The sequence below is a fragment of the Nelumbo nucifera genome, chromosome 6 (assembly GCF_055504915.1).
Source record: "Nelumbo nucifera cultivar China Antique chromosome 6, China Antique-T2T, whole genome shotgun sequence".
In the NCBI taxonomy this organism is placed as follows: Eukaryota; Viridiplantae; Streptophyta; class Magnoliopsida; order Proteales; family Nelumbonaceae; genus Nelumbo; species Nelumbo nucifera.
In genome coordinates this window covers 14,674,017-14,775,000 of record NC_142654.1, presented here as the reverse complement: position 1 = coordinate 14,775,000, position 100,984 = coordinate 14,674,017, and the positions used below count along the sequence as shown (strand labels likewise).

The window sequence follows — 100,984 nt, the reverse complement described above, 5'->3', positions numbered from 1 at the left end:
TTCTTCTTCAAAGCAATATTAGGCTGCATTTGACATTTCTTATTTTAAGGACTTATCTTATTTTTCAAGTTAAAAACTTAGTGTTCATAGGGGCATTTTAATAGCAAAAAGGAGATAAATCCTTAAAATAAGGAATGCTAAATGCAGCCTTAGCATTCAAAAGGATAAAGGTGAATCTAAGAAAATTCATTTTCATCTCTCTCTCTCTCATGTAGGAGGAGGTACAACAAAATATATTTGTACCCATGGTTTAATTAGCATTAGGGGGTGTTCTTTTTTTGGATTTTGAGAGGGGGGGAAGTTGGTTAATGGGATTTTGGTTCCCATTGACCAAGAATCCCATGCTCTTTTTTCAAATTTATGTGGGGACCAGAGAAAGTTTATTTTCCTACGTATCACTTGGGTAAATAATATCCATCTTCTAAGTGGATAAATAATTTTCCCACCTAGAGAGAAAGTTGACAATACTTAAGTGGAATAAAAGAACCCTTTTAAATAATGGATTTTTATGACTAAAATAGTCATTAGGCTAAGTGAATTCAACATGGTGAATGTTAGCAAGATCCCATCTTTAATTATGGGAAATTTCAAACAAAAAAAAAAAGAAAAAAATCCGGGCTCAGACACAGTTGTGTATCGTGCATTTCCCTATTTGTGGATTTCTTAATTTCAAGAGACACATCCAAAAAGAAAACCAGAAAAATCGCTCCAAAGGCGAAACATGGAAAACACGTAAAATTGTGAGAAGAGGCAATGATTTTAGTGGTTCTGTGTCGCCATCTTCCAGTCAATGTCCACCCACCATTTTCTTTCTCCACCCATCTTTCCTAACCTCTTTTTTCAAGAACAAGTAATAGATACTGTTGGTACCTTGTCCAAGCCATGCTATACTTCATATTATTTCTGAAATGACTATGAAGCCCTTTCCAACTTATGACCCTATGGCTGTAAATGGTATCCCAAAATGAATTCTAGTAAATGGCAGGTATTGTGTACTTGTCCAATTCAAAGGGTTTCCTATCATCCATCCATCCAATCTCCAATGACAAAAAGCCCCAGTAGTTAGAAACTGAGCTAGTGCTGAAACCAAACAAAAGAATCCAGTTTCCCTAGTTTAAACCAAGGTTTTTAAAATTGGACTGGACAAGGAATTGTTCCGGGTCTAGTTTTCAGGTCGAACAATCTGACTGTTCGTCCAAATGGACAGCCAGTTCTGACTAAACAACAAATAAAAATAAAAAACCCAAAAAACAGTCAAAAATCGTTTCAGGGTCAAATGGTTCAGCGGTTCAATCACTCGGGTCAGTGATTTGCTGACTAAATCAACAGTTTTTGGCCAAATAGTGGTTTTGGGGTAAAATGGAACTGGTCAGATGATGCCAGTTCCCGATTTTTTCAGTCCGACCATGGGTCCAGTCTGGTTTTGAAAACATTGGTTCAAACTACTCTCATTTAACAATGAAATAGATATTCTATTTCACTTGGTACTTATCTCTCCTTTTTCACTTCTCAACTATTATGTGTTTCAAAATCAAAATGCTTGACCTTTTTCCTTTTATCAAAAATAAAATAAAACCATAAACCATGTGAAAACTGCTAATTCATATTTTCAGTTTTTTTTTTTTTTGGGAGTCTCTCATTGTTCTATAAATGAACCTTAATTCCTAGAGTTTGACATCCAAGGAGGTGTTTGCCAACATGAATTGTTTTGTTTTTTTGAAAGAAAAACAACTGCCTTGCAACAAAAGCAATGACATTTGTTTTTCTTTTATAAAATAACACCATTCACATTCCTAAATAGGTTAATTGGTAAAAAAGAACTATGGTCTCTATTGATACCAGCAATGCATGCAAATGAAGGATCCTTAATTTAATTTAATAAACTTAAATGTAATAATAATAGTAGTGCAAATTAGGGTACAATTAAGTTTGGAGAAAATAAGATATTATGGCCTTTTCTATTACCTTATTGATTTGATAATTCATGACAAAGGAGATATTGAGGAGGATGTTTGATGGGGAAAATGGAGGGATGCATCTAGAATTTTATATGCTAAATGTGTAAGGGGATTGACTTAAATAGGACCACGGATCGATGATTGCAAAAAAACTAACTGGTTCCGTGGACCTTTCTAAGAGGGAATAAAACATTGATTAAAGACAATCACCGCGGCCAATAGCTAGAAAAGCGAGTTTGCGGACGCACTTGCTAAAGACAAATGGCAAGAAGAAGAATATGAACAGTGTTTTTATCCTTTATTGATATTATTTTTAAAAAGTTAAAAATATGGACCTCTGGCAATGTTGCCAGAGGCGGAGGCGGCGGCAGCGGACGGCGGTGCAGCGGAGGATGGCAGCTCTGGTGAACAAATGGCAAGATGAAGAATATGAACAGTATTTTTACCCTTTATTGATATTATTTTTAAAAAGTTAACCTGTTTTTGAAATTTTTTTAAATATATTACTTTTATTGATATTAAACCTCAAAAATTACCCTTATATGCTATTAACCCAAGATAAAACATAGTGAACTAGTAACTGCAAAAGCTGTTAAGTACAACAAAGCATGTCCCCTCAGAAATAACATGTGGTAGGAATCTGCAAACATGGAATAAAAGGGAGTTTACTCCATGAATCACAGCTCGACACATGTCACCATATCAATGTCTCAAGATTCAAACCCATAACTATCCAATAAACTTTCTAAAAGGATAGGTGTATCCATTTATAGCTAGACATATTAGTGCTCTGATTATTCCCTGAAAGCTCTGATCTCATCCCTTTTCCTAGTCCTTAAAGGTGTCCTTCCTATCTCTTTCCACCAGTGTTTTTCCCCTACATCCTACTCCCTTTGTAATTAAGATCATCATCACAGTGCTGACCTTACAAGATGAATATCACTTCGATTAAAAGGAAAGTTTTATAAAACAGTTGTGAGTCCAGGTATGCTCTATGGAGTGTGCTAGAAAATGTATATGTTGGGATGGATGAGTGGAAATCATGAATGAAGTCATTTATAAGAACTTGGGAATAGCTCAAAGAGGTGATAAAATGAGAGAAAGGAAATCAAGATGATATCGTTACATACATAGAAAACCATTGATAACACTCATAAGAAGTGATTTGTTGCACATTGATAGGGCCAGGGGTGAACCAAAAAGGTCATGGGTAAAAATAGTAAGAAATGATTTAAACACCAATAGTTTAACAATCAATATGACATTAAATAATACAGAATGATGAAATAGGATTCATGTAACTGACCCCATATAGTTGGGATGGGGCTTGGATGATGATGATGATGATGATGATGATGATGATGATGATGCAAATTAAGGATTCTGTCAAAATAATATAACCATTTACTTAGAAAGGCATTTGCTACCACTTAACCTTGCCCACTGAGTTTTACTATCGTCCAATATTTTTGACAGAGAGGACATTCTTTTGGCTAAAGCGTCCGGGGCAATTATAAGGTTTATAGCCGTAACAAAACCTTAGAAATACTGAACATAATGATAAATCAAGACAATTTTCAAGTGATAGCTCAAATTGCCTGGTAAATTGGTAGTTCCAATTCTCTAGGATACGTGGCTATAACAATATTGATCATACCACCCATCTTGTTAGTTCAAATAATCAATCTCTGATAGGCTGGAAACCAAACCTTCAGAGCTCAATTGACAATGGTGCTTTAGATGTTCTCTGCACTCTGCCCCAGTAAAAGGGATAAAGCTCTATACGAACCCTTTGTGAAGTTTTGGGTTATCTGGAAAGAAGAGAGCCGTATTTTTTACCATTGGTAATTTCGATCAAAATCTAAAGAAAGCTATCGGCATGGTCCATTTCTAGGAGCGCCACTTGGGTGGGCCCAACCCAACCTGTAATTTTACACACTGGACTTTGATTTTTGGCCCTCGGGCTAGCTTAGTCCTAAAATTTTAGATTTCTTTGTTTTTTTTTCGGGTTGGGCTTGGTTCTAGCCCTCTTAAGTAAACCAAGCCCAGCCCAATTTGCATACATAAACATGTACTTTGGTGTAGGATGATTGAACAACCTGAGCCTGACCTGGGCCCAAGCCCAACCAGAGTGCACCAAATTTTAGTGCAGGTGAGCCCAGGTTGAACAAATTGGGCTTGACCTCGGGATGGGGACTTGGACCAGACCGAATTCCTAGGATTAGCTCTGGATTGAGCTTAAACCCGACCCAACCCTGTCAACTTGCACCCCTAGTCCATTCGTGGCTATCTATGGAAGGAGTGGTGGGCACTGCAACATACTGAGCTTCTTGTCTATAGCTCTTTGTATTATTGTTTATTGTATATGCAGCATAGATAATGCTTGGTTGATCAAAGGCTTTGTCCCCATGACAAAGCTGACAACTTTTTGCATGATAATTCATACATTAGTACATTAGACAAAATGAAATTTCCTTGTGAGGCTTCCATGGTTAATCAATTTGTATGGATTTTGGGATTTCAAAAATCTATAGTTTGAACTTCCGACCATGAATATACCTCAATCCCAAATATTCAAATGTAAAAAAAAAAAAAAGATCTTTTATAGGCTAATGATGAGACGATCTGCACTTAACTAAATCTTGTTTCAGTTTATGGAATAGTTGGATCATGGATGATGTAGCCTTTAATTTACACCAGATCATTTCTATTTGGGGTCAATAAATTTACTTTTCGACAAATTTATCCTGTTTAAGGCTGCATAACTTTTCCTTCTTTTCTCTCTTACTATGACAGTTCTCTTCTAATTCTATTTTAACTTTTAAGAGCCTACAGGTACATTGGTAGACTTCTGGCCTCTGGGGTGAGAGAGCAACTCAAATAGTAAACCAGTCTAGAAGTAAACATTCTAATGTATGGACATCCTCCTTGATGCTGATAGTCTCTTGTTTGGCTGTACAACTAAATGATAATTTTCAAGAGGAGCATCCAACAGGCTTTCTATTAATCGTTCAATCTGCATTTATCTCAAAAATATAATGGTTGCAGATAACCCATTAGGTGACTAGAGTGTTTAATTGCTTATGTGACCAAAACTCATATATGGTGAATTAAGAGGTCTACAACTTTGGAGCATGAAGTCACTTTATGGGTAACGATTGAGGTATGAGGTTCAAGTACAAGAATATTACCAATGTAAGAAAATAGAGTGGAGATAGTTGAGCTCTTACAGGAATCTTGTGAAATAATATAGAAAAGTGTAGTAAAAAAAAGTAAATGGCATAAGATGAATGGGTAATAACACTAGGCTTTGCTGACAACAATGCTTGACACAAACAATGATTGTTATGGAAACAAACTTCCATGCTAATGCAGATCAGATCCTTTTTGTAGGCTCATATTGTCTAATCTTGTGCATATAATCACTTAATCTGCAAAAGGAAAGCAAAATGGATTGGGAAATATTAGCAAGAACCTTCCCAGATTTCATGTGGTTATGTTCCATAAAAGACAGTTGCGGAGATGTGGTATCTCCATGTTGAAGAAATAGGTAAGCGTGAAAAACACAACATAAAGAGGATCAGATGAAAACTTGTCAAGTTAAAGGTTCTGTGAAGCTGCAAAAGAAAGTTTTCCAGACATATTATTTGTAGTACAAAATTGCAATCGTAAATTATGGCCAGAACAGCATTCTGTGTCAAAATAAATACAAGTTTCACTAAATTCAAATGCAATACTAAATACGAAGTGATTCTTAATACAGTTTAGACTTAGATATAAACAATTACAGTTACCCAGCACATTAAATAACTGTGATAAGATTCAATTACAGATTGTAAAGGCTAACAAAGACTGCAATTTCTTTACATGGAAAATCAATATAGGAACATTTCTTTAGTTCAGTAACAGCATTACCCAAATTAAATTGTTGATATAGGGTAACATAAAATGTATTAACCAGGCTCAATAACATTGCAACCTCACCAGTGAGAACTCCACAGTGAGGTGTGCATGGTCAGATAGAGAGTAATTCTCAGGCCAAATCCCCCTTTCAACTTCAGGAGGGAAGAGGAAAGCATTCTTAACATTGAAACCTATGGTAGTTGCGTTGTTCGAAATATTCGGCAATGTTTCTCTCCATGCAGGTTCTTCACTGTCTTCTTCTCTTTGCCAAAATAACTGGTGCAAGTTCAAAGTCCTCTGTGATTGCTACGTTAAATGAGAACTTAGTTAGCCACCACGCATGGCCCAACATTAGAATTCAAGATTGACATCTCACCAAGGAAGAACATATAATGAAAAAAAAAAATCTGAACTCACATCAAGGTGTGAAAAATCAATTACTCCATCTCTGTCAGTGTCTACATGGTCCCATAAAGCCTTTATTTCTTCAATACTACAGCCATAAAGAGGGTGACTGGGTATACCTAACTAATGTGCCAAAAGTTAAAAAATGATCAGCCAAATATATAATGAATGCACTGCATATGAAAAATGCACTTGCCAGAGTTGAATATAGAACAATATCTACCTCAGTAAGAGTTTGAGAGAATTGAGAGTATGTGATGTAGCTGCGAACTTTTTGGCTGGTTTTTAGAAGATGTAGTGATTCAGTACCTTCAATTGAGACTTTGAAAAGATGACTCTATTGGATGAAAACTGAGCTTTAGAAGATGTATGACAAGGCATTTGAAGCACTATAGCATAAAAGCCATTCAAAGAATCATTTCACTACACACCTTAATATTTCCCAGAACTGCTTCCATGAAGCTTTGATTCATTGGCTTTCGATGATTGTTGGGATTGTAGAGCCAAATAAAATCCACTCCACATAAATTTCCTCTGTGATTGAGATGACTGACCCACTGTAATAGGGATATAAACAGGTATTTCTCTTAGAAGCTCATCCATATGTTAACTCTTACATTCATCTATGGAGGGACAACTAACCTTGTGTGCATCTTCATCGCTGTCTGTGTAATGATGAGCAATGTCATAAGATGATACAAATCCTTGTGATCGTAGAAATTTATAAACATGCCCCTTTTTACTCCCATTCCAATCCCTGTTAAAATTTATAATAGAAAATAAGTAATAGCAATAATTTATCTTGTATTGTTGTACAATAACCAAATAAATTTAGAACAAATGATGAGTAAAAAATTTAGCAGGGTTATACGTAGTACATACTATTCTTTTTGTTTGTATTGTGATTTGATATAAATAATAGAAAGAGGCTCATACATCATGCTTCTCTTCTCTCTCCATCTGTGTTCTCTTCTTGCCATCGCATCTTCTCTCCTCTCTTCTTTCTTAAATCAATACACACTAAATTTACCAGACAAATAAGTTGGTATTAGAGCACAAGGTCCTTCTCACATGTGGTAGGTGAAACTTTTTCAGTTCTAGGATCAGTGAACTGTATGGAGGGCTGAAAAGGTTGATGAATTTCTTTTAGAGTGCCTAGCTTTTAGAAGATTTATGACACTAGATTGAAAACTAGTTACTGTTAAGCAGAAAGTCATCCCAGAAATCAAGAAATGCTTGAGATTCAGTTAGACAATTTTTTCAGACCATTATAGAGGAGTTACATTGGTATTTTAAATTATTTTGAGTGGATGATTTTGATCCTAATGTGTCCTGGGACTTCTGGAATGAGTGCCCTCCCTCTCCCTTTTCTACTGGTGTCTTTAGGGCTAATCCTCCATATTTCATACTTTACAGTGCATTCTTTTCCATAGATCAACTGCAGGGTGGGGTTTATCCCTGTTTTAAACCTTTTGATTATCAAGGATTGATTCCAAGTAGAGCAGTGATGCCAGTATTGTTTTAAGTGGTAGAAGTCTAAACATCCAAATAATCACTATGAAGCTTGATGGCAATAATTATTTGGAATGGGTGGAATCAGCTTGCATGTGTCGGAGGGTGCAAGAAACTAGGCTCTCTCATTTAGAGGTAGAGCTAGATATCTGAATGGCATCAAATATAAAAAGTGGATTCAAGCAAATCTTATGGTTATTGAATTACATACAACTAGAATGCAAGAAGCTAGAATTTTTGTTCTTTTTATTTTTGAGATATTCACGTGTTAAATGCAATTTGTGCTTATCAGCTTATACTTCTATACTCTGAAGTCATGGTGGTAGGAGATTGATCATCTTGAGATAGTTAAATGGGAAAGTGCCAAGGTTGTTGCTACTTATGGAAAGTTGGTAGAGAGGAATCGAGTTTTTGAGTTTCTGACTAAGCTAAACACAAATATGATATTATATTCCAAGATATTCATGAGGGTTTGACTCTGTCCCAAGGCAACTCTCTGGTTTATATAGAGGAGAGTAAGAGGTATGTGTGCTTCAAACACAAAAATATGTGTTTGATCATTCAAGTTTTGTTTTGGTTAAGCTGAAGGTATAACCTTATGGAAAGAATAGTGCTGAAGACAATAAGGAAGAAGTTGTGTACGATTTCTATAAAAATCCCAAATATTATTCATGATTAGTGTTGGAAGCTTCATCCCCATCTTACTGCAGCTCCTTTTAGGAAGAATAACTATAAAAGGAAGTCCTAGCGTACAAAATATATTAGGTGATGGAAGCCTTCTCCTATTCCACCTACACCAAGTCTACCATCAATATGGACATTTGCAGCTGGTTGGGCAAAGCCAAATGCTATAGCAGGTACTTATCTCAGTTAGAGAGTAGTGCTATTGGAAATATTGTTGCTTCATCTCTGATACAAACTTATCTTAACTTCCTTCTGAATTTAGAGTTTACGTGTTTTGGTTTAAGGCTGTATTTCGAAGTGCTTTTTGGCCTAACGGGCTAAAACGTCACTTTTTAAAATAGGTTTTTGAAAAAGTGCTTTTTTAGTGTTTGGATGGTCACCAGCACTTTCGTTCAAAATAGCTTCTTGCAAATGTGAAAAGGCAAATGGTTTCACCAAATATTGTTTTGACTGGTTTCTGGCTTCCCCAACGTGAAGAGCACAAAAAGCCTATTGGAGAAGCGCTCCCAAATATGACATAAGAAAGAAGAGAAGAATATGTATATAAGAATGTAGGTTGAAAAGAGAAAAGCATGCTGCATGATCCATTGAGCCTCTTTCTATTATTTATATCACTTCACAACACAAACAAAAAGACCAGTATAACCCTGGTAAAATAAAATCTTCTTAAGACTACCTTATAAGAAAAAAATATAATAATAGACTCCTATTCAAACTCAAATACTAACAATGCTGAAATTCTAACTCATATTTCAACATTACCCAAAGAATGTAAACATGCACTGCCTTAATTATTTCTCTAGGTAATTAGAACTTACCCACATAAGATGATAGGTACAGGTGGAATCTGGCATTCTTCACAATATGATCTAATGTATTGCAAAATCTTGTATACCTATGATACAAAGTTCAGAATTTCAAAAGTCTTATATAAACCAGAAATACAAAGAATATATACAGTACTTTGTAGGCAAAAAAAAAGATTGAGATTTTCTAAGAAGAAAACTAGGACAAGAATGCAAATGTCACCTGTTGTAGACGAGGAAAGCAAAAGCTAGAGTTATGGGGAAACAGTAAGTGGGTATTCACAATAAGAGCTTCCTTCTCAATGTCAACAGATCTCTTCTGAGAAAAATGCACAACTAACTTGACATGTAGAATCTGAGCTACACGGTCACCAAAGTCATTGAACAATAATTCTTTGTAGTTTAGAACCTGGAAGTGGTTTTGGTGCACTGCAGTTAATAGACCTGTGGTCAAGAAGATAAATATGAGTTCAGCACAAGGAGAAGCAGTTTGTAGATCACATCTTCTTCAAACATAATAGAGCTTTAGGAAACACTTTCCACCTTTGCTTTAGAATTAATAACAAAGAATGACTAATGAAAGTTTCACCAGCTTGTTTAAGACATTCTCTGATCCTCCTCTTGAAGTGTCACATGAAGGAAGCTTAACAGGCAACTGGTGAGAAAAATTTTATACTTAATAAGTATTGGCATATGCTTCTATTGATTTATCCATCAGTGATAACTCCATGCTGCCTGTATCAAGAGGGGATGGATGTATGCAATGCCTCAAACAAAGCTGGTGATGATATTATGAAGCATAAAGATACCAAGGAATATGGTTTTAATTTAAGGACATTGCACCAAAATTTTTCTACAATAAAATGTCACTTATCGTATTAGTCATCAAGGAAAAGGAAAATATCTTATGGGAACTTAAAAGAGTTAAGTAAAGAAAGATTTTTATGGTTGATAAGAGCATACTAAAATCAACAAGATGATCAAGGATATGCACTGGTGAGAGAAGAGGAGAATGGCTCCAAATGTATATAATCATTGTCTCCTTAATAGCATTACTTAAAATTCTTTTTATTCCTTTCCATGCACCCCTTTTCCTTCAATATGTAGAGAGGTGATATTGCAAATATATGGAACACATAGGACTTTCTTTGCTTTATTAGATGGACCTTTTCACTCCATTACGCTGTTTTTCACTACAACAAGTGGAAATAATTACATTCTTACAAACAAATCTGGGAAATTAATTATATTGTTCAAGAACATCTCCAATTCCTAGTTAAAATTTTATTTGTTACATTTTACATGCCATGATCAGCATTTTTTACCTAATTGGTTCAACAATGTGATAGCCAAAATTACTCTGACAGCAATGATCATTTAGAAGTAACCATAGTCCCCATATTATATAGACTTCTTTTGATCCTAGAATAAGCTACCAAATGCTCTCTTAAGGTAATTTTTGGACCCAATACCAAGCATGTATGCAAAAGAAATTTGGAGCCTTCAAAATATAGTAGCATTGCTTTGCAATGTCTTTACATTTAATAATTGTTAATCTACATACCATACTTTTGAGTTAATGTAGTTTATACCCCATAAAAGAGTACTTCAGTATACCATTAATTTGTGTTATTATTAGTTGTACTATAAACATTTTCCAGCAATGAATCTCTTCCCACTTGATAACTGCAATAAAAAATTCATATACTTCAAGACACATCCCAGTGAACAAGGCATCTCATCTCAAAGAATCATCTCCTGAAGTCTACTAAGGTACAAGGCCTCCATAACCTATAATACTAGAAACAATGCATCTTCTTGCGATCCAAGCCATGGATGGATCTACCAATTGTTAAAGATGGTCTGTTTCAAAATATGTTAGGGTGATTTGGAGTCCTTGAGAGAACAGAAGCACATATACACAAAGCTTTAAAAGGTTTGAGGCATATGCATGGAGATGAACCCTGACGTGAGGTGAGATGCATTCAAAATGAACTGAGATGTACTCTGGAAGCATAGACGCCTCTGAGACACTTGCCTCAAGCACCTTTTGCATAAGGCGTATGCCTCTAGTCATGCAGCTTAGCATGCCTCAAGACAGAAAGAGAGAAAGAAAAGAAAAGAAAAGAAAAGAAAAGAAAAGAAAAAGAAAGAAGAAGAACTCCTTTCCTCCTCCTCCTCCTCCTCTTGAGGTTCACACCTCCTTGTGCTTAGGAGGCTTATGCCTTTTGAATTCTGAGCTACACCTCATGCCTCCAGGCTGTGGAACACCTAGCATCATGCCTCCGTATTTTAAAACTTTGCATACATATTGCTAAACATTCAAAACCAAACATTAATATGGTACTGCTAAGTTTGGTAGGGCTTATGGGGGGCTTAATGCCATAGAGTCGGGTTCAAAATTTACCCTTAACTGCCAATTACCAACCATCAACCCACTTGTATTTGCAAAAGATAGAAATAGGATATAAAGGGAAGAAGAAGTTCAAGGATTCATTAATTACAGGAATAAGAAAATGATTCCAGGCTGATGCAATTCTAATTGGAGATGTCCCATAACCACCCAGGAAAACAAAATAGTCCTACTCAACCCCTTCAGTATCAATGCTGTTTAAAGAGAAAATAGTGGAACGAAACACCTAAATCACATAACTTGTTGAAAACAAGTGCAAATTCAACTAAATTTTATCAGGAAAACATTCTCTGTGTCACTTCAAACTTACAGTGAGAAAGAACATTGTTTTTGTACAAATATGAAAGAAGAGAGAACCAATAAATAGGATGATTCCATGAACTATACTCACCAGTGCTAGGCTTACTATTATGATGGAGAACTCTTAAAGCTAAAAAGAGATGTGCACCGGTCATCCATATCTAATTCTCATTCCATGGGACCAGAGCATGAAATGGGAGGGCGAATGGGATCAGGAGTGCAGGAGAGTTCAACTAATGACCAGCTTTTGGAACTGCATAATTGAGGATCCAGAGTAGTAGCAGTCTACAAAGGAGAATTTTGGGCACCAAATTATCAATTTTGACCAATTCTTGGTTTATTATATAATAGAGAACTCATAACAATAAAGTGAGACATGCATCCTCAAACTTGCCTAAGGATTTCAGTATCTTTTTGCAGTCTATAAAGGAGAACTCTGGGCACCGAATTCTCAAATTTGACCAATTATTGGTTTATTACATAATATATAACTCACAACAATAAAATGAGACATGCATCCTCAAACTTAGCTTGTAAGGATTTCAATATCTTTTTCGACTCAATTGACTTCATGACTTACCAAAGAATTGAAAGACAAAGAAGCACCAATGCATATATTCTACCAAAATGCAAATTACAAAATGCATTTTCACACTTCCGAAGAGTATTGTCTCACCTTAAGAATAAACCAAACATCCCCCCCCCCCAAAGAATCCTGTGTCTAAGTAATTTAGACTGAAAAGTGGAAGGAAATGGAATAGACTTAGACAACCCTTTTTGTCTAACTGAGGTATAGAACTCCCCTGCCCATAAGACACCTATACAGGTTAGAAGGTGAGAATGGATTAAAGGCAAGTTTTTTTTTTTTTTTTTGGGCGAATAAAAGGAAAATTGGCAGAGTCAAGAATATCATACCGTCACCTCTGTTATTCGTCCGTGCAAGCTTGTATGTGACATACCCGGCATCAGTGAGTCGCTTCTCATACATTCCAACAAGTTCTTCATTGCCCACCCAGAACTCCTAATACAAGCAATAATTAAGAGAAAAAATTGACCATAACATGATACTCAAGCACCCTTTTCCAATACAAAGAAGAGCAATTCAATGATATAGAAATATCAGACCTGTAAACATATTATTGAAGATTTTAGGTGCAGTAGCCTTTCCAATATGCATTCATTACGGCTAAGCCAGTACTCCCTGAAATCACTCTCACGTCTCTGGAGGGTGCATCAACAAAAGTACAAAACAACAATGGTTTCAAATCAAACACAACAAAATTCCATTGACCCAGATATTATTAATTACCCCGGCTTCAACGATACCTCGCTATTCAATCGCTTGTAAATTGGCGCCAGGATATTGAATGTGGTACAAGAAATATCTCCCAAATGATTTGCGTTCAGATGTTGTTCTTCTTGATCAAGAGAGTCTGGAGCGTCCATAGCTGCTTCTGAACAACCCATGAACTAGAGACACGCCACAAACCCACCATACATCGATGTGGTTGATCAGCATTTGCTTATATATGCAGTAATGTATGCTCCAAAACCAGATGAGGCTGCGCTTCTGCACGGAATTTTACGTGAAAGACCGTGCGACGTGTTTGAATTCATCGAGAATATACCCCCCCAAAGAAGATTTACCCACTTGAACCGCCATTAATATTTGAACCCCCTTGACGGAATAAAGATAACGACCTTGACATCAGATGGAAGACGGAACGTTTGAGTCGCTTAATGAAGGAAAAGCAGATGAGTTGAGGGATGATGATTTGGGTAACGTGGGTATTCGCTTTTTTTAACGCAAAGCGCAGATGGATCGTCAATCGTGTTCTATGAATAACCGACCAGGCGTTATTGTTGAAGTCTTGAAGAATTATATTATGGGAGAACTCGGCTGAGTTAACTCAGTAGACTGTGGCGTGTTGTGGCGATGTATTGGCATATTGGGTGCGTAAAAATGCTAAGCATACGAATCTTTTTTTGGAAATTGTCTAAAACTCATCATGAGTTTTCAGTATTTCTCTTAAATTCACTACAACTTTTCAAAACGTCTAAAATTCACCATGTCAGTAAGTTTTTATTTTTCAAAACTCACATTTTAATGTTTCTTAACAGAGGTGTCCATATCAACATAAATAACAATTTTTATGACCAAATCATCCTTGAATGGTGAGTTAGAGGAAAAGGGTCTTTTTCATTTTCTAATTTTCTTTTTTTTTACATTTTAGTGCTTTGTTATAATTTCTAATGTTTTTTATAATTTCTATTTTTTACATTTTTCTATTTTCTACAATCTATAAAATTTTCTGTATTTTCTTATTTATTTGCAATTTCTGTGCTTTTATTTTTGGTGTTTTTCTACAATTTTTATTTTCTAATTTTGTTTTACAATATTTGAAAATAATTTTTTTGTGTGTGCAATTTCTATCATTTTTTATATTTTTTCCAATTTCTGTGTTTTTATGTATTTTATATTTGAAAATATTTTTTTGAACTTTTTCCTTTTTCTCATATCTAAATATTAAAATATATGTATATATTTTATATTTTTCTATGAAGGTTAAAATGGTAATATATTAACAGCTATTAATCTCTTTAACGTCAAGTTAGTGACATGGTGAGTTTTAGACATTTTGAAAAATTGTAGTGAATTTAAGAGAAATGCTGAAAACTCATGACGAGTTTTTGACAATTTCCCTATTTTTTTCTTGTATGCATTACAAATCAATGTAGACCATACATTTGGAACAGTGGAAATTCACGACACAATATTCCAGATAAGAGCTGCAGGGTGCATTTGTAAGGCATACGTGGAAACAAATTTGTACGCTTAACATTGCTAGCAAAATTAAGAAATTAGAAACGAGGGAGAGAAAGAACAAGCACTACTAACTTAGAATTTGATTTATAATAATAATAACTAGAAGTTGCCAGCTGGAAAGACCAGTCAAATTACAAAGCAACCAAAATTCCATGTGGCAATTTATCGGGTCATAAAAAAGCATCCACACTTTGGGCACTGTACCTGCTCTTATAACCCTAAGTCCTTTACAATAGGAAGCTTTCTGCATTTTTTTGACTGAAATATCTGATTACTACAAAGAAAATTGGTTCTGGACTGGCTGGCTGGGTGCAAGGTTCAAACTATCGTTACATATCGACCCGTATTGGCCAATATGTATCGTTCCAGGACCCTTCCGATACGCCCTTACAGTAGATGTATCGGGGGACTGGTTCAGGGGATGGAGGGATCCTAGACCGGCTCCCCTGAACCAGTTTTGAAAAAAACAAAAAAAGATAAAAAAAAACAAGTATCGAAATGCCCGATACACCTCTACCGATGTATCAGGCGTATCAATATTTTGAACCTTGGCTGGGTGACATGGAACTGAATGCATAGTTTATTGTCGATGGACGGTCCAAATTGTCTGCATCACTCTTTCCATCAATTAAGAGAGTTCATTCTTAATTGTTCAACAAGGAGACCTTTTACCACTGAAAAAAACATGTCTTTCGGGTCTGTAGTTTGCATAAAAAAATTGCTTTGCCTGTCTACTTAGAAATTCAATGCTAAAATCCAAAATGAAGGAGAAGGTGAAATAAAAAATGAAAATCAACAAAGTGCACTGAGACATGAGGTTTGAGTTTGAATTTAATGTAACTTTGGCTTAGAAATGAATGCGTATAATATTGCTAAAACCATCAAATATTGGATATTTGAAATAGGATCTCTCAATGTGTTGTTAAGACCTAAAATCAAAATGAAATTCTTTGTATGTTCCATAGTTTTTTTTTTTTTTTCATAGAATTGGTCTTCACTGGAATGGCTGTCAATGGATTGGATTTTGTCTGTTGGACATCCATTAAATTCATCGGATTGAATTGGATTGGATTTAAAGAAAAAATGCATTATTAGATTGAATTGGATAATTAACTTAAAGGGGTGTTCATCTTGATATATATATTGGTCGGAGCAATAAAGTAAAGTAACTAACTAATACAATAATAAAACTTGCTTTAATTACTCTTCTAGTGATAATTACCTGGCATGCTAATGTCAATTAGGTATTACAATGGGTCCCACAAAGAATAATTCCTTCCACCTTGATAATTAGTACCTAGCGTACTACTAATGCGACCTTGGTAATGAAAATGTGTTTTTTATTGTAAAAAATTAAATAAAAAAGTTATGAATGCGGAACAAGGTTACACCTAGTAAATCAACTTTATACAGAGAACATTGTAATCACCAATTCTGTGGTGCAAGTATCCAACCCAATTGCAAGTGGTCTATCCCCAAGCATCCTATACCCTTTTAATCCCCAAGCATCCTATACCCTTTTAATCCCCAAGCATCCTATACCCTTTCATTTACCATTACCAGGGAAAAAAGAAGAAAAAAAGAGAGTTAAGAACTGGTTTCCCTCTCATATCTATCTATATTCCTTTGAAATTATGAACATGCCTTTGGAGATTTCTAGATTTTTTATTTTTTTGTGATTAAAATACCCTTGTTTGTTAATTTTCCCTCATTTAATTGTGAGCATAAAATCATAATTGAAAGAATTTCTTCTTTCTTTTCAATAAGAGGTTTTTGAAATGGTATAAGAGCACTAAAGTTCGGCAAAAAGGAGATGTTGTTAGGTCCATCAATTGAGCAGGTGCTCCACAATGTGAAGGTTTCTTTTCATTTGTTTTCTAAAATTTCCACATCAGGAAAAAAAAAAAAAAACAAAAAATACATTCTCCAACCTGGTTTTTGTTTGGACAAGTGAAATCAAGATGATTTTGTTTTCAAAAACGAATCAATAATCATGTTTCTAAAACCATCAAAATTATGTTTTTTAAAACAAAAACAAATTTTGCTCTTCAAACATTTAAAAAAAAAAATAATACACAGCCAAGAACACGTTTCTGTGTTGTTCTGAAAAACAATTTATTTTCAAACCAGATATGGTTTTGATTTATTTTCGAGACGGCAACAAGAAAAACAATCCATGTTGAAGAATGCCCCTCAAAGTAGTTGGAAATTCTCATCATGTAAATCTTTTATATGGTTTAGCCTGTTTTCATGTTTTGGGAAGCCTCGATACAAACACATTTAGGTTGACATAGTTTTCTTTTTTTCAAATAAGATGGCTTAAAACCATGTCATGTAAACCATAGTGTATAGCATAGGATGTTATGCAAACATGTATTCTTAAATTAGTTATTTCTTTATAAAACTACTTTAGTGACTCAAATTCTAGGTAGTTACGCCAAAATATCTTTACCATATTCATATAATTGGTTACATTCGATGTTTTTAAAACCGACCCGGAGACTGAACCGGTCAGGGGTCCGGTTCCCAGGTCGAATGGTCCAACCGTTCAAACTGAATGATCGGCCTGTTCTGACAATAAAATAAAATACGGTCAAAACCATTGAACGGTTTGAACGGTTCAACCGCTTGGATCAGTGATTTGCTGACCAAATCAATGGTTTTTTGTAAAAATATGGTTTTGGGGAAAAACGGAACCAGTCACCTGAGTGGTTCCCGATTTTTCTGGTTCAACCATCCGTTCCAATCCGATTTTAAAAACCATGGTTACATTTGCTAAATTCTATATATAAATAATGGCGAACAACAAAATTACCCTTTTTTGCCATATGAATAAATTTGTTTAAAAGAAGATTAATCAGAAAATCCATGTTTTACACTCTAGAAATTACGATTTTATTTTAAAATTGTCTTATTACTGGTACACATATAAAGAAAAACTATTGTTTTAGGAAGGAAAGGAGGATGTGATAAAGTGAGCAAGGAGGATTATCAGGGATATGTGAGATGATATGGGATAAAGAAGATGAATAACATTTAAGCAGACCGAGCACTCATCTGAGTTGACTCACTAAACCGGACGAGATGTAGAGTAACCAAAACCAAACATGAAAGGAGAATACGTCTGTTTCTTGAGAGTGACCAAACGATGTCTGGTTGGGTCGGTCGAAAAGGGGTGTTATTGAAAGAGACGCAGGGCTATTTACCTATTACTTTATCCCCTCCAGCATGTCAGTGCGGTGGTCAATCTATGATGCAGAAAATGAATTTTGATAAATAACACCTAATTGGCTACCGCATTCATGATTCCAGTTGAGTGATCAGAAGTTTTTCAGATATCATATCTTTTTCGTATTATAGTCGAACCCTTTACCCTATACATATTTGCATTTGTACTCTTTCCAAACTGAGCCCAAGGGAATAACACTACAACAATCAGGCGGAGTAGATATCATGGGACGTATGACATGCTACATAACAGGTACTTGGTTCTACCCCCCCCCCCCCCTTCCTTTTATGCATCTACCTGTTAGATTTGTTTATAGCTTTGAAGAAAATGTCAGAACTAAGAACTCAAAATAAGTTAACCCATCTCATATGACTTGAAGGAATCAATAATAACCCTTTAATGCCGACCATATGTTTAGCTGTTTCTTCCAAACCTTGAGATACTTGTACATAATGCACCTCGCCTACTAATTGAGAGATTATTAGCAGGAAACAACAGGACTTTCATATCTTATCTATGGGTCAATAAGTCAATTCAAACAGCTTGAAACTTTTACACAGAATAGAACTTCACAATGAAGCCAATTGCTTGATCAGAGAACGGAGGTCTTACTAATAGAAAATACCAAACATACTCGTAAAACTTAGTCCTCCAGGATATGCTGCCGCTCAAGCTCGTTTACATTTTCAGTCAAAGGAGTAAGAGAGTTGTTTATGGTATCATTATTTCCCCTGCATTGTAGCAGCTGTTCCCTAAGACTTCGGACAAGTTCATTGAGTCTTTGAATGTTTTTCTCTTGGGATAAGATAATCTGCCATGATGGAACTCCAATAGCATCAACCATCTCAAGCATTACCAAAAGAATGTTGACATCAAATGAGCATTGAGCGAGCAAGTTTTGAAATTCAAAGAAAAAGACAGCACCATGTAAGCAGGACTAGTGAATAACGCAGACAGGCAGCATAGAGAAGAAGTGAAATTACCAAGTATAGAACAAAGAACAATATATGCTTTACATTTCTAATGTGAATAAATGATATATTATTGAAATAAACTTCCTAGAGTGGAGGCTTTATCGTTAATTGTTGCTTAGGTGACAAACTTTTCTAGGATCACTTAGGGGCATACATGCACCCATATATGATACAGGCAAGACAATATCAGAAAGACTGGTGACTGACTAATCAACTGGTATCATAAAAGTGATAACCAATCAGGTGGTTATTTATCAAAATCACCAGGGTCGGGGGTAGTTTGAATGGTCACAGCCCGTCTGGAAAGTGCCCATCTGGGGTGCCTGCCTAGTGAATAAGGTGGACCACCTAGGCATTTTTTTTTATACCCCATAACCCCCCCCCCCCACACACACACACCCAGGTGCAGGCGGGATACGATCCCAAGTCTCTGCTACGACCAGCAGGAGACCTTACCAACCAGCTGGTTGGCACCTTGCGTGGAAAAGGAAGATTGTATACAGCAACAGCCATTCCTTGAGGACATTCTACATGGAAAAGGACCTAACCACAAGTGTTCATTTGGCAGGATGGTTATTCTTGGGAATTAAGCTCTGGCGTCTGGCCATAAAAATGTTAACATCATTTTCACCTTTCTATGTGATATGCAGTCTATTAGTTTGATTTCTTTAGTCGTAGCTCAGTCATGTTTAAAATTTCAATGTTTAGTGTGTTTAATTTGTCCAATAGTAGTTTGCTTCATGAGTGGCAAAATTTTTATTTCAAGTTTTCTTTGTTAGGGTGGAGTTTGGCTGATCCTAGATGGTCTAAATGTATCACAAGAAAAAACTATTATGTGTGTCTGTATATACTGGGTAGGATGACTTTTGAAAGATCCAAGAAATTGCAAGATAAATATATGCCTTGTGTGTGCATGTGTGAGATTGCAAAAATGTAGCTAATGAATTTTAGAGTTCATTTGTGCTTGTTTAGCTTTTGGCAAGTAATTTCAAAGCAGAGTGATTATAGAAGTGATTCCTAGGTTTTTTTTCTCTCTATTCTCTAGTCTAGTCTTCTCTTTCAAATTTTTTAGTTCAGCCACCAAAAGCTATCCAAGGCCTGAAAATAATTAAAATAAAGGCATTATTTAACACAAGAAAAACCCGGAACTGGTTTTGGGTAAGTCTTCTTTCAATTCCATTTAATTCTCAATTCAAACAATTTCTCTAGAGAGAGAAACTTCTTATATGGATGTCATTGAGTTTCTTAAAAAGTATGCACCAATGTGCACCAAGGCTCTCTCTCAATCTTTATCCTTTAGTCATCACCCTGAACATTTATTTTGAGCAACTCCCATTCTAATCTCAAGGTATTGACTCTTTTTCTTTTTTTTTTCTTTTTTTTGGGGGGGGGGGGGGGGGGTGGGGGTGGGGGGTTCTCTCTATAAATAACTTTTTATATTGCAGAAGTTTCAGCACTAAATTAGCATCCTCATCACATCATACAGCCATATAGCCCTAGGCACACTCTCATCCACCAACCTGCCACTAGCCTTAAAAACCCAAACAATGGACTTAAATCCACGAAATCATTGTTTCCTTTTCAGTTTTTCCTCAAATTTGTTACCAATCTAGATTTGGATCTACATCACAAGCCTCCTCTTTTGTGCAAACAAAAAGAGGGTTGGCCCTTCTGCCCTTTGATATCCAACTTCCCCTCTGCAACCCACACCCCAACCCCTTCCAGGTAAACAAAAATAGGGCAGATCCCACTTCTTTTTTGTGGTGCTTAAAGCTTTCAAGCTGGTAGCACTTAAAGAGCGTCTAAACTATCCACAATTTTTGTTGATACTTCTTTAATTCTCTATTGAGTGTGAAGAGCCTTATTGATTTACTGCAATTTAATATATAATTGTTCAGGTGTTTCATGTTTATTTGTTGAGTTACGTATATGATCAACCAGAGTTAGGGGTTTTCATGGGCCATGGCTGTAGGCCTTGCTAGCTTGCCAGCTTTTCTCAGCCAAACAAGTTCTCTCCTTTTCCCTCTTTTATCAGCAATAAAGTTCTCATTGATCTGTTAGTGGTAAAAAAAAAATCTCTATATATGATCAATCATATGCATTAAAGTGCAGCTACCTGGTGATAATCATCTTATGATGAGCTTTTTTATTTTATTTTATTTTATTTTGATCAATCATCTTAAGATGAGTTGTGAAACTAATGATTTAAATTCCCACTAGAAGTGACCCATGCCAAAGTATGGGTTGGTGTCAAAATGCTCCATATTATTGGATTTGGTTTCCTAATAAAAAGAACACTCAAATAGTTGCAGGCAAGTTTGTCTCATTTAACAATTTAGAAGAATCTTAGAAGCCATAAAGGAGTTGTCACATCGAAAAAATTTTGAGTCCAGATCTGAAAAGCTCTACCCTCTAGGCCTTGCTGCTTTATCAAATTTAGATTTGGCTTTTGATGGATCCATAGGTAAAATCCGCATCTAGTCAATTTCAGTATACCCAAACCAAATCCAACCCTTTTTTATCCTGTTAATGCATTTACTCAATTTGTTTTATAACTAAAATATTACCATGTATCAATGTTCTTTTAATAACAGCACTGAATTTTATTAAATAGAAAGTGAAAAACGAGAAAATCAAGGCAGAAAATCCCAACCATGGAGGCTAGCCTCAGCTAACTTCCAAACAAAATCTAAAATCCTAGCATATTTGGCCCCAATACAATTGATCCCTCATTACCCCTTGCTTTCCTAGTTCATCTGTCATCCAATCGGCAACCCTTGGAATCCATTACCACATATCAATGTTTTCAACCCATCGTTAACCTGTCAAGTGTGACTGGGTGACCCATCACCCAGTTAGATTTTTAGGTCTATTTAGCCAGTGAGCAATTTATTTACAAAAAAAAATATTGGCCCAGCCAACAACCTAGTGATCCATCCAGTTGAACCATTGAATTTGAATGGTTTGACCTGGTCAGTGGGTCATAGGTTAGATATTAGATCTCTTTTTGTATTTTTATCCATTTCCATCATTAATGACAATAATCCTCATTTACCACACTTATTTTCTGTTTAACATGATAAATATATAATATGAAAAACATGGCCAATTTTTATGTATTTTTCATTTTAATATATTTTTTGTATTTTTTTTATATGATTTATAATATCACAAGCTCAAACAGTTAAGTTGTTGACATTTATAAAAAAAAAAAAAAAAAAAACAGTTAAGTTGTTGACCCACCATGGGACCCAAGCCTTTTTTATATACAATATAAATTAATGTTATACTAACCATTTCTTTGAATTAACTGTTTTAGTGATTGCAATATTAGAACTCAAAATAATATGGACTACTTCAATAGTTTATACTCTTTTATAGGCATGACCACAAATCCTTTTTTCTTTTTTTTTTATAAAACTAACAATTTCATTAAAAAAGAAGCACAGGATACATGAGGTGTACAGCTGCAGACAAAGACTCTCCAAATAAATTACAAGGGTAACATGCAGTCACAAAACAAAGAATTCCTATGAACCCCTCATTTAGCTAGACCATCAGCCACAGAATTTAAACCTCTAGGAACCCATCTAATCCTTGTATTCAATTGGGTTATGATATCTATTGCTTCATCCAAATAATGAATAAAATGACAAGGCCCACTGTCCTTCTCCCCTAACCAGTTTATCATGTTTGCAGAATCTCCTTCTATGGTTAATGGGGAGAAACCCAAGGTCTTAGAAATTTGAAGACCTGTTAGAGCAGCCAAAATCTCAACTTTTGTAGAGTCCACTACCCCTATTGGGCCACTGAAACCCAAACAAATATTTCTGTCTTCCTCCCTGATCACACCTCCTATCCCAGCCTCCCCTGGGTTGCTGAAAGCATTTCAATCACAGCTTAAAGTTATACGCCTCCTCCCTGCCCGAAAGACCTCTGGCAACAGCTGGGTTCAATGGAAAGGAGTGTAGAACCTCCACTAAGTTCCTTTCATATTGAAGGTCCGAAATGGCAACCCCTTTGAAGATCTCAGAACTTGTCATCCACGTGTTACATAAGAAGATTATATGAGAAATAAGATCTTCAATGGTTCTTTTCTTGTTTTCAAAAATTCACTAGTTTCTTTCTGCCCACACTCCCCACAGCACAGCATGGGTCAGAGTTCTCCAGTAAGCTTTCCCTCTCTATCCCAAGCCCCCACCAGGCCATTGTCTAAGAAGATCTGAAACATGTTCAGGGGCTACCTAGCTGTAATTAAACATGTGCAGAAAATGATTCCATATTTCATCATCTCAGTACCAGATGCAACCAGGCAGAGTGTTCAGAGGCACAAGATGCAAACATGCGGAGAAATACAAAATCTGCCTTTGTTCTTTCTCTGGATTATATCGCAGGTGTTTAATTCAAGCCTCCCACACGAAGAATGAAACTCTCAAAGGAGCAAGAGTGTTCCAAATCTTCTTACAAGGAAAGAAATTGTTCTGCTTACCTGAAATGAGAACCTTGAAGAAAGTCTTGCTTGAGAATTTTCTGGATGGGTTAAGAATCCAGATACAGCTGTCTAAAGAAGGGGAGAAGTAGGCCTCCCGTAACGAGAGTAGGAGGTTTGTGAGTTGTGACTTCAGCAATCTCCAATTCCCAGTCTTCTAAAGCTAAGGCTCCAACTAATCCCATAGGAAGAAGGAAGGAGACAAGTGGCAATGGTAGCTCGTTGGGTTTGGTTAAGCCAAAACAAGTGGGGATAAGATTCACGTAAGGTTTGATTTCCCCACCAAAGGTCAGCCAAAAACTTAATCTTATTACCACCCCCACCCTATATCTAATGAGGGAAATAAAAGTGGTGTAACAAGAGGACATACCTTTCCAAGGATTTGCAGCATTCTCTCGGATCAAGTGGACTTTTTTATCCCAACCATTCGTGTTTAGCCCATACTTGCTTCTGATGAAGGCTGTCCAAAGTATTTGGTTCAAGAGCGAGCCTCCACAACCACTTGCCAAGAAGAGCCAGGTTTCTTTCCTTAATATGCCCAATACCCAAGCCATCCTCTTCCATTGGTTTGCAAACCTGCTCCTAGTTTACAAGATGAGCCTTTTTCTCCATCACCATCCCACAAAAAGTTACGTTGAGCTTCTCAGTATGACATTTAATCTTCAAAGAATTAGGAACACCAAAAGTAGTAAATAGGCAGACTAGAGAGAGAGAGAGAGAGAGGGTGGGCCTCCCCCCTTTCGAGAGGTAGCTTTTTTGCCAAGTAGCTAATCTCTTTTTGCACTTCTCAATCACTGGATCCCAAAAAATGGGTGCTCCTCGGATTCTCTCCTAAAGGCATCCCCAAGTAAGTTATAGGAAAGTTCTCCAATTTACATGCCAAAACTTCCAGGAATTTATACAACTGCTCTCTATCCTCCATGTTTATTCCCACCAAGCTACTTTTGAGAAGTTAACTTGGGGCCCAGACACCAAGTCAAAGCATTGAAATACCCTTTTTAGATGAGTGATATTCTCTAAATCAGCCTCTAAAAAACAATGATACCATCTGCAAATAATAAATGCGAAATCTGTATAACTTCTCTTCCTACTTCAAAGCCTCTTTTCAAGCTCAAGGACCTTGTCTTATCAAGGAAGTGACTAAGCCTCCACACATTCATTACCAACTAGGATGATGTCCACTATTTGCCTTCCTTTTATAAAACAAATTGATTAGAAGAAACTAGGTATCCCACCTCTTTCTTTAGTCTTCCTACCAAAACTCTCGCCAAAACCTTGTACAAGCTTCCAACCAAGCTAATAGGCCTAAAATCCTTAGTTTCCAAAGTATCACCTTTCTTGGGGATTAGACAAATGAAGGTTGGATTGTTGCCTTTGTTAACAATTGCCGAATGATAGAAAAAAGGGGGAAACCATCTGACCCGGGAGCTCAATCTTCTTTCATGCTAAACACCACTTCTTTAATTTCCTCCTCAAAATATCTTTCCAGCCACATTGCCTTGTCATCTAACAGCAATGAGCATCCCAGCTACTTAAAAAAGGTCTTCTTTGCCTTCTTTTGTGTACAACTTCTTAAAGTAATTTATTTAGGAAAGCCTCAATAATCTCTTCAGGATCTTCTACTTCCCTTTGACCCACCTTCACTTTGGTGAACAAGTTTTTTTGTCTCCCATTTGCATAATTGTGGAAGAAACTGGAATCGTTATCTCCTTTCAGACATCTAATCCTGGATCTCTGCCTCCAGAAAACTTCCTCTCTTCCAACTACCTTTTCTAAGTTATTAAAGTCTCCCTTTTCGATCTCCAGTCTTCATCTACTAACCCTGATTGTTCCTTGTTATTTAGATCCTTTATCTCCAAGAGAAGCATATTTTTTTATCTTCGGAAGACTTAAATTCCTATCTGCCCCAGATTTTTAACTTCCTCTTAACAAATTTTAATTTTTGCAAAAACCGAAAACTAGCCCAACCTTCCTCTTTGAAATCCACCCACCAACTAGCCACTTTTTGCTTGAAGTCCTTGTGTAAACTCCAAAATTTCTCCAACCGGAAAATGGTCTTACCTCTTCTTATCACTTCAGTTTGTAGAGCAACTGGCCAAAGGTCAAAGATGCAACAAGGTCTAATCCCTTGAACAATAATTGGAAAATGCTCCAGCCAATTAAAAGTCATAAAGAATCTGTCAAGCCTTGCACCGAATTGTATTCACCTGCAAATTAGACCAGGTAAATTTCCCATTAATTAGTGGGAGATCACAGAGGTTGTAACTTTGCTATGAAGATAGAGAAGTCTCTCATACTCCAAGACACCATGGGATATCCACATGATCATGCAGGGAGTCCAACTCCTCCCAAAGTCCAGCTCTTTCTGATGGACAATTTGGACCATACACCCCAGTCAACAACCAATTGAAGCCGTCGGTGTTATTAGTGAAAAGGATGGTGATAGAGAGCTCCCCCCCCCATCCACTTCAAGGTCTGAAACTTCCTCTTCTCTCCACATTATTATGATCCCTCCTAAAGCTCCTACCACTAGAAGAGCTGCCCAACTCCTCCCCCTAATTCCCCAAATAGCTCTGATCATTATATTTATTAAATTAATTTTCTAATCAAATGCAAAGCATATTGGATTAACATAAAATTAATTTTGGGGGAATTAATACTAAATTAATATTTTCTAATCAAATATATAGAATATTTTGGTTAGGAATGAGCTTGCCAAATTAATTGATTGATTTATTTTGTCATGTTATTAGGCATCTAATCTTATATTAAAACAAAGACAGTTGGATTTAGGGTTGGCCATAATTAAAACAAATAAATTTGGGTTTAGGGTAAAGGGCTTCTACTAAGAAGTTACTTGGGTTCATTAGAAGTAACACAGAAGAAGACTGCATATTATCAAAGGGCATTTTTTATCAATAACAATGGATTTCATTGATTAAAGAAACAGGATTACATGGGAGAGCTGAGAGATAACCTCTCTTATTTCCCCAACAAAGAGAGAAGACAAAACATTACAGTTCAGCCCAAAACAAATTTTCCCTGTTCACCCTTTGTTTTGCTAACCCATCAGCAAAGGAATTTGCACATCTCTTGACCCAAACTATTTTAATTTCTATTTCTTTTGTCAGCCAATTGAACATTTCTTTTCATTTCTGTACACCCACAGACCAGCCTTATCCCCCTTTAGCCAATCTATCACCAGCTTTGAATCTCCTTCAATGATTAGCTTCCCCAAATTTATGTCCTTAGCTCTCTGAACACCTTCTAACGCCACCAAAATCTCAGCTCTAAGAGAATCACCCGCTTCAATTGGACCTGAAAACAAAGCAGTGATGTTCCCTTTCTCGTCCCTCGTATTATAACACCCCCAATACCGAAAGGCCCTGGGTTTCCAATACTGCTTCCATCAAAGTTCAATTTATAGAATCCGTTTGGAAGGGGGACCAAATTGGAGCTGCAACCTCTTGAACTGGGGCTGAAAAGGCATTTTCTTTCCATTTTCTTGACAAATCATCTATTGAGACATTGTTGAACAGATCAATTGATTTAAGCCAATGGAATACCCTGAAACAAATCACCTCCTTAATGGTTTCCTTATTCCTCTCTCTCTCTCTGCAAAGATTCTTTAGTTCCTTATTTGCACATTATCAAAGGCCATTTTCCACCTGCATAGAGATTTCTTTCCTATCAAATAGAAAATATGATCAACAAGCTGAATCATCTAAATGTCAACAAACTACATACCACCCAATGGTGGATGAACCCTTGGATCATACAAGAAAATTTAAACTCTACCCAGCATTTGTAGCTTGAATCATGGACAAGGCCCTATAGTGATCCTTAAGCATAGAGGTGTAAAGTGGGTCGTGCCGGGCCAGCACGGCATGGCCCACAAGCGGCCCACGCAAAGTGTGGACCATGCCGTGCTGGCCCACGGGCCGTGCCGTCCTCCCCGGTGAAAATTTTAGGGGTCGGCCCAGCACGGCCCACGGCCCACGGCCCAAGCACGTGTGGGTCCGTGTCGTGCCGCGAGCCGAGCTGGCCCATAGGCCAAGCCTTGGCCCAAGTCGGGCCAAAGCTATTTTTGCTTATTTATTTAAAAAATTGAAAAAAAAACTTAAAATTTTAATTTTATATGAATTTTGATGTATACAATTGCTTATATATACAATAATTAAATAAATTAGTATAATAAAATTGAAAAAAGTTGTTTATTTTATTAATATATTATATATATAAATATATAAAACATATAAATATTATGTATATATATATAAATATAAATAAATATATATAAATAGTATATATGGGTTGTGTCGTGGGTAGCACGGCCCGCTTGATCGTGTCGTGCCGTGTTGGCCCCTAGACTTCAAACCCCAGGCCTAGCACAACAAGGACCATCGTGTCGGGCCTGGCCTGGCCCGATTTACACCTCTACTTAAGCATGGATCGACAATGATATGTTGACAAGTATATCATATGTAATGGTTGAAGAACTAACCAGCAAAAACGTAGAGGTCGAAAAACTACCAATTCATAAAGTTTCACCTAATAGAATATGCAGGCAAAAATTCTGCATATCAAGGAACTTTTAATTAATGCATACAAGAAAACTTCCAGCTATTGTTCATCAAACAATGTGTGCGCTTTCATTTTTATACTTTGATTATTGTTTGCAAAGAGGTCCAGAGACCATTCTCCGAGCCAAGCATTATCAGTATTTGGAAAAAGAACTTTTTTACCAAGTAAAGTACCATTGAGGCCCAAGGCTCACAACTATTGGTGAATCCCCTGTTGTCCTTAATAAGATACAAAGTTGCACAGAGGAATGCCATTAAGGATGTCTTTGTTTGTGATGCAAAACATGCATCATACTAAATGCAAATGGGTGTGAAAACCATGAGCATAAACCCAGTTCATCCATGCACTAGTGACTGTACTCATCTTGTAGGTTTGTTATAGGGAGTAAATGTGGTTACCTTTTTTTTATCAGCAACACAGAAATTCATTAATTAATTAGAAGATTAAGTGCAACAAGAAGTTGTGGTGGACAAGCATTCCACTTAGTTCACATCCCCAAACAAACCCAAAAACAATCCCTTTAAGTTACATGACAGCCAAAAGGTAAGCCAACAGAAACATTCTACTAGCTAGATTAAGCCCAGAACATAGATTGTCTTAGAACTCCTTGCTTAGCTAGACCATCAGCCATATTGTTAGCTGATCTTCTAGCCCATCTTATCTGAATCACCATGTCTTTACAAGCCTGTTTGAAGTGCCTGAACTCATTCCTTAACTACCAACTTATTCCCTTCCCTTTCCTCAGCCAGTTTACAACAATTTTTTGAGTCCCCTTCAACAATCAGCCTGTTGACCCCCATTTCTTTGGCTTTTTCAACACCAAACACTGCTGCCTTCATTTCTGAGCTCACTACAACACCTTGCTGAATAGGACCTGAGAACAAGGCAAGCATATTTCCATCCTCTCCCTTTATTACCCCACCTATGCCCAAAGGCCCGGATTTCCAAGACAGCTGCCATCAAAATTTAGTTTCTTCCACCCAGCCTCCGGGGGGGACCACAATGCAATCACTGTAGATTTCCTAACTGCTGTATTGGCACTTGTTCCCCAAGACCTAATGTGGTTACCTTTTCCACCTATTTGTTTAGACAAGTGAAATGACAGAATAGAAAATGCCTAGAAGTCAGCTTATTTAAACCAATCATGGGACAGTGCAAATTTGTATACATATTTTAGAAGCAAATTTGCACCCATCTTGAGAGTAAACAAGAATTTCAATACACAATTGCAGCCTTTTTCAAGAGAAATTTGTATGTCAAAACAAATGCACAGAAACTGGAGTGCATATTTCCACCGGTTCAGTGTATGCATAACTTAGCCTAAAAAATCAGGCATTCATGATCCATACTTTTCAAGTGTCCTGCGTGTACTTCTATTCCTCAATAATCAACAGAGTTCTCAAGCAAAAGAGGAATTCTTTGATAAACAATCGAGTATTTTCTTGAGATAAGAGGCTCTTCTACACATGATTCATATCCTTGCCTTTCAACTTCAATGCACGTTAAGTCCCAAATAGATACCCTCTTTCTTGTATCATTGCTTCTCACAAATCATATCACAGATCTCTCTTACCATGTTTTTTTTTTTAAATAAAGCAAGCAATTGAATGAAGAATGGAAAAAATATCAATGTGTCCTCTTCTGTGATACAAAATTGCACAGGGGTTTGATTCCCTAAGGTTTTCAATTTGTTTGCAGCGCACTAGTGTGAACTGTGAACAGATGGAAGTGTAAATAGCTGACTGTAAATTCTAGTTTAATCTTGCTTCATGTTTAACTTTGTTTTGTTTGAGAGGATTTGGAGGTAAAATAATGTCATTTTGACTTCATATGTAGAGAATGAAGACATGAAGAAAGTTGCTTGTTTGAGAGGAGCAAAATAGGAAGTGGCCCCGCTTTACATGAACCAACTGATACCTGATGGTAGCTCAGTTGATAAGCTCCCTTCTTTCACCGGCTATAGCTGAGGCTCGGGATCAAATTCTGCTGTCACCAGAGTTGGGGGGAGGTTTATGGGTTTGGGGGACAGGCTACCCCGGTTATATAGCCCCATGAAGCCCCACTTTATAGGAGATGCAAAATTTGCACTGCCAACAAGTGCAAATGATATAATGCAAATTTTGAATCAGGTAGGAGTGCAAATCATAGTTACAAAAATGGATGTAAAACTGAACCAGGTAAAGACGTTTTACAGGTTCAGACTTGCACTGCAAACAAACAGAACTTAGGAAATTGTGAGGAGGAACAGATGGTTGGCTACTGGGACTTGGCCAAATGAAAGGGTGCCTGGCATATCACTGTGTATATACCGCCCTTTTTAAAATATCAATAAAGTCACTAACAATTACTGATAAAAAAAAATGCTTCCTCTCCTGTGAAAAAAAAATGTAAATTTTGGCTTTTTATAAGACAAAGTGACACAACCAGATTTGCCCAACATGTTAGATGGCAATTTTTAGATAAATGTGTCAAAGAAAAGTTGAGTAAAAAAATTAACTCCATAGCCTGATAGTGATTTAGATTTTAATGGTCCGAAATGATTCATCCAGTATGAATCTAGTTTTGTATGTCTCACAAAGCTTATGGTTTAGAGATTGCAATAACTGATCAAGAATGTAATTGCAACTTTGGGTTGTAACCTGAATGCACATATTTCCTAGAAATGGCAACAAATTATCACTTAATTTGCTAGGCACGTTAGTAGATGGCACTCACACTAGTAGTACTACAGTACATTGACTTCCTAAAAGCCCTTCTCTAGTGTAACAGAAGTGATATCTGTTTCACATTCACATAAGTTAAGAAATGCAAATTCCTATATTCATGAAAAAAATTTATGAAGAACACAACAGTGTTAAGAAGGGACTCTATTTATGGGCTGAATCTGACTTCCATCAGTTTGGTCACTGTTGTTCACCCATGGACAGAGTTGGCAATATGGCCATAGCCTCTCCATCAAGCACAAGAAGCCTCCCATCTTTAAAGCATTTTGTTGAGAATTTTGCTCTGCACATTCAGAAGGTTATAATATATATAAGTTCATCAACGGTTGCTCAATAACACTGACCATAAACTGAAGGAAGAGAAGGAGCTACGATTTTGTAATAGGATAAGGCACAAACATGTATCTCTTCCGGTTCTCTCGTAAACTAACTGCTTGAACCTCTGCAATGACCTCCTCTCCAATGTAGACTGGTGACTTAAAATGTAAGCTTTGTGAGACATACACAGCTCCAGGCTACACGTTCATTGAATCATTTCAGACCATTAAACTCTGAACAGCTCTAGTGCAAAAGGGGGGAAAATCCAACCCTTTTAACAAAAACTAAACCCTTTCAACAAATTTCATTCAATCATTAAAAAACTCTAAATAAAAAAAAAAAAAAAAAACATTTGTCTACCAAACACTAATGCCAAAAAAACTGTCCTAAGGAAAGCTATATAAACAAAAAAAAGGTGGACATAAATAAACTTACAAAATGAGAAGCAATGATCTGAGGAAAGAGACCAGCAACAAGCATCCCATGAACAAGTCGATCTTCAAATCCAGCAGTTTTAGCACATTTGGAATCAAAATGCAAAGGATTTGAATCATGGCTTAGCTTCGAGTACTCAAGAACATCTAGATCAGAGAACTTTCTTGAATGCTTTAGAACATCTCCAATTTTCAAGATACGAGATGCAGCAGATGATGAGAAGCTCAAGCAAGCTAGGCGCTTCAGAAGCATGTTGTCTTAGAGGTGTTGTGCTTTAATGGTCAATGAGATTTAATGAATCTCTCTGCAACCTTGTAAACTTCTTAGCAAAATGGGACACAAACAAGTGGAAGTTATCTCCAACCTAATTGTCAGAGATCACCTATCTGGTAAAATAGGCACTATGGGTGCTTCCTTCCTGATTGGTGATATTACAACTCAGTGTGGAAACCAAATTCTCTCTATATCATTGGAAAATGAGATGTATTTTAAGATGGTGCTGTAACAACCAGTGCAGAATATCATTGGAAAATGAGAACCAAATATAAATGTAGTGGCAAGTTAGGCACCACTAATTGTGATGTATTTTGGCCTTTACATACCATTGGGTGGGACCAACATCTCTGATGTTTAGCCATTTCAAAACCATAATGTTTGAAGGTTAAGCATCATGTATGTTACAAAAAATTGCATGAGAATTGTTCGAGAACATTTTTCACAAGATGAAATTAAAAAAAAAAAGAAATTTCATTCCAGATGCATGAAGAAGAGGATAAAAATCAAAGATGCTAAACTTAAGCTACAAGTCTGTTATTCTAATTGAATCCTCAGTTTTCAGTTTTCCATGTCAAAAATATGCCTGAACTCCAATCTTTTGACAAGATTAAAAGAATTTTTAATTGATTCAATCAACCACCCCAGGATAATGTGATAAGCAGGCAAGAAAACCCCATTTTCCTTTTTTTTTGGTCTGCTGGGCAGTGATGCAATGTATTAATGCTGAGCATAGATAAAAGAGTACAAACTCTCATTCCATCGAGAAGAATAAGGAAAGATGACCAGCATGAGATGAGAAACTAAATCATAGAAAATCAGTTGAAGAAGAAATTTATTAGATTCTATTGATTTTACTTTTTCTTTCCATATGTTAAGGTCTTTTGAAGTTCTTGAACAAGGAAAAGAAGCCTACATGAAAATCCAGGAATTTATTGAAAAAGACAAAATAAGAAATTCAAATAAATTTCTGGCCTTTGACATTGCCATTTTATGCAGTTTAAATCCACTGAAAGTAGAAGAGCAACTCTTCTAGCTCTATTTGGTGGTGCATAGATCCATCAAAACACCAGCATAAGCAACATGATAGATGACACTCATGATTCAACTAGTGGAAGTGTGGAATTGCAATTCCTCCGAAGTCCTATTTGTCCCTGTGTTTCTGTTCTTGTTCTTACCTTATAGATTTTCTATCCATAACCTCTAGAATTTGCATCCTGCTTTTTTGTTCAATATCATGATTTTGGTTGCTAAATCCTACTTTATCACCATTATTCCTTTTTTACAATAAATGTTAGTCCATCTTTAATTTTCCAATTCTTAACTTGTTTTATTTTCCTTTTTGCAATTTGCTTCCTTTTCCCGATAACTCTAGCAACCATTTCCGCAACTTTATTAGTAATCTATACCAATAAAAAAAGAATTCAATAAGATCCCATTCTACCCAATTTGTCTGGTAAACCATCCCAAGACTTTTTTTTTTTCTTTTATTAAAAAAAATGATAATTAATAACAAATGAAAAATCATGGTCAAAATGGTAAATAAAAGCCATGGATATGTCCTTGTATCCAAGGTCAATGAGAATAAAAGCAGACCCCATCCAAATCTAAGCAGAAAGCCATAAATCAAGTAATTCACAACCTAAACTAAACATAGTAGAAAAGTTTCCCATCAAGAAAACATTCATGAAGTTGGAAGAAAGGTTTCCCATTAAGAAAGATACGGTGGATTTTGAAGTGGAAGACTCACCGCTCTCAGGGTGAAGGAGCCTCAAGGCAATTGGAAAGATCTCAACTTAGTAGAGGAAGATGATAAAGAGGGCAATGAGATTGCATAACAGAATTTAGAAAAAAAAAATGCAGTTTTAGAGTAAGAAAGAACCAATGCAAATCCCCTTGACTCAAAAGTCCTTTCAAAGAGTCCTAACTCCTAATACAGTGAGATGTTTCAGAAATAGAAAAAATCATCTCACTATTCCTGTTTCAAAAGTGTGTACCGGTTGAAAGGAGGATTATTTGGTGGAAAGAGGTGAAACCTGTAAAATCCTGTATGGTGAGGATGGTTTGGGAGAGCAGAATTTATATTTTGTGTTTTTGTTTGAGTTAGTTGTTGTCGGGGTTTTTCTCAGTTAGGGTAGTTTTTCAGATTCTGGAGTGTCAGGTTGTGGGTGGTTTAGATCTTTCATTTCTTCTCTCGGGTGACATTTGGTCACCTTTCTTGTACTTTCTCTTTATATTTTTTAACAAATTTATTTTACTAGAGATGGTGGAAGAAGCACATTATAAACAAAACTACATGAATGGTATTTTGATGGGTTTACGAAGCATATTCAACTGATTCTGGTGTACATTCATGTATAACTGCATGTGTATTTTGAATTTGTCCATCTGCCAGTAAAGAGAAATGGAATGGCTTTACATACAGAAGTTGAAGACTCAAGCAGTCGTCAATGAAATGATTAATTATGATGCACTTCAAAGTTTCACAATTAATATTCATAATAAATGTGCTCCTTTATGAGTTAAACTGTTAAAAGTACCAGCACTAATGTTACTCTACTCATTTTTGTCCATCTGCCAGTAAAGAGAAATGGAATGGCTTTACATACAGAAGTTGAAGACTCAAGCAGTCGTCAATGAAATGATTAATTATGATGCACTTCAAAGTTTCACAATTAATATTCATAATAAATGTGCTCCTTTATGAGTTAAACTGTTAAAAGTACCAGCACTAATGTTACTCTACTCATTTTACAACCACCCAAAATTAACAAAGTCTAAAAATCCAAATTAAACCAAGAAACTAAGAAGGAGAGGTAGTTTACGGTAATAAAATGAACTAGCACATAAATGACCTGCCTTTTCTTTTACAGCTTCTTCCCTCTTTGATATTTGTTGCTGCTTCTGAGAAATACTTGGGGCTGTTTCAAAATCATTCACAAGTTGTTGCTTCCATTCAAACTGAGATGTAATAATGAGTACCAGCAGCAGAAAAACAAGTACCATGGGCCTCGACATTGTTACAAGCACCTCTAATAAAACCTGTTAAACAATTACATCATAAGCACAATAAGCATCAAAAAGGAAAAGAAATTGATGATCATAAAGCTCCCAATATCAGAACATTTTTTTGATCAGTCTCCCAATATCAAAACATTACAGGAAATGAAATGGCACCTTTTCATATTATCAGTATTTTTCAAGAGACAACAGTGTATCATAGTTACAGATTTACTAATCCATCCATACTGTTGTTGCAGAAAACATCATTTACAATTTCTTCTCTATTAGAAAAAATTACAATATATTCTCAAAAATAGACCTTACATGCATAAGCCCTAGATTTCAAGAAAAATAAAAAAGCAACTGAAAATCAAGCTCTCTCACAAGAAAAACCATAAATTCACAATTAATCAATGAGAATAAAGAAAAACTACAAGGGTTCGTGAATTAAATTGAACTAAACAAAGTAAAAACTCACAAATTGAAGATTGATAAAATCAGCATCTCATCAAAATACTGAATTTCTTCGACCCGTTCTGAAGCTCGACAAGCAAAGATCCTGGCATGAGATTCTGGTAGTGAGATGTCAATTCTTTTTTACCATTATTTAAATATGTATTACTTAAAGGCTAAAGGAAGAAGAAAAGCCGTTGACCCTATAGTGAGATGTCATCATCATCATTTGACATCTCCATGGAAAGCTATCTCTAGTAGTTTGGACAATGGCTAAATTATATAAACAGAAATTGAGCACCAATAGCTTTCTTCTTTTTATTATTTTTGAAAAATAAATAAACGTTTTGTATTTATATCTTATAAATTGAGATGGGAGCCATAAAACAGGAGACACTATCTATTATAAGTTGAGAAACTGAAAATGCAATCACAAACAGTTGTGGTGAGTCATATTCTAAAATTCCTTCCAATCATTAACCCCAAAAACACAGTTTTGTTACTCTTGTTAATGTGTCATCAACCTGTACCTAATCGTTCTCAATAAGAGAAGAATTTGCCTATGGCCTGCAAGAAGTGACCTGTTTGCTTCGCCGGCTGCCTGTATCCAAGAAGAAGAAGAAGAAAAAGAAGCATACCTATCCGCTGGTCTTGGCTATTCACAAAAACTACAACGACGGCGGTGGTTTGCACTTCTCGTTCTCAATCAAGCTCGAGGAAGATTCGCAGTTTGCACTTCTGCTTCTCACTTCTCAGTAGCGGAACAAATTGAATCAATGGAGCCCTAAAATTGTTCCTTTTGTAAACCCGAAGTTTCGTTTTTACCCTCGATTGGGGGCCTTTGGTAACATCCAACGCAACTTCCAGCTATGCCTGTTCACGGTTCGAGTTGGGTCGGTTTACTAGTGTTTTTTCAATCGATCCGACTTGGTCGGATCACCTATAGATTAAATTGAAATCGATCCTCTATTAAGTAAAATCGATTTGATCGATTTGAGCCGATTTAGATTTCAATCAATTTCATGCTTGTACAATGCACATGAACTCAAAGTGCTAATATTATATATAATATTTTAGAATATATTTTTTAGAAATATATTTAAAACCAAAACATATATCAGAATATATATTTTCTAATTTATGGAAATATATATCTGATATATTTCAGAATATATATTTTTTCAGATATATATTTATTATTTAAAATTAAAATATCTATATTTAACAAATATGTTTTCAAAATATATATTTTTTCAGATAACTTGATTTGGTTTAGTTTCGATTTTCACACATGAAAACTGAAACCAAATCGAATTATCGGTTTACTCATCTTTGCAACCCAAAACCAACTGGTAGTGAAGAAAAACCAACCGACTCAAGTTGGGTCAAACCGGATTGGTCGATTTGGTCGGTTTGGATTTATTTGCGAACAACCCTACTTCTAGCCTTAGGAAAAAAAATGGTGACTGTTTAGTAGGGATGTAAATGGATTGGACCATGATCCAGATATCCCATCCGATGTCTAATGGATTCGGATATATCCATTTTGGGTTTTTGGATCGAATAATGTGATCCAATTAAAATCGGATTCAAATCATCCCATTCGGTCGAAAAGGATCTATATATATATGGATGTGTTATTTATATTACTTTTTTGTGAAATTTTATATTTACTTTTTTATAAAAAAAAAACAAGTATATATATATATGATAAAAATAGTTAAAAAATACTTGTGTTCTTCTTTTCTCTATTTTTGATAAATCTTTATTTTTTGTTATTCTTTATTTAATTTGTTATATTTCCTTTTCCTTTTAATAATTTATTAATTTTTTTAATAATTAAATCGGATTGGATTAGATTCGGATATTTGGCATCCTTATTGAATTCAAGTTCAAATCAATGTTTATGAGATGATTGGATCATATCTACAATTTATAGTATCGAATCGTATTCGAATATACCCTAATTTGAATTTGATATGATCATTTGCATCCATACCGTTTAAGAGGGTTGTGAAGAATTTTAAGTTGGTCGCATTTGGCAAATCTTTCAATGGGGTCTTCAACCCAATTTTTAGCTTTCTCCATTTGGTAATAGAAGATGTAGGGGCCAAGTGAGGGTTTCTTTCTTTGTGCATTGATTACCACTTTGAGTCATGTAAATTTCGACACGGGCAACCTGATTGATGAAAAGTTGGTCTAACTTAGCCTCATATGGGTTCAGTAAATTTTCTTGATTTTCAACAACCAATAAAAGTTCTCAGCCCTAAACCAAAGATTTAGGTGATAAGTGACAATTTCTCTCTACTCATTTGGGTTACTAATCCATATAATGCATACATTGACACTAATGGTCAAGGTGGTAATTCTTTTTTCTGATGTAGTCACATTTGGATTTAGTAACTTTTCTTGGTTTTCAAAAACCAAGAAAGGTTCTGAGCCCTCAATCCTAAGATGTAGGGGCCAAGTGAGAGTTTCTTGGTTTGTGCTTTGGTTAATAATCACCAGTAGCTAGATTGGTGAAAAATTAGTCTAACTTGGCTTGAGATGGGTTCCATAAGTTTTCTTGGTTTTTAGAAACCGAGAAAAGTTCTCAGCCCTAAACCAAAGATCTAGGGGACAAGTGACACTTACTCTCTACTCATTCGGGTTAATAATACATATAATGCATACCTTGATACTAATGGCCAAGGAGACAATTTTTTTTTCTAATATAGCCACTTTGGGGTTTAGTAACTTTTCTTGGTTTTCAAAAACCAAGAAAGATTCTGAACCCTAAATACAAAGATGTAGGGGCCATGTGAGTGTCTTTCTTTGTGCTTTGGTTACCATTCTAAGTCATGTAAACTTCGACACCGGTTGCCAGATTGATGAAATGTTGGTCTAACTTGGCCTCATATGGGTTCGGTAAATTTTCTTGGTTTTCAAAAACCAAGAAAAGTTCTCAACCCTAAACCAAAGATCTAGACGACAAGTGATAATTTCTCTCTACTCATTTGGGTTATTAATCCATATAATGCATACCTTGACACTAATGGCCAATGTGGTAATTCTTTTTTCTGATTTAGTCACATTTGGGTTCAGTAACTTTTCTTCATTTTCAAAAACCAAGAAATGTTCTGAGCCCTCAATCTTAAGACGTAGGGGCCAAATGAGAGTTTCTTTGTTTATGCTTTGGTTAGTAATCCGGGTCATTTAAACTTCAACGCTAGTGGCCAAATTGATGAAAAATTTGTCTAACTTGGCCTTAGATGGGTTCCGTAAATTTTCTTCATTTTTAGAAACCGAGAAAAGTTCTCAACCATAAACCCAAGTTCTAGGGGAAAAGTGACACTTACTCTGTACCCATTTGGCTTAACAATCCATATAATGCATACCTTGACACTAATGACCAAGGTGATAATTCTTTTTTCTGATGTAGTCACATTTGGGTTCAATAGTTTTTCTTGGTTTTCAAAAACCATAAAGGTTTTGAACCCTAAATCCAAAGATGTAGGGGCCAAGTGAGAGTTTCTTTCTTTGTGCTTTGATTACCATTTCAAGTCATGTAAACTTCGACACCGGTTGTCATATTGATGAAAAGTTTGTATAATTTGGCCTCATATGGGTTCGATAAATTTTCTTGGTTTTCAGAAACCAAGAAAAGTTCTCAACCCTAAACCAGAGATCTAGATGACAGGTAACAATTTCTCTCTACTCATTTGGGTTATTGATCCGTATAATGCATACCTTGACACTAATGGCCAAGGTGATAATTTTTTTTTCTGATTTAGTCACATTTGGGTTCAGTAACTTTTATTGGTTTTCAAAAACCAATAAAGGTTTTGAGCCTTAAATCCTAAGATATAGGGGCCAAGTGAGAGTTTCTTTGTTTGTGCTTTGGTTACTAATCCGGGTCATTTAAACTTCGACAACGGTGGCCAGATTGATGAAAAATTAGTCTAACTTGGCCTCATATGGGTTCGGTAAATTTTATTGGTTTTAAGAAACCAATAAAAGTTCTCAACCCTAAACCAAAGATCTAGAAGACAAGTGGCAATTACTCTCTACTCATTTGGGTTAGTAATCTATATAATGCATACCTTGACACTAATGGCCAATGTGACAATTTTTTTTCTGATATGGCCACATTTGGGTCCAGTAACTTTTCTAGGTTTTTCATAAACCAAGAACGGTTTTGAATCGTAAATCCAAAGATGTAGGGGCCAAGTGAAAGTTTCTTTCGTTGTGCTTTGGTTACTAATCTGAGTCATGTAAACTTTGACACCGGTGGCCAGGTTAATGAAAAATTAGTCTAACTTGCCCTCATATAGGTTCTGTAAATTTTCTTGATTTTCAGAAACAAAGAAAGGTTCTCAACCCTAAACCCAAGATATATGGGACAAATGACAATTTCTCTCTACTCATTTGGGTTAATAATACATATAATGCATACCTTGACACTAATGGCCAAGGAGACAATTTTTTTTCTAATATGGACAGATTTGGGTTTAGTAACTTTTCTAGGTTCTCAAAAACCAAGAAATGTTCTGAACCCTAAATCCAAAGATGTAGGGGCCAAGTGAGAGTTTCTTTATTTATGCTTTTGTTACTAATCCGGGTTCGTTAACTTTTTTTGGTTTTCAAAAACCAAGGTTCCGAAATCTAAATCTAAGCAACAACTTGTGTAGCAACATCCCTACCAGAAATTGGTCTTTTATGCAAAGCTTGTTTATAGAGATTATGCACCTATGACCTCCTTCGTATGAAAAGCTTATGAAGACTTTACATTTCTCCCCACTCCTATTGGTTTTGTTTGCAACAATTAGTATTACATTAAAACTTATCTCTATTGAAAGTTCTATCCCTATTTAGAATGTATGAACTTCAATATTAACAACTTCCCCCACTCCAAGGGGGGCCAAGGGTAAAGCAAGAATCAAACCTGCATTTATAAACACAAGCCAATATCAAATGGCTCCAGATTGACTAAGTTGCATCTATTAAGGTTTAACTTGGTAAAACCTTCTTCATGGGACCTCCAATATACTGCATGCTTATCCCTCCAAATAGAGCTTTTTGCAACTAATGCCCAATTCCTCTCTATATCATTAATGAAAAACTATGAAAACAAACCTAAGGCATTGACCTAGTTTTTCTTAAGAATACGATCACAAGCGGTAGCCAAATCTCTCTCCTTGTTAGTGAGTGCAAGACTTTCACGAAGAGACCATCCAATCAAGCCTTGCTAGTAGCCAAATCTCTCTCCTTGTTAGTGAGTGCAAGACTTTCATGAAGAAACCATCCAATTAAGCCTTGCAAGTACCCAAATCTCTCTCCTCGTTAGTTTGTACAAGACTTTTATAAAGAAACCACCAATTAAGCCTTGCATATAGAAAGCAATGGAACGAAAGTTACCAAACCCAAAAGGATTAATATTAGCCACTTCTCAAAAAGGGCTAATATCATGGTGGATTTCAACCTTAAGCCTTTTATCACACCATCTGCAGTTCTCCTCCAATCCCTTTGTGGTTTTTTAGTAACCACTATTTACTTCCTCTCCCAATCAACATTAGCAACATTTTTTTGATAGATAACATTGATGGTTAATTGGTTATCCTATCATCACTTTTAATGTATCCTAATGTCAATAGTGCTCCCATCAAAACATTCTTTTCACTATCTTAAATCTATGCACTGCCATCATGTTAGGCTACCTAAACTATGAGAACTAAACAATCCCCCCCTCCAAAGCAACTTATTCAATATTTCTCCCAATAGTTTTATCAAAACACCCGAAAAGTTGTGAATGATTTTAGAGAAATAAGTGAAAGTATTCGACATTCTTAAACACACAAAAAATAAAATATATCATTAACCCTAGCTGTGAGAAAAATAGAGATATCGACATTCTTGAAGAACTCAAGAAATAAATTATATGATTAGCCCTAGCTGTGAGAAAAACTGAGATATCGACATTATTGAAGAACTCAAAAAATAAATTAGCCCTAAATGTGAGAAAAATAGAGATATTGGCATTCTTGAAGAACTCAAAAAATAAATTATATGATTATCCCTAGCTGTAAAAGAGAGATGTTATTAAAATAGATGTCTCGATAGAATGAGAGAAGAAAAACATAGTTACCTTCTCGAAGTACTTTGTGTCTAAAAGAACTATTTCTTGGTACTCGGTTGTACCTCTACGCAACACTGTAAGAATTATTATCACCATTATTATAAACATTTGAATAGTGCTAGTTGATTTATATGTAGCAAACTTAAACAAACTAATGTGTAAAGTTGTAAAGCTACCACTATCGATAATTCTGATGATAAAGCGCTTGGAATCGAACTTTAGGAGAGAAGACTTACATATTGTGAATCTCTTTTTCTTTTCTTTTTCCTAAATATTTGCCATCTTGTTTTAGTCTTATAAGTATCACTGTACAACTTTCAAGTTAGAAAGGAGAAGGAAATGAGACAATTTAATTTAAAGAAAACCCAGTTGGCATAAAACCTAATTAAGAAAAGGGAATAGAATGATCTCATTGATTGTGTATATTTATTTTTATGTAGTATTATATGTACAGTAATTTCAAAAGTAAACCCATTTGAAACTAAATAATGGAGATCCGAAAAAAAGAATAAGGCAGTGAAATATCTTTATATTTCATAGAGTTTTCAATCTCCCTAGAGATGGAAAAAACATAAAGGAACAAACAACCTCTTGAGTCTTTAATGGAGACAATTCCTAGACCTGTTCATGATTATTTTAACCATTATTATTGAACACATTGGAATGGAAAAACCCTAGTAGTTGAAAGCAATGCAAATAAACCCAGAAAAGTAGTGAAGTAAGGTTGAAAAAGAAACTGATAAAAGAGAATAAATAAATATCTTACCAGGCAGAGGTGAAGAGAAACTTCCAAGCAGAGAACCCAAGTGTGCAGATGTTCACTCGAATAAGCGATTTAGAACTAAAAGACGTAGAGAGAAGTAGAGATTCACTCTCATGAATTGAGAACGGTGTAGGGAGAGTCGAGTGATTACAAAGAAGGAGAGAAGATTGGAGGCTTGAGAGAATGAGAGATGTAGGGAGATTTGAGCGGTTATATAGTAGGGAAGAGATGGATACTCAAGAGAGAAAAAAACATTCGCATGCAGGAGGGAAAGAGGATTGGAAGATTTTGTTCAAAATTAATAAAGGGGCAATTTTGTCATAAAAAAAGGAGATACGAATTGTATCTCATACGATGCTCTCCTTTTGTATACAACTGCTCTTTTTTTATATTTATTCAAAAAAGTTGCCATCTTTTAGTTATTATATGAAGTGTGTTTCTTTAATTGATATTAAGGCTGAAAAGCTACCCTTATCGGCTAGAATCCCTAAAATGTTTTAAATGGAGAGAGAGAGAGAGAGAGTTATGGTTGAAGAGGTGACAAGAAATGGTTCTCGTCATATCATATATTAGATACCTAAATCTGTAGAATCTTTACGAAAAGATCCTCCTCTTTCTGTATTTGGAATTAGTATGTGGTATTTGAGGTTGGCCCTGGTTGTGACACACGAACTCAGATTTGCTCCATACCCAGCGCTCACACACCAACCCTTCCGATGTACGGCTGCAATGTGCTGTGGGTTTGGTATGGGAAGCGCACCAGATTCTTGACACACAACGTGTATTGTTTCTCTACTAGAGTTATTGGGATCTCCTGCGGCTCTTGCCCACAAAACCCTTCCCAATACCCTACCAATAGGACCTACACCGCACCTCTTACCCTGAGTGGGATAAACCATACAAGTGAGTCCCACCATGTATGAGATGTGTGGCGTCAGATTCAGTTGGTAGGGTGTTAAAACATATTTTGTTGGCGGGTGACATGGATTCCTACTGGAGTGTGGTATTATGGCTTCTTTCGTTTATCCATATTTTGTGGGGATAAGTTAGTCAACTGTCTAATTGTCCAATTTCTCCATATATGATCGACTATACAATGGGTCCAACCTCACAGGCACATCCCACCGTGCATTGGGATATCTCCATGAATAATAACACCTAAGTAGGAGAGATGGGAAGTGTTCCCCCCGATACATGGTGTGGCTGTGAAGTCAGTGTGAGAAGCGATGTGTGAGGAGAAATTGGACTTATTTAGGGGTGGGGGGGAGGTGCATAAATACATTTGGGGAATCAATAAACCAAATTTGAGGGAGTAAAGGGGATTGAAATCTAAAAAGGCCAAGATTTTTTTTGGAGGGTAACCAGTACTCTCTTGTGGGTGACTTAACCACCCATTGAAAACGTTAAAATCCATGGTTCAAAGTATTGATACGATACTTCCAATATGGAGCATATCGTATCATATCTTTTGAAAAAGGTGCGGTCTGAAACGCCTGCTTCCAGGTGTTTCGGACCCTCAATTTTTTTAATAATAAAAATATCTTATAAGCTTCCCAAAAAAAACTAAACTTTGAAAAAAAAAACTAAAAATAAGTATGTATCAGCCGTTTCTAAGTACCACTCATATCGTACCGATACTTTGAACCTTGTTAAAATCTGCAACCTGTGTCTTGTCTTTACCCGAATAAGTTGAAACATCACTAGTACTGAACATTAGTACCACAATTTTCTAGGCTAATTCTTGCTTGGGAATAGAGAGAGAGAGAGAGAGAGAGAGAGAGTTGGGATCTCCTTAAACAAAAACTGTTCAAAACGATTCCAACATCATCATGTTGGGTGTTAGAACCTTTTTTTTGTTAGGGGGAGATTTGGAGTTGATGCCTTGATGGGACTCAATGTCACATGAATGAGTTGGAGTTTGCTCCCAACAAAACCTGTTCCAACATGCTACATGCAACCTAATTTGACATCACATGTCTCACGCCATGAGACAGGGACATGTGTGGTATTAGATATATTGGAGTTATTTCATTGGGAGCAGATCTAGAGTTAGGAGAGAGAGAGAGGAAGAGGGGGTTGCGTGAGATGGTGTCATAATGAGACCCGATGTCATATGAGAGAAGTTGTGTGTGGGAACCGTTGGGCCCAATGTTGAGAGAGATCTTGCCTTCTTAAATTTGGGATATCATTATTTGTAAAGGTTTGGATTAATGAACATAATCAGTTTGAGTGTTAGCTTGAGAAAAAAAAAGCATTATTGAAAACATTCAAGGAGCAAAAAGGGGGTTGTGTGGGATCCAATGTCATATAATTTGCACTGATGCAAAACCATGATAGTGTAAATGCTGACCTATTTTTATTCCAAATTTTAACTTATTTTGTTTGATTGCAGTAAAATGAAATAACTTAAGAAATATAGTAGAATAAAGTAAAATCCAAAACAAAATTAAACAAGAATTTACATTTTTTTACATTTGCACTCCCATGCATTTGTACTAATGCAAATAAATTTGCACTGCAACCAAATACAGCCTAAAGAAGAAGGAAAGACTAAAGAAAACATAGACTCAACCTTAGGTGGCAAGGAATGATTTGAAGACTTATAATTGGATTAAAAAAAAAAAAGCATATATGGGTTATGGAAGTGTTTCACGCCAAAGGACAATAGATAGGAACAAAATAATGTTAACGGGTTAGAAGAGTATGGAGGAAAACAAAATTTGATTAGATTAGAGTGCCTTAGATTTCGCTTTCTTGCACATGATGGACAATAGATGGGAACAGATAGATAGTTTACCTTTTAAAGATTATATTATTCAATAAAAATACACCCATTATTCATATAAACCAACTAATAGATAGGTCATAGGTCTGTTACAGGAACAGGATACTAATTAGCTAGAGAGAGAGAGAGAGAGAGAGCAGCCAAGTACATGGGCTTTAGAAGATGGAAAACTAACACCCAAAAAGAAAGAAAGTATTTATCCACTCATTCCTTTCTCCTTCATGGCATGCCTTCTTAGACCAGGAATATGGATTTTGGTGATATAATCTTCCCAATTTATGCTCCTTACGTCAAATCCAAAGCTCCTCCTTTCTTCATTCCGACATGTCTTCCATCAACTTTTGTGTGTTACTGTTATCAAACCTACAAGCAGTTTAATTATTTCAAGTCTTTTAGTAAATTTCATAAACAAATAATTAATTTTGATAATTAAACACATTAATCCGATCAACGTTTTTTTTGAGGATTTTAGCCCTCAGCTGCTTATTCCGTCAATGAAAAAGCTCCAGTCCCTGATCACATTCTTCTGAGGTGGAGCCAATTCATTCATGCATGGTTGAGTGAGTGGTTTTGAGTGAATTAGTTCAACTTGATATATAGATGTGTTGTGGGCTGTGGGCCCAGTAATAATGTCCCACTCCCATATACCACATAATATGGTTGGTTGAGAACTGATTCACTACTGCCTCTCTTTCCATTGATTGATGAATGTGTTAAGCTGTGGTGGGACCCAATAAAATAGAAAAGGCGTTTCTTCACTGCCTCTCTTTCCGTTGACTAGGGGTAGCCTAGCCGGGCCGTTTGGAAGTTTTTGGGACTGCATCTTGTTTGCAGCTCGGTTCGGTCCACGTCCACGATGCATTCAGATCTAATAATTGAGTCTACACTCGGATGTTTGACTCGTCTTATCGAGTTCCGAGTTTCCGGGTTATTACTATGACTTGTGAGTTGTGAGTTGACATCTTACCATCCTCCATAGAAAGTATAGGGTTCGTATAATTCGGCCAAATACTGAACCGGCGCAACCAACTTTTTTAGTCTGTCGGAGAGCTTCGTATTTGAAGCTATCGCAGCTGCTTGCCCACTACGCTGAACCGTATCTGTCCACAGCTGGGAGGAAAAGTCATGCATGGTATTGAAGAGCTTCAATCTCGAAATAGGAATTGGCTTCCCATCTGGACCCATACAAGGAAACGAGTGGAAGTGTTCGTAGAAAAACCTGAACAGATCTCCCAACAGTATAGGGTTCACCACAGATGAAGCAACATGGTAGATTTCCAATCCTGGCTTCTGGGCTGCCCCATGCTTCGCCATGGCTGCTATCGTTGCATTGACAACCATGTCTGCAGGGACCTATATACGTCCATTCACACAAACCCATGCTTTAGTCTGGTGTTTATTACAGAGAATAGATTCATGCATGTATTTACTAAAACCTACACTATGGATTGCATAGTATTACTTAAAATTAAACACCCCACTAGTTTGCAATTGAAGAAACTGGCCCCATGGATGAATTGTCACAGTGGTGGTGCGGTTTTGAATCCCGTTATTATCATCTTTTTAAGAAATAACTTTCGATGTTGTGATGTTTTACTGTTTACTTGAAAGAATAATGATCCCTATAGGGTGTCAGGCAGTGATTAATATTAAAAAAAAAAAGGTAATTTACAACTGTTCTGCTTAATTGATGACCTTCTGTAACTGTTTATATTTTTGCTTCACAATGATCATTTCACCTATTCAAATGAGTGGAAAATATGAAATGACCATATCAATTATACTGATACTGATAGATAAAACAGTTGCATCTACAGGGTAGGTCTTAATAATTAAATGCATGAAACTATAGGGGATATATATATATATAATATTATTGTTATTGTTAATAATTACCCACCAAAGAATAAATACACTCACCAAATCAATAACTGCTTTGGGGTCTACAAGGAAACTTGTGAGACGGCCTTTTCCATAATAGGAAACTAATGGATCAATCATCCTGAGGTTCAAAAATCAAGATAACAGAATATAATTGAATAAATAAATTTGATCATCCAAGGATACTTCCATGAATGACTCTATCTACTAGCTAGCTATAGAGACAGTTAGAATTACAAGGTACCTGATTCCTTCTATCCATCCAGGAAAGGGGTCTCTGAAAGTGCTCTCAACGATGCTTGGACGGATAATGACTACTGGTATTTCTCCTCTGGTGCTGTTTATCATCATCTCACCCATAGCCTTGGTGAAGGAATATGTGTTTTGCCATCCATAGAGTCGTGCCCTATTAAAATACAATTTTAATTCATGGCTAGATAGCTCAACTCTTCCAATTTAGTTACAGTCATTATATATAGTCACCTCACCTCTCTATACCCAATTCTTTCATCTTTTCATTCACTGTATTAACTTGGCTAGCAGCCTCAGTGCAAGCCAACTTTGTTTCCGCTCCAACGTCCAATACAGGTAAGGAAGTTGAAAGGGTTGTCTCTAGAAGCAATCTCTCTTTTGCTATGCTGTCTCCTATGAAGAAGGGCTTCTCCAATATTCTTCCCCGTCTCTCACCGTTAACATATGCTGTGCCAAAAGAAACAATTAATTAATCAATCTGACTGTTTTTCACTGAAAATACAGAGTATGTTGTTTGAGCTTGTTTAAACATTAATTAATTAATTACTTACCAGTTGACACATGCAGAAAGAGCTTCAGTTTCCTGCATCTCTTTCCGAAGCCCATAAGTCGACTGGGTCCTTGTGTGTTTGTGTCAATAGCAACATCATACCTGAATGTATTGTTTTTAAATAAAGAATGAACCAAAGTACGTTGTGCATGTGAGAACTAAATTAGATGACTAAATATCGATCGACTTATGAAATGAATGCCATCATATAAACACAAGCTGATTCAAAGAACATGCATGAACCTTTCATCAAAGGTTGTATTAGCAGCTAAGTTCAATATTACATCAACTTCTTCTGCAATTTCTTCAGCTAAGTCTGCTTCTATTCCAAGATTAGATTCACGGACGTTTCCCACAACAGGAACCAACTTGCTCAACATGGCAGCTTCATAGGATTTCCCATGGGCTTGTTGCAGGCACTTGAAAAGTTCTGTGCTTAAGATCTAATTATACATAAATTAATAAAGTTAAAGCAAAAGTTGTGATATCATGATGATAATGCTGGAAATTAAAATTAAATGAGCTTAAAATAATGAATCCTTCTCAAAGAAACATACTTCAGTCTTCAATCTGTTCTTTGCAGCTTCCTTATTTTTGGCCATTATCAAAAGATAGATCTTACCCACGTCGGCTTGTGCCCTTAAAATCTTCTCAATAAGAACTGAAAAATATAGACAGCCATCAAGTTTAACTAATCCAGAGAACAATCCCAAAAGGGAAAACAAAAGAAAGAAAGAAGAAAAGAAGTTTAGAATAACCAATCCATGCACACATAACTGATCTGTTCATGGAAAGCAGAGGGAGATCACCGGCCACATCACCTTATTCAGCTAAGAAGGTGAAATGGGTGACATGGTTGTAATATTCACCTTGAGATCTAGCAGCATTTCTGCTTCATTTTTAAAAGGAGCCAAAATGAATTCAAGAGCGTATGTAATATAGTATACGTACCTTTCCCTAAGAATCCAGTTGCACCAGTAACAAGAATGTTCTTTCCATTAAGAAATCTTACAATTCCGATACCATCACCGGAATCCATCAGGGTGGTGTCGTAAGCATGCTTCAGCGGTATCTGGTCTTGGGTTTTAATATCACTTTGAACAGAGGACAACCCTTTAGAACTTGAGAAGTTACCGCTGCTTTGGCAACGTACGACGTTCATCCTCTTCTTCCACGATGACAGCCCACTGATGCAACACCGAACATGTTCACTCGTTGACCTTGTAAGCTCTTTCGGTGTAGCAAAGACGTGGTTTAGAAAGAAAGCTCCCATAATTGCTAAAAGAGTTGAAAGTAATGACAAACTGATGTTTTGCAGAGCTTGGTTGGGTTGAGACCAAAGCTATTGATATCCTCCTACTCTGAGAAAAATGCAAGAACCAAAGGTCTTAAGAACATCAGCTCTCTTCTCCATCTAACTGCTTAATTTACACCTAACACCATTAAAAACATCAGCCCGAATTACTAGTAAAACAATGGGCGAATAATAATTATGCACCACCGTAGCTACCTCTATACAAAATGAGTCCGGATTTACTGCACTTGGTTATGTGTGTACTGGTATCCCTGGTCATACTTCGTTATAGCTCCAAATTACATGTCACATGTGCGAGTCATTTAACGGGACTTGCATTTTTTAATATCTCAATTTTTTAAATTAAAAATTTAAAAGAACGAAAAAAAAAATAGATACTTTGACCACCCAGCTCGACAGACGGTAAAAAATATAGAGAAAATTGTTCAGACCTAGCTCTTCCATGGAGCAGATGGCATTAACAAACGATTGCAGGGGAAAAAATTCTGGTGTTGAATTGTTTATACTGAAGTGCTAGCATAGCTCCTCCATGGTAAACTTGCTTTCTCTAAGTCAATGTTCAGTGTTTCTTATTCTGCAAATGAGAACTGAAGCAACAAACCGGCAAATCTTGTTGTTTTGATGACTTTATAGTGTATACTCTATCCAATTGATTGAGGTAAAGATTCAAAAATCATCAAGTTGAGATAAGTTCAAAAGCAAAATTAGTAGACGTTAATTACTCTGTAACATGCTTCCTAATTTGTGAAGTTTCCATTGTCTTTCTGTTCAAGATTTTTTGATCAATACCATCATTAGAAAATAAAGTTGACATTTTATAAATTTGACTTAAAAAGGGAGTCATTACCGAATCCAGTTCATAATGGGTTGCAAGTGTTTTGAAAAAAGCAGAGTACTCAAGTGAATAAGAAACGATGGGCACCTGAAACAATTTCTTGCAAATGACTTCCACCCTTATTTGGTCTGCAATCGTTTATTTAATGCATCGGCACCAGGTTAGAGCTGGTTTGGTTCGCAACAGTTTTCTTTGTTTTCGTTTTTCAATACGCATCAGTCAAGATTTCATATGCTTCACTAATCCCTTGATAGTTTTCTATAGCAATGTCTTCATCTGTGGAGATCGGCATTCATGGAGTGATAGATTTGTGCCCATTGACAATAAACTTTTCTATTTTCTTCATCCATGTTTCATGAGATATGTAGAGTAGAGTGTATATCTCTCTATTTGGAGTTCTGATTTTTCCTTCATTCTCTGCTAAATGAAGAAAAAGGGATTAGGGTTTTACAGACAATATTTAAGTTTGTCATGAAATAGTCTTGTGGTTGCGGAAAGTTTTCACCCTTTCTTTTATTTACTAAGTATTACGGTCCAACCCCGAACAATCGGCCCGTTTTGACAAAAAAATAAAAATAAAAACGATCAAAACCATTCGAACGGTTAACTACCCGGGTCAGCGGTTTGCTGACCAAAATCAACAGTTTTGGGAAAAACTAAAATCGGTCACCTGACTGGTTCCCAGTTTTTCTGGTCCAACCGTCCAGTTTGGTCCGATTTTGAAAACCATGGTTTATTTCAAAGGAACTAGCTACATCACTACTTTGAGACACATATGGATCCACATGTAATGCAGGTGGAGTGCCACGTGGTCCCATGTGTAGCCTTAATAATAATAATAATAATAATAATAATTGTTATGAATATTATGAATAAGCACTTATTTTCAAATAAGCAGCCCAGGTGTTGCTTATTTTTAAGTACTTATTTTTGTAATAAACACTTATTCTTGACTTAAATGTTTAACATGAGTAAGTGCTTATTTTACATTTTTTGTGTAGTTCCACCACTTAAGTGTAAGTATTTATTTGAATAACTACTTATTTTAAGTAAAATCAAACAATACCTAACACGTCCATATAAGCCAAAGTTCAACCAACAAAATCTTACACACCAATTAATAAAAGTTTAGAAGTTACAATAAAGTTGACTTTAGATTATCATTCCCAAATTTCAACTCTCATATAAGGTAAATTCAAAGTTAATTTTCTCCAATAGTTCTCTTCTGTTTGTTGTTTGTGTTTTTCTTGCCATTATCACCAATTCTTTGTTTTCATTGTTGATTCATGCAGGTATCAAATATGGTAGTTCTCTCTCTCTCTCTCTCACACACACTGGAACTCCTCTTTCTCTCTAATGCACACACAAAGTCCAACAGAGAAAGTGGAAACTTTCCTTTTTGCTACTTGGTAGTGTTTATATATTTCAGTTTTTCTTGTACTCTATTCTTTTCCTTTATAATATTCTATGCAATTCCATTTTTCGACTTTTTGTATTTTTCCTCCGTGTCTTCGTTGTATTTTCTGAAAATTTCTATTTTTTCTGTTTTTGTTGTATTTTTTAGTGTTTTATTTTTTGTATTTTCCTCTTTTTTCTTTGTTGAATTTTTGATAACTTGCCACCAATCCGTAATTCTTTAGGTTCTGTTTGGAAGGAGTAACTTTGTATTTTGCACTGTATACATTCGTGTTTGTATTCCTTCCAAACGTTTAGAAAACCTTAAATCATACAAGCCCTCAACTTTTAGAGTAATTCTGTATGTATCCAACATCAGTTGATATGAATTTAATATGATGCAATATTTAATTTGAACCTTATTGGTTGTCCAAGACATCTTATTACAAGTGTGGTTCAGACTTTGTGTATTCATTATGCAATCTCTCATGCTTAATTATCAATTTCATTATGAACACCCAACTACTATACACATCCAAAATAATGCATAAGTATTTAATGCCATTATGACTATAAGCACTCTACATGTTTTATTCATGGGAAGCTGAATTGAGATCTGTTTCTCACCGAGTGCATCTCACAGTCTCATCCCACCGTATATTAGAAATATCTCCATATGAATATAATAAGATAAAAGATGGGAGATGTTTTCTATACATGCTTTGGAAATATATCCCTAAGAATGATAAAGGAGATAATGAATTGATAATTACAATGCGCACATGTAGTGTATAGGTAGGTAGGGATGTGGGATGAATTTGTGGGGTATGAGATCCCAGCTCTATTATGATTTATGAGCACACATCCATCCCCATTCATTTTTTAGTAAATAAATTTTTGAGGAGGTTGTGAGCTCCTTGCTAGCTGAGATTGAAATTTGAGTGTATACTGTTGAATATTTTGTTATATATATTTTTACACTAAAACAATGTCCATGGAACTGCAGTTGTTATACTTGAAACTATGGGGAAGTTTTCAATGTATTCTTTAATTTATTTGTATTTGCTTGTTTTTTTCTGTTTTCCCTTATCCCTGTTTCAGTTTGTAATTGTATTTTCTTCTTGAATGATATGATTATCGGTTTCCTAAAAAAAAAAAAAAAAGCTTCAAGTAAAAATTATGATAAAGTATACCCAATCCTACCGTATTATTGTTATTTTTCATATTTATTCTTTTTTGATATTTTGGACCCCACGTCCATTTAAATGTGGACCCATGTTACCACATGATTAAATAATCACTTGTAAGAGGCTCCATAAAAGATTTTGGTGCATGTATCATATACAACACTACGCTAGGGCTGCAAATTGAATTGGATATTAGTAGTGTTTATATTTAAATTGGAATCCGATCTTCTGCATTGGATCCAAAACAATTACAAATGTAATAGATTATTGAATAGTATAAGTAAATCAAACTAAAAATGATCAAAATTACATATTATTAATAAAATAAATTAAAAATGATCAAAATTACATATTATTAATAAAATAAACTAAAAATGACTTTCATATTTTATTTCATGAAAAATATGAAGTGAAAATCGGATTGGATTTTATTGGATCGGAAAAAGAATGGATACATATTAGATTCAATTGTAAACGGATGGAATTTGGGCCCCATTAATGGGATTGAATTAAATTTTGAATCCAGACAAATGGACACCGTTTGACACCCTAACACATACATACACCTAATAGTGCACCTTATTAGCCTTACCCTAGAAAAATGTAAAAACATATTTTGTTGTTGAAATCATTCTTTAGTTAGCAAGAATTTATTCAAAGCAAATGTTACGTGAATCAGTGTTAAAGGCAGAGGTGAGGCGGTTGGATCTAATAGGGGTGAGGCGTAAGCCTTTAAGGCATTTTAAAATGTAAGCCTGGAACAAAAAAAAAAAGAGAGAAATAATTCATAAATGATAAAAACATGAAAAATATAAATTAAATTAAGATATTATAAGGCTTGTTTGATATATTAGACATAGGTTTCATGGTCCAAAGTATCAATATAATTCAAATGTACATCTTTTTTTTTTTTTTCAAAATTTCACAGGAATGTTAATTATATGTTACTTAATACGTATTTTAGTACCCCACAGTTGTATTGATACTTTGAACCTTGCATGGGTTAGAATCTTGTCAGGGTGGTTTTTTCCCTAAAATCTAAACAATATAAGAACAAAATCATATGAGTCAAAACTTTTTCAATTCAAGGATATAAACCAATAGTGTTTTAAGAGCAAAGCGTTCTTGCTTCGTTTATTGCCCTTGTATGCATTAGTTAAAGTGACCATCTATGGCGATGCCTATGTTTTAGAAGAAATAGTAACAAGTATAGGGTAAATGGGCAAGTAGGTAAGAATAAAGCATGAATAATAAATCAAGCTATTTTTTTATGCAATTATATGCATTTTTTGTTATTTGTATGCTTATTTATTTGTTCAATACACTAATATATACAAAACAATGCATTATTTTTTGTTTGCCTTAAATTTCTGTTTTACCCCTATGTTCAACATTAGTGTGCCAAATAGTTGAAGCCCAGGCCTTGGATATTTTGAGGCCAAAGGTCCAAAGCCATAAGCCTCAAACAACTCAAGGCCTCGGCCTTGTTGGTGGGGTCTGAAACTAGTGTGGCCAGGCCTTTTTTTCTCAGTTTCGCCTTGAGGCTTAGGCCTTTGGCCTCACCTCAAAAGCCTTTCGAAACAATGGTTGACATCTTTAACATGAAAAACTCAAGTTGGCTCGGTCTAAATTGAGCTTGAGCCCAATAGATAGGCTTATTTGTTAATCGAGCCAAGCTCGAACTTAGTAAAACTCAGCTCATAAGGCTCACGAGCCTAATCGAGCTTTTATATACATATAAAATAAAAAATTGTATAATTTTTAATTTTTATAAAAGGTTGAATCACAGTTGAACACAAATTAATCCGAGCTTAAACTTACAAGCTTTTGACTTGAGCCGAAATTGATTTCAAGTCTTTAACTCAAATCAAACTCAAGCCTCATAGCTTATTGGCAAGCCGAACTCAAATATCCAGACATTCAATTCGGTCGCCTTGAATCCACCCCTATATATCTTCCATCAAAGTGGTGATGGAAGATATCAGTTTATCTGAATTCAAATTTCAATTTGATCCGTTAAGGGTGATATAAATTCAATTTGTTTATATTTGATCAAAAATGGATCCACCCTGATGTGATCCAATATAATCGAATTGGATTTAACCAAAGTGTATATGATTGTATACACTTGAAATTTATACTCTTATCTATTTTATAAAGTTGGTTTAATTGCATATTGTGTTCTAAGTAAAGCGTCACTGGTTGGAGTTTTCATAAAATTTACATTCAATATATTTTGTTTCATCTTCACTTTATTAATAACATAAAATATTTTGAACACTTTTAGTTTAATTTATTAATGCAATTTTTTATCAATTAATTTAATTTATTAATGCTATTCAATATTCAATCGCTTTATATCCTAGGGATAAGATCCCATTTGAATATAAATGAATCAAATTAGGATCTCCCTCATATCTGATTCGATCTGATCATTTGGCATTACTAATGCAGCATTTTTAAGTTATACCCGCTACACATACATCTACACAAAACCATTTATACCACTTTTTTAATTTTGATTCAAACGGATAATTCTGGTTCCTTTTAGTTTTTTCTTTTCTTTTTTCCCTTTTTTAAGAAGGGGTTCTGGGCCTTTCTTCTCAGTAAATTTACTAGTAGTAAAAACAAGGGCTCCAGGGGGAAATTGGATTAAAAAATGCGTGGAAGTTGATGGCTGCGGATAGGAGTGTCAATTGGAGTGGAATTGGTCAAATCTGATCCAGTCAGTCAACTATAAATGGACCAGGTCCAATTCAATCCAATATATATTTTGGACAATTTTGGACAAGTCCAATTTAATGTCTGGACTGTCCAATCTGTTTAAATTCATTTTGATTTAGATTGGTTTTAATCCAAACCCAATTCCATTGACACGTATATTTTTATCTTATATTAATGGACTAAAAAACTGGCTTAATCCAACCCAATGAACCGGGTCCAATCCAATTTAATAAATATTTTGGAATGGACTAATCCAACCCAATATGTCTTGTTGGTCCGTCCAATTCATCCAAATTGATTTTGGACTGAACAGGGTCCAATACAAAACTGGCCCATTGGCACCCTTAGCTGCAGAGAATTGGGTGCAGATTAAGAACTAATAATATTCATTTATTTTGTTAATGTAATTGCTTTATTGAATTCTTACTACTGCTTGTAGACAATTTTTGGTTAATATAGGAAATAAGAAATTAACTTTAAGGATTTCTGTTATTTTCAAAACCCATCACCTAGGCGACAAGGCATCCAAGTGCTCTTGATGTCTCGAAAACTTTGCACACACCATCTAATTTCTCAACTAGACCATGATGTGATTTTAACTCCTCACAGCACATATAATAACTGTTTTCACTTTTATGATACAAGGAAACCCGTCCAACTTTTGGATTATCTTCCTTTATGATGCCGAGATCTCCCTCACCACCATCAGTTGATGATCCACCACATGTACTTCCTCACACAAACTTTTCTCAATCCCATCAACATTATTGCAGTTCACCTCACAACCAACCTTACTGAGAAAAGAAAATTCAGAACTCCCCCTCAGAATTTCTAGTGAACCTTCAACCTTACTTCCGCTCCCCAACATTCTGCTCATCCTTCTTGCTCATGTTAACAAATCTTCATATTTAACTCTTTAACATTCTTGCTCATCCTTCTTTCTCTAGGATTCTCCATCAAATGAGAATTGAAGCAGTGTTTTCAATGTGGTGAAGCAATTATTGGCCGATGAAAAAGACAAAATGTTTTAAATTTAACCAAGATACTGATGATGGAATCCCATATAATAAGTTAAACAGATTACAACTACGCAGGCAAAGAGTGATAATTGAACATTTGATTTACGGTCTTTGTTCTGCAAACATAAAAAATTGGACCTATTTTATGATAGAGGATGCAGCCAAAGAAAGAGTGCAGCCTTGACTACTTGATGTCCACTTTGTTTGTGGCAACTCCATACCAACACATGGAGTAAAACTTATAGAGAATTCATTCACTACCATCAGAAAATCATGTTCCATGATTCCATCACAAAAGCAACCTAACAAAAGTTGGGATATCTGGTATCAATCAATAGTCCCTTTACTGATAGAGGAGTACTTTATCTAACCTAAGTTCTTTTGGTAGTATTTGCATCTCTAATTCTTCCTGTCTAGGTGCGTTTAGTGGTTGATCTCAAAGTTCAGGATCTGTAGAAGAGGCAGAATAATTGGTTGTTTACCAGAGCTCAAGTTGCATTGCAACATACACCTCGTGGGCTACTTATTTGCCTGGACTTCTCTTACTGTACTGAATGCACTTCAGTTAAATTTTCCACTTCCTTGATCCTGCCTGTTGCCACTTGTGAAGTTCAAGAACTTGTTAACTCGGTTATCTATAGTCTCTTTTTGATTTGTAAATAGGCAACATAATTTGCCAAAGCACCAACTAGCCCAAGCTGCTAAAACTTCTACTCATGATTAATTTCTTTTTGATTGTCAACCAGCTTGGCTTTCTAATGTACTGGACCTTGTAAATTTCCAGTTTTTATAATATAACCCTTTTGTTTATCAAACATAAAAAATCAAATGCACTATCAGAAGACAAAAACCATTATCCATAAGATGGTCGACATTACTTTTTCATTCGAATGAAATTTAAGAAAACGAGAAGCAGCAAAACTTCAAATGTTGTCCTTATACAAGTCTAAAATTAACCGTATACTACCTTTAATCTCAGATTCAAAACTAAAATAACAGTGGCAACCACCTCAAATGAAGCCAAAAACAGGTCCGCCAACTACAAATAACACTAACCTCATTTCCCGCTCAACCCATTCACGTTTAACACTTCAATATCTCCGTGCAGCCCCACCAGCAGCACCGCCCCTACCGAAAGCGGGAGGAGGGAGAGCCGGCTCAGCCTGCTTGACGACGCCGGGTAGGTCAGCCATTCCAAGGGCAGCAAGCATGTCCATCGTCTCCTTGTCGACCTCGATGACATCGGTCTTAATGGCGGACTCCTCAGGCACGAAGTCCATACGCCGCTCGCGCTCTTCTTCTTGGAGCTTCAAAGAGATTCCACGAACAGGGCCTCTCTGGATTCGCTTCATGAGGTGGGTACAGAATCCGGCGATCTTGTTGCGCAGGCGCTTCGAGGGAATGATGGCGACCTCCTCCAACATCTTCTTGTTGGTGTGGAAGTCCAAGGTCATCCGAGAGTAGTACCTCTCGATCACCTGCCGGGAGGATTTCTTCACGGTTTTGGTGCGAACGCGACCCATTGCAACCCTCGGTAGATTAGTCGCAGCAGCTTACCTGCAATCCGAAAAGATTAAGACAGGAAGAGCGGCCGCGGCTGCACTCTGCAGGAGTAAAAAGGTTTAGGGTTTTGCTCGTATCTAGTGTTTCTACAGGGAGGCGGGAGAGAGATATCATCCATAGTTCATACAATTTATAAATTTCCAAAAATAAAAAAACACGATTCTTAAATTTCCATATATGCCCATGATTTTTAGGGTTGAACACGGATTGAATCGAAGCGGACGTAGGTAGATCCAAATTTGATTCGTTTAATTTTAATCCAAATCCGATCCGATCTTAACGTAAACGATCGGATATTCAAAAAACATTTACTATTTTTTTTTAAACACAATCAACTTGATTTTAAATTTTTAAAATAAAAACACAGTTCGATCATCGACGTGGTAATTTCAAAAACAAATGAAAATAAGAACATTCATATTATAAACACCTCACTAAACCATAATATTGAAACCATTTTTTACTAGTCTATACAGACCGGACATAAAACTGTTTTGGGGATCAGCTCCAGAGTTGAGTGGTCCAACCGTTCAGATCGAACAGATGGTCCATTCTAACTTAAAAATAAATAAATAAATATATATATATGTATATATTTATATTTATATATAAACAATCAAAAACCATTGTTCAGTTATATCAGCTCAATTATCAGTTATACCAGTTCCAAATGATTATTGGTTTCTGTTTATCTGAATTCAAATTCGAGTTATTTATAATTAGATTGGATATGGGTCCAGCCCTATTTGATTCAACTACGTTTAAATAATGTTTATAGGAAACATAAATAATTAATAACATTATGAACAAGAGGAAGTTGATATAAATTGCATACTATGTTAATATAGTGTTGAAAAATTAATAAATTGAACAATGTTCAAAATGGTTACAGATAGTTTGTTTTTTGATAGTGTTCTTTGTGAATATTATCTTGTCTTCTACCTTCTAAAAAAAAAAAAAAAAAAAAACTTCAAGAGGGGCCCTTTAATATATTTATAAAAACTCTAATTTATATAATTATAGGAACATTAACTTCATTTTTTCAGTTATCTTAAATTCTTAATTCTAAAAAATAATACCCAAGACCCCAACTAACATTCCATGTATAGTCATGACTCACAAACTTCAAATAATTTTATAGGTGGAATAGCAAATCATTTTAGCCAATTCAATTAACGTCATTATTCAAATTACTATATATTTGCAGCCGAATGCCACACGCCCTGAAAAACTGCACTAGGTATTTGTAAAATGCTAACGAACAAAAGAGGAAGTAGCGTTTCTTAAAAACCAATATAGATTAAACATTTCCCCCCAAGAGTCACAGGTGAATAATTCAAACATCCATACACATGGTCAAGACACCTTGCATTGCATATATCATAAAAAATAAAAAACCGAAAAAAAAGACACAAAACCTAACCATTACTACTACTATGGCCTCCAAAAACTTTTTTACAGTTGCCCAGGTCGGGTTGACGATTCAATCACTTGGGTCAAATGGTTTTTGATTTCCAACCAACTCAGATTTGGAAGAGTTAATTTGGGCAAGAGATACAGAGTTTATTTGGAATTTATTAGGACTGGAATTCATGCCAGGTGCCGGTTAAACCGCCCAGATAAATAACAGTTTGAAAACACTGCTTCAAAGTCGATGTGATTGATAAGGCTTTATTTTTTATTTTCCTTTTTATCTATATAATTCATGAGAAAGATCACAGTTAGCCAACCAATCTTTTACAATGTAATAGAGTAATGATACCTCCATTTCTCATACTTTGATGATAATGGCCATTATGCTGATGAGGATGGAAATCAGTGTATGCACACCACTCCTCGCTTGAACAGACGTTGTTTCCTTTTATTTACAACATTTCTTTTGTCTCCTCTCCATTAGATATTTGGATTTGGTTGGTTGGTGACAATTTTAATTATTTTGCTATTAGAGCTTGGAACTTGGATAACATGATAGCAATTGTTGAACATCCTCTCCATTTAGGCTTTTTTTATCAGTATCCATTTAGGCATTTACTATACCAGAATTTGATTAGATACATGTCCAAATGCTTTATTGCTTACAACTATTAAAACAAAAAATGCTTTATTGCCTACCGCGTTAAAACAACCTATGCTAAAAAAAAAAAAACATATTTCATATCACAGATCCTAACTGGGTCAGATGGACTTCATGACTAAGGAATCTGTTGCCTGAACCGTGTTAGCAATCACAACAAGAATAACTTATCAAAGAAAATATATGATATTCTTAATGAAATAAATCATAATAAAACCCCTATTTATCATGTCGTCGATTTTCAAGTGCCAAAGTTGAATATTGGGTTGATAAAGTAAATAAAACTGAAAACAACTGGTTAGTATACTGATGTAATACAGTCATATGATAAACTGTCTAAAGGTCTTCCATCATTAGCATGAATATGAGTCCTTCGCACCATAAAATTGGGCTATTCATTTGCTGTTGCAGGTGTTCCAAAGTTTGCACACATGGATCATTTTCTCCTAGAAAATGAGTACATGAGTAAAGATTTGGTTTTAGGAAAAATGTGGCTTGAAAGAGGAATCGATGGCTAAGAATCTTGTTATATAGATCAATAAAAAAGTATGGGCAAACATTTTGTTGATCTTTATTAGAATCTCGAAATGGCTTAAAATGTCAAACTTCCTATTCAAACACTTCATTAACAAAATGCTAAATATAGGTTGTCGGGTGCAACTTGAGATGTTATTAAACCATTCTTTCAATAGGATTTCTGTTAATTGTCCAATTTAGGTCCTGCAGTTGCTGGATTTTCTTCCTTTATGATGCCAGAATCTCCTTGACTCCTTCACAATCAGTTAAGGATCCACCTCATAAACTCCCTCCCCTGAACCTTGTTCAATCCCATCAACAGTATTTCCTTCCCCTCGCAACCAACCTTGAAACCAAACAATGGTATCACCATCGCCCAAAATGTCAAGTGAACCATCAACCTCTGATTTTTCCACATTCACCACCTCAACAGTCCCCTCATTCTTCTCAATAATGTATCCCAACAAATCTTGGTGCTTACCTCTTTAATCAGCTTCTACAGCCACAATGGTCTTTGTGATGCTAATCAGCAAGGATGACTTCTCTATTCGATGAATTGAGACAGTGTAATCAATGTGGTGAGGTAATGACTAGTTGTTTTGGCTTCCCTAGTCAATGTGATGACTGTTTGGTGCTTCAGATGCTGATTGCTGACTAATGGATAAAAGCACATATTTTCTAAACTTAAGATGTTGATGATGCAATCTCATAAATAAGTTGATATAAATTACTACTATGAAAGAAAATAATGATATTAACATTTAGTTTACAGTTTTAGTTTTGCAAACATAAAAAAGTTAAAGCTCTTCATATAATAGGGACCTATAGTCTTTGCTTTTCAAAGAATTCCTCCATATCCTCTTTGTGTGTGGCAACTCCACACCAAAATACCACCACTCGGAGAAAAGTATAAAAGAATTCCTCCATCGCCTTCTTTTGTTTTATGCTTTTTTCTATTATATATATAATTAGCCAAATCATGTTCCCTCACAAATATTACAAGCAACAGCATGAATATAACGAAACACAAATATATTTTATGTTTTTAAAAAAAAATTTGAGACACCAGTGTTTTAAAAAGCACAAGGCCTTCTAGAACCCAAGGTGCAAAGTGTGCCATGCCTTTTCGAAGCAAAGTGCATGTCAAAAAAAATTCAAAAAAGGAAGAATAGATAAAAATACACATTTGAATTCTTAAAGAAATTAAATGTTTTAAAAAGCTTATGGGCTCAAATTCAAAAAAACATAAGCATAACATAAAACATGTTCAAAGTAAAAATTGTGGAAGTGAAAGCAAGCATATGTGGATCATACCAAATCGCTTCAGGCATTCAAAAATTCAAGTAGATAGTGTGAATGTGTGATGTTAAATATTTTGCATTCCTAATCCTAGGAAATCCCTCCGCCTCTATAAAGGCTCCTTAAGGCATGTCCAAACAAGTCTGCAGGATTATGGGCAATGCCTGCAACCTAAACTTTTGGCCATATATAAACAAGTTAGTTTTGTGATTTTAGTCATAGTTCATTCTATTTTACAATTAGGTATCCTATATTGGTTGTTGCTTCTAATTTTACAATTATGCATATTCACTTTTCTTAATATAAAAGATTTCTATTAAAAATAAAGAAAAAACAGATCCCCTTTCCTCTTCTTCCTCCTCCCCCTCCTCCCTCTTCTTTCTCCTCATTCCCCTCCTCTTAACGAGGCGTAAGCCTCCTTGTGTTCAGGAGGCTTATGCCTCATACATTCTGAACTACACCTCATGCCTCCAGGTAGTGGAACGCCTCGCATCATGCCTCCACATTCTAAAACATTGAATTTATGTCCTCCACAACTAATACTTTAGTTGCCATAGTAATCTTTCCTCTGCAGAACTTTACAAAATCAATCCGCTCACCTTTGGATTGAGATAATGGAGTATGATGCAAATCCTCCATCCGTAATTAAAGATCCTTCACTAACTACAACATACATCCAACCCTATAGGTTATGTAAAAATCTAGTTTTTACCCAGATACACTTGTCTATACTTGATAAATTACAACTTTCCACCTGGTCTTTGTCAAGGACTAACATATGATCAACAATAACTTCATCCCTATGTGCCACCAATCTCATATAATGACCTAACAAATGAGTTCCAAAATTACCTCTAAACCTTCCTTTAAAATCTATGAACCTATAAAGTTTCCCCAACAGCCTTTTCTGTCCTCTGCCATCTGGCCTACCCATTCTCAACAAACGCCTATCATTTTTCTGAAAAAATTCTAGTCCCCCTTCCAATAAAACAACTCACATTACAATCCCTTTTAAATGTGGTGCCACTCCCCCATAATTCAAAAAGTGGAAACCTATTACTGAATTTACTATTCTTAGAACTTTCCTGAACTATTCCCTTCTCCATGAAATCTTTCTCTACCATGCCTCTGAAACTTTCTTTGAAACAGAAATTACCAAATCTATTCCCTCTAAATCATGTGCCATTTTCTTCAAACTTCCACCCTGACTCATTGCCTTCTGCCTACAAGGCTACAATAGAATTGACCTGACACCCATTATAGCAAAGATGATCCCATGACCATAAGGTGATAACCTACAAATGAGAAACCGATTATGGTCCCAAGCAAAAAGATGTGTAAAGAGACAAAGCAGGTTAATTAACAACAGATTTAATTCAGTGAAATGGACCGCATGGATAAACAATGATTCTAATAAGTATGCATGGAGCAATTCCTTTAAATGAACAAAATCACATGTAGTCATAAACTAGAATATGGAACTTGAGGATGCATTAACTTCACATCATATTTATTTATGAGGTGTGCTAAATCTAGAAGGTAACAATCTGTTTCTTAAAACAATCGCAGAAAATGCATCGGAATTTGTAATTGAGTATATATCAATTGATCCTGATGCACATCCCAGAAATTTTGGAAAACATTCCATGGTCGATATTGACTCATTAATGTGATAAAACCCTAAATGTTATCCAACAATAAACAATTGGATATCAAATTAGAATACAAATACAATACTTAATCTTCATAACAATCAGAAAAATCACAACAAAATTTGACCCAGGAAGAAATTCATTTCTCACAAAAATAATCCAAACAGAAGCTGACATATCATATTATTAGTATCGATCAAATACACCAGCAAAAAATGGAATCCATTATCCATAATATAGAAGACATTATTTTTTAAATTAAAATGAAATTTAAGAAAATTATAAGCAGCAAAATTTCAAATGTCGTCTTTCTACAAGTCCAAAATTAAATATATATACTACCTTTAATGTAAGAAGTAAAACTAGAATGACAAACTACAATAACAGTATCACCAGCCTCAAATGGAGCCTAAAATATGTGCGAGGACTACAGTTAACACCAACCTTACTTCCCGACCAACCCATTCACACCTAACACTTCAGTATCTCCGTGCAGCACCGCCCCTACCGAAAGCGGGAGGAGGGAGAGCAGTTTCGGCCTGCTTGACAACGCCGGGTAGGTCAGCCATTCCAAGGGCAGCAAGCATGTCGATCGTCTCCTTGTCGACCTCGATGACATCGGTCTTAATGGCAGATTCCTCAGGCACGAAGTCCATACGCCGCTCGCGCTCTTCTTCCTGGAGCTTCAAAGAGATTCCACGAACAGGGCCTCTCTGGATTCGCTTCATGAGGTGGGTACAGAATCCGGCGATCTTGTTGCGCAGGCGCTTCGAAGGAATGATGGCGACCTCCTCCAACATCTTCTTGTTGGTGTGGAAGTCCAAGGTCATCCGAGAGTAGTACCTCTCGATCACCTGCCGAGAGGACTTCTTCACGGTCTTGGTGCGAACGCGGCCCATGGCAGCCCTCGATAGATTAGTCGCAGAGGTTTCCCTGCAATTGTTAAGATTAGGAGGGAACGGGCGGCCGCGGTTGCAGAAGGAGAAAGGTTTTAGGGTTTTGCTTGTATGTACTTATAGTTATCTGAAGGAGGGGACATGCTCATACCTTTTTCTTAAATTCCAATTTTGCCCATAATGTAATTTAGGGATCTGGTTTTATGCTTTCAATGGGTCGGGTCTACACGATAGAACCGAGATCGAATGTGGTTAGGTGGTTTCGGCGACTTTTGTCCCAATTAATAATTGGGTCGGTTCTGGTTGGTTATTGCTACTCTAACCCATTTATATATATATATATATATATATATATATATATATATATATATATATATATTTAAAAAGATAAATTAAAGTATATATTTTATCAATATATAAAAAGTTTGTTTTTAAGGCTAACATATAAAAAGTTTAGTATTAGTATTTCAATGTAAGTTTTATTAAGGTTATATTATTAAAATGAAGAAGTCCTAAATCATTATTATCAATTTATCATTGATAATTAAAAAGATGTTAAGTTTAATTGGGTCATTTCCATTCTAATTGTTTATTTAGGATACGAAAAGTGAAATTATCCAATTTCTATTCTTGCTCGAATGGCATTCTTGGTTTGGGGGAATGAAATTTCATTTCAATTTATTCTAATTCCAACTTTTCAATGGAATTTGGCTTCTCAAACCCCAATGAGATTGGAAATGGAGATTGCCTTGGTGAGGTGGGGATAGGGATAGGGAGTGAAATCCACCTTGACTTTTATATTATACATACACACACATATATCATAGTTAACATAGAAATTGAAAAATAACAAAGATAATAATATGGTTAAGAATAAACTTAAATACTTGCAATAAATGTCCACATGTAAATTTTAAATTATTTTAAATTACAATAATAATAATAATTATTCCTGGATGGCAAAGGAAGGATTAGCAGCGGCGATGGGGTCTTCAGGTTGGGATGTGACATCGGCTCTGGCTCCGCAAGTATTGTAGGGGAGGCGGCTCCGGCTTTGATTCTTCAAGTGCTACAGGAGGAGAGTCTCCGGCTCTGTCAACTCCCAAAAAAGTCCTTCCGTCCTTTCATTTCAGAGAGTTGGGAGAGAGAAAGAATGAGAGGACGGTGAAGGAGGGGAAAAGAAGAGAAAAAAGGGAAAACAATAGGTTAAATAGGTTTTAAGAGAAAAAGGGCAAAAAAAAAAAGAAAATAGAAAAAGCTTAATAGAATATTTTGATAATTTAGAGCATTCCATCATCTAACTTAACGGTCAAGGGGGATCGTTGTCTCATGGTCATAGTACAAGGGGTCTTTGTAGCAAAACAAAATATAGGGGATCTTTGTCATAAAGAAGAAATCTTTATAATTTACCCTAAAAAAAACTCTTGAGTTATAAGCCAAAATGTTGGGGAGTTTTTTTACATCCTTCATTATTACCTATTTTATTCACATTTGTTTTTTTAGTTTTATTTGGGCCAAAAAAAAAAAGGTTGCAAATTAATCTTGTTCTTAGTGATTGAGATTGGATTTTTGATATGGCATTATATACGTATTATTAGAGTGATTTAGTGGTTATTCTAATTTTCCTTTTATTTTGAAGAAACCACTATCTGAAATAAAGTGGTGTTTGGTTATTTTTGGACTGTTTTTGGAATAGCCTTTAAAATTGATAAGTTTCTTTTGAATGTTTTGATTGATTATGCCATTAATTACTTACTATTTAATGTCCTGTATTTATCTCTTACAGAAAAGGCAAGAGTATTTTGTCTCCTTTTGACTTTCTAAAGTAATATCTAAAACTTTGGTTACTCAAACGATTGGGAGTGTTTAGTCTTTCCATTTATTTTTTTTATCCTTCCTAATTATTCTCCTCAAACCAATTTGTCTTTTATTACCCATTTGATTTGATTCACGTTGGAAAACATAATTTCCTTTATATCATTAAAATATATTGCATATGAATCCTACCGTTTAGTCATTGGATTGTTCATAAGCAACAAATAGTCATTTATAAAAGTGATGATTTGGTGAATTATTTAAATTTTTCTTATTTTGGGAAATTATTCTTCCAATTATAGTGGCATGTTTTATAAACTTTTATGATCATTATATCCACTTCAAAATTTTGGGTTGTTAAATTCCTATTATTAAATCTACCCTTTTGTGTTATTTAGTTTTGTTCAATCAAATTGTTGGCTAAAAAAATTGCACGAATTAATATCATTTTGAAGTTCAAAAAAAAAAAATGATACTACTTGATTATATTTTTAAATGAGAAAATTTTGGATTTGCATCTCTTTTTTCATTGAACCACTGCATTAGTATTTGATTCACATTGGAGTGATTAAACTTCTTTCTCATAATATTCCTTGATTTTTGTGGTCAAATTTTGTTAAAAAGATGGAGCTATCTCATAGCTATTTGTTAGAGTGATTTATTGGGCCATTTGATATATATTTTTAATCTCTTTGTTTTCTAGTTGATTACTCTCCCAAAAACTCTTGTGGCCATTTTCCATTTTGAAACTTTAAATTGTTTTCGCAATATCTTCTTCTAAGATTATTGCACTTAAATGATTCAATTGTTGGATAGTTAACCACTAATCCACTGTTTACTCTCCAATTTAATTTCCTAGAAAAGATCATTAGATTTTTTGGACTTCCCTATTTATGCTAGAATTTGTCACTAATAGGAGACTGGCATATCTTTTGCCTACCTTTATCTCTTCAAGGTAGCATCTTATCCTATTAAATCTCATTTGAATTTCAAGAGCAACAATTAGCATATCAAATAAACTTTTAAATAAATTAAGTTTTGGACACCATGTACTAGAGGTCCAATGACTCCTTGTCTCTCTTATTGCTTCTTGAAATAATAGATGCACTCTCTTGGATGATGGGTTTTGAGAATTGTATATAGATTACTGCACTAAATTGCTAGAAAATTATATATCTTTGTAAAATTGTTTTGATTACTACATAATATTTAAACAATTATTATGTGATTCTTAATTCTCTTATAATTGCAATCCAGTTTTTGAATTGTTGAAACATTTATTATTTAGTCCTCTCTAGAATATCACACTTCGATCCCTAACTTATACATATACTCCCTTAAAATTGTAAAATTAGGAATAGAAAATATACCCCTAAAGTTTAAAATAATAAAAACTAGTAGAGAAATTACTATCTTTTTATTAATTAAGGAAGAATAAGGATAGTATGAGTGAAATAGTATTAAAATACACATTAAAAGGAGTAGGAACGGGAAGCGTGGGAGGATCATTAGCTGTAGTTAGTGAATTAAGTAAAATTGATAAAGTAAATGGAACTAATTTTCATATGTGAAATAGGAGAATTAGGAGAATTTTGGAAAGAGAACATGTAGATTACATATTAGACAAGAAAATTCTTTCACCTCCAAAAGATGAGACATCTCCAAAGACAAATAAAGAATATGAAAAGTTTGTGAAAGATAATCGAAAAGCAATATTAGCCATGTTAACTTTTATGGAACCCGATATAGAATTAATGTTTGAGGAACGTGAAAATGCAAAAGCAGTGTTTGAAGCTATAAATGATACATATGGTAAAGTGATTCAAACCAATGTAGAACTTTTAATAAAAGTATTATGCATGTAAGAAAATACATGCATAACCTCCTTACTCTATTGGCCTTAGAAGTTGAGAGGAAAAAAAAAATAGAAAATATCACAAGCAATGATGGCAACAACAAATAATAATAAGGCTGAAAATGAAAAAGGAAGATATCCCTCAACAAAATAAAAAAATTCAAAGAAAATACAAGGGAAAGAATAAATGGAACAAGAATCCAAACAAAAATTTCAAAAAAAGAAAAAAATGAGGCTTACTAAATACAATTGTAAGGAGCTAAAAAAGGAAGAAAATAAAGGAGGAAATGAAACAAAGGATATCATATGTTAAATCAATCTTTAGTAGGAAATATTTTTAGGGAAAGTCATAAGTATTGAAATTTACGTAATAAACATAATAGCCACTAGAACCTTATGAAATATGTAATGGTAGGAAGCAAGACCTACCACATATAAAACATAGGGTTCAAAATGTTTATATGTTAGACTCTATTTGTAAAAAAAGGGGGGTAACTAATTAAAGGTTAAGGTGTACCTAGAAGATTCTAAGGGCTATACATGGTATAGAGGTGATTAAAAATGCAAATTCTAGAGGACAAAAAAATGTTTAATGCGTAAACTTAGATAAGCATTGTATGTGATGTAACCGTTTCTGGTCACGTACCAATTTTTGTGATGTATCAATTTTTTTTGGCTAAGTATCTCGTCATTTGACCTGCTTCCAGGTGGTTTGTGATTCAGAGGATGATGGAGCTCCCTAGTGGCAAACTGCCTGGTGATGAGCTACTTGGTGTTGGTGGCAAACTCCCTGGTGGTGAGCTACTTGGTGACAAGCTCCCTGGTGGAGAACTACTTGATGACGAGCTCCCTGGTGGAGAACTACTTGGTGACGAGCTCCCTAGTGGAAAACTGCCTGGTGACGAGCTCCCTGGTGGAGAGCTATTTGGTGACGAGCTCCCTGGTGGGGAACTGCCTGGTGACGAGCTCCCTGGTGGAGAATTGTCTGGCTGCCCTCTGCATGGGGTGATCTCCTCTCCTTTGTAGGCGGCGGGAGCTGAGGGACCTGCAAGAACTCCATCATTTCCTCCTCTTTGTAGGCAGCGGGAGTTGAGGAACCTGCAAGAACTGAATCAGAGCACCCGGGGGTGTTACCCGGTGGGGATTCTCTGATGCCTAAGTTAGCATTCTAATTGCAGAGAGCTAGAGAGTAGGGATTACCTCCATTTTTCCATTCCCTCCCCATCTTGGCTTTGGGGGTTAGAGTCCTTATATAGTGGTGCCCAGTCACATCAGGCGTAACTGCCACTGCCCAAGCCATTATTGCCAGGACTGAGGTGACAGGTGTAGGTTGCTGTTGCAGGGTACAGACTCGTCAGGTGTGCCATGCTTTTCAGAGACGGCAGGCACGACGCCGCCTGGAAAGAGATGTGGGCGCTGCCACCAGATCTGTCAGGTACGATTGTCAGGCAGGAGATCTTCCTGCGATACGCCAAACTACTCTTCTGTACCAAGCTACCCTACAAGTGGCGAGCTGTCCAAGGGAGCTATGCCGAGCTCCTTGGGCTATGTCGAGCTGCTTGTGGCGAGCTCTGCCGAGCTGCCTGGCTCCTTGGTGGAGAGCTCCTTGGAGAGCTGCCTAGCTCCATGGCGAGCTCTTTGGTGAGCTACCGAGCTCCTTGGTGAGCTACCGAGCTTGTGGGGTATGCATGCCGTTATCGGTGGGCGTCTTATGGGTTGCCAGGTCGGCCAGGTCGGGTCGGTCGGATCATGTGTCGGGCTGATCTAGGTCGGCTAGGTCGGCCATGTCGGATCATGTGCCAGTCTTATCCAGGTCGGCTAGGTCGCGCAGGCCGCGTGTAGGCTGCGCGCCAGGCACCACGCAAGCCACGTGCAGGCCGGCCAAGCCGGCCAGGCCAGTGCCCGGGTGGGACACCAACTTGGTAAGTTGTTGCCTAGGTGTCGCCTAGTTGTCACGATGTGCCACGTGTCGCAATTTCACTGGAGGGCCAAATCTACCCTCATCAGTATGAATTAAACTGAGCCTTTGGGAAGTGATCTTACACTTTCTATAATATGGATATGAAGATTTATACTAATATATTAAGAATAGTGGTAGTTCTCACATGATTTTATAAATATATACTAAAAATAGTGGGAGTTCTTACATAATAAAAATTGAAGTGTGATTAACTTCTAGATTTGAAAGAAAATATATTATATGTAATGCCAATTTCTTTTACTACGCATTGTAGGAAAGGGAATAACCCTCTCTTTGAAAATAATCCTACTTGAATAAAATTATTTTGATTGGAAATATGTAATCTAGTAAGAATTCCATATGAGAAGGAAATGCAATTATGCAACTCCCAAAGATGAAAAATAAATTAAAAATTGAAAATAAATACATATGCTCAAATGCATTATATATTGAAGCAAAGACAAAAATTCATATATATATATACACCAAAGTAACTTTGGAAATTGCATTGGAAGATGATTAAAGGAAAACTAAGAATTATTCAAACAGCAAAAATAATAATTATTTTAAATTAACCTACCAATGCAATGATTTAAAATTGATGGAATATTGTGATGCAAGTCTTTTGTAAGAGACAACCTACTTTTAATGTCAAAAGACGCATTAAGCTTTTGCATGAAGATCTAAGCAGTCCGAAGCACGTTTGGCAGACACACGTCTTTCTGTGCATCTTTTCGTGCAAGAATATAACACAGAAGACGTGTAAAGCTTCATTTGGAGTTTCCCGAAATCAGCCCAAAATCGGCCGGCTTTTGGCAACTAATTCTTCCATGAGCCAAACGGAAATAGACCAAAGATCAGTCTGCCCGACTTGTAAATAACTGAAAGACCGCACAGAAAGACATGCCAAACGGGCCTTATATTTTTCTCTTAGGAGGAGTAGTCTCCTAGAAATGAAGTATGTGCAACAAAATACACAATGAAAATGAAGTTTATTGCATGCAATAAAACTACAATCGAATCAATATAGATCCATACAATTATTGAAAATCTCAAGTTGAAAGGCGCACCTACAAGATTAGTCATGAACAAAATTGTTGATCAAGCTTCAATTCAGATCATCATTCATAAAAAATGTAGAGATTAAGCTGACTAGAAAAATATGCTACTACAACATCATTATGTTCTTGATACACATCAAAAATATGAATTAAATATATGCCGACATGTGAAATAATTGCCAAACCATTGATCAAGCGCAATTTAATTGGTGGAAAATTTTAATTGACATATGAGGTTAACAGGACTATTGTACAACTAGTACATCTTGGGCTATTACGGCTAAGTGGGAGATGCTAGATCGAATGGCCTATGGTCCTCGATGTTATATCCTCAACATATAGGACTATCTATAGACCAACAAGAATAATCACATGATCAATGGAGTATTTGTTCTATGTGGGTCAACATGCACATACAATCAATACATCTTTTCAATTGTTATTATTATTATTATTTATTATTTTTCTATAAAATAAAATATGTTTTGACTTATTATTATCATTAGAGTAGTTATTAGTGGACAAGTGTCTCATCCAAGTAGAAGTTAATAGAGATTTATGAGTAATTACTATCCATTACAACAAACCCAACATTCATTCATAAAAGGGTTTATAAATAAAATCCAGAATATTGAGGAATATAATAGAACTATTAAGATAAAACATTGCCACATGAAGAAGTTAAGGCTCGATGTCCAAATTTGCCAAGAAATCCTGAATGACTGATTGGTCATTCAGGTGTAATTTGGTCAAATGTTCTATTCATCTAACAATATATATATATATATATATATATATATATTCACTGAAAGGGCTCTCTTGAGGTTTTGAAAAAGTAGTTAAAATAAATTTAAGAGAAATGTGACAAAGTTATGTTGAGTTTTAAATAATATATCCTTATTATTTTATTATATAAAATAATTGGTGGGAAGAAACGTCGGCTGCTTCACGTGATATACAGACTTTTTTTTTTTTTATTCTTTTTTGTGTTTTTGGCAAGTGGTCATTTATAGTTAGGACTTAAGACCGACAGCTCTCTGATTTTTATAATGTAGTGAGTGACAGTGGTCATTTATGATGAAGATGAATTATTGGTAGTTGGTTCTGATGAGAGTAGAGATGAAGTCAGGAGCTCTGGATACCACGTATAGCTTGTTTATTTGCTGCAACGTGGTGTGTGAATTCTGATGATAACCTCAATGCCTGCCCTGGAGAGTCCCATCGGCGTTAGCTTTGGCCAATTCATGAACTCAACCCCTCCATCTATTCAGCCTTGTTGCAGTCGGCATATGCTCTGTAATTAATGCCGGTAAACTTGGCCGGCCTTGTATAAGTAATTCCTTAGGCTAAGTTTGGGAATATTCTTACTCTTTCCAATCTGATCCTTGGTGTCGGCCCAGTAGGTTTTGGATGTTAGGCACCACTGAAGGCCTGAAGGATTGGTTAAATAAAAAATGCGACTGTTCCTTTTTTTCTCATACACTCTACAGTGTGATGAAACACTACTTGTCGGATAACATTAATATTTTATCCATTATTGTACAAAAAATTCAAATGGTAAAATAAAAACATAGCAATAAATAAATAAAATATGCAATGATTTATATGGTTCAGCATATAGTCTATGTCAATCATGGGCGATAGAGGAACAAAGGCCATGCTTGGGAGTGCTTAGAATTAAGTGCTTACAACATGAATAAGTACTTGTTTTTAATATAAGAACTCTCAAACATGGTCAAAAGTCCATTATAGAAAACAGTATATATTAAAACACAACAGTCTAGATTTTTTTTTTCTATTTTTTTGAATTTTTTATTTTTATTCTATGTCATTTGTTAAACAACTAATGAGAGATGTTCTCCTTCCCCATATTATCTAAAATTTCTCTTTCTCTCTCTTTCTCTCCACACACACACACCTTCCCAATAACTTAAATAATATCATTTTCTAAAATTACTCCTAAACTACCTTCCCCACTTTCTCCTAAATTATCTCTAATTCCTATTTATCCGCTCCCCCACTTCTTATCTATATCTATTTAAAGAAAGTTTAATTTAAATTAAAAAATTATTTAAATAAGCTAACATAATTATATAATAACTTTAAAATATTTATTAAAAACACAAAAATAATTATAATAAATTTAATAATATTCATATTATTAATAATTTTATACTTTTACAAAATTCATCACAAAATTATGTACTAACAATATGAATTATGATCTTTTGAATTTTTCAATTTAAATGTTATTCAAATAATAAAAATTTAACAATAAAAAAATTATTTTAATAACTAAATATCCTAAATAACAAAACATTATAAATAGTTAAATAATTATATAACAAAATATTTAATATTATTTTATAACTAAATAAATAAAATTCAAATAACAAAAAAACTTAATATTTTATATATTATTTAAATATTTAAATAATTAAATAACTAAATAGTAAAATTTCTCACTTGGGGGAATTGTCAATACTTTGATAGGACAAATAACTCACAAAAGCCAAAGCCAACTGGGCCTTAGTGTAGTAGCTAGCATTTAACAACCTAACATTCAAAGAACAATCAAGATAGAGAGAAAAGGAAAGAAATACTGATACATCAAGCAAAAGATTGAGCGATGGCAGAAGAGAAAGATGGATTGGTGGTGCTATAACCCCCATCAACAATAAGGTTGAGCCCATTGACATAACGAGCTTCATCGCTGGCCAAGTACAGTGCCGCCTCGGCCATGTCCTCAGCTGTAACCTTGACACCCTTGAGGACAGTCGAGCGAGACACCAACTCCTCCACCTTCTCCTCTTCTGTGAACCCCAGTTCAGCCATCACCTTGCGTAGCATTCCCGTGACCACTCCATAGGGAGAGATGCAATTAACTCTTATCCCATATCGTCCCAGCTCCACGCACAGATTCTTCGTCAAGCCCACCACAGCGTGCTTGGTGGCTGAATAAGCGTGTGGAGTCTCACCATTGACGACCGATGCCACACTGGAAGTGAAGAGAATGCTTCCTCTCTTCAAGGGAACCATCACCCTTGCAGCATGTTTGGCACCCAAGAACGCACCGTAGAGATTAACATCCACTACCCTCTTGAAGTCTTCGTTGTCTGTGCTTAAGATTTCCTTGCTGCTCTTCCCAGGGATGGCTGCATTATTGAACATGATATCAAGCTTTCCATACTTGGAGACTGACATGTCCACGGCATCTCTGACATGAGCGTCTCTGCTGACATCGCAGTGAGCATAGCAGATGGTCTCCTCCGAACCAATGTCGTTACAGACAGCTCGGCCCAGCTCATCCTGTACGTCGGCAACCACAACCTTAGCGCCATGACGAACGAATAACCTTGCAGTGCTCTCGCCGATTCCTGCTGCACCGCCGGTAATCAGTGCCACCTTTCCTTTTAATCTGCAAAAAGTACGACCAAATGGATCTGGGATAACTGCTTCATCGATCGAACTAATTAAAAAAAAAAAATGCATGTTTGAGAGTGAATAATTTTTTTTTTTTTTATCAGAGCTTCAATATACCTCTTGGTTATGGGAGCTAGCAAGGAAGCAGCCTTCATTCTATCTTGACCTGTCGTTTGCAATGGCCGGTCAGAATGCTCAACCGATTAACATACTAGAGATGGAATTGTTTTGAGTTTTTATAAATGACTTTTTATTTATATTAATTGACGGGAACTGTGCAGGAAAAAAATATGATGGGACCTGGGAAGCATCGATCGTTTCACGTGGTGTGCCGACTGAGTTGTTGGATTTCTGATTTATTATTTAGTAATCATTTTCAGCTTGGAATTTCGATAAGTCTAAGAGATGATGAAGATGAATTATTGCTAGATGGCCGGGGATTGGATCGGTTGAACGTTTAAATCGTCACTTCTGAAATTTACAGTTTGGTAAAAATGCTTGATGGTTGAACCATTGACCCATCATGGGGTCATCGCCTCATCGCCTTATGGGTGGCACATTAAATGTATGTACAAAGTTGTGGAGGTCATAATTTTGAATAGGGATATTTAAGTAGGATGATCTCTTTCTTTCTTTCTTTCTTTTTTTTTAATTTTATTTTAGAATCATTCAGTTGGTCAGAAAGATGAAAGAAAATGAATATAGAGGAGAGAAAGAATAGAAGATGAAGGGTAAAATTGGGATTATGAAAAGATTTAAAGGGCATGTGAAATGTCCATCGATGTTATCTTAATGGATGGCCTATTTTATTTTCTAGGTAGGGTGATTTAATAAGAATCACCCCGTTTAAGCATAAGGAAATAGTAATGTTAAATTTATATTATAGAATCAATAATGTTAAACTTATATTTATTAATATTTTAAATAATTATTAAAATTTTAAGAAATGTTTATTTTTAAAAATAGCTTTTCAATAATTATTAGAATATGGATTGAAAGTAGTTATGAATAACCACTTTTGTATTTTCTACATTTTTTTAGGAAGTGATTAATTAAAAATAGTGGTAGTGGGTTGTAAGATTTAGCAGAACTTCTTAAAAAATGACACATGTCTAACTTTCTAAAAAAATGAAAAAACCATTTGTTAGTGGGAGTTATATATATATATATATAATCCCATTTTATATTAATCATATTAAAGAAAAACAAGTATGATAAAGAAATTTTTTTTATTGATGATGCAAATAAAATATAAAATTTAAATCTGATTAAACTGGAGTTGTTTGTTTGGGTTAAACGTGTCAATGCTTTTTATGTCAAAATTGAATATTAAAAGTTTTGGGTACATTTCTTAGATCATATTAACTAAAACAAAGTATAATAAATGAGAATTATTTTTATATACACGTAAATTTAATAAATTGTAGAAAATTTTAAAATTACAATAGCATCATCATCATTATCTAAAACTAACTGTCACGTACACATTTGTTGTTTGAAATTTTGGCTTTAATATTGTCAAGCAATGGACATGCGTATGGGCAGGTTGGCTCAGGCTTTGGCTCAACTTAGGCCCAACCCCAACACTATCCCTAGACCTAGGCCCAATTCAACTGGAGATGAAGCCTGAACTTGGTATCCCAGTCCTATACCAAGGTAAAGCCTAACATACTATGGCTAATACGAGATCTAATACAATTACTTTAGATTGGATTTTGGTTTTGAAACCTGAATCAATTCATTAGTCATATATGATGCAAATTTGACCCTATCAGATTCGATTAAGATCGACCTCTGATTAAACTTTAAGTTTTTAACAACGTTATTAGATGCATATGTGGTTGAATTTGATCCAAATCCAATCTTATGAGAGTCCTACATGCAAATACAAATATGTACGGTGCAAATACGTATAAAATATTATATAATATAAGAAAAATTCCCAATTAGTATTATGTATTTTGGGTCTAAAATTATTCTGAGCTGTTAATCAGCTGTTAAACGTGGCAATAATTTAAGCATATAAAAAATATATAATAAATATTGTGGGCTGGACCATGCTTAAATTATTGGTCTCAGGTTCATTCAGAAATCCGAGCTTGATACAGGCCCAAGCTGGGCCAAGAGACAAAACATTCAGTTTGGGCTAGGCTGGATTGGAAATGATCACCCCTACAGCCCTACCTAGGATTACAAATTGACGAGTTTAAACTTGATGCGATATATCACAATCCAGTTTGATAATAAGTAAGGAGATCAATTTCAACCTCATAACTGACAAATATGTAAAACATATGAATTTTTCCAATGCTTTCAACCCATCATTAACCCGGATGATTGGATTGCTCAATGCTAGAATTCTGTTGATTTGGTATCGTCAACCTGGCCGGTTGAACCTTTGATCCATTCAACTGCTTATCTCCTTATTTTAAATCTTGAAATCTATAATAATATACAAAATTCACCTGGCTGGTTGACTTTATAACCAAAAAAAAATGGGAAATAGGAGATTATGGATGCAAAAGAGAGAGAGAGAGTATACATCTGCACCCCACAAATGCCCCACAGCATATCCCAACCTTGTATTGAGAACATCTCCCACTGACAACTTTGGGAGATATTCCCAATGCATGCTAAGATGTGCATATGGGGTATTTGTGGGGCACAGATGCGATCACAGTGGAAGCGATCTTTTTTTTTATTTTTTTTTGTTTGTTATTATTTTGATTTTGAAAGCCAACCAAGACAAAATGTTCATTCACTAAAATCAAAGTTACAGATCACTCAGTAGATATATACGAAGGAAAAAAAAAAGGAGAATAATGGTTCATCCCTGGGTCGAATTCATAGGCACGAAGTACAGTTGGGGCAGGTGTCAGCTCAAAATGGCGAGCATTGATGCATAGGATGGGGTAATTAATACTTTGAAATATTGTAGATCTGCACTGAAAATCAGAATTCTAAAATAAATCTATCCGTACTCCGAAAAAAGAAAAAAAGCTAAGAATCCGAGTAGTTAAACATGGTCCCAAGTGATGGATTAACAATGGTGAAGCCCCCATCAATAAAGAGGTTATGGCCACTGACATATCTGGAATCATCACTCCCCAAATAAAGCGCAGCTTGAGCAACATCCTCAGACTTAAGGGTGACACCACTATTGGGGTTATAGCTACGGTCAAAAAACCTGTAGTTAAAACATGGGATATAACCACGAAAAATTTGATGTCCGTGGCAAAAAGTTGGGCTTCAGCTACCGACAATTTGTCCGTGGTTAAAAGTTATTCTGTTAATGGGTAAAAAATATTTATAGCCACGGTTACAATGTATCTATTGGCTATAAGTTACAAAAGTAGAAGTTGAGTTTTAGCTACGAACAATTTATCCGTGGCAAAAAGTTGAGCTTTAGCTACAGATAATTTATCCGTGTTAGAAGTTATTCTGTTCATGGCTAAAAGATATTTATAGCCACGGTTGTAATGTATCCGCGGCTATAAATTACAAAAGCAGAAGTTGAGCTTTAGCTACGGACACCTTATCTGTGGTTAAAGGTTATTCTGTTTGTGGCTAAAAGATATTTATAACCACGGTTATAATATATCCGTGGTTATAAGTTACAAAAGCATAAATTGAGCTTCAACTACGGATAATTTGTCCGTGGCTAAAGAGCTATTTATCATTATAGCCACGAAGTATAATTCTGTAGCTTTAATTACGAAGTTAATAATTTTTAGCTACAATCATTTTATTCCTTGCTCATAAATAATAACCATATAATATTCATTTGAATTATTTATTATTTATTAATTACTTTTTAAAGTAAACTAATAATTAAGCATTTATTAAAGTAAATGAATCTAATTAAAATTATTAGCTCATTACTATTGCATCACAATAATAATAATTAATGATTTCTATTTATTAATAATTAAATTAGAAAATAAATTATTAATAATTTCATAAGTATATTAATAAAAAGAAAATAATTTCTAAAATATAAAAAAATAAGTATTAATTATTATTTGATTAATTAAAACTAATCATCAAAAAATAAGTTAATTATTTAAGTAAATTAATAATTAATATAAATAATAAACTAAATATGAAAACCACTAATAGTAAATTAATTAATTACCTATGAATGAAAATAATATTGACAATTAAACTAAATTATTTAAATTCATAAATAAAATATTAATATAGATAAATAATTATTATTTTATTAATTAAATAATAACTAAAAATTTATTTAATAAATTATTTCAACCACTTTACCAATATTTTTGCCTCAAAGTGTAATTTTTAACTTTTTTTATTTGTGAAAGATGAAAAACTTAAATAAAATATAAATGAATCAATATATATATATATTCTAAATATTTCAAAACAACATTATTTATTCTATATATAATAAAACATATAACACTAACCAATGTTTAGAAAGTTGGACAAGACCAATACCAGTTAGTCAGATTATTATTAAACCATGACCCAACCCTTAACCAATTCGATCATACACCTAACCCTATTTACTCCGAAAAAAAAGTCAAAACCATCCACCAAACTGGTCTAACCCAATGAATAATGAATTGGTCTTGGGTAACTTTTTTGCTACCTATGTGTTTTAAAGTACTAAAGGCACATTACACTACTATTTTTGCCATAAAATAAGGGTGATCATTTTAGTGAGTTAGAAAATTTCACAATTGGACCTGGATTTTGTGTTTAAGCCCTGGCCGAGGCTCGGGCCCACATTAGAGCCCCAATTATATTTAATAAAATTCATTTTTCTTTATAAATGGTTGAGATTGAATGGAAGTAAAAAATTTGAAAGACCGCTAAAATAATTGATGTGAACTCTCTCCCGTGCACAATAAACCCTTTCCCTCTCTATTCGACTTCTCTCATTTGCACCAAAAACCTTCTTTTCCCTCCCATTCCCTATATACTATTGAGATCACCCTTCCAATCAAACAGTTGAACAAAGAATAGGTATGGGTCTCTTCTTCTTATTCTTCTCCTCCTCTTCTTTTATTAAAGAACAAGACATGCACGCAATCGAGTTTCTCTCCATACAAGCAAACTTGTGAAATTATGGGTCATGGGCCCATATTAGGGCAAAAAATTTTAGGACCAAGTGTAAGCAAATACTTTAAGCTTGACATGGACCACAAATTATAGATAATGTATACATATATACATATGTTATTTTATGTTACATCATCATCAAAGGTTTTAAAAACCAACCCCAAAACTAGAAATTCTTTGGTCACTAGTTTCCAAGTCATTGGTTTGACTATCCAGTCCAAATGGATTGGACGTGACAATTTAAAAATAAAAATGGCCCAAAATCGTTGTCTATGTCAAATCACTACAAAAAAATGTATAAATACCTACGAACACTTTTACCGACGGCCACCAATATGTTGGTATAGATGATATTTTCCGACGAATATTTCTATCCATCACTATATGTCTTGGCAACTACCGATGGAATCATTATCTATGGCTGAAACTATATCTATACCGACTATTATTTTATTGATAATCAAAACCCGTTGGTATAGATAGGTTTTACCGACAGAGATGGGATCCATCATTATATAGGTCTTATAAAATACCAACGTCATTGGTATCCATCAGTATATAATAAACCAATGTTGTAAAAACTGATTCGGAGGTTGACCTTTTTGCCTTTGGGTCATGGGCCATTGGTTGGAATGGTCAAACTGTGACACGTTAGCATATTATATAAATTTTTGTATATTTAATTTATATTTCTTATTCTTTTTTTTTATTTATAAAAAATGCTAAAAAATTTATTAATTTATTCATTAATCTTAGAAATCTATATTTTAATTAGTAAGTATGTAATTTTTTAGTTAATGTTTTATTTTATTAAAACTTATTATCAATTAATTAAGGTGTTTTTAATATGGGTAAGCCTCGATGCCCTAACCTAGCCCAACCTACATCTAGGACACAGTTTTATTGGATCAACCAATTGGATTAATGATGGTTTGCATAAACTATGGAGCCCTGAGTGCATTTTGCTATCCTCTTTGCAAATATAGATGACTTGGGGTGTCAATGGACAGGATTGGACTCCATCCAAATCAAAATCTATTTAGACGGATTAGATGGATCAATAAAACATATTGAATGTAGATGGACTAATATGATATATTGGATTAGACTTGGTCCATCCATAATGAATTTATATTGGATTGAACCAATATCTAGTCTATTGATAGAAGATAAGAACTTAGGTGTGGATGGACCAGGTTTGAGTTGAAACCAATCTAAATTAACAACAATTTGAATAATTTCTGACTGGTCCAAAATGGTCCAAAATATTTATATATTTATTAAACTAGATTGGATTAGGTCCATTTGTAATGGACTCACATTGGACTGGACCGAATTGGACCAAATCCAGTCCAATTAACACCCCTATATGACAATGACCCATAAAAAACCAAAAAAAATTGAAGTCCCGCGCGCGCCTTCATACCTCTCCCCAAATACGAAAATACTGGAGATTGGACTTTTTCTCTCATATTCTCTGTTTCTTTTGCCGTCTTGGGGTCTCCTTCCCTTTTTTCCTACTCTCCATTTCCCGTCTCTACTTTTTTCTCTGTTTCCCTCTCTAAAACACTAGAATGAGCCAACTTGAAAAAGCCCTCCACTTCTTTCCGTCTTCCTCTTGCTGCGAGTATAGGTGAGAGTGGCCATGGAGTGGATGGAGGAGAATCTCATTTATTGAGATTGAAGACTTGCATGGCTGATGTAGGGGAATCCATTTCCTGAGATTGAAGAAATATTGGATTTCAGGGTCTACCATTTTTTGCGCCAGGAGCTTCCTGTTAGGGTATGGACGATTCACTCTCTTCCTCCCTTCGACACACAGCGGCAGAGTGGCGAGCAGCGGTGGCGAACAAGAACAGCGGCGACAAACCTCCCCTCTCACTCTTCTTCTCCTTCTTCTTCTCCCTCCATTTCTCCTTCCTCTTCCTTTTTTTCCCAATTCGAAGAGAGACTGTTCATCTACCCCAACCTCCAGACAGCGGCGGAATTGCGATCGGAAACCTCGTTGCAGTGGCGTATTAGAGATGGTGACTGAATAACTTCCGCCCATATCTTTCACCGTTCTCACTGTTTTTTTATTCTAATCATCCCCAACATATCATCTTCCATCGTTCTCTCTTTATTCCATCATATTCATCCCCAACGTCCTTTGCAAACAGTCGAACCACCATTCACATTCTGATATTACTCCATCGATTCCCACAACGAAAACCTGATTTTCCGTTCATCTTTATGCAAATCCCTCCGTCAAACCGCGTTTTCCCCATTTTTCAGATTGCTGCCTTCACTGATACTTCAGAAGTGGCACCCTATTGTGATGTCTCCACCTGCAATTCCTTAGAGGAGCTCTCCATTGTTAATATCATCACCCACGTCGAATTCAAGTCCAACTTCGAATAGAAAAGACCCAATCGTCCCTCCCTCACAGCTATCATCGTAAATTTGGTTGCAAGCTCTTGCAATCACTACCGGAGAAACACTCCAACGCGAGAGAACATACACAAACCCCTTGTTGCAATAACGAACTCAGGCCAAAACCGAATAACGTAAGCTTCATTTTTCTTCCCTCGCTTCTCATTTTATCTTCTCTCTCTCTCTCTCTCTCTTTTTATTAATCATCGCTTCTTCTTCCTCTGTGTTAATAGTCTTAGTGTGATCGGGATTTGAGGGGAGTGGAGAGATCCAACAGAACTGGTGAAACCAATTCCTATAGGTTCTCAGTCCGAACCCAACACCATCTTTTTTTTTCTCGGTGTTGTTATTCACATATGGACTCGTTTTGAGAATAAGACACATTCCATTTGTTGGGAGATCAGATTTGAGTATCTCTATGTTTTTTATGCTATCGGCCTCTCTGATGGTTATAATTGTTTTTTCTTTTTTGAAAATGTCTGATGGTTATAATAGCTCTGTCTTTTTTTTGTGTTGTTTCTTTTTTCTTTTCTTTTTTTTTATTTCTTTCACTCTTTTGTGACGAATTGATTCTGATCGGATAAAAGCTTGCTGCAATCTCAAAGTTAATGCTTTACATCTTTTGATTTGATTGTCTGATTGATTTTCTGCTATGCTTGATATGCTTTAAGATTAGTGATTATCATGCTTACTTTGTTTCATTGTCTGTGGTTTCACTATTTGTGGTTGTTTAGAATGAGTTTGTAGTTGTGATTCCTCCCACTCCCACAAATGTGTCTTTTTGGATTGATTAGTGGTCTGATTTATTTCAGTCAAATCATGCTAAAAAATGTTGGGTTTGTCTTGACCATTCGGCCTCACTGAGGTGGGAGAAGACTGTCAATATTGGACCTCCGATTACAAAAGAGCAATTAGGGAATTTTCCTGCGATACTTTATTCTTTATTTGTTTTACTTTATCATGCTATTAGTGAATTAAATAATTATTTATCATGCATTGAAATATTTTTAGGCCAAAGAGGACAGTGATGAAGAAATGGTAGATGCTGCCTCATCCAAGGAAAATATTAAGAAAGCTGATGTGAAATCTGCAAAGAAAGTTGTAGGCTTTTACTTTGTTTGATTGATAATTTGATTATTATAATGAACTCTTTCCTGCAATGTTTGAACATTTTTTTTTTCTGTATATTGTGCAGCCCAAGACTCCTGCTACACCTCAAGTACAAAGTACGGGGTCAAAGACATTGTTTGTTGGCAACCTTTCCTTTTCAATAGAACGGGCTGATGTTTAAGCAATTAAGTATAATGTATTCTAGGCCTTGGACATTTCACTAGAGTTTCCATGATCTCATTTATGACTTATTCTTCTCTATTTTTCCTTCTAGGGAGGAATTCTTAAAAAATGCAGGGGAAATTGTTGATGTCCGCTTTGCTTCAAATGAAGAAGGGCGGTTCAAGGGATTTGGCCATGTTGAATTTGCAACTGAAGAAGCAGCAAAGGTAGGATTTCCCCTGGTTTTCTTTTGTATTGATTATTCTAATAATGATTATGTTCTGACTTTTGGAATTATAATATTGGCAACAATTATTTGGTAGATGCAATTTAATAGTTATTTCTTCAACTCTCTTACAATGAGGCCATACATATGCTTCTTAAATTTTTGCCTTGGGAATGTTTTTGTTATAATGTTATTAACTTTTGGCGGGTCACTTTAGACAAAGAAACTTCTATATGTGAAGTTAGTGAATGAAATTACACTTTCACGTAAGTTAATGGATACAATCCATTTAAATGAAATGTACCATATAATATTCTAAAAGTCATGTTTGAGTTTGCACCTACAGAAGTTATAACAAAACCATAAGATTACAAGAAAAAAGTTGATTTTCATTGATTCATTCTTTTATTCATTAATCTTAAATGAGCCTTTACAGTGACATGTATGTATGAACACTGTATCTGTTGGTTTTTCCTGATAGTTATCCTCCTAACAAGTGTATGTAAATACGAAAACATTTGATAAAAAATCTTAATGATTGAAGGATCTCCATGGTCCCACTTCATCCTGCTAAAGTTGCTTGAAAGCCTCTGCCATGGTTGTAGGAATAGGAGTGGAAGTGTTGGAAAGTTTTATAATGTTTGCTACTTGAATACACATTTCATATCTATTGTTTTGACTTGAGAATCTTGAAGGATGTCAACATGTGCCTTGCTTTGCTACCTGCCGTTGAGAGATTTGTACTAAGCTAAACCATGTGTTATTCTAAATTATTCTAATCCATTTGGGTGGACGGTATTTTCATAGGATGGCTTATTAACAAGCTAATTGGTATTGTATGACCAATGATTTATGTAATTTTTCTAATTTATATTTGAAATTTATATATATATATTAATGCAACAATATTAATTTTTATTTTATTTTGCTTTTCAGGCTCGAAACATATGTAAGGAGTAACAACATACATGGATGAAGTGATTGAGATCAATATTTTTCATTTTTATTATGGTTTATTAAATATAATAAGAAAAATTGGCACTTGTAAGACATTTTTTACACGTTGATTAGAATTTCAAAATTTATCTTGCATTTAATAAAATATTAGTTGATTTTGTTACTTATCTTTCTTCACATTTTTCATTGTATATTGCATATTTAATTAGATCATCAAAGTAATCATTGTTCTAATTTTTTTTGTTTTTCTTTGTAGGTTAAAGATGCAACGAGTGACTCTTAAAGCATAGTTGAAGACAATGGATAATTCTTTTATATTTAAAATTTCTCAATTTTTTTGAAAGTCATGTAGACTTTAATATTATTAAGAGAAAATTGACATTTGTAATACATTTTAAACAATGGATGTCTTCAAATTATGTGGCATTTATTGAATTATTCCAATAATATAATTATTTGTTAGAAGTTATTATATAATTTTCATGTGATGTATGAATAAAATAGGTGTTTTAAGGTGGCATTTCAAATTGCCATTATTTTACTATTTTATTTGGAATATAGCCACAGTTTTCCCATAAATTGAAAAAATTAGCTATGGTTTTCCAATAAACTATGGGCATATATTGCATTTTTTAGCCAAGGTTTGTGAAAAAACTGTAGCTATAGGTTAGAGTATTTAACTTCGATTTTAGCAAAAAACTGTGGTTATAGGTTAGTACATTTAGCTCTGGTTTTGTAACAAACTGTAGCAATGAATAGAAGAATTATAGTTATGGTTTTATAAAAATTTGTGGTTATAGATTTAGATATATAACTATTACAATATAAAAACCGTAGCTATATGTATCTTTTAGTTATGGTTTTAGCCCATAGCTAAAGATTCATATGATATGCGTTCGCCCTTTAGCTATGAACACATATTGTAGCTATAAATGGGTTATAGCCACGGATTAGTTGAACCGTAGCTGTAGGCTATAGCCACATGAACATAGGTTATGATTTTCCATCCGTAACTAAACCGTAACTATAGACCTATAGGTACGGTTTTGTTGACCTTTAACCATGGTTTTATCCGTAGTTAAAGGTCATACTTCTAGTGCACCTTTGAGATTAGCCGCAGCACACATAACCTTTTCAATCTCCTCATCGGATGCCACTGTCCAAGCTCAACTGCAGCATTCCTAGTAAGCCCAACTACTGCATGCTTTGAGCATGTGTATGCATGACTTCCCAAGCCCCCATATCCGATGCAATACTAGCCGTTGAGATAATGCTACCACCACGGGCTGGGATCATGACACGGGCTGCATGCTTGGTCCCAAACACCTGTCAAATTGATGCTCACCACTCTCTCGAAGTCGGCCTTCTCATTGTCAGTGGTACGTGCCTTGGCCTCATCACTTATACCTGCATTGTTGAACATTATGTCTAGCTTCCCATACTTGGAAATAGTGCCATCAACAGCTTCCTTTACTTGCTCCTCATCACTAACATCGCAATGGACATACGTAGCATTTGTGGTGCCTAGCTCCTTGCAAAATAAATTGCCCAATTTGTGAGCAATTATGATGTGGACGTCGGCAGCAGCGACAGTAATTTAGTGTTTTCAATAGTAGCAATTTAGTAGTAGTAGGGATTAGTAGGAGTTTTATCTATTCAGTGTTCTTATCTTATCAGTTCAATAGTATGGATTAGTAGAGAGTCTTATCTTATGTTATCTTATCAATTCAGTATGATAGATTAGTAGGGAGTTTTCCTAATTAGCAAGGAGTCTTCCTAAAAATAGGACTCTTATCTCTTGTAATCTCCTATTTAAGGAACTGAGAATATTGAATAAAATCATCGAAAATTTCAATCAAGAAAGAGAGCAAAGAGAGTTAGGTGATCTCTTGGACAAACCACCATTTGGGCGCCAAGATAGGTTCATCAAGAGCAAGGAGGGACAAGGGAAAACATGAGGTTTTCCCATGGACCGACCCGTGATGAGATCCTATTCCCGGGCCCATAACAATTTGGTATTAGAGCAAGGCGTCATTGAGCAATTGACGTCTAGGGTTCATGATCTGGAGCACAAACTCGTGGAAAACAGCAGGAGGTGCGCGAGATCAAGGACAACGTCCGAGAATTAAGGCGCTTGATGGAGTTGTACTTTTCCAACAAGGAAAGGAACCCGGAAGGGGCTGCAACCACAACTGGCCACCGACCAGACATAGTAGAATCGTTCGGCGAGCAACAGGTCGTTGCCCTAGCACAGGTTAGCAACACCCAGCATGTTCCGATTAAGCAGGAATCCGGTGTGGTCGAGGATTCCATCCATGGGAGTTCAAAGAAGAATAAGAGCAACTACTCCAAGGTCGTCATTGCTGGTGAAGGAGCTTGTATGCCTCATGTTGCAGCTGCAAATGTTGCAAAAGAGTGTTTGTTAATTGCAGTCAGATCAAATCCTAGGGCTGCACATATCTGGGTGAATCTTGCTAATGCATACTATGTGGCTGGTGATCATAGAAGTGCTGGAAAGTGCCTGGAGAAGGCAACAAAATTAGAGCATAATTGCATGTCAACTCGATATGTTGTTGCGTTTCATCGTATCAAGGATGCAAAAAGGTCTCAAGATCCCACTGAACAACTTTCATGGGTTGCGAATGAAATGGCTTCAATTCTCAGAGAAGGGGACTCTGCAACAATTGAGCTTCGGATAGCATGGGCAAGACTTGCCATGCACGAAATTGCAGCAACGTTTGAAACTGGACATAATGATTTGACGGAAGAGGAAGAGCGAGCTCTGTACACACTAAAGCAGGCAATAGAAGAGAATCCAGAGGATGCAGTTCAGTGGCACCAGCCTGGCGTTCACAATCTTTGTACTCTACAGTTCAAGACATCTCAGAAGTACCTTAAGGCTGCAGTTGCCCGCGACAAAGAATGCAGCTACGCATGGTCAAATCTTGGTATCTTACTGCAGCTGTCTGAGGATGAATTCTTTTCATTGGAACCCGATCCAGGAGGGCAAAATCATTCCACCTATCTGGGATTCCTTGGACTGTGTTTCAAGACACCCATCCTGAATTCGAGCTTGAGGACAAGCTCGTAGCCCAGGAGGGGAGTAATGATGTTGATGCCGGCAGCAACAACAGTAATTTAGTGTTCTCAACAGCAACAATTTAGTGTTCTCATCCTATCTTATCTATTCAGTATTCTTACCTTATCTGCTTTCAGTAGTGGGGATTAGTAGGAGTCTTATCTATTCAATGTTCTTATCTTATCAGTTCAGTAGAATGGATTAGTAGGGAGTCTTATCTATTCAGTGTTCTTATCTCTTGTAATCTCCTTTTTAAGGAACTTAGAATATTGAATAAAATCATCAAAAATTTCAGTCAAGAAAGAGAGCAAGGAGAGTTAGGTGATCTCTTAGACAAATCACCATTTGGGTGCCAAGATAGGTTCATCAAGAACAGGGAAGAACAAGGGAAAACAGAAGATCTTCCCCGTGGACCGACCTGTGACGAAATCCTATTCCTGTGCCCATAACAAATTACAACTTTAGCTCCAATTGATCCTATTGCTGTGCACTCTCCAATTAATGCCACTAGCACCGCCTGTGATCAGTGCCACCTTCCCTTCTAGTCTATCAAATCAAAACAGAGGATATCTTTTATATATATATATATATATATATATATATATATATATGTAAATATTCAAAGTCATTAATTAGTTGGAGCTGATAACAGTCATACTTGTTTAATCTAAATTGAAGATTGAATATGTGCTTTCACCCCTTATTATTATGGTATATATATGTTTAGCCCTTGTCAAATAATATAATTCCGATCCATTTCTTGAGAAGATCAATACTGCTGAATTGATGGGCTGCAAATGTTTTGGATCAAATTATTGCATATTCCTAAATCGAACCTTGTCCATTGGATTTACATCAAACTTGGTTCCAATATATATACTAGAAGTTATTAATAAATGAAACTATATTTGTTCAGATTATTGTTAACAGATTAGACTAAAATGATTTCAAAATAAATTATATGGGACTTGAGCTAGCTAGTGACTCTTCAATGAACATACAGTATTGAAACCAACTTAATATCAGACTTGATCATATTGGGTTGGATCGGGGTGGATCTATATGTATTAAATCCGGTACTAAATCAGGTGTATGCCCGGTTGCCCTTTTGACAATATTCTCTTTCAGGTTCAACACTGCTTATGTTTAGCTAAGGATGTCTCTACTAGCTTCCCCTGGATTCAGAGATGTGCACGATTGCAGATTGGATTGTTACAGACCTGAATGAATTACTCTGCTGCTTAAATTTTTCCTGTTTACTTTTCTTTTTTGTGTCTTCGATCGTGTCTCTGTGTTGTGTTTCTGTGCTGTTCTAGTTGGGTTTCCAAAATCTCATTCTGTTTTACCAAAAAAGATAGATCATATATATGACAATTTAATGAACTTATAATTACCCCATATTCAGTTTTTTTTTTTTTTTTTTTTTTGCCTTTGGAAAAAAAACCTTTATCAAAACATGGGTTACATAGGCAAAGCAATAGAAGAAGATAATGACGATGATTGATCCACAAAACATTCTAATGGTTATGATTTATGATATAAATTCAAGTACTCAGAATATATTACCTTCTTACAATTGTAGATAGAACTGAACCGGCTGCCATGGTTGAATGAAAGTCCAAACCCAGAATTCTTATGATGATGATGAACTTCGTTTGGGATCACAGAGAGACGCGAAAGAACATGATACCGATTAGGATAAGGGTGATTGCCCTTGATATTTCAGGTTAAAATGCTAAGCTGGATAGGGTACAAGACAAGACAAGACAGTCTTTTTTTATTAATTTCTCCACCGACTACCATAATGCAAGATGTGGCCCCACCAGTATTGCTTGAATTGTTCAAACCCATGTTGATGCTGATCATATAAATATCTTATTATTCATTAGTCGTTTAGATTATGTGGAAAAAACAACAAGAAAGACATGAATTATTCCTGAATCCTGAATATCCCAATAGTGGTCGTATACAGTCGATCAAAAGCAATTGTCTGCTGGGGAGGCGTCAAGGCTGTAGCGACTGGAAAGCTTTAGCAATGGCTGTTGGGAAAGCAGCATTAACAGTGCTGTAGCCCCCATCCACCAGAAGGTTGAGCCCACTAACGTACCTCGACTCATCGCTTGCTAGGAAAACAGCGGCCTCTGCTATGTCCTCCTCCTTCAAGATGACTCCTTTCAGATTGGCTCCACCATATGTCACCTCTTCAACTTTGCTGGACTCCATGTTCCCCAGAACATGGCCAAGCATAGGAGTGGCTATTCCATAGGGAGAGATGACATTGACCCTAATCCCATACTGCCCCAGCTCCCCACACAAGCTCTTGGCCAGCCCTACCAATGCATACTTTGAGACCCCATATGGGTAGGGTGAGCCACAGCTGATGGCTGAAACAACGCTTGAAGTGAAGAGGATGGAGCCCTTCTTCTGTGGGATCATAACCCTTGCAGCATGCTTGGCTCCCAAGAAGGCGCCAATGAGGTTCACACTCAGAACCCTTTCGAAATCTTTGGGATCAGTTTCCAGCAGTTCTGGATTCAGGTTTCCGGGGATGGCAGCGTTGTTATACATGATGTCCAGCTTTCCATACTTGGAGACGACACTATCAACCAGACTCTGAACATCAGCTTCTTTAGAGACATCGCAGTGGACAAAGAAGGCTGTGTCCTCGGAATCAAGCTCTCTGCAGAGGGAATGGCCTAGCTCATCTTGGACATCTGCTACTACAACCTTTGCTCCATGACGAACAAATAATTTTGCAGTGCTCTTGCCAATTCCGCTGGCACCTCCGGTTATGATTGCAACCTTCCCTTCCAACCTACAAAATCAAAGAGAGAAGCGAGTTCATCTTTTTTTTTTTTTTTTTCAGTTTTTCACTTCATATATATATTAAATCCAGGAATAATACAAATGAAAGTTAGATTAAACATGCAAGGAAGCTGAGTTGATGAGCTTGCTGCATAATCAGGGTGCTTTCCTTAGACCCACATGCAATAATTCTTAATACAAAGATTAGTGGAGAAATTAATTAACCATGAAACATGTGTTCTAATTGAATTGCGTACCTTTTAGTGGTTGGAGCTACGGAAGAAGCAAAACTCATTTTCAGGAAGTGTTTTGTTGTGAAGAAAGCTAGAGTGGGAGAGGCCAGAGGTGTTGTTTTGTTGGAATGAGAAACAAAGAGAGTATGAGAGAGAGAGAGAGTGCTGAACCTTTGTTAAACGAGTTCAATATATAAACACGAGTAGTAGATGAGTTTGCATTTTACTTTTCCTTTCTCGTGTTTTTGACCATAAATGCACACCTTGTGGAAATTTTTGTAGGTTGGAATTCAACTGCAGGCTCTCCTCCGTGCTGAGGTCAATGGAGTTCACATTGGGGCGCCCCACTGCACATCTCAACTGTAAGGGAAATGTTCCCAATTCACGCTGAGGGAGGGCATTGATGCCATCTCCTTTCTCTTTTTTTTTTTTTTTTAATTTCAATTACTTATTTTTTACTTAATTGTCAGACCGGAGAAGGATCGCTATCGGAAAATTAGTCGAAACTTCATAAGCATTTAACTAATAAATATTATAAAATTTGAAGTAATTACAACGTTGGTTGATGGGTTATTATACTATGAATGTAAATGAATTCCAACATAGAAGACCAGACTAATTAAGAGATTGATGGTGGAATTTATTTGATGCCTCGATGGATAGTAATTTGGCATCGGCCCGGCCAGAGCTACCTCAGCTCTAACATCAGTTTCGGTGAGTGTAACGTCCGTTCTAACTGTATTTATTGTCTTGTATTGGGAATATCTCTATATTTCGTGGGGAAATAGATGTTCTCAATGTAAGATTGCAACACGGGTTAAGTCGACTTCCTCAGCTTCAGGGTCTTTAGTCTTTATATTCAGCCTCCTGAAGGCTGAAGGGTTGCCTTTATTGATCACTGCTTTGTTTTTAACGATAACAAACTCCCAGACGACTGGCAAAAGAAATAAACCAAAAGTTTGAAAGAAAAAAGTCAAAAAACTAATCCATGGTCATCCCTAATTTCCTATGGTCAGTGATCATCAGCTTTGAACGACTAAAATCTTTGATTTTTTAGAATTAACAACCAGTGGGTTAATCCCGAAGTGGAGGAGTATTCTCTCCCACTTTTGAACCGAGAATACATAGATTAATATAAAGAAAACTAAAATAAAAACTGAAAAGAGTATATAACGATCCTTATTAAGATAATTTTTCTTAACCAACATGTTCCGGTCAACAAACTTGGGCTGAGTTAAGATATTGGCAAATAATGAAGAGAAATAATAGGAGAAGCAATATTGTATTATTGGGTCCATCCGAAAGTGTCTGATTAGATACAACCTTATGATGATAACTTACATGTTACGGTAGGAGAGCAATAGTAAACCGATAAGAAACAACAAAGTCCTAATAAGTTTAGTCGTCAAGGATAAATTTATATCTATATTTATTATTAAAAATTGTAAATGATAAGGGTGTTCATAGAAAATCCGACTGAACTGAACAGAACTGAAAAATCCGATTAATTAATTGATTTAATTTGGTTTCGATTCAAAATATTGAAAAATAAAAAACGGCGGTTAACTGAATTAACCAGTATATGCATATAATATTATATGTTCCCAAATATATTTGAGATTTCTGCCAAAACACCCCCTACCTCCAACTCCCAAAGCCCCACCTTACCCAATTAATGTGGTCATATCACACTTTATTTCTATTTTCGTCTATATAGGAATATCTAATTAATAAAAATATAAAATAGAAGATGCCTTGATGTGTTGAGATTCCCCCAAATGAGTTCATATTTGCGCCCCCACAGAGCGTCGTAGCCCAAAAACGTCCCCACATGCACACCCCAACATCTCCCACACACTTGTCATGGGTAGATATATCGAATGAATAGTTTGGGATTGGGATGTTCTGTGGGATGCAGATGTGAATTCCATTCAGACACCCCTAGATGCAATTCCCAAGGCTTCTCACTCAGTTTTTGGAACAACCACCCCCACCGCCATTCCTCCCTTCTAATCCTTTCTAACCGCTTATTTTTTGAGTTCACATCTGCGCCCCAAACACATCCCAACCTTGTATTGGAGACATCTCTTGATGATGTCTCATCATCTTCCGTACTTATCATCGAGAGATGTTCCCAATATAACTGGGGAGCAGATATGAACTCTTATTTTTTGTCTCACTATGCTTGAGGTTCCCACACTGTTAGCTTGTTACATGGCCGCACCAGTTACCATGTTGCTATCTACCGCATCACTTCAACACCACCAACGATTCAGCAAGACCAACACCAACACCACCATTGCCTTTGCTCTGTACTTCACTTTTTTTTTAAGGCAAATTTCCCAATTAATATCCCATACTTTGGGTCTAGTGTCACTTTGGTCTCCAAATTTTAAAATGCAACAATTTAAACATTGACAATTTTCCAAATGTGACAATCCAGAACTTACTGTTAACTAGCCGTTAATCAACCGTTAAATTACATTTTAAAAAGATATAAATGCCCTTCGAATGTCTTCTAATTTTCTTTATCAACTACCCAAACATTGACAAAAAAATTAATAATCACAAATCCTTGTCTCTTCTATTCAAGAAAGTTGGGGTCATCGGAATGCCCATTCAAATGTAACCCCAACTTTCTTGAATAGAAGAAGCAAGGATTTAGGACTGTTAATTTTTTGTCAATGTTTAGATGATTGATAAAGAAAATTAAATAACACACAAAGGGCATTTGTGTCCTTTTCAAATGTCACTTAACAGCTAATTAACAGTAGATACTGGATTGTAACATTTGTGTCCTAGTCAGAGCGACCACCGCATGACAACCCCGAGGAGTTCACCATCGTACCCCGCATTTTACGGGATTATGATTTGTAACGGTTATACTAGCTCACCCACTTCCCGATTTAGGCGGAAATGGGAAACCTTATCGGTTGGTGGCTTTATCCCCACCTAACATGAAAACAGGTCCCATCACAGCGGGAATCCAGGAACTGCTCCACCAAACCCATGAGGACTCCAGTATATAAAGGCCTCACCCCCCAAGGGCAAAAGGGAGATGGATGGTAATCTCTGCCCTCTAGCTCTCCCATTCTCTAATATCATTTTCAGCTCACAACCAAGTACTGACTTAGCCATCGGAGCGACCTCGCCAAGTAAACACCCCCGGGTTCTTTGATTCAGTTTTTGCAGGTTCCTCAGTTCCTGCCGTCTACAAAGATAAGCAGATTATCTCCTACAGGGAGCGGCCAAGTTGCGCTACACTAGGGAGCTCCACTTCAGCCTTTGAGTCATTGGCCACTTGGGAGCAGACCAAATGACGAGGTACTTAAACAAAAAAAAATGATACTTGACTAGAAAACGATACATCAATTATAATTCTTAAAATTTTAAATATCAAATAAAAAATATTTTTATATATATATATATTTTTTTATTTTAAATATTTTTTCTCAAAATCAAGCTCGTGCTTATAAATCTTTGACTCGAGCCAAACTCGAACTCAAAGTTGACTTAAACCAAACTTGAATTCGAGCTAACCGAGTTCGTGCCTGATACTATTCGGCTCAACTCTACAAGGCTCGAGTCAAATACTGTTCCGCTCGACTCGACTCAAACCCACCCCTACTTGAGAGTTAGGGCATGTAAAGTTATCATGACTCCAAATGGGTTTTGTCCTACCATGCCTCATTAATTACTCCTAATAAATGCGTGCCGTCAATTCCAATCAAACATTAATTGTGAGCTGATATGGTGTCCCACATGACACAACCGTGTTGCCCCAAACCTGCCAAACCTATCTACCTTGGTCCAAGGCCTGATCTTCTTGTCACACATGGGCAATTTTTATGTATTATTATTTGGGGTAATAGCATATAAGGGCAATTTTTAGAATTTAATATCAATAAAAATAATATTTTTAAAAAACATTTAAAAATAAGTTAATTTTTTAAAATAATATTAATAAAGAATAAAAATACTGTTTATCATCTTATTCTTGTCATTTGTTTACAAGCATCGCTATCTGATGATGCACAATCTGGCCGGTCTTAGCTGTCAATGATCTTGCCTCTGAACTGAGTAACAGGGACCTGAAACGGAAGGAGAAGAGAAGCTCCGAGGAGAATCCGGCGTAAGGGCTCCGAAGCTCAAGTTAGAATCCTTCAAAGGCAAGATAAACCAGATAGCGCAAAAGTTAGCATACCACGTTCCTGGGGGGTAGGAGCCTTTTATAACCACCTCGCGCACTCACTTCCAGGCTTCCGTCAGATCGGGTATGATTATTTCTGAACTCCTGCCAGTTCGGATGTCATTTCCTCTGGCCGGACAGAACTGCCACTGTACCTTTTGTCGGAGCCGTCTCTGCGGCTAGTGACGACGGTTGCAGGTGGCGGTAGTAGGAAGCCGTTTGAAGTGCGGCTGTCAGGCGTCAGATCCCAAATCAGTCAGGTGCGTCGCCCTTGGATACGGACGTCCTTGGTGTCGGGTACGTTTGGTCAGCCTGGTGTTTCAGAAGCGAAGTGTTGGAGTGGCGAGCGAGGTGTCTTGAGTTCGGTTTGGAGTGTTCCGAGCTTCCATGGGCCAGCTCGGGTCAGCTTTGTGAGGCTTGCGGCCCAGTATAGTTCATGCTCCTTGCAGGGAGCTCGGGTTCTCAGTAGGGAGCTCGCTCTTAATAGGGAGCTCGGACTCCCAGTAGGGAGCTTGGTCTTAATAGGGAGCTCGAACTTAGGGAGCTCGGACCCTTAACAGGGAGCTCGCTCTTACCAGGGAGCTCGGGCTCCTAGTAGGGAGCTCGGACTCTTGGTAGGGAGCTCGGACTCAGTAGAGCGGTCTGGAGTTCGGGCTCGGTAGTGAGCTTGGACTTGCTTCCGATGTTTGCTTCGGGCACTCTACTATCCCGAGTTGCTTGCCTTTGCCACGTGTCGGGCGATTGCGAGGTCGGGCCAAATTTCCCTTCATCAATTGCCCCCCACTCCCTGCGACAACGGTCCTGTCTTCGCGCGGGGAGTTCATAAGGTAGCAGGAGGGTTTTGGTCCGTGCTGAGGGCGCTCGATTTAATTTGACTTTCAAAAAAGGGCGCGCGTTTGGGAGACGTGACGGCAGTCGTTCGAGAGTTGGGCTGCAGACGCTTTTATTGCGAGGAGACGTGCGCCGACACCCCGTCAGTTTCGAGAAGGTGCATGCTGACACCCGTCCTCTGACAGGACGTGTGCGGCGCTCCATCAGTTTCGGAAAGACGTGCGCTGATTGGTCTCAGAAGACGTGCGGTTTAGCACGGCTGTGGGCCGTTGGATTGGCTTCGATCTAGGCCGTCGCTTTCCGACCGCTGTGGATATAAATAGCGCGTGGGGGGGGGGCGTCCTTGCTACTGTTGTACATCTTGAGCTCGCGTCCAAGCTTTTCAGCTCGCATCCCAGGTTCCTTGCTTGTTCGAGCTTTCGTGGTCTGCTTCAGTCTTCTTCCCGGGTGAGTGCTTTTGGAATCCCGTTCCGTTTCCCGATGTGTAGTTTGGAGGGTTCAGACTGTTCAAGCGGGTCTGATGTAGGTTCTACGAACCAGTTTGCGTCCCCCGATAGTTCAAGTGAGCCCGATGTAGGTCCTGAGGAAGGGGTCGGGCCTACAGCCCGAGGTGCTTCGGGTAGGTCGGCGTCCACCTCCTGTCGTGGCCGGGTTGTAGATCAGTTCGGCCCTTCGACTATGACGCCGGAGGAACTTCAATCCCTCGTAGACTACTACGACTTGCCCGGGGAGCACGGTTACTTCATCCCTACGGGCAGCTTCCCTTGGGAACATGGTCCTAATGAGATCGTGATTTTTCGGGAACAGCTTGCTGCAGGGCTGCGACTGCCCTTTCATCCTCTTCTCGTCGTGGTTCTAAACCACTTCGGTGTGACGGTCGGCCAGCTTCACCCGAACTCTATTAGAAATTTAGTGGAGACGATCTCCTTATTTTGCGACGAGAACTTTCCTTTGGATCTGGAGATTTTCTCCTCTATTTTAATGCTGAAAAAACAAGCGGGTCCCCTTCCTGGGCGTAGGCGGGCATACTACCTGTCTCCTCGCCCGGGCTTCAAGCTCTTACACGGACTCCCCAATAAGGTCCCGGCGTGGAAGCGGGACTATTTCGGGGTGCGAAGTGTGCTGGGGTGGCCGTTTCAGACCGGCTGGGGGATGGCCACTCCCGATTCCGGCATCACACTTGATAAGGAGACGACGAAGGGCCTCCGGCAATGGGCGCGGCTTGGGCTGGATTGTCAATGGTATCTGACGGAGGCCAAGCTTATTGCTGCGGGCCTGAGTTTGGGTAGGTTCTTTCCCTAGTGATCCTGTCTTGCTCTTCTTATACGTGTCTTACTGATGCCGAACTCCTTTTCGCAGGTACGATGGACTCTCGAGGGACTCGAGGTGGGCACTTGTTCCAGGGCATGAAGAGGAGAAAACGGGTGGCTAAGCGAGCTCGCGCCGAGCCATCCCAGGGTGCGGAGCCCGAGGTGCCGGACTATCCGACAGAGGAGCCCGAGATGGTTCCTCCTATGTAGGAGCCGGCGGGGGCTCCTTATGCCGAAACCACACACACGGGGCCTCCCGCCTACTCCGAGTCTGCCCAAACGCGAGCTGGGCCGTCAGGCTCGGAGGCCCCGGGGGACTTCAGGAGTGTGCTGTCGCCTGTTCATGCTCTTCAACGGAGTAAGGAGGCGATGTTTCCCGAGGAAGTTGCGGCGTGGACTGAGCTCCCTCTACACCAAGTGGCCTGTCGTGCTGTTACTCATGCCGTGGTGGTAAGTGCTCCCTTCTTTAGAGTTCGGCTTTTATTCTTCTATTCGTTCCTTTGATCTCGTTTTCCTTTGATAGGTGAACTCTTCCATTCACGCCTTGGCGAACCTGGTGGAGAGATGCTCGAGGCAGGCGCGAGGTGCCGAGCAGGCTGCTCGAACTGCCGAGGAGAATGCTCGTGCTGCTGAGGCTGCTGCTCGCCGCGCGCGGTCTAGGCAGGTGAGGTCTCAGAGAGATGCCGAGGCCATGGGAGTGGTGGTGAAGCATATGGTGGAATTAAAGTTGGACCTCGAGCACCAGGTCGAGTATCTTCAGGAGGATATCAGGGAGAGGACTCAGATCTTCTCTCAAGGCATCGAGGACACGAAGAAGAAAGCTGTCAGTGATTACATTGCTTCGCCGAATTTCGATGATCTGATGGTGGACTCCTACAGGAGGGGTTTCAAGCTAAGCCGGTGGATGATCCGGAATACGTACCCCGACCTCGATACCAGCGCCATATCCACTTCGCGCATTACTCAAGAGATGGCTAATGCTGCGGATGCCGAACCGGACTCCGAGGGGAAGGCAGGTCCTTCGGGTGTTGTCGAAGTGGCTTCTGATAATGATGAAGTGGCCCCTGGCTAGTAATGGCTTTTTTTTTGAATGTACACATCTATCTGAAATGAAATGGCTTTTGTTCAAGTCTGGTTGTCTTCGAGCTGCGTTTTTTGCCAAACTGACCATTTCGGTCCTTTAGTTCGTTTTCTGACGGCTGTTTTTTTGATCGTCGTCGAGCTGCATTTTTTGCCGAATTGACCATTTCGGTCCTTCAGTCCGTTTTCTACCTATGCTTCGGGGTGCTTGCCTTGGTGGTTTATAGGTAGTATCTTCTTAAGTTGACGACATTCCATGCTCGGGGTACTTGTTTTCCTTCTAGGGTTCCGAGCTCGTATGCTCCCCCACCGAGTGCTTTCATTACTCTGTAGGGTCCTTCCCAGTTTGGTCCAAGTTTCCCTACGCCGGGTTCGGGCACCATGACCTTACGGAGAACCAGGTCGCCGACGCGGAAGTTCCTCTTCTTTACTCGCGCGTTGTAGTACCGAGCTACCTTTTGTTGGTAGGCCGCAGTTCGGATGTGCGCGAGGTCTCTCACTTCGTCCAGTAGGTCGAGGTTGGTGCGTAACTCGCACTCGTTTGTCTATTCGTCGTACGCTTCTAGTCGCAACGTAAGCATTTCGATTTCCGCCGGGATCACTGCTTTGGTGCCGTAGGTGAGGTTAAAGGGGGTCTCACCTGTGGCGGTTTTTTCCGTGGTTCGGTGTGCCCATAGAACACTTGGTAGTTCGTCTGCCCACAAACCTTTGGCTCGGTCCAATCGCGCTTTCAGTCCGCGGAGGATGGCTCTGTTCATTACTTCTGTTTGGCCTTTTGCTTGTGGGTGTGCGACCGATGTGAAGTTCTGACTAATTTCCATACTTCGGCACCATTCTCGGAACTTGATATCTTCGAACTGTTTGCCTTTGTCGGAGATCAGTGCCCGAGGTAGCCCGAAGCGACATACAATGTTCTTCCAAAAGAAGTTTTGTATGTTTCGGGCTGTAACTATTGCCAGGGGTTCGGCTTCTATCCACTTTGTGAAATAATCTACTGCCACCACTAGGAATTTTCTCCCGCCTGTCGCTGGTGGGAATGGCCCCAGGAGGTCGATCCCCATTGGGCGAAGGGCCATGGGCTGGTGAGGTATTTGGGGTCGGCAGCGGGCTGATGGTGGATGCTGGCATGCTTCTGACACTTGTCGCATTTTCTAACGAGTTCGATTGCCTCTGTCTTCATCGTTGGCCAATAGTATCCTTGTCGAAGTGCCTTTTGGGCGAGGGCTCTGCCCTCAGGTGTCCGCCGCACAAGCCTCCATGGATGTCGCGGAGTACCAGCTCGGCTTCGGCTTGGCTTAAGCATTGCAGATAGGGGAGCGTGTAGGATCGTCGGTACAACCGTTCGTCTATCATGACGTATTTGGCTGCCTGGTGCTGCACCTTCTTGGCTGCGTTGCGGTCCGCGGGGAGGGTTCCGTCTAACAGGAAGCTCGCGAGTGGGTCGATCCAGCTCGGCTCTGCTTCGGTGACGGGAGCGACCTCTTCTGCCCCACCGAGAATGCTGGGCCGAGGTAAGTCCTCTACGTACACGATTCTCCTGGCGTTGTGGCTCATGCTAGCCAGTCGGGTCAGGGCGTCGGCCTCAGCGTTCTCTGACCTCGGGATTTGCTTGATGAAGTGTGACTGGAAGTTGAGCAGAGTTTCCTTTACTTTTGCCAAGTACGCAATCATAGTGAGTTCGCGTGCTTTGTACTCGCCTGTAACTTGGTTGACCACGAGCTAGGAATCACTGCAGATAACCATGTGCTTTGCTCCGATCTTGTGCGCTAGGTTTAGCCCGGCTATCAGTGCCTCATATTCCGCCTTGTTGTTGGACGCCGCGAACTCAAAGCGTAGTGCGTATTCCAGTTTTGTTCCGCTCGGGCCGCGTAGCACTATTCCAGCCCCGCTACCTTGTTGGTTCGAGGAGCCATCTACGTGAAGGATCCAGGGCTCCTCATCCCAGTTTGCGCTTGGTCTAACTAGGAGGGATGCCACACTGGCTGCTACTTCACGGGGTTCGGACTCGTTTGGCTTGGGAGCTCCGAGTTCGCCCGAACTGGGGATCTCGGGCTCGGCCGGCTCGGGGTTTTCGAGGCTAAACGTGCATTCTGCGATAAAATCTGCCAAGGCTTGGGCCTTAATGGCAGTTCTTGGCTTGTACTAGAGATCGTACTCGCTGAGTTCGATGGCCCACTTCGTCAGCCGGCCGGAAACCTCAGGTTTGAGTAAAACTTGTCTCGGAGGTTTGTCGGTCAGGACGATGACGGTGTGAGCCTGGAAGTACGGGCGGAGTTTCCGTGCTGCTACCACCAGTGCATACGCTAGCTTTTCTTTCTGCAGGTACCTTGTCTCTGCTCCCTGCAAGATTTTACTAACATAATATATGGGTCGTTGGACCCGGTCTGCTTCCTTTACTAGTACCGAACTGACCAAGAGGTACAGTTCTAAGATTTCGCCTTCCTCGGGCCTAGCTAAGGTTGGCACACTGGCGAGGTAGCCTTTTAGCTCGTCAAACGCGAGCTGGCAGTCTTGGGTCCATTCGAACCCTTTGCCTTTTATTGCTTTGAAGAAGGGTAGGCAGCGATCTGCCGACTTGGACATGAAGCAACTTAGAGCGGCTATGCGACCGTTTAGCCTCTGGACTTCTTTTATTTTCCGAGGTGGTCTCATATCTAGGATGGCTTTTATTTTGTCCGGGTTGCCCTCGATACCGCGTCGATTGACAACGTAGCCCAGGAATTTGCCCGAGGTGACGCCAAAGACACATTTGTTGGGGTTCAATTTCATGTTATACTGACGCAGGATTTGGAAGACATAATCTAAGTCTTGTATTAATTCTTGTTAAAACTGTGTTTTGACGACCATGTCGTCTACATAGCACACTATCTTTTTGCCGACCAGGGGCCGAAACAGCCTATTTACAAGTCTTTGAAAGGTCGCCCCGGCGTTTTTTAACCCGAAGGGCATGACCTTGTAACAGTATAGACCGAACTCGGTTATGAAGCTGGTTTTTTCCTCATCGGATTGGTCCATCTAGTTTTGGTTGTAGCCTGAGTAGGCATCCAGGAAGCTTAGCAATTCATGTCTCGAGGTCGCGTCCACTAGGCGGTCGATCTTAGGAAGGGGGAAGCAGTCTTTTCGGGCAAGTTTGGTTCAGGTCGGTGTAGTCGACGCACATGCGCCACTTGTAGTTCGCCTTTTTCACCAGCGCAGGGTTGGCCACCCAGCTCGGGTAATGGACCTCCCTTATGAAGTCTGCCGCGAGGAGCTTCTCGACTTCCTCATCGACCGCTTTC

At 36.9% G+C, this 100,984-nt stretch overlaps 7 protein-coding genes, 1 long non-coding RNA gene and 2 pseudogenes across 16 annotated transcripts; 1 reads left to right on the top strand and 9 right to left on the bottom strand.

Moving 5' to 3' along the window:
* Positions 1 to 5,098: 5,098 nt before the first annotated feature.
* LOC104589659 (putative calcium-binding protein At1g02270) lies at positions 5,099 to 13,839 on the bottom strand. Of its 3 annotated transcripts, XM_088889376.1 has the most exons (11): positions 13,308 to 13,839; positions 13,107 to 13,202; positions 12,897 to 13,002; positions 9,492 to 9,712; positions 9,281 to 9,357; positions 6,909 to 7,023; positions 6,698 to 6,823; positions 6,490 to 6,603; positions 6,279 to 6,389; positions 5,943 to 6,167; positions 5,099 to 5,389 (listed from the first exon to the last, which is right to left on the bottom strand). In XM_088889376.1, the coding sequence occupies exons 1-11, from the start codon at positions 13,446 to 13,448 to the stop codon at positions 5,381 to 5,383; spliced, it is 1,341 nt and encodes a 446-aa protein (XP_088745502.1). In that variant the 5' UTR covers positions 13,449 to 13,839; the 3' UTR covers positions 5,099 to 5,380. The 3 variants fall into 3 exon arrangements, with proteins under 3 accessions (XP_088745502.1, XP_010246357.1, XP_010246371.1); XM_010248055.3 differs by lacking the exon at positions 5,099 to 5,389 and having other exon boundaries at positions 5,602 to 6,167; XM_010248069.3 differs by lacking the exon at positions 5,099 to 5,389 and having other exon boundaries at positions 5,602 to 6,158.
* A 4,548-nt stretch (positions 13,840 to 18,387) lies between these two features.
* Positions 18,388 to 34,851, bottom strand: LOC148790618 (uncharacterized). 3 transcript variants are annotated; one of them, XM_088890240.1, is made up of 3 exons: positions 34,693 to 34,851; positions 31,561 to 31,578; positions 18,388 to 18,881 (listed from the first exon to the last, which is right to left on the bottom strand). In XM_088890240.1, exons 1-3 carry the CDS (start codon positions 34,849 to 34,851, stop codon positions 18,681 to 18,683), a joined length of 378 nt encoding a protein of 125 aa, XP_088746366.1. In that variant the 3' UTR covers positions 18,388 to 18,680. The 3 variants fall into 3 exon arrangements, with proteins under 3 accessions (XP_088746366.1, XP_010246325.2, XP_010246342.1); XM_010248023.3 differs by having other exon boundaries at positions 18,388 to 18,848; XM_010248040.3 differs by lacking the exon at positions 31,561 to 31,578 and having other exon boundaries at positions 18,388 to 18,848.
* LOC104589636 (hydroxyacyl-thioester dehydratase type-like protein) lies at positions 30,744 to 32,012 on the bottom strand. The gene is made up of 3 exons (XM_010248014.3): positions 31,561 to 32,012; positions 31,207 to 31,322; positions 30,744 to 31,090 (listed from the first exon to the last, which is right to left on the bottom strand). Exons 1-3 carry the CDS (start codon positions 31,810 to 31,812, stop codon positions 30,988 to 30,990), a joined length of 471 nt encoding a protein of 156 aa, XP_010246316.1. The 5' UTR covers positions 31,813 to 32,012; the 3' UTR covers positions 30,744 to 30,987.
* A 10,297-nt stretch (positions 34,852 to 45,148) lies between the features above and the next one.
* On the bottom strand, positions 45,149 to 48,908 carry LOC104591342 (fatty acyl-CoA reductase 2, chloroplastic-like; annotated as a pseudogene).
* Positions 48,909 to 56,963: 8,055 nt separating this feature from the next.
* On the bottom strand, positions 56,964 to 57,793 carry LOC104589628 (small ribosomal subunit protein eS17-like). The gene has a single exon (XM_010248003.3). It carries the CDS (start codon positions 57,631 to 57,633, stop codon positions 57,202 to 57,204), a length of 432 nt encoding a protein of 143 aa, XP_010246305.1. The 5' UTR covers positions 57,634 to 57,793; the 3' UTR covers positions 56,964 to 57,201.
* Positions 57,794 to 63,415: 5,622 nt separating this feature from the next.
* Positions 63,416 to 64,217, bottom strand: LOC104589620 (small ribosomal subunit protein eS17-like). Its single transcript, XM_010247996.3, has one exon. It carries the CDS (start codon positions 64,111 to 64,113, stop codon positions 63,694 to 63,696), a length of 420 nt encoding a protein of 139 aa, XP_010246298.1. The 5' UTR covers positions 64,114 to 64,217; the 3' UTR covers positions 63,416 to 63,693.
* A 9,050-nt stretch (positions 64,218 to 73,267) lies between these two features.
* LOC104589588 (short chain aldehyde dehydrogenase 1-like) lies at positions 73,268 to 74,487 on the bottom strand. Its single transcript, XM_010247954.3, has 2 exons — positions 74,342 to 74,487; positions 73,268 to 74,219 (listed from the first exon to the last, which is right to left on the bottom strand). Exons 1-2 carry the CDS (start codon positions 74,377 to 74,379, stop codon positions 73,412 to 73,414), a joined length of 846 nt encoding a protein of 281 aa, XP_010246256.1. The 5' UTR covers positions 74,380 to 74,487; the 3' UTR covers positions 73,268 to 73,411.
* Positions 74,488 to 77,175: 2,688 nt separating this feature from the next.
* On the bottom strand, positions 77,176 to 88,980 carry LOC109113910 (secoisolariciresinol dehydrogenase pseudogene; annotated as a pseudogene). The gene is made up of 3 exons (XR_016077665.1): positions 88,825 to 88,980; positions 85,274 to 85,710; positions 77,176 to 77,471 (listed from the first exon to the last, which is right to left on the bottom strand). The product of XR_016077665.1 is annotated as a secoisolariciresinol dehydrogenase pseudogene (transcript).
* Positions 80,151 to 84,605, top strand: LOC148790617 (uncharacterized). Of its 4 annotated transcripts, none has more exons than XR_016077761.1 (5): positions 80,151 to 81,858; positions 82,736 to 82,825; positions 82,920 to 83,223; positions 84,159 to 84,266; positions 84,436 to 84,605. It is a non-coding gene; the product is annotated as an uncharacterized LOC148790617 (long non-coding RNA). The 4 variants fall into 4 exon arrangements; XR_016077760.1 differs by having other exon boundaries at positions 80,152 to 81,858; positions 84,159 to 84,171; XR_016077763.1 differs by lacking the exon at positions 84,436 to 84,605 and having other exon boundaries at positions 80,153 to 81,858; positions 82,920 to 83,023; positions 83,109 to 83,223; positions 84,159 to 84,429.
* A 106-nt stretch (positions 88,981 to 89,086) lies between the features above and the next one.
* LOC104589579 (short chain aldehyde dehydrogenase 1-like) lies at positions 89,087 to 90,474 on the bottom strand. Its single transcript, XM_010247942.3, has 2 exons — positions 90,321 to 90,474; positions 89,087 to 90,073 (listed from the first exon to the last, which is right to left on the bottom strand). Exons 1-2 carry the CDS (start codon positions 90,356 to 90,358, stop codon positions 89,263 to 89,265), a joined length of 849 nt encoding a protein of 282 aa, XP_010246244.1. The 5' UTR covers positions 90,359 to 90,474; the 3' UTR covers positions 89,087 to 89,262.
* Positions 90,475 to 100,984: the final 10,510 nt, after the last annotated feature.

Excerpts from the sequence above, each read along its gene's own strand:
- LOC104589659 (XM_010248055.3), bottom strand. The coding sequence starts at position 13,448 with ATGGGTTGTTCAGAAGCAGCTATGGACGCTCCAGACTCTCTTGATCAA. Across the intron at positions 9,358-9,491 it reads GCTTTCCTCGTCTACAACAG|GTATACAAGATTTTGCAATA; the intron begins GTGACATTTGCA and ends TTTGTATCATAG. Across the intron at positions 6,604-6,697 it reads CAGTTCTGGGAAATATTAAG|AGTCATCTTTTCAAAGTCTC; the intron begins GTGTGTAGTGAA and ends TTCATCCAATAG.
- LOC104589636 (XM_010248014.3), bottom strand. The coding sequence starts at position 31,812 with ATGCTTCTGAAGCGCCTAGCTTGCTTGAGCTTCTCATCATCTGCTGCA. Across the intron at positions 31,323-31,560 it reads AGATCATTGCTTCTCATTTT|CCTGGAGCTGTGTATGTCTC; the intron begins GTAAGTTTATTT and ends ATGAACGTGTAG. Across the intron at positions 31,091-31,206 it reads GAGAACCGGAAGAGATACAT|AGCAAAATTCTCAACAAAAT; the intron begins GTTTGTGCCTTA and ends CTGAATGTGCAG.
- LOC148790618 (XM_088890240.1), bottom strand. The coding sequence starts at position 34,851 with ATGTCGAGGCCCATGGTACTTGTTTTTCTGCTGCTGGTACTCATTATT.
- LOC104589628 (XM_010248003.3), bottom strand. The coding sequence starts at position 57,633 with ATGGGTCGCGTTCGCACCAAAACCGTGAAGAAATCCTCCCGGCAGGTG.
- LOC104589620 (XM_010247996.3), bottom strand. The coding sequence starts at position 64,113 with ATGGGCCGCGTTCGCACCAAGACCGTGAAGAAGTCCTCTCGGCAGGTG.
- LOC104589588 (XM_010247954.3), bottom strand. The coding sequence starts at position 74,379 with ATGAAGGCTGCTTCCTTGCTAGCTCCCATAACCAAGAG. Across the intron at positions 74,220-74,341 it reads CTAGCTCCCATAACCAAGAG|ATTAAAAGGAAAGGTGGCAC; the intron begins GTATATTGAAGC and ends TACTTTTTGCAG.
- LOC104589579 (XM_010247942.3), bottom strand. The coding sequence starts at position 90,358 with ATGAGTTTTGCTTCTTCCGTAGCTCCAACCACTAAAAG. Across the intron at positions 90,074-90,320 it reads GTAGCTCCAACCACTAAAAG|GTTGGAAGGGAAGGTTGCAA; the intron begins GTACGCAATTCA and ends TTGATTTTGTAG.